Source organism: Nannobrachium achirus (genome assembly GCF_963921795.1).
Source record: "Nannobrachium achirus genome assembly, chromosome: 11".
Lineage (NCBI taxonomy): Eukaryota > Metazoa > Chordata > Actinopteri > Myctophiformes > Myctophidae > Nannobrachium > Nannobrachium achirus.
This window is the reverse complement of record NC_137820.1, coordinates 7,810,858-7,935,468: the sequence shown is the minus strand read 5'-3', so window position 1 is coordinate 7,935,468 and position 124,611 is coordinate 7,810,858. Positions and strand designations below refer to the sequence as shown.

The window sequence follows — 124,611 nt, the reverse complement described above, 5'->3', positions numbered from 1 at the left end:
ATGTGATGTTTGTGAGAGATCATGTGTGATCTTGAGGTCTTGGGTCCAACAAAGCAACTGGCTTCATGCCGCAAAAGGTGTTTACTTCAGTTATTTTCCAAGTTATCCGGATTTTATTTCCAAAAACCTTTATTGTGTATATATTTATGTTTATTTGCTACGGCAAACCTGTTAATATGGCATTTTAAAAGTTAATAAAAAACGTTGCTTTTTTACTTGTCCTTCTTAATTGAAAAGTCTGTCATTGTTGGGAAGTTATGCTGTGATGTTCCTGGAAAACTCAGCCATAAGTTTCACAATTTCTGAAATGTTTATTTAATTTTTTCACTCCCACATGAGTTTCATGACTAATGGAATAACAAAGCTGAGCTGAAACAGCAGATATACAAGCTCACAGCGTGGCACTGTGCTGCACTGCGATCTTGTACATCTTCTGTTTTTGAATGTATTATAAAATCTAGTAAGTATTACAAACACCTTCTCTTTTGGTTTTGGGGTCCCTGGCACAAAAATGGGTTTAGCTTTGCTAAGTGCTTTGAAGGCTCAGTGCCAAGGATGCGTAACGAGGTCCACTCTCGGGTTACGTTGGGCGTTTGTGGTCAACGTTTACATCGGGGAATAAATGCTGTTTGAAAAGCTCTTAACTGTGGCTCTGACTAGCTGCTGCTGATGATGATGGCGTGTTAACCTTAGCTATCTACAAACTCACAGCACGGTACTGAGTGCTGCGCTGCGAGCTTGTAGATCTGCTATTCTTCAAAAAATGTGTACATTTGTTCAAGTCTTGATTGAATATTTTGACCTGATACTATAAGTCTTCTAAATCAGTGGTTCTCAAACTTTTTCATGTCAAGGACCCCCAAAAATACATGTATTTGGCCATGGACCCCCATTAACGCTCCTGCTTGCTCATTCCATGGTGTCACACCAAAGCATCAAAAGTAGCAGATCAATAATAGTAAGGGGAACATAAGAAAATCTGCGAAGTAAATCGTTACCAAGAAATGTCTTCACCAATGTGTTTCTAAAGGTGTGTAATAATATGTACTAAAAGGTTGAAATTCAACTCCCGGGGGAAACCTCATAAAAAAAAAACTGATTTGTGTTTGTGTCCCATTAATTTACTATACAGGAATAAAATACAAAAAATAAATATGCTTTAAGTAGCATGTGAGGGGTCAAACTAGGGGTTTTTCATGATGCTGAATCCATTGCAAGCATTTGTTTTGCACGAAAAACATTCTGTGGCCTACAAATGGCCCCTACAAAACGGTGAAAAGTGATGATTCGTCACTAAACCATCGTTTTGTGGGTCCATTTTTAGCCCAAGGAATGTTTTTCATGCAAAACAAATGCTTGCAATGGATTCAGCATCATGAAAAAACCCTAGTTTGACCCCTCACATGCAACTTAAAGCAGATTTTTATTTTGTGTTTTTTTCCTGTATAGTAAATGAATGGGACACAAACACAAATCAGTTATTTTTATGAGGTTTCCCCCGGGAGTTGAATTTCAACCTTTTAGTACATATTATTACACACCTTTAGAAACACATTGGTGAAGAAATTTCTTGGTAACGATTTACTTCGCAGATTGGTCAAATATCTTATAAAATCCCCTTACTATAAGCTCAAGACCCGACGAGAGGAGAGCGTTTTACTTTGAACTTGTAGAGCTGCTCATTTTGCAAGTGTTAAAAAGAAAACCGTTTTGGACACATGAGGTTTCCACCCTACTGAGATGAAATGCTAAAACACTGGATGGCATTTATTTTGGTTCCAAACCTGTCTGTGGAAAAACGGATCGACAGGCTCACAATGCATCGATTCGTGACACATCAACTTGTATATTATGTTATCTTTGCCTAATATTTGGTGTAGATGGAGAAATAGGAGAGGGCCTTGTATAGACACCCCCATGGGGCTGGGGGACTCCGATCAACAAAGTATTCAAGTGCTTAATGAATCTAAAGTATGTGTTTATATTGCACTTGCCTCTTCCTTCCATAATGTATTGTCAGAGCCAATTACTAGAAACAATTTCTGAGCTTTCCACTCATAAACATACAGAAATATCAAATGTTTTGCCTTTTTTAAACATTGAAAGCTGGCTATCTATGCAATGTTTGTAGATAGACTAGATTTTTTTTTTAACTTATTCTAGTCTTGCTAATTTTGGACGCGGGGATAATCGTCAAAACCTCAAACATTCGAGCTGAGGCTAAAGTTGGGAAAGTTTGGCATTCTTTGTGGCTTGAGGTCATGCTTCTAACACAGTGCCGTGGTGGCATTACAACAAACCTCTGACACAACACGGCCAGTGATATGTACAGGCCAGTACATGCACTCACTGTATGCCATGGGTCTTCAACAGGGGCTCCGGGAGCTGTATTGAGGGTTTAAAAGTCTGAAATTACACATCCAACATGTTAACAGAGCAGACAAGTCAATAGACCAAAGAAAGGTGTTATTTTACACTACACTGATGACAGTGCTGTCTAACAAGTCTATAAAGCTATCTATGCAATAGAGGCTCCTCCTCACCCACATTTTGAGAACCACTAAACAGTGTATTGCTATTCCTTATATTGTGTTCCACTCTAGCCTGTATTATATGCTGTATCTTGAATTCCACACTAGGTAAGTGAGAACAGGTCTAGACAGTGCAATTCTATGTTTAGGTTGTGATCCAGTCTAGACAGTGCATTTCTATTTCTAATAACACTAGAATGTAGGCCTATTTTATTTGTAGTTGAAAACAATCACAAAAAGGTTAAATAGGATTAAGAAAGTGTTGAGCAACACACTTATATTGCTGACAGTAGCGAACACAAGATTAGTGTCTAGATATATTCCAGTCTTACTTTTACAGTCAGTTTATCTTTTTTTTTTTCATTGTTTATTTTCAGGTTGGGATCCATTCTACACGGTGTATCTCTATACAGTAGCATGTGATCCACTCCAGTCAGTGTATTTCTATGGCCAGAGCAGAGCCGACGTAGCCCAGCGTTGCCATGTCTGTTGATTATAAGCAACTTTGGGCTTATTTTTCAGCAAAGTTGCTTGTAAAGTTTGTAAAGTGTAGTTGCTTATTTGGACTCGTTCCCAAATATTGTTTAAACCAGTAGTTCAGCAACGACCCCCAAATGATTTGTCCTCGTACCCCCATCTGAATCAGGGACACCCATACTACAAGATTTGTGTATTTAAAATGTTTCGTAAACATTACACATTTAACTTTTTTTTCCAGATTTTCAAGTCAATGTATATCCTCTATTAAACTTGCCTAGAGGGTGGGCTGGGCAGGAGCATGGGTGAGTCACAAACTTAACATGCAGAGTGGCGCGGCAGTTGCGGCCACACCTTCGCTCAGATCCACCCTGAACTTGGCACAAACACTATTCAGGGGTGGGGTCTGCCATCAGATCAGAATAGCCACACCAGGGGCCCCATGGGGTCTAGTAGTTTTAAATCTAGTAGGTTTAAAGTGCTAATTTAGCCTATAGTGACTAGGCCTAGTCACTTTGGGCGTGTTACTTAACCCATTTAGGCCTAGGATTATTGACTGCTTTAACTATTGAAAAATAGCAGATATACAAGCTCACAGCGCGGCACCGAGTGCCGCGTTGCGAGCTTGTAGATCTGCTATTTTTGAAAAGAGTCGTGAAAATGTGTGCAAATCTTTGAATATATGTATTTTCAAAGCGAACGTTTGTAACTAAAATTTTGCTTCTGGGTGGTCCCTGGAACTAAATATTTTGAGATGGGGGTCCGTGACCAAATAAATATCAGTTTGGGGGTCCTTCACATGAAAAGGTTTGAGCACCACTGACATAGTAGTCTCTCAAGAACAGACTAACTGAGCTCCAGTTAAGTGAAAAGGACCTTTTCTTTGACGATGGCTGGCCAGATTGCTGACATAGAAACATAGGTTTTAAAAAAAAACCTTAGAAGGATTCAAAATACACTTATAGAATCGGGTCAAAATTCTAATTTTCACGATTTTTCAAAAATAGCAGATCTACAAGCTCGCAGCGCGGCACTTGGTGCCGCGCTGTGAGCTTGTATATCTGCTGTTTTTTTATATTTAAAGCATAAAATATTGCGTCATAATGTGTTCAGGGCGCAACTTAAGTACTGCATTCTGTGTTTCTGTCACGTATCCGTCTGTGTTTACGCAGTATACTTGCGCCAGCAGAGTACACAAGTAGGCCTACTGCATTCTGTGTTTCTGTCACGTATCCGTCTGTGTTTACGCAGTATACTTGCGCCAGCAGAGTACACAAGTAGGCCTACTGCATTCTGTGTTTCTGTCACGTATCTGTCTGTGTTTACGCAGTATACTTGCGCCAGCAGAGTACACAAGTAGGCCTACTGCATTCTGTGTTTCTGTCGCATATCTGCCTGTGTTTTAGCCTGCAGCCAATGAGGGACCAGCATTCTTGGTGACGTCACCAGTTTTGCTTTGCTGATTCAGTGTTTGGGGGTAGGCCTGCGTGATTTTCATGACATCACACGCACGTCGCTTAATACCTACTATACAGGTCTATTGATATGCCGGCTCGTTTCTTTGTTAAAACACCCTGTTGTGACATTTAAGTGTTGTCGACGTGTGAACTTGGGAGTTGTTGTGTAGTATCAATGTATGTCCATGTGTGTGAGCCGTGAGAGGCGTGACCATGCACTACCCGCTTGACCAGAGCAATACAACACTGGACGTCACTGTTGTGGAAATTGAACATTTCCTCGTGAGAGAATGAAGAGTTAGACACAGATATGTCTATAACAGATTTATTCAATATACAACAGATGACAATAATAATAATATGACAATAATTCCTATGTAATGCAAAAATGAGAAGAGTAGAGGATAGAAAGAAGAGAGGAGAAAGGAAAAAGAGATGAAAGAAGGAAAGGTGGACAGGGTTCAGTTGTCTCGAAAGGCAATGGGAGTCTGACACCGATCTGGATGTTGAGGCAGCTTAAATACAGAATCCGCAAGGATACATACACATCTATACTATAAGTTTGCGAATGTCTGAGTGAGTGAGTGTCTGTCTGTCTGTCTGTCTCAGCGTTTCTCCTCGGTGGCTGGAGCAATTGATCTGAAATCGCATCACCATCAGCATATGAACACACCTGACATAACTGTGAAGCCCGTTTGTCACTTTCACAAATCGTATGCTGTATAATAGCATTTTTATGGTGTATCTATATCTATTTAGCCTACAGTACCTTTTGTGACCACACATGTTAAGGGAGGGGCGCTGTTGTTCAGGCCATGCACAATCACACACAAACCCCCACACACACACACACACACACACACACACACACACACACACAGGCGGGCGGGCGGGCGGGCGGGCGGGCGGGCGGGCGGGGGGGGGGGGGGGGGGGGGGGGATCTGGCCCTGTTACAGATGTTGCCCAAAATCATGCAGATCGGTACACAGTATCTCTGTAGCCGTTAAATGGAACGGGTATTTATTACATTGATGCTCCTACATATTAGCATGCAAGCACCAGTTAAAGTTACTTTCCATCCCTCATATACTGTGTGCACAGTGCACATCCCATAATCCACACACTGCACATCATTTCGAGCTCATATCTTTGAACGGGTAAGGGCTAGTTGTTAAGATAATTCTGAGGACTGACATTCCTTCTGTCTGACCAAAAGATGTGTTCTCTCAACACTTGAGTATGGAAGGTCACTTCTGCCTATGAAATGTGCTGCTCAACGCTCAGCGACTGAGAGCGGCGACACTACCCTGACCAACCACTGTATGAACATGTGTTTCATTCTTATCGACTGAGAATGGAAGGCCCTCTGCTCTATGCAGAGGCCGTAGTGTGTAGTCACTACCCTAGCCAGAATACTGACTCCTGATACAAGAAACATTCTCCTTGCGTTCATAACACCTTAACTTGTCGTCTTGCTGTCTGGGTCTGCCGCTTGCCTACACTCCCTACAGGGAAATAGTTAGTGAACTTGACCTTACTTATGAGCCTGCTGCTGCATAACTACGTGTACACAGTACACTGAGGCCTAAACTCATAAGACATATTATCATACTCATTTACTTCCCTTGCTTACATATTACACTCATAACATCAGCCTACAGTCATATATTAATATAACCGAAGTAAGATGAATATTACATATAACCTATATCAATAATCGATAACTCAATAATCGATAGATCATATAGCCTGAAAGGGAATATAAATTGCATTTCCATTACAGTCACCAACCACAAGTGCGACCTAATAACAAGGCGAGCTCTGCTGGCGCGCAAGTAGTCCATAATACATGGCCACAAGTGCAGTGTCGCAAGTTGGCACCTCGACAGAGTGCAGTCTAGTTCTAGCCTGATTTCAGACTCCACTCAGAGAGTGGGCGGGTCTATTGGCTGGAGCCAGGCAAGTCTAGTTCGGCTTGTTTCTCTCGCAAAAAATGGCAACAGCTGCCTGCCTGTGCTGCTGTTACCGCCTCCTGAAGTGAGCCGACAGACCGACAGACAGACCGACAGACGGCACGGCAGGGCAGCAGAAACACAGGATATCCTAGACTAGAGGAAGATGGCGGCCTGTTGTATACGTGTTCCCCTTCTCCTGCTGCTGTCCGCCGCGTACATCATCCTATTGTACGTGCCTGCTCTCCGCGCCGCCGGGGACCACGGCAACGACAACAATATTAACAACAGCCCGGCGAACCAGAACTCCAACAACAACAACAACAACAACAACGGCCAAGCAGCCAACAAGCCCGAGAGCTCTCCGAACCACCAGGCCGGGGCTGCTGGGGCTCCGGCTCCGGGCGGCGGAGGAGGAGGAGGACCGGCCAACCCGGCTCTCCTTCTGGGGGGTCCTCCTCCTCCTCCTGGGGCGGCTCTGGGACTAGTGGCGGCGGACCGGAGCCCGGTGCTGGCCGGCGGAGGTGGTGGTGGTGGTGGAGGAGGTGGAGGTGGAGGGGCCTCGCCGGCGCGGCGGCGCTCCTCCAGCGGCTGGAAGCTGGCCGAGGAGCCGGCGTGCCGGGACGACCTGGCCCGCCTCTGTCCCAAACACTCCTGGTCCAACAACCTGGCCGTGCTGGAGTGTCTGCAGGACAGGAAGGAGGTGAGCAAAGCTGTGGAAATAAGCTTAGCCTTTTTCTAGGATCTCCTTTTAGTAGACCTTGTACCAGTGAACTGTACCGTCATGAAACTGTACCTTTTCCTATGCAAACTTCAATCGAAGTCTTCAATCAATCAATCAATCAATCAATCAATCAATCAAAGCAGCACTGACTGGGACTGGAGAGGCTGGAGCAGTGTTTTTTAGAATGATTGTAGTGGAGGAAAAGTAGCCTACAAAGGCTACAATATTTGCCAGGAAAGTACAGAAATGTTAAAATACTCAAGGAAAGTACACTACTTGAGTAAATGTACTTAGTTACTTTATACCACTGGAGGTGAGGGAGGACGGACTGATTGACTGGAGGCTGGAGCTTTGGTGGAATAAGATTTCAAATTATTGTAGTGGAGGAGTGGTAAAAGTAGCCGACAATATTTTTGCCTCTGACTGAGATCTGTAGGTGGAGAGTAGAAGTAAACGTACTGACAATTGGAAATGCTCAAGTAAAGTACACTACTTGAGTAAATGCACTTAGTTACTTTCCTCCACTGGAGGTGAGGACTGGAGGTGGCTGTGTTGGATCTTCTCCTGGGGAGGAGAAGCAACACAGCTCGGGGCTGTCTGTGCAGCCTGTACCTCCTCAAAGTGCCGAACCTCCCCGAAATGCAGCCCGAAATTCGGCTGCAAACAGGAGTTCTCTGCCCGCTGAGCCCGGAGGAGCCCGAGCTGAGTTAGCAGCGGAGCTAAGTTAGCTAGTCTGCTATAGTATGGAGAGAGATTTGTCTCAATATGTTGTTTGTGTATCCAATATAATAAAGCACAAATATTCCACGATTTACAAAATTAATGTGTTTCCATGATTTACAAATGTATTTTGCAAACCACAAATGATGTATTTGTGACTTACGTTGAGACAAATCTCTCCCCATACCATAGCTAGTGGGGATGAAGGAAGGCAGCTTAATTTTAAAACCTAAGCTAATCCTGCTAACATTTTGAGTGTTTATCACTTAATTAAGCTTATACTGTAGTCAGCCGTACGTGGGTGTCGTTTGTCTAAAAAGCTACATACAAGCTAGTATCAACTGCGATATGATGATGATAATGATGATGATGTGCGTGAGCTTGTAGATCTTTTTTGGGAGGGCAGGCGACTTGCCTTTAAATGAGCCATAATGTTTGTTTTGTGTTCAAGCTGCTTGGAATCTTCATCATCAACAGATGAGCAAACGGTTTTATGTGTGTGTTTGATATCATCTCTTGCAAAGCAGTTCTTTTTGGCGTGTTGTTGCTGTGTCTTCTGGGACTTATATTGGCCATGGCTTCTCGTTTTTGATTGATTGCAAATCTGATTGCTTGCTGATTGCCAATGAATAATAAGAGGATTTGTGAAAAGAGCACCAGAATGAAACATGATGCAGTTTGGTTTTGTACTTCCTCTCTCGGTGCTAGTATGTTTAAAAAAAAAAAAAGTAGTATGGCTCTCAAATCACCAACTTGCTGGTTAGTTGTTATTACTAGTCTACTAATGCAGTTTGAATATGGGGACCCCCCATCAGATTTCTTTTTGTGCCAGGGACCCTGCAGAAAAGATTTGGGTTAAAAAAGGGGAAAAACAGTCTTGCCAAATGCCAAGGACACTTTGACACTAACTCTGGGGTAGCCCAGGATTGAACTGGGAACCATGCGGTTCCCATCTGGCCGTTCTACCGGCCACTCTACCCCTGAGCCACTGCTGCTGCCCACCCCACCAATCGGGACCAAATGGACCCCTACATACGTATCTATGCATACACTCTCAGAGTTCAAAAAACACACAAGGGATGAGATTCGTATTCTTTTTAGCAATGCAACTGCATTGCTAAGTGTCTAGGTCACCATCAGTAGCCATCTGGGAGAAGTGATATGAGTAAAAGCCACAAAACACACCAATATTTTCACAGACCACTGGCCCCCCAAGTCGTTCTTGTATTTGTTTTACTGAGGTTAAGGTTAGGAATAAGTTTAGGCTTAGACAGTTCTACTGCGGTTACGTTTAGGAATAAGGTTAGGTTTTGGCATAGTTTTACTGAGGCCCCTTACAGGTCTGTAACTCTGAGAGTGTACAAATGGACCTTACAGGTCTGTAACTCTGAGAGTGTACACATGGAACCAAAATGACCCTTACAGGTCTGTAACTCTGAGAGTGTACAGATGGAATCAAATGGACCCTTACTGGTCTGTAACTCAGTACAAATCAAATGGACTCGTACAGTAGAGTCTATTTGGTTCCATTTGTACACTCGGGTGGTCAGTTTGTACACTCTGGTGGCCCTTCAAACAAAACAGTTAGAGAACCACTGCTATTGTAATTGTCAATCAGACGTGAAGTCCACATTACCAGTTCTTACAGTGAGGAGGAAAACGGTTGTTCCAAATGTGATGGAACCGATTCCTGGCTCCTCAGTGTTGGAGGGGCCCTGATGCCAACCCTAGTCTCTATTTGTACCCATTTGAACACAGGGTTCCTCCCCCCTCCCTGCCTGGGGCTGCCAGGGCCGGACAGGCCAGGGGTGTAACTAGTGATTAGTCACCTCTCTGCTTGGAGTGTGTTAAGCCGACATCATAGTCGCCTGGGCGGTGGAAGGCTTTACACCGCGGTGTAGTCTTTTCGAGTCTTTTTGAGTCATGAAACTACAACGTTACGTCATTCCTCGCGGTGGAGAGCTTTACTTTTGATTGGTCGACCTGAACGGAGTTTGCGTCTGAACCAGAGGGAGGCGGGGGAGGACTTCACCGTGGGCCCCGTGACTATGATGTCCTGCACTTATTTTCTGACTTGCGGTGGAAAGCTCTCCACCGGTGGATAGCTCTCCACCGTACACTCTGATACGGCCTTTACAGAATGAGGAGCAATCTCTGAATGCTATATAGAGTCTGGAACTACACCCCCCCCGAAATCCGAGTTACGGAAGTTGGCATTTCCGTTCACGAAAATATATATAATTTCTGATAAGCAGCAATATATATGCTTAGATGATTTTTATTTATATCAGGATTAATGTTCACGACTGTAAAAATGAAACGGAAGTGGGGAGGAGGATTCACATACGCTTTATCGCTTCTCATGCCGGATACTCATGGTGAGAGCTTCAGTCTCACAGACTGTATGACGGGAGCGTTTGCAAATTATGGGAGTCAATAGTTTGGCCATGCGAGACTACAGTATGAGTGATGCACTGATTGAGCATTAAATCAATGGAGTCGATGTAACAGATGCTCCCCCCTGGGTTCACTTATAGTGACGCGTTTATGATTCACAGGAGTGACTATCTCGCTCAGTGTGTAGAGTGGTCAGTGGATTGTGCAGTCAGTGGCTATACAGCATATTGAATGTATTGAATACTTTATTAGTCAGAAATGTAAACGACACGTGGGTCGTGGTACAGTCAGACATCAATTCTGAACAGGTGCAGAGGACTAGTTTAGTTTCCATTGTGGTCCTATGTGTTAAATTCATCAACATAGCATAAAAGATGAACAAAATAAAACACATAAAACTCCTTTCTACTCAAAATAAAACATAAACACGTAAGACACCCTAAGGCCGAGAAGCGACTGTCACATCGCGCTGAAAAGCAGCTGACTGAGCAGCGTTCGAAAGCCTGTGAAAGGCACAGCCAGTCAGCGACGCGCAACATATCTCCTACAGTATGTGAGTGTTACACCAAATGTGTTACTTACTTACTACTTACTTTTTGTGACCTGCCTTTGTGGATGGAATGGGAGGGTGGAACTGAAGTCGATAGGTAACGGAATGTTGTGGATTCGCGTGACTCACTCACTGATGGACCGACATGAGCTGGGCTTTTTCATCCACGCCACCCGTGAATTATGTTGTTACTTACCTTACAGTACCTTAACATTTGTGTCAAATACTGTATGTAAATATTTCCCCCTAAGATACAGTTTGTGTCACAAGGAATATCTGAGAATATCTGTGTCCAGATCAAAAATAACTTATACTTGACGTTTAGCCACTTAAACCCCAGCATCCCTATTCTGGGTGGAACGTTCACCACAAATAGCAGATCTACAAGCTCACAACAACGCATCACGTTGTAGATCTGCTATTTGGGTTGAAGATACTTGGTGTACTGTAGTAGACTGAAAAAGATGGAAAGTACAGTTTAACTCAGGTGAGGTGATGTTGATACTTTTCCAATATTATCAGAGTATTCTGCTGCATCCCTGGACTGCCGTCACGTCACCCACTTTGAGGAACCCTGCACTAGGCCATCGTCAGATTCGGCACTCTGTATCCAGACGATTTCGACAATTTTGGGTGCTGCTGTGGTAACAATGTAACTAAGGACATATACTGTAGGCCTCTGAAAATGCTTAATGTCTACGGCAGAACTGTCACTTGCGGAAAACTATCCGATATGTACAAGCTTGACGAAAAAGTTATTTAGAGGGGTGCCCCCTGAACCAAAGATGTTTTAGACAGATGTTAGGTTTGATGTTTACCTGGCATCTTAGTTTCCTTGAGGCACTACGATACATTGTTCTCTGAACTTTTAGTTACAACATGCGACTATTCAACTTGTTGGTTATTGAATTTGGGGCTTCATGCTTTCTCTGCTAACTCCAATCCCGCATTTCTAAGTCGCTCTGGATTTAGCAGTGCTTTTCAAACCTTTTCATATCAAGGTCCATTATGTATTCGCCATTTGAGCCACGGACCACGTCTAGTGTCTGCTAAATGTCTAAATTGGAAACGATTCAAGTCTGACCCCCAAATATCACTGTCCATGTATCACTGTCCATCTTTTGGTTGTTGAATGGTTTCTTTGTTTGTTCTGTACATTTTTGTTAAGTTCATGCAATAACAGCAATCTGATTCCAATCTGGGATGGGATGGGATTTGGGCTGCCAATAATCCTAACATAGCCAAGGAGGAATGATAATTGGAGACACTCCTTAACAGCTGTGGTTTCCCCACGTGTGTGATGAGTATTTGCAGTCCTTTTGTACTTTTATTTCCTTATTCTGCTATAATTTACAGTCAAAATGAATAGCCTGGACAGATCGATTGTGAAAGTAATAGAGATGTTACCGATCAATCGGCAATGGATCGGATCGGGCCGATCAAAGCGTGATCGGCGATAATCGGTGGTTTAGATCAAAAGGTAAATTCACCGATCCGATCGGATCGGTGCATCCGATCAACCAGCCGTTCAGTATGCCCACTTGAGGCCATTTTGGGGTATTGATTTCCACAGTGCTGAAGGAATAATTAGTTACTGCTATGATAATAAATACATAGTAATGCTGGTAAATAACTATAAGGCAAATATATAAATGAATTCATGAGTGAATTAATTAATTAAAGTTAAAACATTAACATTTAGAAAATATAAATAACATATAAATAATAACTTGATCGGATCGGTGATTGATCGGTATCGGGTGATCAAACTTTTGTGATCGGTGCTCGGTGATCGGTTCCAAAAAACCTGATCGGACCATCCCTAGAAAGTAATTGTTAGCTGCAGCAGCGGCCCTACAACGTGGCCTGTGTCGGGAGGAGTGCCATGTGTTTAAACTGTCAGTTACTTCTTCTAAATGAGACCCTTACAGGTCTGTAACTCTTCCCCAGAGTAATGGGGGTGACAAGGGGTCCCCCTTGAAATGATTTAACTGTGAGTTTGTCATTTCACGAGAGGCAGTGCCTAAAAGAGATGGTCTTTTTTAAAGTGCATTATTGATAGTGAAATTACACAAAGGGAGAGAGCAGTTCTCACTGTAGCTCGTTCTTCAGCAGTGTTGATTTTGGTGGCAAATGTTGTCATAGTCCATTAAATTACATTTTATTTAGTTTTAGCCATATTTTAGTCATCTGAAAGGTACAAGTCTAGTTTTATTTGACTAAATAATGGATTTTATTTGACTAAATCTTCAGTTGATTTTGTTGATAAAAATGCATTTTGCCGGGCCTTGATGGTGCTGCATGCCGAAAATAGCCAATCTACAAGCTAACAACGCGTCGCAGCATGACACTTTGTGAGCTTTTAGATCTACTGTTTTCAGAGTGCAACATCCGAGCGCAACCAAACTTCGTTTGGATCTCTTCTCCGCTTTTCCCTCCCTTAACATTTTAGTCTAGTTTTTATTTGACAGAATTGTCAATATATAGCTTGGTTTTAGTCATCACTCCTCATAGCTAGGCTTGTCACATGCATAATCGTCTAATCACGATTATGTGAGATAATTGCAATTATTTCGACGCATTGTAAGCTTGTAGATCAGCTATTTCTGCTATTTTCAAAAATAAATGTAAAGTATAATATTTATGTAATAGGTCAGTAATCTGCCCTGTGCAGTATATGCTTATGAAGCCTAAATGGCAAAAATAAATTATGTATTCATATGTTCCAGTCAATGCCAAAACACACAATTAAATCGTTAATCACAATTATTATTTATAACTTAAATTTGTAATCGTGATAGCTCTAATCATAGCTTGGTTTTTATTTCGCCAGTGGATAAAAGGTAAGACGGTGAACATTGTTCGTCATAGTTTTAGTCTATGAAGTTAACACTGGTCTTCATTTGGCTTGGCTGGGCTGGCCGGCTGCTGGTGCTGCTAGTGGTGTGTGTGGGTTAAGTTTAGGCCTGGTTTTTAGTCACATAGTATTTTTCTGTGTCTCCTAGCCTGCCCACACTGACTGTCAGTCTCCTTGGTAGCTGTGGTTTTGTTTACGTGGTACACATCCAGAGAGTTCTGCTAGGGAGGAGGCTTTTTGGGAGCTTTTCTTTCTTTCTTTCTCTCTCTCCTCCTCCTTCTGAAGTGTGTCGAAATGATTTCATGCTGTAAGTGTGTCTGTTGTTGAGTTCACTCTGCCAAGTTCACCTTACGTTGCCCTGCCTTTTTTAAATACCCACGTTCCTCTCTCTCTCTCTCTCTCTCTCTCTCTCTCTCTCTCTCTCTCCCTCTCTCTCTCTCTCTCTCTCTCTCTCTCTCTCTCTCTCTCTCTCTCTCTCTCTCTCTCTCTCTCTCTCTCTCTCTCTTCAAAGAAAGACATCAAATTATTTCCGAAACCTTTTCAAATGTAGAAAGAAATAGCATAGCATATGGTCGATGTCGGGCAGAAACCATTTATCCCCATGTGTTTTTTTTCCTCCCTTTACTCTTTTCCGTAAATTAATTCCCTACTTGATGACACTAGACTACAGTGTCATACAAAAGCATTGTGCAGAGTTTTGAGCTTGTAGATCTGCTACTTTAGCAATTGTTTAACAGCGTTGTTACTTGTTACTCTTGTCAGGTTTCCCCATGCCAATTTGCCGAAGAGGTTCTGTCTGTAAAGAGTTCATCTCATGAACTGCTGTACCGATCAGAGCCAAATTCACATATTATTCATGTTTGATATTTTTCTCTCTTATAATATTACTAGAATATTGCCCGCCGAAGGCGGGCGAATCCTAGAGTTTGCACGCTTCGCGTGCTCACATGCACACACGCACAACTGCTCCAAGCCATGTTGCCCACAAAAAGCACTGTTTCTTCATGTATTTTGAGTGTGTGTGTGTGTGTGTGTGTGTGTGTGTGCCCCCTGTGCAGCTGACCCCTCTCTCTCTCTCTCTCTCCCCCTGTGCAGCTGACCCCCCCCCCCCTTCCCTCTTGTAACCTGAGACTCTCTCTCTCTCTCTCTCTCTCTCTCTCTCTCTCTCTCTCTCTCTTGCTCTCTAGCGAATGAGCGGACGGCATAGGGTTGTGGGCGGTATTCCTTACGTCCTGATGACTACCTATGCGACTACCTATGAGTTGAAGTCGATGTAAAGGGGGCGTGAATGGGCTTGGAAGTGGGATGCGGCAATAGGAGGAATGTAATATTAGATAATAATGGAAGTCAATGGGCCTCCCTGAAACTTGAGCAAATGTTGAGCACGTCTGACTCCCCAGCTAAATGAGCTGGTACCATAGAGTTATATATAATCTGTAGGAAGGACAGCCCCGCTCCCAGCTATTCATTTCAACGCAAGTTGTTCAGTGGTGTTTTGAAGCACCCGGAAGAAGCTAAATCCAGGTGCATTGTGGGGGAATTGGATCGTCTGAATGATCCAATTTTTCTTTGTCGACGAACGTCTTACGTCACGACCGTCGGGAACGTCGCTCTACATCCAAAACATCCGAAACCTATGGCATGCTCTACATCAGGGTTCCCCAATTCGTTTTCCCCAAGGGCCAAATTATGTCTAGGGTACCAAGCCGAGGGCCACGACATTGCAGGGGGCGACGGTGGCGTTACCGCTACTCCAGTGACAGTTCAGCTATCGTCGTCGTCGGGTGAAAATCTTGTATGTCCAAAACCGTTCGTTTTTCATTTATCATTTTAAAAATGATTTAAGCTAGTGAAAACAGCCGATCTACAAGCACACAACGCCTCGCACTTGTAGATCGGCTGTGCTCGTAGATCGGCTGTTTTTACAAGCTCACAGCGCGTTGCGTCATGTGTGCCACGCTGCGTTTGGGGATCAATTTGGGGGTTTGAGAACCACTGTCATAGAGGACTGATATCACAGATTTACATTAATGTTATTTAATTATTTTAAACAAGTGAAAGACACTTTCTGAACTGTCCACAGCCCCCCTGTGAGACACAGACTGAGTAGGGGGAACACATTTGACCTTTTTTTATCATGAGCATTAGTGAGGACCAATTATATTGAAGATAGGCTAAACATGGGTGAAGTTGTCCTTTTAAGTATTTTATTTATTATTCCCTCTTAAATTTGTATTCCATGATTTTTGTAACTATTTTTTTTTTCACCTGGTGTCCATAATCCTGGGCGCTACACTCCCTCTGCCAACCTGGGGAGAGCAACGGACTGACCTCATGCTTCCTTCTATGCATGAGGAGGCCAAGCCGCCTCTTTTCACCTGACCAGGGGGAGGGGGATTTGGTGTGCAAGGCTGTGCGGAATCGGCGCTGCGGATCCAAAAGGGAGTCATAAAAGGAGTGATGAGTTTTTTACCGCATGCGACAAACACGCACTAATCGAACTGGGTTCGATCGAGAAAAAAAACGCACGGCGGCAGCCACTCGTCGCACGGCTAATTCGGAGCCGGTGTGCATGAGGTCATAGAGAATCATTGTTTTCTTTTCAAAAAATGATATTGTCCGTTTTATCCGTGCGGTTAAACGCGCCTGTGTGCAAAGGGCTTTACCCCGGTATAGAGACCCGGACAACTGCATGTTTTTTGTGAGGGTGAGGGACAATGGAAGAACGTGCAAACTCCATAGTCCACACAGAAGGCCCAATCGCCAACTCCACCCAGGGTGTGGGCACCGCGTGGGCACTGATGACGCTGAGGAGAGAACGCGCCCACAGTGTCCCCAGCGGGAATCGAACCCAGGGCCTTCTAGCTGTGAGGTGACAGCGCTACCGGCTGCGCCACCGTGCCCCCTCTTTTTAATTAAGCACTCCAGTGACTCCACTGCTCCAGTGTAAATTTGGACTGAGAAACTTCCATTTTGTAGTTGAATAATATTTGACCAGGAGTATCCACACTGTAACTCTGTTCGACTACTAGTTTGTCCCCAGCTCTCACTAACCTTACTGTAAGCAGAGTTTTTTTTCAACCTGCCCTGGAGCCATAATCTCACCATCAAAAGCTCTGTCCCTTTTAGCTGTGAGCGGGCCTTTGAGCCACTGGAAGCTCTTTTCAACAACCCCAACAATAGTTTTCTGTTTACTGCACAATGACCCCATGACTGTCTTAATGACTGACCGGGGGGGCAGAAAAAAAGGGCTGAATTAGCTGTGCTTTTCTCTGGCTGGAAAGCTGTGGCCTGTGGCTGTTTTTGAGGTCAAGAGCGAATACGGTTCAATTCTTGATTGTATTAAAACGTTGTCGTGTCGTTAGGGCTGTCACGATTATGACATTTTATATGACGATTAATTTTCACTCAAATAATTGCGATTAACGATTTAATTGTGTTTTTGTCGTTGACAATTACATTTCTGTTTGGCTTTTAGGCTTTGAAGTTACACATGGTAGATATGACACATAACCTAAAGTAAATATACAAAGAAATTACTGACATATTTGACAACTTCATACTTAAAAAAATAACATTGATAGTGGAAATAGCCGATCTACAAGCTCACATGCGACGCGCTGTGAGCTTGTAGATCTGCTATTTCCACTATATTTTACTTAAAAAAAATATATGAACATTTTTCAACATGGAAACGATTATGACGATTATGAAAAATAATCACGATTATGTCAAATAATTGCGATTAGACGATTACCTAATAATTGTGACAGCCCTACGTGTCGTGGCATTTCTTTGTGTGGGTTAATGCTCCTACAGTACTTGATCATACCACACTTAACTACAGTGTCAAACAAAAGCATTGAAGGTAGCAGATCTGCAAAGCTCAAAACACGGCGCCAAGCCGAGCCTGTAGATCTCATAGACGAAGGAATGGACAACGGCGATTAGTTTCTACAGACCGTGAATGAAGCCTATTTTAGAGCCATCTTTCTGTAAACCTGTCCAGAAATGCTATTGGAAATGAATCAAATGAATGCCATTCACTCAGTAGAACCAGTAGGAAGCCTAGAAACATAGCCCTACTTTATCATTCGTTTTAAAATGAATGGGAGCCTAATTTAGTAAACGCATGGTAAAAGACTTTAAACTAGCGATTGAAAACCTAGTGTTTATGAAAAGGTTTCACTCAGGAGCCCACAGGAGCGTGTGCGTTTAGCGACCAAGTGAGTGAATTGGTGGGTTGTGAACAAAGGCGTGACTTCAACGTTTTCACTGTTTTGCACCGTCAGCCACTGCCGTTCAACGGGGCACTTCACCCATTCTCAACTTTCATAATTGGTTCTCACTATTTAATTTTCATTATAGAGATGGGATCATTTCTAAAACTCTATATAATAGAGTGAGTAGCCAATTCTTTCTTACCCCCCTTTCTCCCCAATTTAGTTTTTATGCCAATTAATTCCTCCCCACACTGATGCTGTTGCATCATCTCACTGACTCACCTACCAGTGAGGAGCCCCCACCGGGAGGACATAGAGCCTTCGTCCTACTCCTCCTGCCCAACACTTCCCTGTGACAGCCCCGTAGGAGTGCATGCGATGACCAATATCACCCTCCCCGCCCCGGCTTACCTCCCACGAACGAACATGGGACAGTTGCAGTGATGTTACTAGGTTTTCAATGTAATGGGTCCCGGGACCCACAGGTGGTCATTCAAATGGGTCCCAGAAAAGTTTTATGAGTCCTCAATATAAAGTTTACACGCGCAAAATGGCGTCGGACGTCGGTGGAATCAAAACATTGACGTTTCTATCGCCTGTTTAAGACTTTCTACGTGGATTTTATTTGTGTTAACGTAGGTTAAAGTAGGATGCTTTCACCCATGAACAATGGTGGTGTCTGTGGAATTTATTTTTTTCTTCTTTTACCGCGACGCGGTAAATTATTTTAACATGGACTCCAATGGAGGCGCATCCCCGGGACCCCAGGACCATGACATGAATGAGTCCCTGGGTGACTTGAATGAGTTTTTGATGCGGGATGCGCACGTAATGACATCACTGCAGTTGTGTAGACGCCCGGCAAAGCAGGATGCGGTGGTGCTGGGCAGGGACTTTACTTTACCACTGCACCACCAGAGCATTTCTGTCTACTGACTGAGTCTCAGAGGTGGGCTGTGGACTGTTTAGATTTAGAAACCTTACACTGATGACATAATCTGTGATCAATATTGTTTATATATACTGGAGGTTAGCACTCACTCTGCCCGTTTTATTGTGACCGTAGGTCACAGTTTAGTATGTGAACGGTCACAGCTTGACTGTCTGTCTGTCATCACATGTGACATCACTGTGACATCACATGTGACATCAGGACTTCATATGGAGGAAGACAGCCCATATCTGTGTGGTTGGTTCAGACAGGGATCTCCATGTATGGGCATAAAAGAGATTGTATGTTGTGATGTCATGGGAACCACTCTAACAGAATCTCTTTTATGCCCATATATGGAGATCCCTGATGTCATCAATTTTAAGCCAACTTCTAACAGGACTTCATATGGGAATGCCCATATATGGAGGAAAACAGCCCATATCTGTGTGGCTGGTTCAGACAGGGATCTCACTGTATGGGCATAAAAGGGATTGTATGTATATGATGTCAGATGAGATAGACGTCATAGGATTTTCACATAACGAATAACTGAGTAAGCATGTTTGGGGTCTCACAGCATATCTCCATATATGGGTATGTGAAACTGATGTCACGTGAAACTTGACCAATCATGGAGATTAATTTGGCCCATTTATAATCAGGTTGGCTGAAATGTCATGTGAAGCTCACCAATCCACCAATCCTCAAGGTTTTCAGACATATGCCGGTTTATGCCCATCTGATTGGCCATGGGCATAGACAGCCACTCTCTTGATATTATGATGTCACCCTTTGCCCCTCTCTGATTGGCTATGGGCCCATTGCCAATCGGGCATAATACAGACAGACGGCTAATTTATAGATAGATAGATAGATAGATAGATAGTTTTGAATTTGAATCTTGAAAAGTAACAGTTTGCGATATTTTGTTCATGCAACGTGCAGCTTACAGAACATTCTTTTTTTCTTTTTTTGAGCGGTGGTCACACCGTCTCCTATACGTGGCTGTGGGTATCCGTCCGTGTCTGTCTGTCTGTATGTAGCCTGCAATACCTTTTCTGACCACACATGTTAAGGGAGGGACGCTGTTGTTCAGGGCCAGGCCAGTCCAGGCCAGGCACACTCACACACACACGCACGCATGCACACACGCACGCACGCACACACACGCACACACGCAGTCTCCACCGCTCAGTTCACACAAGTGTGATTTCTTTTTTACCTTTACCACGCAATAACACCATTGTATGATGAAGTAAAAGAAATGGAGCTTAAGTACTTAAAACCAAAGGCACTAATGAGTCTTTGCTAAGAAAGTAGGGAATGGTTTACACTTTAACACATCATTTTTTAAACCAGCATCAATGAGAGACACACATGGCCTTTGGAGAGCAGCAGGCCATGGCCTGACCTTGAATCCATGTCAGTGAGCTCTGCTGTCAAACTACTGGCACTTACATGAAATTACATGAGTGGAGAGTGACTCACTAAGGCTGGGAAATGGACGACTTTCTCTGCAATCTCTTTCTCTTTTCTCTCTCTAATTGGTCTCTCTCCATCTCCCTCTCTGTTGGCCTCTTTCTCTCTCAATCTTGTTCCCTTCCCCACTCGCCCCAGCTGTCTTGTCATTCCACCTCCCTGTGATAAAGAAGTCCTTAAGGCGCAGTTTACATCTGAGGTGACGAGCAGTTGTTTGAGAGAGATGGTAGATGAGGAGGTATTACAGAGCGAGAGCGCCACGACGTTGAAACACTCTAGTTTTTTTTTTGTCAATCAAGCTAGTATTTAAAAAGAGGGGAAAGCCGGCTGTTAGTAGTGTGGAGACAGATGGCCTTTCCGAGAGGCTTGCATGATTCTCTCAAAATGCAAAAGCAGCAATACAATAGCCAGCAGGATGGTTAACACAATGCGGTGAAGCCGAGGTGTTTAATGATCTACTTTATTGTCCGTGTCTGTGTAGACACTGGGGCATTCACGAATAGTGATTTTTAGTATTCGAATTATTCGACCTCAAAGTATTCGAATAGTCAAATATTCGCCATGATTGGCCAAACTGTCAAATATTAAGTACTGTCAAATATTAAGTAAGCAAGAGGCGAACATTGTGAAAATAGCCGATCTGTTGCGAGGCGTTGTGAGCATGTAGATCTGCTATTTTCACAATATTTATCTGCGGAACCGAGTTACATTAAAAGTAATACCTACAATTCCAAGTGCTTGTCAGGGTGGGGGTCCCAGGTTCAAATATGTTTATTTTGGGGGTCACGGCCTAAAAAGGTTTGAGAAGCCCTGGTATAGACCATTAACAAATTCATCCACCAGGGCATTGACAACTCATTCTTATGACTTCCTATCTAGCCAAGCTTTATAAACTACCGGTATATTTTTTTTAAAGGGAAAATAAAAAGAAGCGAATATTCGACTTTGGTGAACAACGTCGAATAGTGACTTTGATATTCGAATATTCGAATATTTGGTGAATGCCCTAATGGACACCATCGTGAAATATAAAGACAGGAAAAAAACATTTCTTCGGTTGTTGTAGCTTCACCTTCCACTAAACAGCGTGTGAATTTAAAGTTATACCATGTAACTTTTTTTATAAAACAAATCTTAAAATGGTCCTAACTGTTAAATCGCTAAAGTTTTAGAACCCCCACTCCGTTATTTTCAGCTTCAAAAGCCTTCTCTTTATATGTTTTCTATGAGCCTTGAGGGGGGGAGAATTTCGCGGCAAAATGACGTCATCATACTACCGGCCAATCACAGCGAGGGTTATACACTGCCGGCCAATCACAGCACATCTTGGAGTGGGGTCGCTAGGGTGGCCATATTTGTAGTCTCCCGTGTGTGAAGAACCTATCTTCTTCATATAACTGGTCCTCACTAATGTTCATGATAAAAAAGCAACAAAACGTCTGTCTCATAGGAGGGCTGTTGGCAGTTCAGAAACCCGCCTACTAGTGACATCATCGATGGGGAATCCCAGCTAATAGAAACTGCAGGCTTTCTATTCCTGAAAAGTTACAATGTTATAATGGAAGCCATTGTTCTTGCGATAATAAAATCTAAATATTTAAAAAGAAATCCTATTTTAAAAACAATCTTCCAAACGATGATGTCACTGGCAGTCTGGCAGACGGTTTTCTGAACTCCCCAGAGCCCTCCTATGAGACACAGACCGAGTAGATTATTATTTTTATTTTTTTTACATTTTATCGTGAACATTAGTGAGGACCAATTATATGAAGATAGGTTGAAAAGTGGTGAAGTTGTCCTTTAACCATGGGTGCTGTGTAAACCTAGATCCAGAGATAAACCCATTTCCCTGCAGAAGCAGAAGAAGAACCGGACGAAGAAGTGTTCTTCATTTATCTCTGCATGCATCTGTCTCCTAGCAACCGCGGATCGTTCTTACAGTGGCCAACGACATTATTAATACGCTCGCGTTAAAAAGATAGAAAGTAGGAGATCTGTTTTTTGGCACAAAACTGATAATTTCGTAAAGTCGGAGGTCTCCGTTTTTTGGCACGAAATGTGTTAATTGCAATCGAGGCAAAGGTTTGACATAATCGGGTTATTGATTCTGACGTCATTTCGCTCAGCCCTAACTTTACAGCAGCTCTGTGGTTTCCAAAGTTTTTCATGACAAGGACCACCAAATGTATATACATACGTATGTGGTCGCAGACTCTCATCTGAAAAGGTTTTCTGCCAGGGACCCCCAGAAGAGAATATTCATGTAAAAGAAAATCTATCAAAAATATTCATTTTTCAAATAGTTTCAAAAATACGTGTGTCACTTTGTGCCACGCTTGCAAGCTTGTACATCTGCTACTCTTGAATAGCCAACGTATGATGGCTATTGTACGATTGTGATGCTACAGTACGTTTACTCATTTCGCCTGGGGGCCCCCTGGAACCCCCCCCGGCCAGGGACCCCCCCTGGGGGTCCCCGGACCCCTCACTTTAGAGAACCACTGCCGTAGCCTCGTTGCTAGGCAGCAGAGTAGCGCAAGTGGGCCAACGACCAGGCCAGGCCGTGCCATGCCAAACCCAGGGGGACAAAAGAAAGGAAGTTTTTAGTTTCCTGCCCTTGGCTGCTGTACTTTGCAGTAGTTTATTATCCACGCAGGTTTCTTTTGCCTGCAGCGCGTGCACAGGCTCTGCACTACTAATTGACATCTTGCCCTGGGCTATTCCTTTCTTCTCAGTAGGGTTTCGGCTCTACAGCCCCGTACACACACACGTAGGGGTGTAACGATATAGTAACTGTATCGAAATATCGTTTTTAACTTAAAAAATCGAAGTAGATCGAAATGAAAACAGCTAAAATCGAATCGTATCGTTTTATTTTGTATCGTATCGAATCGGCAGTGCAAAGAATCGATTGTATCGATACTACCTACTTGTGCATTGTATTTAGCATTTTTAAGAAGAAAAAAATAAAAGGAGGGGTCTAATTACTTTTCCTTTCCATATAGCTACACTGGTCTATTGATAAATGTGTGTAATCTCTGGGTTCATGTCAAGGTGCAAGTTTGTCAACTTACAATAACCATGTATCTGGCAGATAATCACTGTTATCAGGTAATCACGTATTTATATCCATAATAATACATGTTTCCCTTAAAAACATGACTATCCACACCTTTCACACAGATTTAATTTCTTTGCTAAATAGTTACTATATCAATTTTAAATCATTGAATCGAATCGTATCGTATCGCCATGAATGAACCAATATCGTTCATGTATCGTATCGTCAACCATGTATCGTGATATGTATCGAATCGCTATTAAAATGTATCGTTACAACCCTCTGTTCGGTCCGTTCCCAGTGCTCCCCTGTTTGTTTGGTTTTCAGGGCGCAGAGCTCTTGTTTCCAGCAGCCTTAACCTGCTAGGAGGAAGAGAAGGAGTGTACATTAGGCAAACTGGAGTTGGACGCAGAGATTCTTTCAAATCCAAACGATTCGAATTCAGAAACGATTATTTTTCCGATTTAAAAACAATTCTCGTTTCAAAACGATTCTCTATTCAAAACGATTCTCTATTCAATTCATATATCAGGATCTACTCCAGTCTGCTGGCATGAAAGCAGAGTACATTATGTAGCTTTTATAATTGTAAAGGTTTTATCAACTAATGTAAACAAAGGTAAATCCAAGACAACATGTCTGATTTATTCATGCTTGCACACATTCTTTTAACTTGTACAAACACAACATCATATCTATAAATTATCGTAATGAAAAAATCTGAAATAAAAATCATAAAAATCATAATATCTAATAAATAATATCTAATTAAAAAAATCTATTTTTGGAAAGTGAGAATCGATTCTGAATCTTACCTTGTTAGAAACACGATTTGAATTCAAAACGATTTTTTTCCTGCACCCCTAGAGATCATGTGTGATTAGTGAAGAGGAGGGGTACAGCCAGGCAGACTGGAGTTGGACACAGCGATCATGTGTGATTAGTGCTGTCTGCTCTTCCACCGTGGTGTGATTATTATTAGCGACCTTAAAGGGCCTACACCATGCTTTTAAAACTATATTTTTTGTATAAATATATGCTCAAAATTGAGTCTTAGACAGGTTTTAACCCTCAACAAACACTCTGACCATTCCTTTTGTTTGTTCTAGCTCTACTATAATGAGGCTCTCCAGCTGCAATACCAAAACGGCCTCTGTTTGCTTAGGGGCGCATCTAGTGGGGTTTTTCCACCCCTCCCCCCTCCCCTCCTCTTCACTCCCCACGTTGACAACAAATAATGTTAATATTGGGCCAATACAAAAATAGGATAATGTTGCAGCTCTGATTATAGCCTACTGTAGGCCTATGTTGTATGTTATAGGCCTACTGTCAAATGACACAGGGCGACCGTTGCTAGACCAGACATTACAGAAAGTTAATCTACATTAGACAATCAACCCCACCTGCATTGTATTTATGTATAATGTATAAAAACTAGAAGTTTGCCGCAAAAGTCTAGAGTAAAAAAAAAAAAAGTAAAACAAAAAGTTTTTGAAAAAAAAAGGTTTTTGAAAAAAAGTTTTTGAAAAAATTTTTTTTTTCATCTCTGTCTTCCCAAAACCAGAGAAAGACACAATGGTCAGAAATAGGACTTTGTGAGGATAGAAGGTGCCAGTGGGACCCCAAAAAAAGGTTTTAAAATAGAAAAAGTGAAAATTCATGGTGTAGGTCCTTTAAGTAACGATACGGCAACGGCAGATGACAACGGTAAACAGAAATGATCCGCACTCGATAGATAAACCTGCCGTCGCCCCCAGCCGTCTCTACTACGGCAGACGGTCCCTTCCCACGTAGCGCCTACTCCGTCTGCTGCGTGTACGCGTCGCCATGGGAACCAAAGCGTTCAGTGAAAGGGGTAGGAACCCGTCGCCGCCGAGGCTTTGCTTAACCATTACTTTTGATCGCTACGGCGATTACGTCATAGCAGCCATAGTCCGCCTGGCGTTGCCGTCCTGAAAATCGTCGAGCTTAAAGTCGCTATTCTTTAAGACGGCTGCTGAGATGCAACAGTGCAATCTTCAGGAAACACGTTAGGAAGGACCCACGATATGTTATCCTCTTTACACCTGATTGTATTAAACCCATTCAGGCCTAGACTTATTGACTGCTTTAACCAGTGAAAAATAGCAGATATACAAGCTCACAGCGCGGCACCGAGTGCCGCGCTGCGAGCTTGTAGATCTGCTATTTTTGAAAAAGTCGTGAAAATGTGTGCAAATCTTTGAATATATGTATTTTCAAAGCGAACGTCTGTAACTCAAATGTTGCTTCTGGGTGGTCCCTGGAACTATATATTTTGAAATGGGGGTCCGTGGCCAAATAAATATCATTTTGGGGGTCCTTCACATGAAAAGGTTTGAGCACCACTGACATAGTAGTCTCTCAAGAACAGACTAACTGAGCTCCATTTAAGTGAAAAGGACCTTTTCTTTGACTATGGCTGGCCAGATTGCTGACATAGAAACATAGGTTTTTTTCCAAAAAAGACACTTATAGAATCGGGTCAAAATTCTAATTTTCACGATTTTTCAAAAATGGCAGATCTAAAAGCTCGCAGCGCGGCACTCGGTGCCGCGCTGTGAGCTTGTATATCTGCTATTTTTCAATAGTTAAAGCATAAAATAATGAAACACAAAATGTGTACCCGTTCTGAATGGGTTAAACACATACCTATGTAGACACACACCTATTGTACATCTATTTGGGGTGGGATCGTTAAATCAAATCATCGGATGTACAGAAATACATTCTTTAGTACTCAAAAAAATGTGTTGATAATGACTCTTGTAAACAAAAACATTACTAGACCAAAACATTTTAATGGTGGTTGTGCCATACTTTAAAAAAAAGAAGAAGAAAAAAAGAAAAAGAGAAGTTGTGGTTTTTACGTTAGCTGCTGGGTAAACATGATTAACGTATCATGATTAAGCAAATTGCAAAAGCAAACTGTCAAACTGTTTCTGAATTCAAATTCAAAATCTGCGAAAGTAGTAGAATGTACAAGCTCAAAACACATCGCTTCAATTAGGGCAGGGGTCTTCAACAGGGAGTCCGGGACCCATAGGGGGTCCCCTGAGTTACTACAAGGGGTCCTCCAAATCCTTGAGAGATATAACCTTTTTTTTCTCCTCTTTTATATTAACCACTTGAACCCTACACTAGCGTCCATATTCTGAGAACTTTAACCAAAAATAGCAGATCTACAAGCTCACAACGCCTCGCGCTGCAGACTAAGTACAGAGTGAAAGGTCAAGTTTATTAATCATTGACAGTTCAAGTGGTTAAATATCGGAAAACACAAATTGACATGAATCCAAATACACTGATGATTGTGCTGTCAAACAATGAAACTATACGGAATCTATGAAAAGGTTGTGGGGGTCCCTGCTTCATCTCTCTCTCAACTAAGGGGTCCTTTGGCATGAAAACGTTGAAGACTCCTGAATTAGGCCATTCATTTACAAAAAAGAAAGTGCTGGGTTTACCTGTTTCTGCTATAATGTTATATTCGAATTTAATAGCAGAGAGACTGATAAAAAGTGTGAAAGTAATTGCTAGCAGCATCATCAGGCTTACAACGTGGCCGGTGCTGGAGAACCATGTGTTTAACTGTCAGTTACTCTCAGGACATCTGACTGGAACACTGTTATTTTACTGTCCAACACATTGAAACATCAGCTGGACTGCATTAAGCACGCGCACGCACGCACGCACGCACGCACGCACGCACGCACGCACGCACACACACACACACACACACACACACACACACACACACACACACACACACACACACACACACACACACACACACACACACACAAATCATAGGCTTGAGGTAGGGAGGGACCAGCTGAGATGCAGACGTGAAGTTCTTTGCTACACAAGATACAAGGTTGATTTTTGTTCCCTTCTGAAATTCATATTGTACAGAGTTCACCTTCATTTTCTGCCACTATGGCTAGGGATGGGACCATATTACAAAAACGTCTTCACGTCACGATTATTGCGACCTAAGAAATGGCGATTTAAGATATTATCGGGATCACAGTGCGTCGTGAGCTTGTAAATCGGTGTAATTCAACGCTGTTGGGTCCGGGTCGCCTGATGACGTAAAGTTTATGTGTTACATTTATATTTACATTTATATAGTGTTTTCGTTTATATACAACTGTCATACATACAAGCACAAATGAATAGAGACTTTTGCAAATGGTAGAATTTCTTTTTAGAAAGTTATTTTTACGAAAAACACGTACCGAAACCGTGATCCCAAATCAGAGGTAGAAACTGAACCGTTGCACCCCTACCAGCTACCGGCGGTGGTGGAGCGGTGCTACGTATTTAATATGTGTGTTTTTTTTACCCATTAAGACCTGAGGCTGATTCTACAAATGCCTTCTAAATCATTAGTTATCCTGGGTTCCCACGGTCATGAAATTCCTGGAAATATTTTGAAATTAGAAAAAATATTTTTCCAGTACTGGAAAAGTTTTGGAATTCATCAAGGGTCCTGGAAGGTCCTGGAAAAAATATCTATGCATTGTCTTTAGTTATTGATTTTGTTAACTCATTGAGTGCCTATCCCGAACTAGTTCGGGATTATTATCGCATCCCAGAGTGCCTATCCCGAACTAGTTCGGGATATAAAAAAAAAAAAAAAAATTTGAAAATCTTTTTTTGGAAATTTTTTTTTTGGACCCCATCAAATCTAGTGAACATGATTTCAATCGCGATTTTGCATGTTCCACCCCCATACAACCTCATCTAACATACAGGGCAGCCATTTTTGTTTACATAACATGTAAAACATAATGGCTATAATCTCAAGAATGCCTGAACGGATTTCCAATCGGATTTTTTTTGTTTGAAAGCTGTGAACAAACTGCACAAATCCACTCCAATGCAATCCAGGATTGCATTCGATTTTTTAGAGCTCATTCTTCTCTGTTTTTTTCCCATGCATGAGGTGTGCAAGGTTTAATCGTGGCTAAATTGCCGAAAATAGATCTTCTAAAATGCTTGGTAGCCAATAGCTAACTTCAAGCTAACTTCATTCTCTTCCTGTACATGCACAAAGGAAAGTGGTCTGGCAAGTCATGGCTCCAGGGCTTGGGCATGCATTACCAGCATATCTCTATTATTCTATGGCCACTGGGCGCCCTCTAGTGGTGATAGGGTGGCACTAAATGAGTTAATACCTCTGAAATGACAAATTAAACATGGGCCAAATTGTCAAAAATTAGAGGCAGAAATTGTGAAAATAGCCGATCTACATGCTCTCAACGCGAGGCGAGCATGTAGATCTGCTATTTTCACAATAGAACCGTGTTATACAAAATTCCTCAACTCTTAGTGCTCGTCAGGGTGCTGGGGTCCCCAGTTAAAACATGATTATTTCGGGGGTCACAGCCTGAAAAGGTTGAGAACCACTGGCATACACTACCTGTCGTTGGGCATTGCGCATAGGAGTAAGCGACCTGTTATTGAGCTGAATTATTGTTATATAGTCCTGGAAATTGGGTTAAATATTCTGGAAAAATTTGGGGAAAGTTTGGGAAATTAATTGGTAAAAATGTGTGGGAACCCTGGTTGTCAAACGTTCTCAAATATATTGTGAGCTTGTACATCTGCTATTTTTGAATATCCAATGTTGAAATCTAAAATGACATGGATGCTTTCTCTGTGAGATTTGACTACAGTCAAAAAATCAAACCTGGTTCGAAGTGGAGCGGTGAATTTAAGCAGTTCCAGGTCTATGTTTTAGATTCAATCAATCCACTTGTGTTTCACGTAACTGTGACTGCTCCTCCACTCCACTTCTGCTGCGGTGAACAGTAGTCTATGTTAGAGATGGGACGTTCGCGAACGAATTGAGTCCTTTGAGCGGCTCTTTGAAATGAACGATGGGATCCGGTTCGCACTATAGGGAGCCGTTCCGAACGGCTCTTTGAAAGGAACGGATCCCAGAGAACCGGCTCACTTCAAAGAGACATAAATCCCATCAGCCTCCATGCATCCGGGCGGAGGGGAACTCAATTCGATAGGTACCGAAATGTTGTGTAACTGCTGTGCGCACGTGTGTGTGGTAAAATCGCGCATGCGCAGATCCTCTTCAAACTTGACTGGACAGACTTGTACTAGTGAGGACAGACTAGTGAGGACAGACACACATTACTGCCTATAGCGGAGCTGCTGTGTTTCACACACCGCTCCAAAAAGAAAATACCCTCCACCATATTCATTTAGGCTATCAGTTCCTATAATAGTCTGAAACTTAAAAAAAAACTTGACTGGACAGACTTGTACTAGTGAGGACAGACACACATTACTGCCTATAGCGGAGCTTTGTACTAGTGAGGACAGACACACATTACTGCCTATAGCGGAGCTTTGTACTAGTGAGGACAGACACACATTACTGCCTATAGCGGAGCTTTGTACTAGTGAGGACAGACACACATTACTGCCTATTGCGGAGCTGCTGTGTTTCACACACCGCTCCAAAAATACACGTACATTTATCAGACTGTTAAACTGGATGTCGCTCTCTGTTGTATTCTATGCTTTTAGAATAGAGAATAGATCGTCAGGTCAGTTTATATTCTATGCTTTTAGAATAGAGAATAGATTGTCGGGTCAGTTTATATTCTATAGTTTTAGAATAGAATAGATTAGTCAGGTCAGTTTATAGGAATGAGCAGTCATTATCATCTCCACTTGGGAGCTTTAGTTAAGTATTGTTCTCTTCAAAAGAAACCTGATTAAAAGAAAATGACCTACTTGTTACTAATTGGAAAATGGTGCTCTGTACGTTCACACTTGTGCATGTGTGTGTGTGTGTGTGTGTGTGTGTGTGTGCGTGTGTCGATTAGTTCAGTGGTGTAAAGTAACTAAGTACATTTACTCAAGTACTGTACTTAAAGGAGTAGTTCGCCCCAAAATGACTTTTTTTCCCTATTGATTACTCACAGGAAATTTATCGCCATTGATTCCGGATGGGGACCCAAATGCATTTGGGTCCCCATCCAGAATCTATGGGGGTAAATTTACTATAATACTTTTTTTTTGTCTTAGGAATGCGACAAATACAAAAACAATATTATTGAACTCAAGTCTCCATGGTGTGAGTTATCAATAGAAAATAAGTCATTTTGGGGTTGTACAATTATGAGGTACTTTTTACTTCTACTCCACTACATCTCAGATGTTGCGATGCAACGCGTGTAGATCTGCTATTTTCAAAAGCTTTAACACATTTTAGACAGAATACTCTGCATAGCTACTACTTTTACTTTTGGTACTTTTTGATTTTGATGCCAATACTTTTGTACTTTTACTCAAGTAAATTATGGTTACCAGACAGTATTGATACTTTTTGATTACCAATGAGGACCTAAATGCATTTGGGTCTCCATTCAGAATCAATGGGGGTAAATTTACTATGATCCATTTTTTTGTCTTGAAGGAATGCGACAAATACAAAAAAATAAGTCTCCATGATGTCAGTAATCAATAGAAAAAAAGGCATTTTTGGGGGGTGAACTACTCCTTTAAGTAAACAATTTGAGTGCTTTTTCCACCGCAGAATGTGTTAATTCTTCAACTGCCTCCCAGTTGGGAGCTGTGTGTGTGTGTGTGTGTGTGTGTGGGTGTGTGTGTGGATTAAAGCCTAACCTCTCTCTCTCTCCTTTCATCCTCCTCCAGGAATCTGAGATCGCTGCCGACTGCAACCACGTAAGTGTTTGTGAAGCTTCTTCTCCCCCTCCCTCGCATCCTTCTAAACTCCTCCTGTCACTTCCACTTCTCTTATCTCCATATTTAATTCTTTTGTGTTTTTTGTGTAAATTAAAGGAGTAGTTCACCCCCAAAATGACTTTTTTTCTATTGATTAGTCACGCCATGGAGAGTAGAGTTCAATAATATTTTTTGGTTTTTGTGACATTCCTAAGACAAAAATTTGATTCGAGTAAATTTACCCCCCATTGATTCCGGATGGTGACCCGTTTTGAAACGGGTCACCATCCAGAATGAATGGGGGTAAATTTATGGTTATCACAATTTTTGTCTTAGGAATGTCACAAAAACCAAAAAAATATTATTGAACTCTACTCTCCATGGCGTGACTAATCAATAGAAAAAAAGTCATTTTGGGGGTGAACTACTCCTTTAAGGCCATACTTGATCATGCTACAGCGTCGCGTAAAAGCACCGAAAGTAGCAGAATCAGCAAGCTCGAAACGCGACGCGAAAGCGACTCGTTTTGAACCCGTAGATCTGCTACTTTTTTTTTGCAATTTTGGAATTTGAACGTGGACAATATGAGGTTGCCACACACGACAGAGATGATCTGCAGCCTGACACTTTAACCCATTCAGAACGGGTACACATTATTGTGTATCATTATTTTATGCTTTAACTATTGAAAAATAGCAGATATACAAGCTCACAGCGCGGCACCGAGTGCCGCGCTGCGAGCTTGTAGATCTGCTATTTTTTGAAAAATCCTGAACATTAGAATTTTGACCCGATTCTATAAGTGTCTTTTGAATCCTTCTAAGATTTTTTTGAACAACCTATGTTTCTATGTCAGCAATCTGGCTAGCCATCGTCAACGAAAAGGTCCTTTTCACTTAACTGGAGCTCAGTTAGTCTGTTCTTGAGAGACTACTATGTGTCAGTGGTTCTCAAACCTTTTCATGTGAAGGACCCCCAAAAGGATATTTATTTGGCCACGGACCCCCATCTCAAAATATTTAGTTCCAGGGACCCCCCAGAAGCAAAATTTGAGTTACAAACGTTCGCTTTGAAAATACATATATTCAAAGATTTGCAGACATTTTCACGACTTTTTCAAAAATAGCAGATATACAAGCTTGCAGCGCGCGCTGCGAGCATTATCTGCTATTTTTCACTGGTTAAAGCATTCAATAATTCTAGGCCTAAATGGATTAAAGTTTAAACTCTTCCTGTAAATGCAGGAAGACAGACAGACAGACGACAGCTTGACTCCACTTTGCACTGTATTTACTTGAGTTTTATTTGCTGTCCTTAATCAACACTGTGCTGTTAACAGACAGGCAACAACTTTGGTTTGTTTGCCTAACCTCTTCAACCCTATATAAATGCACTTAGTGAAGCACCTTCAAGTATTGGATAAAGTGCCACGGACCACCATTCAATGAGATTTAGCCTCTCAGACCCAAAACGAATGTTTTGTTAAAACACGAAAACGAAATAAAAACGAATTAAACACTAAGCTGTGATGACTAAAACTATTGACAATTTCGTCAACAAAATAAAAAGTAGACTAAAATGTTAGGGAGGGACTAGTGGAGAAGAGAGTCATTTTATGTTTGGTTGCTCTCAGGTTTTGCTTGCTGAAAATAGCAGATCTACAAGCTCACAACACGTCGCGCTGCGACGCGTTGTGAGCTTGTATTTTAACCTTCTCAGAAACTAAACTCGATGACTCATTCTCAGATGCTAGAATTGAAATAGCCAATTACACTGTCATTAGGAATGATAGGAACAGGAAAGGAGGTGGTGTTTGCATGTATATTCACAATGATTTAAATTTTATCATTCGCCCAGACCTACACCACAGCTCTCTTGAAACTGTATGGGTCGAGATAATTTTTGAACATGCTAAAAATATACTAATATGTGCTGTCTATAGACCCCCTGACCAGAATGATTTCTTTGAGCTGTTTGATGAGAGCTTAGCTAAGGTGGACGGTATTGAGTACTACGCTCTGGGCGACTTTAATTGTGATGCTTTACGTAAAGAAGCACCCCTGTTCAAGTCCTTTAATGGGTTATGTGATCAATATGGCCTCACTCAGCTTGTTACTGTGCCCACTAGGGTGACGGAGCACTCCCAAACCCTCATAGATCTCATCGTAACCACAGACAAATCAAAAGTCACCGCTAGCGGGGCTATTGTATGCGGTCTTAGTGATCATTACATGATCTACTGTACGCGTAAAATACACAAACCCAAGGCTAGTGGCCACAAAACAGTTGTAGCTAGAAGCCTCAAAAACTACTCCAGTGAGGCTTTAAATAACACTCTAGCGAATACAGACTTTTCCTCTGAACTGCAGTGTACAAATGTCGAAGGAGCATGGTGTGGTTTTAAAACCAAATTGACCGATGCTCTAGACATCGTGGCCCCCTTGAATACCACCAGGGTTAAAGCCCGCCAAGAGCCATGGTATAACTCAGATATTGCTGAATCAGCTAAACTCAGAGACAAAAAGTACGATGAAAAACGTAAGTGCTGCAAAAAACTTAGAAAAAAATTCAACCCTGACCTCAATATCCAAATCAAGCATCTTACTGCTCAGTGCAAGAAGCTTAGAAACCAGACAACTGCCTATATTAGAGCCGCCCAAAAAAACTACATTGATGAAAAAATCGACGAATTCAAAAACAAACCACGAGACCTATGGAAGTTGCTTAACAACACATTAGGCTTAAAACCTAAAACCATAGGCCACAGCATAAACATCAAAACGGACACCGCTCTCATTTCTGACAAATGTGAAGTGGCTACCCATCTTAACGAAACCTTTACCACCGTGGCCCGTTCACTGGTTGAAAAACTGGTCGCCCCATCTGGGCGGTATGGTGTAAAATTTGTTAAGAAATTCTACAATAAACTGGGCGTCAGAAAAGACAGTTTTAAACTTGCCACAGTGACAACTGATGAAGTGTTTAAAAAACTGAGTGCCCTACCTCAACACAAGGCCACTGGCCTTGATAAAATTCCAGCTAGATTTCTCAGAGATTCAGCCGCCACCATTGCTCCAATAATTACCCACATAATTAACCTTTCCATCGAACAGGGTCATGTCCCACAGGACTTCAAACTAGCAAAAGTAACCCCCCTGCATAAAAAAGGTAGCAAACTAGACCCTGGAAACTACCGTCCCGTTTCCATTCTTAGCTCCATATCCAAAGTCATGGAGAAAATAGTCTACGAACAGATAGCAAGATATCTCGATGAGAATAATCTGATTTACGAGTTCCAATCTGGATTCAGAAAATCTCATTCCACTGACACATGCCTTCTCTATTTGACTGACCAAATCAAACGCGAAGCGGATGACGGCAAATATAGCGGCATGGTCATGATGGACCTCCAGAAGGCATTTGACACCGTAAATCATTCTATTCTGATTGAGAAACTAAAAGCCATCGGTCTTGACAGCGCAGCAGTGAGGTGGATGCAGTCTTACCTGGTGGGGAGGGAACAGGTGGTGGAGATTAACGGTACCCTGTCCCCCCCCCTCCCGGTAAACTGTGGTGTTCCTCAAGGTAGCATACTGGGACCTCTGTTGTTCCTAATATACGTGAACGACATGGCATCTGCTTGTGACTGCAACCTGTTCCTGTTCGCGGATGACTCGGCTCTCCTAGTCTCGGGCAAGGACCACTTGCAGGTTGAGAAGACACTTAACTCTGAACTAAGTAAGATCTGCACATGGCTTAACGACAACAAATTATCAATTCACCTGGGTAAAACAGAGTCCATCCTCTTTGGATCAAATCATAACCTCAAAAAAGTTGATAACTTCACAATCAAAGTGGGTGACAAGGTCATAACACGAAAAAACGAAATCTCTTACTTAGGATGTATCCTTGAAGCTAATCTTTCCAGTGAAAAGATGACTTCTAAAGTAATAAATAAAATCAACCAACGAACTCGTTTCCTACAGAGGATCGCCCCGATGGTCAATTCCAACACACTGAAGACCATAGCTGGTGCAATAATCCAGCCCCTCTTTGACTACGGAGTCCACGTATGGTATTGTGACGCCCCACAAGCCCTGAAAACTAAACTACAAACAGCCCAAAATAAACTAATTAGGGTCCTGCTTAGACTTCCCTATCAGACTCACCTCACCGCTACTCACCAGTTAAGAGTGGGGTGGCTCAGAGTAGTTGACAGAGTACAGCAACTTGCAATGGGCCTGGTGTACAAGATACACTACACCACTATGATACCCAAGTACCTGTCAAAATACTTTATAAACATTAAGGATGTCCATAATTACAACACCAGAGGCAGCGCCACAGATCACTTTCAACCCAGAGTCAAAACCAACAAAGGGTCAAACTCTTTTTTCTGCTATACCACCAAAATGTGGAAAGCCTTACCGAAGGCCACAAAGGAGTGTGGATCACTAGCATCCTTTAAAATTGCCCTGAAAAACCACTTACAGGCAGCAGCCGTTCGCAACTGGTAAAAAAGAATCTAGCCCAACCCTACCCTCCCCTGCCCCTTCTTTGTATATACTGTTTGTTTTTGACTTACTGTCTTCTATTTTGTTTTTCTTTACATATCTACTGCATAGTACTGTGTTCTATTTGTCTGTCATTCAATGTTATATGAGATACTTCAATGGTTTCCAGTGGAAATAAGCTTAGTCTTTTCATGGATCTCCTTTTAGTAGACCTTGTACCAGTGAACTGTACCGTCATGAAACTGTACCTTTTCCTATGCAAACTTCTAATAAAGTCTTCAATCAATCAATCAATGTAGATCGGCTATTTTCAGCACACAACCAAGTGTAAAATCAGTCATTACGATGCCATCAAGGCCTGCCAAAATACATTTGAGTTGACTAAATCAACTGTAGATTTAGTCGACTAAAATCTTATGATATTTAGTCGACTAAAATTAGACTAAAACTAAAACTGTTCAGTTGACTAAATTATGACTAAAACTAAATTACATTCTATTCAACAGACTATGACTAAAACTAAATCAAAATTTGCTGTCAAAGACAACACTGATAGAAAAGATAACAGGCAAACAAACTTTGACCAAAATAACAGTTCTTCTACCTTCTCTAATTGTGTAGAGTAGACTTCTTGTAAATGAACCAATGCAGATGTTTAACAGTAATTTAACTATTTGCGAGTGTAAAATGCGATCCTATTGGTTTCATTGTACACTCTCAAGAGTCTATATTTAAGGAGTAGTTCACCCCCAAAATGACTTTTTTTCTATTGATTACTCACGCCATGGAGACTTGAGTTCAATAATATATATATTTTTTTGTATTTGTCGCGTTCCTAAGACAAAACATTTATTTGACTACATTTGCCTCCATTGATTCCGGAAGGGGACCCAAATGCATTTGGGTCTCCATCCGGAATCAGTGGGGGTGAATTCATTATAATCAAATTATTGTCTTAGGAATGCGACACAAAACTAAATATATTATTGAACTCAAGTCTCCATGGCGTGAGTAATCAGTAGAAAGAAAAGTCGTTTTGGGGGTGAACTACTCCTTTTAAAGTGATCCCTGAATAGTAGGCCATGTAGGCCTTAATATGTTATAATAAGCCTATTTAACCTAAATATACATTTTAATACACTCTGAATGTCTTCCTTTGAGAGAAATAAGTCCTATGTTCAACCCCTGGGGGGAGCCATTGCACTGTCTGTCGCTGAGTAATGACGTATGCAAATGCATTTTGGGTGGACGGGCCCATTTAAAATGGCGGTGTAAACACTTTTAGATGTTGAATTAAGCACTTTACAAGCACGTCAAAACACCCTACTTGATATGAACAGAACAGAAAAGCACCAAACTACTAACTACAGTTAATCTGAGCTTCAAGACAATGTTTTAAATATTGTAAAGAGAACGTTGTTTTGACGTTCCATATTAACCCTATGGGCCGTCCACCCAAAATGCATTTGCATACGTCATTACTCAGCGACAGACAGTGCAATGGCTCCCCCCAGGGGTTGAACATAGGACTTATTTCTCTCAAAGGAAGACATTCTGAGTGTATTAAAAGGTATATTTTGGTTAAAGAGGGTTATTATAACATATTAAGGCCTACATGGCCTACTATTCAGGGATCACTTTAAGGGTCCATTTGATTACCAACTCTGTCATTTAGCCGGGGGGACCACCTGGAACCTCCTCAAGGACCACTGGTGGTCGCCAAACCACTGTAGTAGTGCATTAATTTACGAATACCACGCTAAGTTTGGGTCTCTGCCTGACGACAATGATCGTTTGCCTGACGAGCGTATCTAACTTAGAATCATAGTGCAATGATAGAAGTGTTATTTCTCTAAACTAGGTCACGTTATCTCTCATAACGCATGCCTATCTCTCTCTGTGAGATTTCCCTTGTGGTTTTTAAGACTTGGCTCTGCTAAACATGCACACACACGCAGGTGACATTTAACAGGAAAGCCGTGTCACATGGGTTTCAGCGCATTCGTACCCCCCCCGCAAATAATATAGTTTACATACACACACATAATGCAGTGTGTACAGTCGCAGTGCCTGGTATGTCCCATTAAATACCTAAAACATTGGTTTTCCGAAAAACCTATGTTTCTATATCAGTGGTGCTCAAACCTTTTAATGTCAAGGACCCCCTAGAATTATGTGTATTTGACCACGGACCCCCATCTCAAAATATTTCAAATTTCAAAAAGATATATTCAAAGTTTTCAGTTTTTCAAAACATTGCAGATCTACGAGCTCGCAGCGCAGCACTCGGTGCTGTGCTGTGAGCTTGTATATCAGCTATGTTTTAATAGTTAAAGCATAAAATAATGTTTAAAGTAATAATGCGTTCCATACTCCCTCCCAGGGAGTACAACAACCGCTATTGTTTTTGATTGCTATTAATTAATGACAAATTCATCCGATATTTCCCTCAGTCATTTAGGAGAATTCTTTACAGTTTTATAGTTTGAGAACCACTGATTCAGAAGAAGGTTTTAGAAGACATTTATAGAATGTTGGAGCACCCTCCTGTGTATTTTCTAAACAAACCTTTTATCTCATCCTTTCTCTGCAGCTCCTGTGGAACTACAAGTTGAATCTGACAACTGACCCCAAGTTTGAGTCTGTGGCTGTGGAGGTGTGCAAGACCACCATCACTGAGGTGAGATGCTTGTTCATTATAAGACCACCATCACTGAGGTGAGATGCTTGTCCATTATAAGACCACCATCACTGAGGTGAGATGCTTGTTCATTATAAAGTGCACTTTTAACCAAAACGATTCGGCCACGAATCGGCGGTGGAAAGCGTCTGTTGCCGACAGGGAGCTCATCGGCAGGTTTTCGGCAGCGGGTCGGGAACGTTATCGACCAGTATCGATGGAAAACTGGAAGACTGGACTGGCCGTCGGTAGGATTGAGGGAGTTGTAGAATGGACCATTAGTTTGCTACTGCTGCAAAACCAAGCCAAAATAAGCCAGAGACATTTTCCCGTCGCACATTTTTACTAAATAGCATATTCACAATCTCAACAATTTCCTTTACTAATCAACTCCAAAGCAACGCTAGTAATAGTGATGTGTGTTGTATTTGTAAGAGCAGATAAAAACAAATCTCCGCTTCCCCCGTCCAGTTGCCAGATTCTGTGAGTGAAACAAGTGACCAGGTCTATGAAAACAAGCCCAAAAGGAAGCGACCAGTTTCACCTATTGAGCTCTATTAAATTAGGTATTTTCTAAAAGAATGTTGAAAGCAAGGCCAAATAAGCAACTACACTTCAGAAACAAGCCCAAACAAAAGTAACCCACAACTAGCAACATTATAAGAAAACAGGATCAAAGTAACATATAACGAGCAGACCTGGCAACACAGTGCGCATGCGCACAACTGCATACAGTAACTCTAACCCTAACCCTAACCCCAACTCTAACCCTAACCTTAACCCTAACTCTAACCCTAACCCTTAACCTCAGTAAAACTAACCTGCCGACGCTGGAGAAAACGAGCGCTCCTTGCCTTAGCTCTCCTAGAATTTAGAAACTTGCATAAAGTAACTGCAGTGGCTGGAAAAAAATGTGCTTAGTTTTTTTCAGTTTTTTGCTGTTCTTTGCAGTCTGTGAAGTGTGAACAGTTAAGGGCTCTCCATACTTCGACCGAAACCGCCGTTTTCGGTCAAAAGGTCCTTTTCTACCATAAAATTAAATCCCTCAGGACTTCTGAAAAGCACTGGACCGAACGAGAGTTCGGAAATTTGCACGTCGGAAAACACAACTCCCCGAACATTTCGGTCGAAGTATGGAGAGGCCTTTAGAAAGAGTCTCCTGTAGTATTTTGGGTGTGGAGGCACCTTTAGACCACCGTCACTGGGGTGAGATGCTTGTTCATTACTACAGTGGTTCTCAACCTTTTCAGGCCGCGACCCCCCAAATAATCATATTTTAACTGGGGACCCCCCCCCCCCCCCCACCCTGACGAGCACTAAGATTTGTGGCATTACATTTTGTATTATAACATGGTTCTATTGTGAAAATAGCTGATCTACATGCTCACAACGCCTTAAGGTATTTAAAAGTCCTTAAATTTCACTTCAGAAATTAAAACTTTGTGTTGGTTTGTTTACTGTTGAGAGAGAAAACAATGTTGCACATTAAGTTAATCATCTGGGGACTCCCCCAAAATAATTTGGGGACCCCCTTGGGGGTCCAGACCCACAGGTTGAGAACCACTGCATTATTAGACCACCATCACTGAGGTGAGCTCATTACACCTGACAGGCTTCCAGAGGTCTACACCAGGGTTTCCCAAACTGGGTGCTTGTGATGCCAGTCCAGGTTGTGCCTCAGAATAATTTGAATAATATTTGGAATTCATCAATATCACTACATCAATATAGTTTCACTGTTACTTAGTAAAAGAGACCCGATTTGCACTCTTGTCTAACCTTCGGCTATATTGCCTAACCTCCCCCCAGAATAGGGATGCTGGTTAGGTGGGGAGGGGGTTCCCATATGACAGAAACAGGGACGTGCTGGCCGATCCAGGCCGGCCATTAGGAAAAAAAATAAAAATAAAATGTCGGCCTTCGTTCCATTTTGGGGGCTGGGCGGCCAACAAAGTAAATCGTCACTGTAGGGCAGAAACCTCGCATCTCCAAGTTTCAAATTTGTAAATTTTTTCGCAAAGCAAAGCCCTGCTTCATCATACAAGGCTGTCGCACAAAAGTAGTGAAAATAGTGCTTGTAGATTGGCTGTTTTCACTAGTTTAAATCATTTTTAAATGATTTTGGACATACAAGGTTTCCACCCGACAATGACCAAATATAACTCATGTAATTGGCCCACTGGCTTGTCACTTGTCATGATCTGAAATGGCAAATCTTTGAGTAGCAGCAGCAGCAGCGCAATGAGGGCCTCTCCAACTCTTTTGCCCGGGCTGAATCAGGGGCCCAGCATGTCCCTGGACAGAAAAGTGACAATGTAAGGATGTTTAAGACTATTATAAAAGAAAAAGAAAAAGAACATTAAGCATTGAAAGTAATCAACAAACTGTACTATAAAAACTGGTCAAATGTTGTCTGGTCAAATTGTCAAATAATATAAGGAGGAGGCAACATTGTTTGAAAATGTCCGATCTCCAAGCTTGAGTTTGTAGATCTGCTATTGTCTCAATGCTGTCTGTCAAACCGAGTCAAACTAAACGTAATGCCTCACCTCCTACAAGCGCTTGTCAGGGTGAGGGGGTCCCCAGTTCATATATGGTTACTTTAGGGGGTCGTGGCCTGAAAAGGTTGAGAACCACTGGTCTATACCTGTATACCAGGGTTCCCCAATAGGCGGCCCGCGGGCCATTTGCGGCCCGCGGGGGGCTGCTGTCTGGCCCCCACCAACCCCAGTAATAATGGTGGTATAAGAGCAGCAACAACACTAGTGTATTGTCGTTGTCGGGTGGAAATCTTGAATCTCCAAATTTGTACGTTCTTTCGCAAATCATACAAGGCCGTCGCACAAAAGTAGTGAAAACAGCAGATCTACAAGCACACAACGCCTCGCACCGCGGCTGTTTTCACTAGTTTAAATCATTTTTTTTAAATGATAAATTCAAAACGAACGATTTTGGACATACAAGATTTTCACCCGACAACAACGAAAACTGTCGCTGGAGTAGCGGGAACGCCACCGTCGCCCCCTGCAATGTTGTGGCCCTCGGCTTGGTACCCTAGAAATAATTCGGCCCTTGGGGAAAACTAATTGGGGAACCCTGCTGTATACCATCGGTTATCAAACGTTTTTCACGTCAAGGACCCCCACATTGACACCTATTAGCCTGCGGAATTCCATTTGAAAAGGACCAAGGACCCCCCCCCCCCCCCCCCCAAAAAAAAAAAAAGAAAAAAAAAAAAGAAGAAGATTGTTTTCTACACTGCACTTGTTCCACTCCCCTGTTCCCCCTCTACTCCAAAAATAGCAGTGGCAGATCAGTGCTTATCAACCAGTGTGCTGTGACTTCCCCATAACAAACAGCAAACCTTGTTTCAAGTGTAAACATAGCATTTAGGGAATGGGTTTAATCTGGCCATGGCAGCTTCAAGGTTACTTTATTGTGTATCTCCCTTGGGAGAAATCTGTCTCGGAGACGGCCGCATAGATACACCATACAATACAATACCCCCAGCTGAAACAACAGACTGACACAGTATGTCCATATATGGGCATTCCCAGAGTCTTAGTCTTAAATAGCACAGTGTGGCACAAATCTCATGCATAATAGCATGACCAACTTTGGGGTCCTGACCCTCTGTTTGAGTAACTAGTTGTTTAGAGTAGTAGAGAGGTTGGTTAATCAGGGTTAACCAGGCTTTGCCGGCGTTTATGTGGTTAACACACGCACGCACGCACGCACGCACGCACGCTTTGCCGGCGTTTATGTGGTTAACGCGCGCACGCACGCACGCACGCACGCACGCACGCACGCTTTGCCGGCGTTTATGTGGTTAACGCACGCGCGCGCGCACGCACGCACGCACGCGCACACGCATGCACACGCACACGCGCCCTGGAAAGGAGGTCTTAAGCCTGCTTGTAAAAGAGGACAGACAGGAGGGTCACGAGGCCGTCTGTTACAAAGAATAGAAACTGGTTCACATCCCTCTGAGTCCAGGTACAGTTAGGAGACCATCACTACTGCATCAAGAGGAACTATTGTATACAGGGTTCAACTTCCCACGGTCATGACATTCCTGGAACATGATTATTTCGGGGTTCACGGCCTGAACAAGTTGAGAAGCACACTACCTGTCTTTGGGCATTGCGCATAGGAGTAAGCAACCTGTTATTGAGCTGAATTATTGTTATATAGTCCTGGACATTGGGTTAAATATTCTGGAAAAGTTTTGGAAATGAATTGGTAAAAATGTCTGGGAACCCTGTATGTAAAAAAATGGTTAATCTAAGAAATAATAAGGCAATAACTGTGAATATAGCAGATCTACAAGTTCACAACACCCCATAGTGTTTGGCGTTTTGTGAGCTTGTAGATTTGATCCGAGTCAAACTAAATATAATGCCTCAACTCCTGAAATTCCAAGTGCTTGTCAGGGTGGGGTCCCCAGTTCAAATATGATTATGTTCAAATATGATTATTGTCAGGGTGGGGTCCCCAGTTCAAATATGATTATGTTCAAGTATGATTATTATCGGGGGTCCTCAGTTCAAATATGATATTTTTTGGGGTCACAGCCTGAAAAGGTTGAGAACCTCTGAGTTCGGAGAGCCAGCGTCTGCTTATCTGATATGTCTGATAATTGCGACCGTCAGGTTGCAAGTTACTATGAAAAGCTCCACCGCCTGTCTGTCCGGCTGTCTGTCCGTCACGTCACACTTTTGCCCTACTCATATCTCCGGCGCTGTTGCTCCTATCCATGCCAAATGTTGCACACACACACACCTTGGATGGAAATTCACAACCTCATTTCTCACATGGCCCTCTTGTAGCACCACCATCAGGCCGATTTTTGCTAAACACATTTTTGGTGTCCCTCCTGATTGGCTACAATTGCCTTCTAAAGTTTGTGTACATGCGACCTGACGGTTGCTTATCTCCCGATTAGGGAGTCTTACTGTTTATAATTAAATCGTTAATTAATGTGTTGTACATTTGAGTTATTTGTTTTATCTGCCCTGTGCAATGTTTGTTTACAAACTAAATGGCAAACATGTATCTATATTAATTCTTTATCCATGTTCATTGCCAAAAACACAATTAAATCATTAATTGCAATTTATTTGAATGACAATGAATCAAGGTTATTATAGTAAACGAAAACTAACAAAACACGAAAACTAGAATGGAAAAACATTTTAGTTAACTGAAATAAAAATAAAAAATAAACTTTTTAAAAAAACGAAAACTAACTGAAACGGTATTGTGTGTTTACAAAACTAACAAAAATAAACTAAAATTATAGAGAAAATCTCCTTAGTTTTCGTCTTTTGTCTTTCGTGGAAATAAAAAATAAAAATCACACCCGTGTGAAGTGGAGCTGTGTGTGTGTGTGTGTGTGTGTGTGTGTGTGTGTGTGTGTGTGTGTGTGTGTGTGTGTGTGTGTGTGTGTGTGTGTGCAAAAAGTGTGTTTTGGAGAAAATTCAAGATGGCGGAAAATCTATCATGGCGCAAATGGGCGTGGCCTATATGGGGAGATGCGTCATGACCCAAGGAATCCAGGGAAAAAATATTTTTAATTTTCCGACCTACGGTTCAAGAGTTACAGGCCAAAACGTAAAGTGGGGTGTTATGGCGCCACCATGCGGCCAAATGACACAATTATTTTTTATTTAATCCTTGAAATCATTATGAACCTCCTCTCCAAGTCTTGAAACTCTAGCCCCTATGGTTTGCGAGAGACAAATAATTGAATGTGAGTTTTTGCGATTCCCATTATAAGTCAATGGGGAAAATTAATTCACTAATAAATTAATATCAATTAAACTATAGAACCTTTCTCTTAGAAAAGTAATAGCCCACGATTCCCGAGTAAGCCGGTCGATTTGACATATGGCGCGAGTGTGTGGTGGCAAAACTGTGGGACTAGTGGCGTGCCGAAGTTTAGGAAGTTCAGGCTACATACACACAGACACACACACAGACACACACACACACACACACACACACACACACACAGACCCACACAGCCACGTATAGGGAGCCTGTGTTTCACACAGCTCCAAAAACACCAGTTGGTGAGGTCAAAGAGAGAAGTTGTATGTCTCAACATTCCTGCCACTCTCAACAATATGATGTTTTGTTGACTTTCTTTATTAGACAATACTTTTTCCGGAGCTTTTTTAATCTCACTCCTGACAAATACCCCGTATTACGTAAAAGACTAAAACTGACACTAAAACTAATAAAAACTCAACTAAAACTAAGCATTTTTAAAAAATAAAAACGAATTAAAACTAAACTGTAATTGAAAACAAAACCTCAAAACTAATAAAAACTAGAAAAGAAAATTTCTAAGAAATTTTAAGTGTGCCTGCAGCTCGCTAAGTCTGTGCAACCTTGTGTAGCGGTTGGTGTTAGCATTAGCGTTATTAACATTAGCATTTTTTTGCATAAACGTTAACATTATTGTTCTTCATATGACACCACCCACATGTCTGTACGACAAACGGTTCACGAGAAAACGGGTCACTTCCTGTTTGGTGAGGGGCACTTCCTGTTTGGCGAAATAGGCCCCAATTAAGTTTAAGGACTCTTAATCTTGTCAGGAAGTCAGCCATTTCGACTAATTAGTGGCGTTTTGGCGCATTTTTGGCCGTTATCACGGGTCGCACTTTAACGACAGTTTTGTGAGAAAAAAAGTTTTTTGAGGAAAAAAAAAATTTGAGAAAAAAAAAATTGAGAAAAAAAAAATTTGAGAAAAAAAAAATTTAGAAAAAATTTTTTTTGAGAAAAAAAAATTGAGAAAAAAAAAAATTGAGAAAAAAAAATTTGAGAAAAAAAAAATTGAGAAAAAAAAATGTTTGAGAAAAAAAATGTTGAGGAAAAAAATTTGAGAAGAAAAAAAAATTGAGAAAAAAAAATTTTTGAGAAAAAAAATTTTTTGAGAAAAAAAAATTTTGAGAAAAAAAAAATTTTGAGAAAAAAAAATTTTTGATAAAAAAAAAATTTTGATAAAAAAAAAATTTTGAGAAAAAAAATTTGAGAAAAAAAAAATTTGAGAAAAAAAAAATTTGAGAAAAAAAAAAATTGAGAAAAAAAAAATTTTGAGAAAAAAAAATTTTGAGAAAAAAAAATGTTGAGAAAAAAAAAATTTTGAGAAAATTATGACACCAGCCGCGAGTCTGTACGACAAACGGTTCATGAGTTATAGAGGCACTTCCTGTTACAGAGGGGGCGGGGCTTAATCAATTACAGCTCATCCCTATTGGCCGGAAAAAGACCAAAGTTGTGTGTGCATTTTAAAGTTTAAATCACGTTGCTAGGCAAAAGTATGGCAGAGTTATGTGGCGCCAAAGTTTCGTTTTTTTTCGGAGTCCCCCATTCTAAGTCAATGGGGTTTTTTGGCGTCGTTTTTTGTGAATTACATCGCAATCGTATCGCGGATCGGAAAGAAAAGTAATAGCACACCATTCCCGGCCGAGCCGCACGTTTTGATGTGTATATTGCGGGGGTGGCGTAAATCGTGCGGCAGTTATTACGTGCCGAAATTTCCCCCATTCTAAGTCAATGGGGTTTTTTGGCGTCGTTTTTTGCGAATTACGTCGCAATGGTAACGCGGATCGGAAAGAAAAGTAATAGCACACCATTCCCGGCCGAGCCGCACGTTTTGATGTATATATTGCGGCGGTGGCGTAAATTGTGCGGCAGTTATTACGAGCAGAAATTTGCAAGAACATTACTTACTTACTTACTGACTGACTGACTGACTTAAGTATGGCGGATTACAATAAGTGTTCTGCTATTGCATAGCAGGCACACTTAATAAAAACTAATGGAAAAATCCAAAACTATTATAACCCTGCAATGAATCATCAATTAAAATGTCATGATAGTGACATCGTTGCTGCCGGGGCAAAACTGTTACTTTTCAGGAAATGGAAGAAAGAAAGACAAAACAATGATCTAATTTATTTATTATTTAGTCACAAGCTCTCGTTCAATACTTTTCATCTGTTAAATATTTAGTTTTGGTCGCTTCATGTGACACCATGGCGTGGAGGCAAGTATTTTTTCACGCACAGGTACGAAGCTTAACTCTTTGGCTAGAACGTTTCCACCTACCTCTATCCATGAGCCACAGCCAGTGTTGTGTTTGACAGCACATTTTGATTTAGTTTTAGTCATAGTCTTTTGAATAAAATGTAATGTAGTTTTAGTCATAATTTAGTCACCTGAAAAGTTTTAGTCTTAGTCTAATTTTAGTTGATTAAATATCATAAGGTTTTAGGCGACTAAATCTACAGTTGATTTAGTCAATACATTTTTTTGCAGGCCTTGATGGCATTGTAATGACTGATTTTACACTTGGTTGCGTGCTGAAAATAGCCGATCTACAAGCTCACAACATGTCGCAGCGCGACACGTTGTGAGCTTGTAGATCTGCTATTTTCAGCACGCAACACCTGAGAGCAACCAAAAATAAAATTACTCTACCTCACTAGTCCCTCCCTAACATTTTAGTCTAGTTTTTATTTTGTTGACGAAATTGACAATATTTAGTCTTAGTTTTAGTCATCACAGCTTAGTTTTTATTTCGTTTTTATTACGTTTTCGTCTGTGAAAAAAAACCCAGGCGACGAAATGTTTTTGTTATAGTTTTAGTTGACGAAATCAACACTGGCCACAGCCAAGCACCCAAAGGGCTACTTTACGTAGCGGTTTCACAAGTGAGTGTTCAAAATGCATCCTCACCCCTCGCATGCACAGTAAGCAACACAGCCGCTGCTGCCAGCAGGCTTCCTACAGTATCTGCACACAAAAACAACACCTTTTGAAGAAGAGACAGATAGCCTACTCGTTCAAAACTTTTAGTTTCAGCTCCTATAATTCAATTCTTGAATTATTACTAGCTAAAAACTAGTAATTTCCTATACAAACATGTTTCCTACTTTAAGGTTTCCTACTTTAAGGTAGGTATGTTGGGTCAGGTAGGGTTGGGTCGGTCAGGTTCGGGCAGAATTTGACAACTCTAGCCTAGAACCCTTTTTTTAGAAGAACCACGTTTAAATTTAGAACGGGTACACATTATTGTGTATCATTATTTTATGCTTTAACTATTGAAAAATAGCAGATATACAAGCTCACAGCGTGGCACAGAGTGCTGCGCTGTGAGCTTGTAGATCTGCTATTTTAGAAAAATCGTGAAAATTAGAATTTTGACCCGATTCTATAAGTGTCTTTTGAATCCTTCTAAGATTTTTTGAAAAACCTGTGTTTCTATGCCAACAATCTGGCCAGCCATTGTCAAAGAAAAGGTCCTTTTCACTTAAATGGACTACTATGTCAGTGGTTCTCAAACCTTTTCATGTGAAGGACCCCCAAAATGATATTTATTTGGCCATGGACCCCCCATCTCAAAATATTTAGTTCCAGGGACCCCCCAGAAGCAAATATTTGAGTTACAAACGTTGGCTTTGAAAATACATATATCTTCAAAGATTTGCACACATTTTCACAACTTTTTCCAAAAAATAGCAGATCTACAAGCTCGCAGTGAGCTTGTATATCTGCTATTTTTCACTGGTTAAAGCATTCAATAATTCTAGGCCTAAAGCCCTTTGCACACAGGCGCGTTTATCCGCACGGATAAAACGGACAATTTCATTTTTTTAAAAGAAAACAATGATTCTCTACGACCTCATGCACACCGGAACCGAATTAGCCGTAAGACGAGTGGCTGCGGCTATGCGTTTTCTTCTCGATCGAACCCAGTTCGATTTGTGCGTCTTCGTGCGTCTAAAAAAAAACTCATCACTCCTTTTATGACTACTTTTGGGATCCGCAGCGCCGTTTCCGCACAGCATTGCACACCAAATCCAATGCGTTTTATCCATGCAGCAAAAAAAAAAAAAAAACGCAACTGTCCTGTGTGCAAAGGGCTTAAGTCTGTTCTTGAGAGACTACTATGTCAGTGGTTCTCAAACCTTTTCATGTGAAGGACCCCCAAAATTATATTTATTTGGCCATGGACCCCCCCATCTCAAAATATTTAGGTCCAGGGACCACCCAGAAGCAAATATTTGAGTTACAAACGTTTGCTTTGAAAATACATATCTTCAAAGATTTGCACACGACTTTTTCAAAAATAGCAGATCTACAAGCTCGCAGCTGTGAGCTTGTATATCTGCTATTTTTCACTGGTTAAAGCGTTCAATAATTCTAGGCCTTAAATGGGTTTTAAAGAACTGTTGTGTTCCTCCTGCAGATCAAGGAGTGTGCGGCGGAGGAGCGGGGGAAGGGCTACCTGGTCTCCTGCCTGGTGGAGCACCGGGGGAACATCAGTGAGTACCAGTGCAACCAGTACATCACCAAGATGACCAGCATCGTGTTCAGCGACTACCGCCTCATCTGTGGCTTCATGGACAAGTGTCGTGACGACATCAACGCGCTGCACTGCGGCAGCATCACCACCGGAGAGAAGGTATGGACCTCTTTTTAAACCTCGTTCAGACCTGGAACGCAATTCTGTCACGGTTAGATTTTATCCACTTTTAACCATTATTATATGATTTAACTATTGAGAAATAGCAGTTATACAAGCTCACAGAGTACAGAGGCACAGAGTAGATCTGCTATTTTTGAAAAATCGTGAAAATCTGTGCAAGTCTTTGAATATTTTTGAGCCGATTCTATGAATGTCTTCTAAATCCTTCTTCTAAATCAGTGGTTCTGAAGTTTTATCATGTATTTTATATATATTTGGCCGCGGACCCACAACACGATGGTTTAGTGATGAGTCATCATTTTTCACAGTTTTTTGGGTGTTTTTGGGAGCCATTTCTAGCCCAAGGAAAGATTTTTGTGCAAAACAAATGCTTTCAATGGATTCAGAATCATGACAATCCCCTAGTTAGACCCCTCACATCCTACTTAAAGCAGATTTTTTTCTGGGTATTTTCCTCCTGTATAGAAAGTCGATGGGAGCCCAACTTGATATGGATATTATATGGGTAAACATCAAAATAAAGTTTGGTACCCAAGGCTAAAATCCATCGTTAGGTCCTAAAGAAGCCTCAAAAAACGTTCTGCGCTTTTATCCGCTTCGTTTCGGTAATGTCAAAAACCAGCGTTAAGCAACTGAGCTTTACAGAGGAGAAGCTGGATAAAGAAACTCTGGTTGCAAAATCTAACTTCTAGCAACATGTTTTAACTTTCGGATTTCGATGGCGGGTGGAGACACGGGGTGTGGGGGTGTTGGTCGCAAAAAAACAAAACTTAATAATATGATGTTGTGATAAGGGCTTATCAGAAAAGGACACAGACTGGTCCCATCTCATGACAGCTATAGCGTACAGTAAGTACGTCCTTTAGAAAGACACTGAATCCATGTCTACTCTCAGCCATGCCAATACTCACTGCAAAGTCCTTCTGGACACACTCCAGCTCAGTGTACTAATTGGCCATTAACAAATTGGCACCAGTTGTCTCTATGGAGAATGGAAAAAATAAAATAAAAAAAGAATCCCATTTTAATACAACGTTTCACATGACTAAAAGCATAGTCCAAAAAAAACAAAACAGAAATGTCGCTGATGAAAGAAAATGTCATCTTTATCAGGGGTACATTCTCCCACTGCTACTGCGGCTGTGCCAGAGCTAAAATCACATAAGCCTGTTGGCCATGGCCTAATTGTGGGATATGGGGTCGTGATAAGAACACATCGCAATTAAGACTCTCCGCGAATTATTTATTCCTCAGCTGGATCCAATCCTCCGTTTTCATTATCAGGAATTTGCCACGCTGGCTTATTTGAATTTATATGAGCTTCCCCGCGCCTGATTGTCTGTGAATTGACGACGTCTGTTAGCCACTTATTAGCCTGGGGTCCCTATTTTACAGTAGGTATGTCATTAGGTGAACATAAATAAATAATTAAAGATTTCAGTTTATTTTGATAACTAAAGGCAGTGGCTCAGGGGTAGAGTGGCCCGGATGGGAACCGTGAGCTTCCCAGTTCGATCCCGGGCTCTCCCTGAGTTTGTGTCGAAGTGTCTTTGAGCAAGACTCTGAACCCCTAGTTCAGGGTTCCCCAATTAGTTTTCCCCAAGGGCCGAATCATGTCTAGGGTACCAAGTCGAGGGCCACAGCATTGCAGGGGACGACGGTGGCGTTCCTGCTACTCCAGCGACAGTTCAGATATTGTCGTTGTCGGGTGAAAATCTTCTATGTCCAAAACTGTTCGTTTTGCATTTATCACTTTAAAAATGATTTAATCTAGTGAAAACAGCAGATCTACAAGCACACAACGCCTCGCGGTGCGATGCGTTGTGTGCTTGTAGATCTGCTGTTTTCTAGGGGTGTGCGATATTATCGATATGGCAATACATCGCGATCATGTATTTGGCGATACTGTATCGATCATTCAGGCCGCCCTATCGCGATACTTTTGGAGGAAAAAAAAAGAACATAACATGCGGTAATCAATGGGCTCTAATCCTCGCTCTGTGTGTGTGTGTGTGAGAGAGAGAGAGAGACAGAGAGAGAGAGAGAGAGTGGAATCAGTGGAGGGAGGAGCGTGTGTGTGTGTGTGCGTGTGCGTGCATGCGTGCGTGACTCACGTTGAACAAGAACAACAAACGATAATTCCAAATAAAGTCCATGGCCATGGGAGTAGTAGATATGGACAGCACTTGTTGAACCTGGCACTTGTTGTCCAGGATAGCATTTTTAGTTCCCTTAAAACGACAAGTTCTACCGGAGCTAGCTTACACGCTTAGCATTAGCCTGACTGACTTCTTCTTCTTTCGAGTTTATTGGCGGTTGGCAACCCTTTGAGGGTGCATTACCGCCACCAACTGGACTGTATAGTGTGGAACTAGAGCTTGTACAGCAAACCAATAAACAAAAAGGAAAAAACAGATATATAAAACATCTTTGGCAGGCACTAACACATTTCTTGACTCTCTTTTCTCCTCCAAATAAATTTGCCTAAATTAAATAGGCCTATTATTGATTCTGCTTTTAAAGAAATATGCTATTAACCAAGTAAGCAGAAATGTTATTGAATATAATTGAAAGAGAGTGACATGGTGTGTTTTTTGCCTTGAAAATAATCAATGGCAATATTGCCTGTCTGAATGGGAAACTTTTTTTTCATTAGGAGGAATTTCCAATGTTCAGTTAATTCAATGTATGTATTTTAAGCTCGACAATTTTTTTTTAATTCTTTTGAATTTTGCAATATATCGCAATAGTATCGCAATAGTATCGTATCGCAATAGTATCGCAATGTATCGTGATGTATTGTATCGTGAACCAAGTATCGTGATGAGTATCGCATCGCGAGATTCTTGCCAATATCCACCCCTACTGTTTTCACTACTATTGTGAGATGGCCTTGAATGATAAAGCAGGGCTTTACTTTGCGAAAGAACGTGCACATTTTATACGAGGTTTCCACCCGGCAACGACGATATATACTAGTGTTGTTGCTGCTCTTATACCACCATTATTACTGGGGTTGTAGCGGGCCGCCTATTGGGGAACCCTGCCCTAGTTGCTCCCGGTGAGCAGGTTGGTGCTAAAAAAATGACGATAAGATTGCGTCCAGCTGTGCATAATTGTGAATCATGGAGCAGAGTAGGAAGACGAGGACGAGAATTATAATGCATCTCTGAAAACACAATTGCGTGTCGTTTATTATTTCCACGGGTTGTATTTTCTCAGAGCACAGCTCTGCTGTATCAAAAGAGCTATGTTGTCAGCTGCACTGACGCTCTGACAGACCCGTCGCTAAATGACTAGACCGGGATTTCTCAGCCCCTACGAGCGCTCAACTTGAGTCAAAATAAACTAAACTACTTCACTGCTCACCAAAGCAAATGTAGTTTTGCGTTGTTGAAAGTCTATTTTCTGCGGTGGGAAACCTCTCAGCACCCCACCCACTCTGTATAATACATTATTTTTGTCATAAAATAAAACGCACCCACCTCGAGACACTCAGCGGCCACCGCAGACACAACGGTTCACAACCCGGAAATAAGCGGCGTTCGAGTTGGATGCGTTTTATTTCATGACAATCAAGGCAACATTCAAGTCACGTTAACTGGTTTTATTTTGAAGTCTACTTACAAGTCGTAGGAAGTAAGATGGACTCAATTGGTCAATGTTTTTCTTTACAGCCAATTTGGCATTGGTAACTACAAGCTCGCGTTGTGAACTTATTAAATCAGCCATATCGAGAGAGAGAGAGAGAGAGAGAGAGATCATAATGAATATTGTATTCTATTTGTATGTTCAATATTGTTTTGTTAGAATTATTTTCTTTTTTTCACTGCACTTGATGCTTTGGCAATATTGTAATTGTTACATTCATGCCAATAAAGCTATTTGAATTGAAATTGAGAGAGAGAGAGAGAGAATTCAATCTCAAATGTTACTCATGGTAACATTTGAGGAAATATAAATTAGACATTCAAGGTTTCCACCCGACAGCAAGAATATATGCTTTTGCAATGCTTCAGTGTAAATAATGGGCCAACTGGATGACAAGTGTGCATGTTGGTGTTGGTTTGTAAAGCTGTCAGCCTGGTTTGCAGTTGACTGGACTGGCCTGGCTCCCCCGTGTTCACAGACATGGACACAGTTCCACATGATGTTTGTGCTGTCCGGTGGAAACCTTGTATGTACATAAATAAAATAAAATTACTTTTAAGGACAAGGAGGGGGAAAAAAGAACTTGTGTCCCAAATCTCCCAAATCTCCCAATGTATCCAATGTAGTTATTATGACTTTGTCACCAGCTCTTGTTAATACTTTTAAGATTTATTTTTGTGCGTTTGTTCCTTTATTGATAGGACAGTAGACTGACTGAATGTGGAGAGAGATGGGGAGTGACACGCATTGGTTCAATATTTATAAAAAAGGACAAACACTTAAAGGGGAAGAACTTTTTTTTGGAAAATGATGATGTCACAAGACGATGGATTCTGAACTTCCCACAGCTCTCCTAGGAGACTTAGACTGAGTAGAAAAAAATTGTGATATTTTATCATGAATATTAGTGATGACCTATTATATGAAGACAGGTTGAAAAGTGGTGAACTACTCCTTTAACCATCTTCACTTTCACTTTGGAACCCATGCTGCTGAATCTGCCACCGGGAAACATAGAACGAAGACAAATGAAAATGGCCTGTTAAAGGCTAATGGAAGACAAGGTATTATTCACTAGATATAGTTAATAGTGACCTATGGATCATGTCAGTCTCAATCTGAACCCCCTGTGTTTGACCAGTCGATCTGAACTCACACACACGACATTAACCGTTGGAATATGAAGAGAGAGGGATGGAGCCAGTTTTTCCTCACTTTTCCCAAATTTAAGTTGTTTATATTTGCGTTTTTTTTTTTAACTCATCATTACTGTAAAGCGGTGGAGTTTCGGAGTTAATGCTCGTGCGTGGACCTAACAAGTGTGCATATAGTTTGGGTGCGCACATCCCTGGGTATTTTTAACCCATTTAGGCCTACACTTAAGCTTGTAGATCTGCTATTTTTGAAAAATCGTGAAAATGTGTGCACATTTTTGGAGCTGTGTGAAACACAGGCTCCCTATACGTAGCTTTGTGGGTCTGTCTGTCTGTGTGTCTGTGTGTGTGTCTGTATGTAGCCTGACTTCGGCACGCTACTAGTCCCACAGTTTTGCCACCACACACTCGCGCCATATGTCAAATCGACCGGCTTACTCGGGAATAGTGGGCTAGTAACTTGCTAAGAGAAAGGTTCAATAGTTTAATTGATATTAATTTATTAGTGAATTAATTTTCCCCATTGACTTATAATGGCAATCGCAAAAACTCACATTCAATTATTTGTCTCTCGCAAACCATAGGGGCTAGAGTTTCAAGACTTGGAGAGGAGGTTCATAATGGTTTCAAGGATTAAATAAAAAATAATTGTGTCATTTGGCCGCATGGTGGCGCCATAACACCCCACTTTACGTTTTGGCCTGTAACTCTTGAACCGTAGGTCGGAAAATTAAAAATATTTTTTCCCTGGATTCCTTGGGTCATGACGCATCTCCCCATATAGGCCACGCCCATTTGCGCCATGATAGATTTTCCGCCATCTTGAATTTTCTCCAAAACACACTTTTTGCTCCTTTTCCTACATATTTTCTTCAAATGTCACACAAATCGGTACACACACACACACACACACACACACACACACACACACACACACACACACACACACACACACACACACACAGCTCCACTTCACACGGGTGTGATTTTTTAATATATATTTTTCAAAGCAGACTTTTGTAACTCAAATCTCTGCTTCTGGGGGGTCCCTGGAACAACATATTTTGAGATGGGGGTCTGCGGCCGAATAAATGTAATTTTGGGGGTCCTTGACAAGACATTAACAAGTTTGAGAACAGCTGATTTAGAGGAAGGATTTATAAGTTTGGTCAAAGATCGGGACAAAGATATTCAAAGACTTGCACACATTTTCACGATTTTCCAAAAATAGCAGATCTACCAGCTCGCAGGACGGCACTCGGTGCCGCGCTGTGAGCTTGTATATCTGCTATTTTTCAATAGTTAAAGCATAAAATAATGGTTAAAGTGGTTCAAATCTAATGCGACGCGGCGCGTTCCAGGTATTTGAGAGTTAAGCGACGATAGCTGATTTACAAGCTCTCAATGCGTCCCGCCGCAGCGCATTGTGAGAGACATGTCTGGCTGCAGACCACAGATTAGGGGGGCGGATTGTGTGAGGGATGCTATTGGATAGTATGAGAATGACTCAATCCGCCCCCTGGAATCTCAATCCACCCCCTATGACGTTGCACGGACGGGGCGGAAGTCTGGTGAGGGAAATGTTTCAGAGTCCTGCTGGACTTAGAAGAAAAACTGATAAGCCGTTTTTCTTCTGAGTCCTGCTGGACTTAGAAGAAAAACGGCTTGTGAGGGAAATGTTTCAGAGTCCTGCTGGACTTAGAAGAAAAACGGCTGGTGGGCCCGGGGGGTCCCTGGAGGGGGTCCCCGGGCGGCGGTGCTCGGAGGCCCGCCAGGGACCACCGGGGACCGCCGCTGGTGGTCCCCGGTGGTCCCTGGAGGTCGCCAGGCCCGGTTTTCGGGGCCTGGCGCCGGCCCTGGGGGTCCGCGGGGGTCCGCGATGGCACCATCGTGTGCGGGGCGGCGAGCCGGTTCCGACGGTACCAGGCTCGAGCGCGAGGCCCAAAGGGCGGTTGAATAGGAGCCTAAAGCGTTTGGCGAGCTTGGGTATCTGCTATAGATGCGAGATTTTTTCTAAGTCCAGAATATCCACAGGTCCCCATGGAGCTTGCTGGTATAGAGGCCGGCGCTGGGTGGAGTGTGGCCGAGGAGGGAGCCCCTAGTCGGCCTAGAGGGTGTGGAGGGTCGGCCCTGGTGCTCTGGAGCTCCGAGCTCCAGGCTCCCTGGCTCAGTGCCCACTTTAAGCACTGACTAACACTAAAAGGCAGGGGCAGGGGAGACAAGCTCAGGGGGTCCCCGGGACCTCCAGAGAACCAGGGACCACCTTTTGCATCCCAAACCCGAGTAGAGACACCCATCTGGGCCACTTTCCGCCCAGCACCAGCATACTCGACCACCTCCGGAGCTCCAGGGCCGGGGGGGCAGCGCCGTCGCCGGCCTGCCCCACCGAGAGTGCCCCCCAGGTCGGCCTCGAGCGGCGAGGGGCCGGCCCCTGGGCCCTGGAGCTCCGAGCTCCAGGCTCCCTGGCTCTCTCCCACCCTCCCTCCTTTGAAAAACTCTCCAGAGCAAAGTGGGACCTTCCTCCATCAGAGTTCCAGGGGGCGGATTGAGTCATTCTCATACTATCCAATAGCATCCCTCACACAATCCGCCCCCTAACATACTATCCAATAGCATCCCTCACACAATCCGCCCCCTAATCTGCTGTGGTCTGCAGCCAAACCCACTTGCATTGTGAGCTTATCGGCTATTGTCGCTATACTTCTGTGTGACAGTCTTTTACAAGGATTTGTTCATGAAACATCTACCAATTCTTAGTGTGGAGATAGGAGGTTTATGTGCTTGTGTGCAGACGGCATGAGGACGTTTGCCTGGCTGTGGCTGGTCTCTCCACTAGAGATGGGTTTCTGTGAGGTTTGCCTGGTTATGGCTGGTCTCTCCACTAGAGATAGGTTTCTGTGAGGTTTGCCTGGCTGTGGCTGGTCTCTCCACTAGAGATAGGTTTCTGTGAGGTTTGCCTGACTGTGGCTGGTCTCTCCACTAGAGATAGGTTTCTGTGAGGTTTGCCTGACTGTGGCTGGTCTCTCCACTAGAGATAGGTTTCTGTGAGGTTTGCCTGGCCGCTCTCCAGTGTCTATTTACTCTCTCTACATGATGGCTCTCAGCCACATAGCAGCAACAACAACAACAACAACATTCTGCTTTTGCCTCTCGGATATTTTTAATCTCTTGGTCTTCTTCACTTTTCCCTATATATATATTGGGACTTTTCTTAATGTGATTAATCACATCACAATCATTTTTACTTTATGGGGCTGTGCGATCAAACAAATCATATTACCTATCTATAAATATGATTATGTGTTAATATTTAATATTTTTAAGTGTAGCAACAGTGAAAACGGCACATTAAAAGATAAAGGGTAAACTGTGCTCTTATTGTACATTCCACAGACCAGAAGAGAGAGGCCACGTTGGGGTGTTTAGACAGATATCTTGTGTTGTGTTTTTAGGCGGTTGTTGTGTTCCCACTCAAACGAGCACTTGCCCCAGTCGGGCAACCTGAAAGTAAACTCAACCAAAGTTTTATTTACCTGCCAGGGGCAGGTGGGCAACCCTTCGTGTCAATGCCTGCTAAATGTCCTGTTCTTTTTAAGATACAGGATTAATGAATAATGCTGCTCCAAAATGATGCTGCCGGTCTTATTTGCAGGGAATACCATCTAAATGTTAAATGGTACATTTATATATAGCACCTTTATCCAAGGCGCTTTACAATGATTGCATTACACACACACACACACACACACACACACACACACACACACACACACACACACACACACACACACACACACACACACACACACACACACACACACACGTACACACACACACACACACATTCATACACCGATGGCAGAGGAAACCATGCAAGGCACCAACCTGCTCACCAGGAGCAACTAGGGGTTCAGAGTCTTGCTCAAGGACACTACGACATTAACCTTGTCTCTGTCTGTTTGTCTGTGTCTCTCTCTATATATCTCCCCCTCTCTATCTCTTTCTTAATGGTACTGTAATTGGTGCATTTGTATAGCGCCTTCATCCAAGGCGCTTTACAGAGATTGTGCACATTCATACACCGATGGCAGAGGAAACCATTTAACCCATTCAGAACGGGTACACTATATCGTGTATCATTATTTTATGCTTTAACTGTTGTAAAATAGCAGATATACAAGCTCGCAGCGCGGCACCGAGTGCCGCGCTGCGAGCTTGTAGATCTGCTATTTTTGAAAAATCGTGAACATTAGAATTTTGACACGATTCTATAAGTGTCTTTTGAATCCTTCTAAGATCTTTTGAAAAACCTATGTTTCTATGTCAGCAAATCTGGCTAGCCATCGTCAAAGAAAAGGTCCTTTTCACTTAAATGGAGCTCAGTTAAGTCTGTTCTTGAGAGACTACTGTGTCAGTGGTTCTCAAACCTTTTTCATGTGAAGGACCCCCAAAATGATATGTATTTGGCCACGGACCCCCATCTCAAAATATCTAGTTCCAGGGACCACCCCCAGAAGCAAAATATGAGTTACAAACGTTCGCTTTGAAAATACACATATTCAAAGATTTGCACATATTTTCACGACTTTTTCAAAAATAGCAGATCTACAAGCTCGCAGCGCGGCACGACTTTTTCAAAAATAGCAGATATACAAGCTCGCAGCGCGGCACTCGGTGCCGCGCTGCGAGCTTGTATATCTGCTATTTTTCAATAGTTAAAGCATAAAATAATAATACTCAATAATGTGTACCCGTTCTGAATAGGTTATTAAATGGTTTCCTCTGCCATCGGTGTGTGAGCTTGTATATCTGCTATTTTTCACTGGTTAAAGCATTCAATAATTCTAGGCCCTAAATGGGTTAAAGCACCTCATCATCGGGAGCAATTAGGGAGGGGTTCAGCTTCTTCTTGCTCAAGGACACTTCGACGTTAACCCTGTCCCTCTGTCTCTCTCTCCAGGACATCCACTCCCAGGGCGGGGTGATAGCGTGTCTAGAGAAGGGTCTGGTGCGGGAGGCGGAGGAGCAGACCGGAGTTCTGTCCATCAAGGAGGAGTGTAAGAAGAGCATCATGCGCGTGGCCGAGCTCTCCTCCGACGACTTCCATCTGGACCGATACCTCTACTTCTCCTGCAGGGACGACCGCGAGAGGTTCTGCGAAAACGTGAGGCTTAACTTATTCTATTCTACTAGCCCTTCTTACCCGTTCAAGGATATGAGCTCTGAAATGATGTGCAGTGTGTGGGTTATGGGATGTGCACTGTGCACAAAGTATATGTGAGGGATGGAAAGTAACTTTAACTGGTGCTTGCATGATAACATGTAGGAGCATCAATGTAAGAAATACCCGTTTCGTTTAATGCCCCCCCCCCCCCCCCCCCCCCCCCCACAGGAGAAACGCTGTGATAGACAGACACTCAGACAGACAGACAGACAGACAGACAGACATTTGGAAAATTATATGTTTGATAACCAGTGGTTCTCAACCTTTAGTCCTATTTGAACTAGGGGTGGGTGATATGGAAAAAATACAATATCACAATATTTTCCCAAGCTGTATCACGATACATGATTTTATCATGATTCTTTTTCAAGTTGGTTTTTATGGTTATTTTTCAAGTTACTTGACAAAAAATAGACTCTCTGGGTTCCTTTTGGGAGGTCTAAATTGAAGTTTACAAGTATGTAACTCTGACAGTATACAAATGAAACCAAATGGACCCTTACGGGTCCATTTGGTTTCATTTGTATACTGTCAGAGTTAAGTGGAGACCTTGACATTTTAAAGTTTGAGAACTACTGATTTAGACCAAAATGCAGGTTTAAATTGAATTCTGCAATGAATCTCTGTATTAAACGATCCAAGGCTCCCTCAGTTGTATCACGATATATGTACGATACCTCTGAAAAGGCATATCTTGGAGACATTGTATCGTCTCATCGATAATTATCACCATAATGCCCACCCCTAATTTGAACTGGATTGTAGGAGTTGAGGAATTCAATATTGTTTCGACACGGTTCCACAGATAAATATATTGAAAATGGCCGATCTACAGGCTCACAACGCCTCACACAGTACTAACCAAGAGGGCGATAGCAAGAGGGTGCAAAAGACCCGTACTTCCCGTTTCTGCATGACGTAGGGGGGACACCTTTTTAGGAGGCGGAAGCAGGTTGGAGTCTATTCATTTACAATGAGAGAGCTAACGTGAACACAGATCAAAATAATAGTTCGGAAGCTATGCTCACTGAACTAAATATTGGACCCGATCATCACAAGCCACATAATATTAACAAAATTGTCATACTAAAGTGGCTTTTTTCATCGACACAACAAAGGAGAAAATCAACTTTATTATTGCTCTTTAGCTGTCCCAGCAACACACTCTTGCGGGATCTATAGCACCAGTAAACAGGACGTGCGCGAGATTTGCAGTCAGAGCCGGCGCCCACTTAGGAGTCAATTTGTAGGATTTGTGTACCATGTCGCACTCTAGTGGATCCAATGAGGATGAGCTATCTTCATTATTAAATATCTTTGGTACTAATCACAGTACATTTCCTGGTTTTCACAAATGAGCGCAGCTGCGCGACAGCGCCTTCCTCTGACTCATTGGGGCTTGTTTGGGAAAAACAGGAAATGCACTGAGATTCCGAGACTTTTATTGGAAAAAATCTGGACTTGCACATTCCGGAGATCTTCCTGATGGATAGAGAACACTTTGGAGCAAGAAGGGAAGAACCTTAATAAGGGGTTGACACTAAGGTCTCAGAGGCACTTGCCCATCGGGCAAGTACTAAGTCATGTTCTACTTGCCCGAAGGTAATGCCCACTTGCCCGAAAAGTAAATCGTCCATTATAAAATGATAGGTACGATTTTAATTACCGCTCAATTTAACACTTATTTCTTTACTTTCTGGGGCTGTGCGATAAAATGTCATACCTCAATACCTCCAAATCCGAATACCAAATACTTTAGCTATGATTGAATATGTCTATGGTTTCACACTTGTTATTTTTAAATGTAGCAACAGTAAAAACAGCACATTATAGGTAAATAGAGCTCTTATTTATTTTCCACAGACCAGAAGACACAGCACACTGGCCACGTTCAGGTGTTTAGACAGATAGCTTGTGTTGTGTTTATAGACATTAAGTGTCCCCTCTCATTGATTGATTGATTGATTGATTGATTGATTGATTGAAGAATTTATTAGAAGTTTGCAATAGAAAAAAAGTACAGTTTCATGACAGTACAAATCACTGGTACAAGGTCAACTAAAAGGAGATCCTAGAAAGCCGAGGCTTATTTCCACAGGAACCACACTTTAAGTATCTCATATAAGTGCTCAAATGAGCACTTGCCCGGTCGGGCAACCTGAAAGCCAACTTCACCTGCCCTGACGTTTTATTTACCTGCCGGGGGCAGGTGGGCAAGCCTTAGTGTCAATGCCTGAGACTTATATTTTTCATATGTGCATGTTTGGAGCAGTAAGGGGATCAAGCGGGTTCACCGACAGTCCATGGGCTATGTCCTTTATAAAAGTCCTGTTACGTGCCTTAGGCCTGTGACGATTCATTTTTTCCCGATTCGATTTCGATTCATAGGGTGACGATTCGGTTATATCACGATTATTGCGTTTTCCTGCGATATGCGATTCGAATCACGATTATTGCGATTTTTCCCCAAAAATTACATATTTTCTATATTGAAACATTTTAAAACAATTCTAAACAATATAAAACATTAAAAGTTGAATCATATACTTCAAATCAATGCAGCCAAATAAAGTCAGTCAATCTTTCTGACATTTATTTCAGCCAAAGTGCCAGTGGTACAACATTACAACAACATGTTCCTGGTCAAGATGCCAGAAAACACAGAACACAACAGTCATAAAAACATTAAAAAAGATCGCTGTGCTGCAGGCCTACAGCACTGTGCTAGCTTTAGCCATAACATGACATCCTCATGACCTAAAACTGTTCCTTTAGGACCTGTACTTACTCTGACTGAAAGTGGTTATTTCACCAAATTCACCTTCAGGTGAATTTCACCTGAAAAAAAAAAAAAAAGTTTTTTTTTTTTTTTTTTTTTTTTTATAAATAAATAAAATCTGGAAAATCGATTCTGAACTTTGAAAATCGATTAATTGAATCGCCAGCATTAACATCACGATAATATAGTGAATCGATTTTTTTGCACAGGCCTAACGTGCCTTATTATTTATGGCTAGGTCTCCACCCACAGTTTGGTAACCACCGAACAGCCTTCCTGAGACCAAACAGTTGAGGGCTTGACAGTGACAGGGATTCACTCTACACACACACACACACACACACACACACACACACACACACACGCACACACACGCGCACACACACACACACACACACACACACACACACACACACACACACACACACGCACACGCACATGCACACGCCCACAACTGGATGACTAAACTGGATATAAATTGGAAAAAAAAGAATGAGAAATGTTAATCAGAAAGGAACACAAAACAAACAAAACAAGTGTTTATCTGTGATTTCCAGACCCCAGCCGGAGAGGGACGCGTCTACAAGTGTCTTTTCAACCACAAATTTGAAGAGGCCATGTCTGAGAGGGTAAGGGAGCAATCATCTGCAAAATGACTTTCCTCCAAACACAGCAGTTCCATCATGTGAGCACAGGGACAATGCTGCTGCTATTGTTGTTGTTGTTGTAACCCATTTAGAACAGGTACACATTATTGTGTATCATTATTTTATGCTTAAACTATTGAAAAATAGCAGATATACAAGCTCACAGCGCGGCACCGAGTGCCGCGCTGCGAGCTTGTAGATCTGCTATTTTTGAGAAATCGTGAAAATTAGAATTTTGACCCCGATTCTATAAGTGTCTTTTGAATCCTTCTAAGATTTTTTTTGAAAAACCTATGTTTCTATGTCAGCAATCTGGCTTAGCCATCGTCAAAGAAAAGGTCCTTTTCACTTAACTGGAGCTCAGTTAGTTCTTGAGAGACTACTATGTCAGTGGTGCTCAAACCTTTTCATGTGAAGGACTCCCAAAATGATATTTATTTGGCCAGGGACCACCATCTCCAAATATTTAGTTCCAGGGACCACCCAGAAGCAAAATTTGAGTTACAAACGTTCGCTTTGAAAATACATATATTCAAAGATGTGCACACATTTTCACGACTTTTTCAAAAATAGCAGATCTACAAGCTGGCAGCGCGGCATCTCACATGGTGAGATATACAAGCTCACCATGTGAGCTTGTATATCTGCTATTTTTACTGGTTAAAGCATTCAATAATTCTAGGACTAAATGGGTTAATGGAAACACCATTCATTCTCCCATGTTATTTCTTTTCTCTTTTCGTTCCCCGCCCCCAAGCATGTGTCGTCTTCCTCCAATTGTGGAAAAAGTTAAAGCAGCAAAGCCATAACGTAGAAACACCCCGTCACGAGTAAATGCATCAAAATATCATTGCTGTCGGGTATAGACCAGAATAGACCTTCCAGAAAAATGCAGACTAAAATCCTTGATTATGTGGACTAAACACATTCATTATGCAGGCAAAAATCCTTGATTTGATATGGTGAAATTGCAGAACGTTGCGAAATATGGAAAAGTTTTGAAATATGTGACATGCAAAATATGCGGGGGTTTATGTGACATGACATTTTCATATTGTCCCATCCCTAATTCAAACCCACAACCTCTGTGATGGTGGGCATGGAGCGGCTGATTATTAATATTTTTTCATCTTGCTACAACGTCACACAAACGTATATTATATACAAGGTTGTTTGTGCGTCTGCAACTTTTGCTGAATCTGAACGTATCCCTCCAAGGGATGGGATGATAAGCGATATTATCGTTTATCGCGATAAAAAACACTCGCGATAATCATATCGTGGAGATTTAATATATATCGTGATATCGTCCTCCGTCATGCACTGGGATCAATTCACCTTTTATTTGCTGAGCTGCATATCCGGTACCATTTAAACCCTCTATAACTGGTAGAAGGTACTTATAATATACGTACTTGATGCAGTCTTTTTTTCACTCTCTATTAAATGTCTTTGCCAAAAAATAGCCGATCTACAAACTACAAGCTTGTAGATCTGCTATTTTTTGGCAAATGTTCCCGCTCCAGGATAATGGATTTTGATTATTAGCCCTATTCACGGCCCGCCCACTCAGCAAATTTCTCAGCAACTTCCTGGTGCTGACATCAGTTTAGAAGGGGAAACTATAACAGCAATAGCTGGACTTAAAGCCAACAAATCATTATTTTGAACGGTAAAGTAAATTATAATGCTTTCTGCCTTTTACTATGTTGTGTTCTTGATCATGCTAGCCTTATTTTATACTTTACTATTCGGAAATTGCATTAAATTTGCGATTTCTGTGTTAACTCTATGGGCTTTTAGCAGGGGTTTCCCCTTCAAAACGTGACTTCAGCAGCAGGGGGATGCTGAGTGGGCGGGCCGTGAATAGGGCTAATTGCGATAATATCGTAAATCGCGATTTCTTTTTGTCACAATAATCGTGATATGACACTTTCACATCGTAACATCCCTAATCCCTCCTCCTCCCTCCCACCAGTGTCGAGAGGCGCTGACCACCAGACAGAAGCTGATCGCTCAGGACTACAAGGTCAGCTACTCGCTGGCCAAGGCCTGCAAGTCTGACCTGAGGAAGTACCGCTGCAGTGTGGACACCAACATGCCCCGGGCCCGCGAGGCGCGCCTATCCTACCTGCTGCTGTGTCTGGAGTCCGCCGTGCACAGAGGTACGTGGGCCTGTCACAATTATTACACCAGTAAGACTCCCTAATCGGGAGATAAGCGACTGTCAGGTGGCAGCGTGATTTTAGGCCAAAATCTGTAGGAGCAGTGTCCAAAAATCGGCCTGATGGTGGCGCTATATGGGACAGATCCATGTTGATGAGATGAGTGTAGATACTGTGTACCGATTTGCGTGATTTTAGGGCAAAATCTGTAGGAGCCGTGTCCAAAAATGTGTTTGAAAAAATCAGGCTGATGGTGGCGCTATAAGGGACAGATCCTTGTTGATGACATGAGTGTAGACATACTGTGTAACGATTTGCGTGATTTTAGGGCAAAATCTGTAGGAGCAGTATCCAAAAATGTGTTTTAAAAAATCGGCCTGAAGGTGGCGCTAAATGGGACAGATCCATGTTGATGACATGAGTGTAGAGCAAGTGTAGAGCAAGTGTGTAGCGATTTGCGTGATTTTAGGGATTTGTGACAGACTGACAGACAGACAGCTGGTCGAGGTTTTGATAGTAACTGCGACCTGACGGTCGCAATAATCTTCTAATCACGATTAATTGACGGGCGGCAGTGGCTCAGGGGTAGAGAAACCGTCGTTAGAAGACGGAGGGTTCCCGAAGGGTTCCCAGTTCGAATCCGGGTTCCCCCAGAGTTGGTGTCGAAGAGTCCTTGAGCAAGACCTTGCATGGTTTCCTCCGCCATCGGTGTATGAATGTGTGTGTGTGAATGTAATGCATAGTCTCTGTAAAGCGCCTTGGATAAAGATGCTATACAAATGCATTTACCATTTTGACATCGCAACGATTCTGGCAAAATCGTCATAATCGTTTCCATTTTGAAAAATGTTCATATAGTTTTCAACATTTTCAAAAATTGGGGAAATAGCAGATCTACAAGCTCACAACGCGTCGCATCGTGATCTGCTATTTCCACTCAATCAATGTAATTTTTTTAAGTATAAAGTTGTCAAATATGTCAGTCAATCACTTTGTATATTTAGGTTATGTGTCATATGCCGTGTGCAACTTCAAAGCATATAAGGCAAACAGAAATGTAATTGTCAACAAAAACACAGTTAAATCATTACTCGCAATTATTTGAGTGACAATTAGTCATGTAAAATATCATAATCGTGACAGCCCCTATGGCATGCAAACGTGGATGCAAAGTACCCAACCAACCAACTTGGGGTTAAATGTATTGATCAATGGTTGTCAATGGATGTCAAGGACCCCTGTGTGTGTGTGTGTGTGTGTGTGTGTGTGTGTGTGTGTGTGTGTGTGTGTGTGTGTGTGTGTGTGTGTGTGTGTGTGTGTGTGTGTGTGTGTGTGTGTGTGTGTGTGTGTGTGTGTGTGTGTGTGTGTGTGTGTGTGTGTGTGTGTGTGTGTGTGTGTGTGTGTGTGTGTGTGCGTGTGTGTTAGCTGGGGAACCCACTCAAGCACCCTTGGGGTCCCCGGACCCACTTTTAAAACCCCTGCATTAGACCACAGACCACTGTAGCTCTTGAGAGAGTCATGGGGTCCATTTGGTTCCATTAGTACACTCTCTGAGTTACAGGTCCATTTGGTTCAGTTTGGTTCCTATCTATCAAATAATTAAGCTGTCAAGTCATGGACCCCTGGGGGTCCCCGGACCCAACTTTGAGAACCACCGCTATATATATATACTCCTGGAAAAACATTACTCGACTACCCAGCAGTGATTTCGTCGACTAAAACTATGACGAAAAATGTTTGTCGACTGTGTTTTTTTTCACTGACGAAAACTAAATAAAAATGAAATAAAAATTAAGCTATGATGACTAAAACTAAGACTAAATATATTGACAATTTCGTTAACAAAATAAAAAAAAAATAGACTAAAACGTTAGGGAGGGACTAGTGGAGAAGAGAGTCATTTTATGTTTGGTTGCTCTCAGGTGTTGCGTGCTGAAAATAGACGATCTACAAGCTCACAACGCGTCGCGCTGTGACGCGTTGTGAGCTTGTAGATCTGCTATTTTCAGCACACAACCAAGGGTAAAATCGGTCATTACGATGCCATCAAGGCCTGCCAAAATACATTTCAGTCGACTAAATCAACTGTAGATTTAGTTGCCTAAAATCTTATGATATTTAGTCGACTAAAATCAGACTAAAACTAATACTTTTCAAGTGACTAAATTATGACTAAAACTAAATTACATTTTATTCAAAAAGACTGGCTAAAACTAAATCAAAATTTGCTGTCAAAAAACACCCAGTGAAAGATGCTTTGTTAGTTGAGTACCAAGCAACTTGGTATTGTTTGTCAGACATTGAACTCGGTGACACCGGTGTCCACCCCCACTCCAGCCCGCTCCGCTCCGCCCTACCTACCACCCCACCCTCTCCACCCTACCTACCACCCCACCCTCTCCACCCTACCTACCACCCCACCCTCTCCACCCCACCACTTCCCACCCACATAATTACATGTGGAGCTGGAGCGAGTTTGACCTTAAACATTCAGTCTGTTAACTCACCGATGGATGTGCTGCTGCTGCTGCTGCTGCTGCGCTTGTTCTCATTTCTTACTTATTGGGTTTATTTATTCCACATTAAGTTTTCTTTTTTTCCCCCTCGTTGTCCACTACTTTCTGTTGTCCTCAATAGGGCATTAGTCGACTTTATTGTTTGATGACGTCATCACATCACACACGACCCCCCAATTATTTTGGGGGGTCCCCAGGTGAACAGTAAACAAACCAACATAAGGTTTAAGTGTATAGAGGGTATCTGCACATTTCTAAAGTGACAATTTAAGGACTTTTTTAATACCTCTAAAATGACAAATTAAACATTGGCCAAATGGTCAAATATATAGAGGCAGAAATTGTAAAAATAGCCGAGCTACAAATGTGAGCATGTAGATCTGCTATTTTCACAATAGAACTTCGACTTTCTCTGGTGGGAGTCGACTTGTGTAATGAAGTCGACTTGTCGACTTTTTTGTTAATGCCCTAGTCCTCAATCAATATAATTGACAGTTTAGGGGGCCTTTATCTCCAGATCGACTTTAACGAGAGTGAGATTCAACAACATAGTCGTGGCAACGCTACAGGGTTATCTGACAAAGGTGTCCGGACAGAAAGGTTCACTGATTTACCATTTAAAAAGAATGTATTTGCATTTGATATTAGAAGAAAAAAAAAGCGACACATAACATGGTCAAAGACCAAAAACAGTGCAAAGACTACTGAGAAAGACCTGGGATGACGGGGCTTTCTCAGTTACCGCCCCCTCCCTTTGGAACTCACTCCCATCTCACATCAAAGCTGACCGCACCCTCGCCACGTTTAAAACCACACTCAAAACCCACCTTTTCTGACTTGCATTCCCCACCTAATTCCATTCGCCCCCTTTGCCTTTTAATTTTAATGTTTTCTTTGCTTAGTTTTGAGCCTTTTCAGCTAGTCATTCTCTTCATAAAGTTTTTTTTGTTTGTTTGTTTGTTCTTGCAAAGCGACTAGAGGAGGGGTTCCCAAACTTTTTTGTCTCAGGGAGGGCACCCCATAAATATTGTTTTAATCCGAGGCACCCCTACATTTTAATTTTCAGTCCCAGCACCTTATATTTATAGCATATAGTCGTTGTCGGGTAGAAACCTTGTATGTCCAAAACCATTCGTTTTCTATTTATCTATAAAATGTACTAAACTAGTGAAAACAGCAGATCTACAAGCACACATTGCCTCGCGTTGTGTGCTTGTAGATCGGCTGTTTTCACTAGTTTTGTGCAACTTTCTTGTATGATGAAGCAGGGCTTTGCTTTACCAAAATACGTACACATTTGAAACTTGGAGATACGAGGTTTCTGCCCGACAGTGACGATATTTTAGTGATTATGTTGCGAGGAAAATGTTGAGATAATAGCCATTTTGGTTAGAACTGACTGAAAATAACATTGTATTTCAAGTTTTAAATGTTTTTTCAAGTGTCCAAATAAATTCCAAATATTATCAAATTATCTCGCGGCACCCCTGGACTGCAGTCGAGGCACCCCAGGGTGCCCCGTCACCCTAACCCTGGACTAGAGTACCAAGAGTGCCACAGTATATAAATTGTATGTATTAGGAGGAAAACTGTGTACTTTGTTAGCTTTGCCGAGCCATGAAGCCCAAAGGGCAGGAGCCTATCTCCTGATTATGCTGAGTGTCAGAGGCATTGGGCCCTATTTTTATATAGTTGGTGGTAAGACCCGGCCGGGGGAATCCAACCCCAACCTCTCAGTCCCAGGACGGACTCTCTTAACTCTCAAATACCTGGAACGCGCCCGAGTCGCGTTAGATTTTAAACACTTTAACCATTATTTTATGCTTTAACTTTAGAAAAATAGCAAATATACAAGCTCACAGCGCGGCACCGAGTGCCGCGCTGCGAGCTTGTAGATCTGCTATTTTTTGAAAAATCGTGAAAATGTGTGCAAATCTTTGAATATCTTTGAGCCGATCTTTGACCCGACTTCTAAATCCTTCCCCTAAATCATGTTGTTTTCAAACTTTTTCATGTCAAGGACCCTCAGAATTACAGGTATTTGGCCACGGACCCCCATCTCAAAATATGTTGTTCCAGGGACCCCCCCAGAAGCGAATATTTGAGTTACAAATGTTCGCTTTTAAATAGATATATTCAAACTTGCAAAGAAAAATCATGATTTTTCAATAGTTAAAGCAGTCAATAATCCTAGGCCTAAATGGGTTAACACAGTGATTCACAAGCTTCTTAGCTCAAGATCCAAAAGAGAAATTAGACATTTGCCCAAACAAGTGAAAATAGCAGATCTACAAGCTCACAATGCGGGTGCTTTCCCGTCTGGAAGCCTGGAGGAGAGGGGCAGTGATTTGACCAATCACTGCTGACCCTCCAACTGGAGAGGGTTGTGATTAATGATCGAAACACTTCAAGAAGGTCGGGGACCACCCTAGTACTTAATCTGTCAATGAAAAGGTGGGGGATCCTGGGTTTCACGTGCACGCGTGTGCACACGCGCATGCACGCACACATGCACAGTGCACACACGCACGTGCGCACGCACACCCTATACACATTTTCTAAACACACAAAGTATAACATTACTAGCACTAGCTAGTAACTAGAATGAGCAATCTGAATAACTGGCATATTAATATATATATATATATATATATATATATATATATATATATATATATATATATATATATATATATATATATATATTGTTAAGAACATTCTATGACACCATGCATGTGTCTATATAGCATGTCTTTGTGTCATTGTCAACAATAAAGCACCACAGCACAATCACAAGAAATTGAACAAAAACATGAAACTATACAGAGAAATGCTACAGCCAAAAAGGTCTCTATTTGCAAGGATGAAAACATAGATAACCATATATAAACAGCACTACTGCACGGTGCAATAGAATAATTATCTTATCCGTTTCGACATCAGAGGTGGTGTATCAAAATAGTAAAGTGAAAATGTATTTGTAAGAACACTGCACACACAGCCACACTCACTGTTGCTAACCCAAAATATCAGTGTACAACAGTAATATCACTAATATGTCCAGTCCAACCAAAGCAGCTTCAGATTCAGTCTGATTAATTGTCCTGTTTAAGGATTTATTTCCTTTTCATGTGTGTTTTGTACACTAACTGAATCCTCTTCATATGCTTGCCAATTCAGACACATGACATCTTTTTCCAGAGATGCTGCAGTCAGTTCCTCTCATGTATTGTAATAAAGTCACCACAAAGGTCTCCACTACTGTCTCACAATCTCTCTCACAGTCTCTCACTGGCTCTCCTGTCCTCCAGTCCTCATTCAACGTAGTTTCCCTTCAATGGAGGGGAAACAAACTTTTTAGCTCGAGACCGGTACCCAAACTAGTGAAAACAGCAGATCTACAAGCCCACACCGGCCATTTTCACTACTTCTTAAAAATGTGTGTTCTATTTTTTTTTTCTTTGATTCCTTCATGAAATTACTGAAAAATCATTGCATTTAGTTTTTAATTCATGAATTAAAAAAAGCTTTTTTTGGAATGTCTATTGAAAATATTTTGAATAACAATAAAAAGAATGTAGATAAAAAAAAAAACGGACCCAAAAAGGGACCCATAAAAATCTGTCTTGCGACCCACTGTTTGGGAAACAATGACCTCTGTTCCAGACCAAGGCTTTATGCATTAAGATTATAATGTATTTAGGGCTGTCACGATTATGACATTTTACATGACGATTAATTGTCACTCAAATAATTGCGATTAACGATTTAATTGTGTTTTTGTCGTTGACAATTACATTTCTGTTTGGCTTTTAGGCTTTGAAGTTGCACATGGCAGATATGACACATAACCTAAATATACAAAGAAAGGAAAGATATATTTGACAACTTTATACTTTAAATAGAACATTGATAGTGGAAATAGCCGATCAACAAGCTCACAACGTGTCGCAATGCGACGCGTTGTGAGCTTGTAGATCTGCTATTTCCACTATTTTTTACTTTCTTTTTAAATATATGAACATTTTTCAACATGGAAACGATTATGACAATTATGAAAAATAATCGCGATTATGTCAAATAATCGCGATTATGTCAAATAATTGCGATTAGACGATTATGTAATAATTGTGACAGCCCTACATGTATTTACAAACTGTTGCATGCCTCATTCCTCCAGGTCGTACGGTGAGTGGTGAGTGCCAGGGGGAGATGCTGGACTACCGGAGGATGCTGATGGAGGACTTCTCCCTGAGTCCGGAGATCGTGCTGCACTGCCGCGGCGAGATCGAGGCGCACTGCTCCGGCCTGCACCGCAAGGGACGCACGCTGCACTGCTTGATGAGGGTGGGCCGCGGGGACATGGGCGCCATCGACAACCTCTGTCAGAAAGCTGTGAGTTTGACTGCGTGTTTTTTTTTTTTTTTTCGTTTTTTTTTAGAGGGAGGGAGAATTTGTTGGTTCCTGTATTTTTTGAAACTTTCATATCTTCGTTGTCGGGTGGAAACCTTGTATGTCCAAGACTGTTAGTTTTGTATTTATCATTTTAAAAATGAACTAAACTAGTGAAAACAGCCGATCTACAAGCACACAACGCCTCGTTGTGCTTGTAGATCTGCTGTTTTCACTACTTTTGTGCGACAGCCTTGTATGATGAAGCAGGGCTTTACTTGGTGAAAAAAACATACAAACTTGACACTTGGAGATACGAGGTGTCTGCCCGACGGTGACGATATATTCTAGTTACATTGCACACATTCAGTGAATTATTCCAAATGTTATGGCATACAGCTCATGAATATCAAAAGTCCATGTGTCAAAATATTACAATATTACACGAGACCACTCAAAACAAGGATTTTATATTGGGGAAATGTCAACCTTCTGAAGGCAGAGTTGGTTGAAGTCCAATGGAAAGTTTCTGAAGTCAGTTATGATTTGGGGTGCAATGGCACCTGCAATGTTTTTTTTTTTTACAAAAATATTCTAATTTTCTGAGATTGATCTGTACAGCTCAGTAGATGTCACCGATGAACAGCAAGCTTAGAAGCTGTTAAAGACGTCATGAAATGGCTTTATTGCTCAGATAGGGCTGTCACGATTCTGACATTTTACATGACGATTATTTGTCACTCAAATAATTGCGATTAACGATTTAATTGTGTTTTTGTCGTTGACAATTACATTTCTGTTTGGCTTTTAGGCTTTGAATATGCACATGGTAGATATGACACATAATCTAAATATACAAAGACATTACTGACATATTTGACAACGTTATACTTAAAAAAGAACATTGATAATGGAAATAGCAGATCTACAAGCTCACATCGTGTCGCATCGCGACGCGTTGTGAGCTTGTAGATCGTCTATTTCCACTATTTTTGATTTTTTTTAAATATATTAACATTTTTCAACATGGAAACGATTATGATGATTATGAAAAATAATCACGATTATATAAAAGAAAATCACGATTAGACGATTATGTAATAATTGTGACAGCCCTATGCTCAGAAGCAAGTTGTTTTCTTTTTTACCAATCGCACTCACAGTGTCATCCGATGGTCCCATTCCCTCTGCGCTATGGGATCCCTGAACACTACACACTGCACTCATCAGAGACTCATGTGCAGTGTTGTTTTTTACATCAAATTTTGATTTAGTTTTAGTCATAGTCTTTTGAATAAAATGTCATTTAGTTTTAGTCGTAATTTAGTCACCTGAAAAGTTTTAGTTTTAGTCTAATTTTAGTCGACTAAATATCATAAGATTTTAGGCCACTATATAGTCAACTGAAATGTATTTTTGGGAGGCCTTGGTGGCATCGTAATGACTGATTTTACACCTGATTGCTTGCTGAAAATAGCCCGTTGTGAGCTTGTAGATCTGCTATTTTAACACCTGAGAGCAACCAAACATAAAATGACTCTTTTCCACTAGTCCCTCCCTAACGTCTAGTTTTTATTTAGTTGACGAAATCATAAATATATTTAGTCTTAGTTTTAGTCATCATTTCGTCATTTTAGTCATTTATTTCGTTTTTATTTCGTTTTCGTCAGTGAAAGAAATGCAGTCGACAAACATTTTTCGCCATAGTTTTAGTCGACGAAATCAACACTGCTCATGTGCTTATGGATGCCACAGCTTTTCGAGGGAGACCCGCTGTGATTTACCTAACCCTAACTAAACCTTAACTCTAACCCCAACCTCAGTAAAACTTAGCTCTGGTCCATCGCGTCTCCTCCCGGAGACGCTCTGACAGACCCGTCGGGAAATGGCTAGACTCGAGATTGTCGGCCCCTCCGAGCACTCAACATGAGTCAAAATAAACTAAACTACTTCACTACTCACCAAACCAAAGGTAGTTTTGCGTTGTTGAAAGTCTATTCTCCGCGGTGGTAAACCTCTCAGCACCCCACCTACTCTGTAAAATACATTATTTTTGTCATGAAATAAAACGCACACACCTCAGGCCACCTAGCGGCCACCGCAGATACAATGGTTCACAACCCGGAAATAAGCGGCGGTCGAGTTGGATGCACTTTATTTTATGCCAAAAATAATGTATTTTACAGAGTAGGTGGGGTGCTGAGGGGTTCACCACCGCAGAGAATAGACTTTCAACAACGCAAAACTACCTTTGGTTTGGTGAGTAGTGAAACAGTTTTGTTTATTTTGACTGATGTTGATCGCTCGGAGGGGCCGACAATCTCGAGTCTAGCCATTTCCCGACGGGTCTGTCAGAGCGTCTCCGGGAGGAGACGCGATGGACCAGAGCCAAGTAAAACTATGCCTAAACCTTAACCCCAACCCTAAACAGTATAACAATGCCTGCCAGGGAGCCAATCAGAAGTGGGTAAGGCGAGTCTATCCATGATCCAGTGTAATCCATAATAACACATCAGAGACTGAGGCAGGCAGAGAGCAGAGCAAATTATTTTCTCAAACAAGTGTATGCATTGCGTTGCTTGTTTCTCACCTCCAGTGTTTTCAGATATTTTAAAGGAATATTCCACTTTCAACAGGGAGCAGTGGAAGGGCCTCTCTCTCCATACACACCCATTGTAACTTCAAACTTCATTTTAACCATGATAGATTCATTAAAAACACCCATTGTTTTTTCTGGTGACTCATACTACCCTCCTAATACGTGAGCAGGCCGTGTTTTTCCAATAACTTTTTTCATTTATTTGTAATAATTATTTGGGAAAATGGAAAAAATGAAATACAAAAAAAATATTATTAAAAATAAATGAAAAACGTTATCGAAAAAACACGGCCTGCTCACATATTAGGAGGGTAATATGAGTCACCAGAAAAAAATAATGGGTGATTTTAATGAATCTATCTTGGTTAAAATGAAGTTTGAAGTTACCATGGGTGTGTGTGGGGAGAGGCCCTGGGCCTGGAGGTCCTGGTAACATTTACATCAAATATCTAAATATTCATTAGGGTGTTAATAAAAGCCTGATTACCTGTAGATGATAAAATTACCAAAAGTTTTTTTGAAAGTGAAATATCCCTTTAAGGCCTTGTTGCTCCTCTAGGGCGCATAGGCCGTTGACAAATGTTCTCCATTTCACTCGGTTTTTGGCGGTTCTTTCGAGATTCCTCCAGTCGAGCCCACTCTCTGCCATTTATGCCTCGACACTTCTTCTCCACCTGGGGAGGCCTCGTTGTGGGGTTTTGTTGCTGTTGGTAGTCATAGCTGCCAGTTCCCACGTGATGTCATGTGGGAGTCCAGACTGCTCCAGACCATGCTGAGTGACTGCTAGCTTGCATAACATCTTCAGGCTGGGATTTAAGTCTAGGATGTACAGGTCAGGCTTAGCAGAAGTGCAGCAGTTGTATCCTTTGTATCCTCCAATTCCTCCATGGATGATAATACAATCTCCCACCATGCAACAGCTCATCCCATTCATCCTACATGGTTCTTTCCCCTTGGGCTCAACCTGTTTCCAGGAAAAGCTCTCCGGACTGAATTTCCACAGATCATTCAAGTACTGGTTCCTGTACTGGTTCCTTTTGCAGCCACCAAATACGTACAGCTCTCCACCGTAGGCAAATGCTGAATGACATAAACGACTTTTTGGGAGAAGGTGTCCAGAAGGCATACTCAGCCAGCACTTTGTCTCTGTGTCAAACACTGTGACCTGGTTGTATACGTATCCCTGGCCCGCCCAGCCCCCAAATACAAACATCTTTGTCCCGATGATGGTTGCAGAGTGACCTGATGAAGGAGGTGGTGGAGTGTCTCTGGTGTTAATTAAAGCCCAGGCCATTATGCTGGTGTCCAACTTGTAGATGTCATTAGAATATACAGTCAGGTTCTCTCCTCCATACACGTACATGGCCTTCTCCAGGACACAGGCCGAGTGGTAGCTCCTTGCTCCTGGAATAGTCCCAGAAACATTAGGTTTGAACCAGCTGTGAGTGTCGACAGCAAAGGCATAAAGCACATTGCAGTAAGGATGGCATCCTCCCCAGATGTAGACAATCTCTTCTACCACCACGGCTGTGTGGCCACATCGCCCGAAGGGAACTTCAATGGGAAGTCGTCCTCTTCCATTCGTCACTGGGGGCAACGTCCTCCAACGCAAAGACACCGTGTTGAAGATGTGGACTTCAATCTGATCCCTGTAGTTCAGGTTGTATCCTCCAAATGAGTACAGCTTGTGTCCGACTAGCACAGCAGCATGGTAGTACTCTTTAGGTCCTTTCAGATGTATCGTCCAGTGAAACATTTCACACTGCAGCACGACAGTGAATCAGTGCTACAAAAAAAGGTTTTAAAAAATAGTTTAACCAGTTGGAATAGTTGAATGACATTTGGTCTATTGGACGTTTACTTTTAAAGACGGGTACTTTGGTTGTGATGACAATGTTGTGATGTCATTGCGTTATGATAGTATTTAGATCCATCCAGAATAGTAAGTACATAGTTTAAGTGGCTACTGTAGACTGTTATGACTACACCCGCACCAGTGTTGATTTCGTTGACTAAAACTGACGAAAAGTGTTTGTTGACTGCATTTTTTCAATGACGAAAAACTAAGCTGTGATGACTAAAACTAAGACTAAATATTGACGATTTCATCAACAAAATTAAAACTAGACAAAAACGTTAGGGAGGGACTAGTGGAGAAGAGAGTCATTTTATGTTTGGTTGCTCTCAGGTGTTGCGTGCTGAAAATAGCCGATCTACAAGCTCACAATGCGTCGCGCTGCAATGTGTTGTGAGCTTGTAGATCTGCTATTTTCAGCACGCAACCAAGTGTAAAATCAGTCATTACGATGCCATCAAGGCCTGCCAAAATACATTTTAGTTGACTAAATCAACTGTAGATGTAGTCGCCTAAAAACGCATGATATTTAGTCGACAAAAATTAGACTAAAACTAATACTTTTCAGGTGACTAAATTATGACCAAAACGAAATGACATTTTATTCAAAAGACTATGACTAAAACAAAAGAAACTAAAAATTATAGACCAAGGTTATTCTCCTCAAAAAAATTACCGACAGTACAAAGGCAGGGCCCTTAGCCAATGAGGTAGTAGATCTTTGTGCCCATACGTGGTGTTATATGCGAGCCCACGCTGTTTCGTAGGAAGAATATTTCTAGTTACATCATGAACTTTTATTACATGAGCGGCCAGCTACGTGTGGTTCCTGTAACACATTATTATTACATTATAGAAAAATCCTGTATTACCTTAGTTTTTATTACATTTAAATTATTACATTATGAGCTGTTTTTTCACGTTATGACCCATTATTACATTATCAGTTGCTACAAGGGTTAAGTTAAGTGGGGGACCCTTCACCTCGCAGATGAGTGAGTGGAGTGTTGTATGAATGGTCCACCTTCCAGATGAGTGAGTGGAGTGTTGTATGAATGGTCGACCTTCCAGATGAGTGAGTGGAGTGTTGTATGAACGGTCCACCTTCCAGATGAGTGAGTGGAGTGTTGTATGAATGGTCCACCTTCCAGATGAGTGAGTGGAGTGTTGTATGAATGGTCCACCTTCCAGATGAGTGAGTGGAGTGTTGTATGAATGGTCCACCTTCCAGATGAGTGAGTGGAGTGTTGTATGAATGGTCCACCTTCCAGATGAGTGAGTGGAGTGTTGTATGAATGGTCCACCTTCCAGATGAGTGAGTGGAGTGTTGTATGAATGGTCCACCTTCCAGATGAGTGAGTGGAGTGTTGTATGAATGGTCCACCTTCCAGATGAGTGAGTGGAGTGTTGTATGAATGGTCCACCTTCCAGATGAGTGAGTGGAGTGTTGTATGAATGGTCCACCTTCCAGATGAGTGAGTGGAGTGTTGTATGAATGGTCCACCTTCCAGATGAGTGAGTGGAGTGTTGTATGAATGGTCCACCTTCCAGATGAGTGAGTGGAGTGTTGTATGAATGGTCCACCTTCCAGATGAGTGAGTGGAGTGTTGTATGAATGGTCCACCTTCCAGATGAGTGAGTGGAGTGTTGTATGAATGGTCCACCTTCCAGATGAGTGAGTGGAGTGTCGTATGAATGGTCCACCTTCCAGTAGGGCATTAACGACTTGTGATTTTTGCAAGTCGTCTCGACTCAGTAAAAAGTTGAGTTGAAGTCGACTTTATCGTTTGATGACATCATCACAATACACACAACCCCCCAATTATTTTGGGGGGTCCCCAGATGAATAACTTAATGTGAAACATTGTTTTCTCACTCAACTGTAAACAAACCAACATAAAGTGTAAGTGTATAGAGGGTATCTTCACATTTCTAAAGTGACAATTTAAGGACTTTTTAATACCTCTAAAATGACAAATTAAACATTGTCCAAATTGTCAAATATATAGAGGCAGAAATTGTGAAAATAGCCCATCTACATGCCCACCACTTCTCGCATCGCGAGGCTTTGTGAGCATGTGGATCTGCTATTTTCACAATAGAACCATGTTATACCAAATGTAATGTAGCACTGTAATATTGGATCATTCCGCCCTTGACAATAAGCAATCCTACTGTTTGAATGCTGTACAGACGCACGCGTGGAGACAAAAATAATGATATATAAAATAAAAATATAAAGGATATTTTTTTTCAACTTCGACTTTGGACTTTCTCTGGTGGGAGACTCAGTCGACTTGTCGACTTTTTCGTTAATGCCCTACCTTCCAGTTCCCAGAACGGCTTCTCTTCCCACTCGCCTGCAGTTTATTTGAATATGATATTAATGTCAGTATGTGGTGATATTAAATTTGGCCGAACTGTGTACCATAACACCTGGAAAAAAAGCCATCCTTGCCCTTCAGTAGACTTCACATCCCGACCTGCACACTGCATACAGTACCAACCTACACACAGTAATCTAGAGCTCCTCTCTGATAAGAATTCTGAGAGATCATATTTAATAATATCTGCTCCCAGCTTTCGAGCAGAAACCTCTTATCTACACATTTTAACTGTGTGGTGGTGATGATGGTGGTGTTTTTTTGGGGGGGAGGGGAAATTAACGCCCAACTTGATCACACTACGTCGTCGCACAAAAGCCCCAAAAGTAGCAGATCTACAAGTTACGTTTCGAGCTCCTAGATCTGCTACTTGCCGTCTTTGAAATTGAATCTTGAAAAGTAACAGTTTTGGACAGTGGTGCTTTGGGATCTATTTTTCCGGGCGGACGGTCATTTATTGACGTTGCGTGCACGCGCCTCTAGAGGCTATTTAGAAAGGATGTCAGCAGATCTAATGGTGGGAAAACAATAGTTTTCTAGTCTTAATTACATTTGCATTGTTACTTAAGATTTTATGTTCTACTTTCTTTTAATTCATTTAGAAAATACAGTGCTGCAGTAGGATAGAGAAACATTAACAAAGTTTGCCTTGAACGAATCTCAAACACTAAATACCACAGTAATGGAGCCATGTATGAGGACACACACACATCGACACATGCACAGTCACAGCTGGAAACCTAGGTGTTAAAGTAGGCTATATATCCATATGAATAGAGGGGGCTTGAGGACGCTCACACATTCACCACTAGAAACCTGTTATGCATAGTAGTAGCCACTGATTAAAGTATTGCTTGTAGTTATCGCGGATTCGCGGGGTGGGGGGTTGTCGCGCGGGGGGGTATGCACGCGTTTACACGCTCGTGCACCGTTCGGTGCCGTCCGTGCGCGTGCATGTGGGGAAATATTTCCGGCCACACGGCGTCCGGTCGCGTCCGGCCCCCAAAGCGCTACTGGTTTTGGACGTATGAGGTTAACACCTGACAGAGACTTTCATAAGCCACCCTGAATAACAAACGCACGTCTAATCAACATCACAAAGGAGCATTCTAAGTATAAACTAGAACTGCACTCTGTCGAGGTGCCAACTTGTGCTTTGTGCACAAGCAGGCCATCCATGGCTTACTTGTGCGCCAGCAGAGCGTGCCATGAGGTGCGCTCACCACTGGCGATGCCACTGACATCACCACTGGCATCACCAGGAATGCTGGTCCCACATTGGCTGTTAATGATGATGTTGCCAGAAATGCTGGTCCCTGATTTGGCTACGGACTTAAACACACAGACAGCTACCTACCTACTTACCTACCTACATATCAACCTACCTACCTATTAATACCTACCTACCTACATATCAACCTACCTACCTATTTAATACCTACCTACCTACAGCAATTGCGCGTTTTGCTGGCGCAAGTAAATGGGGCTAAGAATAAAGGGAGCCTACATCAGGCTGTTCATCGCTCAAGCGATTGGAGCCGTTTTATTTAATAGAACAGGATGCCAGGCAAAATGGCGATGTTTCCATGTCTATTACATCTTCGCCTGGTCATCCTAAAATACATTTAAAGCCCTATAAAATGGTAACCTGACTTTCGCCAGATGGTGGCAGCAGTGCTTATGCCTGCACAACGCTCATGTCTATTACATCTTCGCCTGGTCATCCTAAAATAAATGTAAAGCCCTATAAAATGGTAACCTGACTTTCGCCAGATGGTGGCAGCAGTGCTTATGCCTGCACAACGCTCTGCTTTTACCATCTGGGCTCACTCCGGCAGACTCGATGTAAGGGGCGGGCCATTTTTTAAATTTATTTAGCAGGTGATTGGATGGGGCCGTCTGTCTATCACAGTCTGGGAGTGCCAACTCCAACCACTCATATTGGCTTGTCTGCGTGACGTTACACCCAAACTCCGCCTCCTGTGTTTCCACGTGGTCTGCAATCAGACTATTGGCTCAGAGCCGCTCAGAGCCCGCCCGTAGCTGCTGCTGATTGTTCCGGCCCGGGGCTTTACGAGCGTTATCAACTCCCCCCGAGAGAACTCAGATGGTAAAGTAGTAGCCTACGCACTACTGCCACCATCTGACGAAAGTCAGGTTAATAAAATGGGGCTTAAGCCGCTTGAACACAGAGAGAGAACACCTCTGTTTACTGCAGACAGTGTGCAGGTCCTGTGTTTAGTTCACAGCAGGGGCGTCAGTCAGCTGCCATACACTGGGTCCAGGGGGGAAAATAAAAGTTACTTTTAAATATAAATCCACAAATGTCTCTTTGTCTATCTGTGCTGGTTATTATGTTGTTAAATTACAGTAAAATAACTAAAAATGCAAAATTTAACAAAATGGTCACTTTACCAAGGTATTGTAAAATGGTATATTCCCAGGTACCGCAGCTGTCAGCTGCATTTCATTATTCTTAATTGTGGCACGTTTACTAACATTCCAAGTTTAGCTGCACTTGAACAACCATTCCAGGCTGCCATATCCAGCCCAAGAATCCGTAGAAACGGGCGGAAAAATAGAATTTACCTCTTAAAATAAATGTATCATGCCTGTTGCTAAGGTATGGCAACATGACTGGTGTCTTGCACGCGCGCCTTCCACCAGTCATGTGTGTGGTCAGAAGTCAGAACAGGGTTCCCACGGTCATGAAATTCATGGAAATATTTTGAAATTAGAAAAAATATTTTTTTCCAGTACTGGAAAAGTTTTGGAATTTATCAAGGGTCCTGGAAGGTCCTGGAAAAAATAGCTATGCATTGTCTTTGCTTATTGATTTTGTTAATACCTCTAAAATGACAAATTAAACATGGGCCAAGTTGTCAAATATTAGAGGCAGAAATTGTGAAAATAGCTGATCTACATGAACCATTTTATACAAAATTCCTCAACTCTTAGTGCTCGTCAGGGTGCCGGGTCCCCAGTTAAAATATGATTATTTCGGGGGTCATGGCCTGAAAGGGTTGAGTCTTTGTTGGGCATTGCGCATAGGAGTAAGCGACCTGTTATTGAGCTGAATTATTGTTATATAGTCCTGTAAATTGGGTTAAATATTCTGGAAAAGTTTTGGAAATTAATTTCTTCAAAATGTGTGGGAACCCTGTCAGTATTATGTGAAGATGACTGTGGTGTTGTCTCCGTGCATCCATCAGCTCCAGACTCTGATCCAGGAAGCGGACCCCGGTGCAGACTACCGCATCGACCGCGCCCTCAACGAGGCCTGCGAGTCCGTCATCCAGACGGCCTGCAAACACATCCGTAACGGAGACCCCATGTGAGTCACCGCCTCTTCCCCACACAGTCGAGGACTACTAACACTAGGAATGCATTATTACTTTAACCATTGCTTTATGCTTTAAACCCATTCAGAACGGGTACACATTATTGTGTATTATTATTTCATGCTTTAACTATTGAAAAAATTGCAGATCTACAAGCTCCCAGCACGGCACCGAGTGCCGCGCTGCGAGCTTGTAGATCTCCTATTTTTTGAAAAATAGTGAAAATTTGAATTTTGACCCAATTCTATCTTTTTATTCCTTCTAATTCTATAAGTGTCTTTTGATTCATTCTAATGGTCCTTTTCACTTAACTGGAGCTCAGTTAGTCTGTTCTTGAGAGACTACTATGTACAGTGGTTCTCATACTTTTTCATGTGAAGGACCCCCAAAACTATGGCCACGGTCCCCCATCTCAAAATATTTAGTTCCCCCCTCCCCCAGAAGCAAGAATTGAGTTACAAATGTTCGCTTAAAAAATACATATATTCAAAGATTTGCACAGTTTTCACGACTTTTCAAAAATAGCAGATCTACAAGCTCGCGGCACTCACGCTGTGAGCTTGTATATCTGCTATTTTTCAATAGTTAAAGCAGTCAATAAGTCTTGGCCTAAATGGGTTAACTATTAAAAAAAATAGCAAATATACAAGCTCACAGTAGCTCTGGTCCAAAGCTCTGACAGGCGACTACAAGCCTAGACCAGGATTGCTCTACCCCTACGAGGGTTCAACTTCAGTCAAAATAAACAAAACTACTTCGCTACTCACCTAAACAAAGGTAGTTTCGCGTTGTTATCGCGGAGGCAACAGTCTGGCATCGCGAGACTAAGGTTTTTATGACATACCGGTATGTCATAGAAGGCTGTATTGTATTCTTGAAACTTAGATGTATCTCTTTACCGTCATTCCTGTGTTTCAAAGCCGAGCTCTTGTTCCCCCTGTGAGATCAATATAAAGGTTGTTATCTCTCTATATCTATATCCTTCCAGGATCCTGTCGTGCCTGATGGAACACCTGTACACAGACAAGATGGTGGAGGACTGTGAGCACAGACTGCTGGAGCTGCAGTACTTCATCGCTAGAGACTGGAAGTGAGTCACAACACCACATAATGGGGCATTCACCAAATATTTGAATATCAAAGTCACTATTCGAAGTTGTTCACTGAAGTCGAATATTCGCTTTTTTTTTTTCTTTTTTTTTTTTCTCTTTAAATAAACATATAGTTTATAAAGCTTGGCTAGTTAAGAAGTCATACAAATGAGTTGTCAATACCCCTGGTGGATGAATTTGTTAATGCTCTATACCAGGGGTACCAGTAATCCTGGTCTCAATAATGCCTCCCCCTGGCCAGCCGGGGCGCTTGATGAAGGGGAAAGGAACTGGTTGGAATAACGTGTTCCTTCCACGCGCTATGTCCATCCCGGGGAAATCCCCCCTGTCAGGTGAAAAGAAACAACTTGGACTACTCATGCATTGAAGGAAGCATGAGATCAGTCCGTTGTCTCCCCAGGCGCGGCAGAGGGAGAGCAGAGCCCAGGATTACATAGGCAATTGGCACTGGGTGAAAAATGGGTTGCAAAATCGTGGGATAAAAAATATTTAAAAAAAAAGAAAAAAATTATTGCAAATCTTTGAATATATGTATTTTCAAAGCGAATGTTTGTAACTCAAATTTTGCTTCTGGGTGGTCCCTGGAACTAAATATTTTTAGATGGGGGTCCGTGGCCAAATACATTTTGGGGGTCCTTCACATGAAAAGTATGAGAACCACTGACATAGTAGTCTCTCAAGAACAGACTAACTGAGCTCCAGTTAAGTGAAAAGGACCCTTTCTTTGACGATGGCTAGCCAGATTGCTGATGTAGAAACATAGGTTTTTTCAAAAAAAATCTTAGAAGGATTCAAAAGACACTTATAGAATCGGGTCAACATTCTAATTTTCACGATTTTTCAAAAATAGCAGATCTACAAGCTTGCAGCGCGGCACTCGGTGCCGCGCTTTGAGCTTGTATATCTGCTATTTTTCAATAGTTAAAGCATAAAATAATGATACACAATAATGTGTACCCGTTCTGAATGGGTTAAACTAGCCTAGAGGCACTGTTGCTCCGATCCACACCAAACTAGGCACAAACACTGGGTGCCACAGGCGCACCGGTTCTAGCCTCACAAGCCATTCCGAGTTACGTCATCACCAATGTGCTTCCTTTCTCGGTCTGGTACTCCTCCCATCGAGTCTCTTTATGAGAAATAGGTTCTCAATTTCCAATCAAAAGGCTGCATTTCGAGCGAACCCGCCTCACACCGCTCCTGATTGGTCGAGCGGCTGCTACAGCTCTCGCATTTTGACAACAAACATGGCGGACCCCATGTCCGACGCGAGTTCACAAATCGCAAATAAAAGCTGCATTAAGCGAAGTTTTATCTGAAATCTACGGCATCTCATAACTTAAAAACGAACAACAGTTTGCACCTTTGGAATTTCTGTCTGGAAAAGACGTATTTGATGTTCTCCCGACGATGTTTTGATGCGCTGATGACTCCTGACTAGACCTGTCAGTCAAAGTATAGTAACTACGTCATTGCGTAATGCATTGTCTACGGAGGACTCCCAGACTCTCCCCTGGGAGAGTCTGGCTGTTGCGAGGCTACACCGGTTCCTCATTTGCACAACTTAGTGCTAGGTCTTGAAGGCCTTCAGAAAGTCTAGTAAAACAAAAGTCAACAACACGAAGACGTGACATGATGTGTCACTGCTCTTGTCTTCATGTTTGTCTTTTTTTTTTTTTTTCATATATTAGTTATTTTTTCTCATGCCAACTGTATTATGTGTTGCATATTGTATTATTATTATTATTATATATATTTTTTTCATAAAGTACTGTAACGCTCTACTTCGTCATACTACAATGTCACACAAAAGTAGCAAAAAATAGCCGATCTACTTATGGGCTATCTTTTCATTTAAAATTATTTTTGAAAGTAAACGGTTACAGTTTTGGACATAATAAAAGCATCATACACACACACAGACACGACAGAGATCATTTTGTCCCCTCGCGGTCCCATTGACGTTATGGACTGTGTTTCAGGGGCGTCAATTGGGTATGGCAGGGGTATGCAGCTGCCATACCCTGGGTCCAGGGGGGAAGATAAAAGTTAGTTCTAAATATGAATCCATGAATGTCTCTTTGTCTATCTGTACGGGTTATTATGTTGGTAGATGACTACAAATGCAAGATTTTACAAAATGGTCACTTTAACAAGGTATTATAATTATATTATAGGTATATATAGTTATATATTATACAGATCCTTCTTGAAAAATTTGAATGTTGTGTAAAAGTACATTTTCTTGAAACTGTCATATATTTCTGGAAACTTTCATATATTCTAGATACATTGGACATTCAGTAAATTATTCCAACCCTTTTTTTTTGTTAAAATTTTGAAGTTTTATGGAATACATCTCATGAATTTCAAAAGTCCACATTTCAAAATATTACACTATTACACGAAACCACTCAAAACAAGGATTTATAATAGCGAAATGTCAACCTTCTGAAGTCAGAGTTGTTTGAAAACAGTGGGAAGTTTCCGAAGTCAGTTATGATTTGGGGTGCTATGGCATCTGCAATGCTTTTTCACACAATATTCTAATTTTTCGAGAAGGATCTGTATGTACTTCTTCTTAAAATAAATGTATCATGCCTGTTGCTAAGGTATGGCAACATGACTGGTGTCTTGCACGCGCTTGCAAGACACCAGTCATGTTGCCATACCTTAGCTTTTTTCTGAACTGACGCCACTGTGCTGTGTCTCCACCCCCTCCTCCTGGTTGCAGACTGGACCCCATCCTGTACAGGGTTAGGGTTAGTGTGTGTAATAACTAATAACTAATAACTTTGTGCTGTGTCTCCACCCCCTCCTCCTGGTTGCAGACTGGACCCCATCCTGTACAGGGTTAGGGTTAGTGTGTCTAATAACTAATAACTTTGTGCTGTGTCTCCACCCCCCCCTCCTGGTTGCAGACTGGACCCCATCCTGTACAGGGTTAGGGTTAGTGTGTGTAATAACTAATAACTAATAACTTTGTGCTGTGTCTCCACCCCCTCCTCCTGGTTGGTCTCCACCCCCTCCTCCTGGTTGCAGACTGGACCCCATCCTGTACAGGGTTAGGGTTAGTGTGTGTAATAACTAATAACTAATAACTTTGTGCTGTGTCTCCACCTCCTCCTGGTTGCAGACTGGACCCCATCCTGTACAGGAAGTGCCAGGGCGACGCCTCCCGCCTGTGCCACACCCACGGCTGGAACGAGACCAGCGAGATGATGCCGCCGGGCGCCATCTTCTCCTGCCTGTACCGCCACGCCTACCGCTCTGTGGAGCAGGGGAGACGGGTAAGACCCCCTGTACCGCCACGCCTACCGCTCTGTGGAGCAGGGGAGACGGGTAAGACCCCCTGTACCGCCACGCCTACCACTCTGTGGAGCAGGGGAGACGGGTAAGACCACGCCTACCGCTCTGTGGAGCAGGGGAGACGGGTAAGACCCATGATACCTACCGCTCTGTGGAGCAGGGGAGACGGGTAAGACCATGATACCTACCGCTCTGTGGAGCAGGGGAGACGGGTAAGACCCATGATGCCTACCACTCTGTGGAGCAGGGGAGACGGGTAAGACCCATGATACCTACCGCTCTGTGGAGCAGGGGAGACGGGTAAGACCACGCCTACCGCTCTGTGGAGCAGGGGAGACGGGTAAGACCCCCTGTACCGCCACGCCTACCACTCTGTGGAGCAGGGGAGACGGGTAAGACCATGATACCTACCGCTCTGTGGAGCAGGGGAGACGGGTAAGACCATGATACCTACCGCTCTGTGGAGCAGGGGAGACGGGTAAGACCCCCTGTACCGCCACGCCTACCGCTCTGTGGAGCAGGGGAGACGGGTAAGACCCCCTGTACCGCCACGCCTACCGCTCTGTGGAGCAGGGGAGACGGGTAAGACCCATGATGCCTACCACTCTGTGGAGCAGGGGAGACGGGTAAGACCCATGATACCTACCGCTCTGTGGAGCAGGGGAGACGGGTAAGACCCATGATACCTACCGCTCTGTGGAGCAGGGGAGACGGGTAAGACCCATGATGCCTACCACTCTGTGGAGCAGGGGAGACGGGTAAGACCCATGATACCTACCGCTCTGTGGAGCAGGGGAGACGGGTAAGACCACGCCTACCGCTCTGTGGAGCAGGGGAGACGGGTAAGACCCCCTGTACCGCCACGCCTACCACTCTGTGGAGCAGGGGAGACGGGTAAGACCCCCTGTACCTACCACTCTGTGGAGCAGGGGAGACGGGTAAGACCCCCTGTACCTACCACTCTGTGGAGCAGGGGAGACGGGTAAGACCCCCTGTACCGCCACGCCTACCGCTCTGTGGAGCAGGGGAGACGGGTAAGACCCCCTGTACCGCCACGCCTACCACTCTGTGGAGCAGGGGAGACGGGTAAGACCCATGATACCAGTAGGGATGGAACCATATGAACATTTCATATCACCATTATTGTGAGAAAAAAGTCAAAATCAAAATCCATTATCCTGGGGCGGAACATTTGATAAAAAATAGCGGATCTACAAGCTCACAACGCGTCGCAAATACATTTGATAGAGAGTGAAAAAAAAGACCTTTGATAGAGAGTGAAAAAAGACTATTAATTAAGTATGTAATAAATTAAATCTCCACGATATGATTATTGTGAGTGTTTTTTATCATGATAAACGATAATATCGCTTATCGTCCCATCACTAGTTACCATGTAACACAACGCATCGTGATGCAGCGCATTGTGAGCTTATAGACCAGCTATTCTTTGAACTAATAGTTGTTAGATGAGATGTTTGGAAGTCTGAATTATAAGACTAATTAATAGTCAGGGACCCACCCCTACAGGATGTGAGATGACCTGTGATTTTCTGCCGTACTTTTTATTTCAGTTTTATCTATTAGATTGGTCATTAACACTTCGCCAGCCGAAATAGAATGGTTGTTTGTAGATTAGCCGTGAAATTTCTATTATTATATTATGATCTGAACCGCATTCATTTTACCAGACATCCAGCGCTATATCACGTGGTCTTCATCCCCCATTACCATACCGCGATCCCCCGTTGTATACTCACCACAGTTCCCAATGGAATTCTCAATCTGCATTGGCTTAGAGTGGGGGATTCGGCCGACGCGTCATGTCCCCGTGCGTTTCGTGAGCGCGATCCGTTCACGTAAATGTCGCCTCAAATAATCCACGTGTGACTCAAGAGTAGAAATGCACAGTTTCGCTCGCATAGCCCGCAGCACTGCTGCTGTAGGAGCACTCGTGTATAAACAGTAAATGGATGGCTGCCAAGGAGCCTCTGAGAAGGAGTGGACCTGACGTCACTTCTGCTTCATGTCAGACCAGCCATGCGCTATCGATGCACGAGTGGTGACTAGGGAAGGTTAGACGATCGCCGATTTTCGGATAAAAATCATTTATTTCGGTTTTAATGACCCAGTACGGTAAAAGACGGCGCGGCTGAGACTCCTTGCTCAGATGTCCGGTATAAAACGGTTTTAATATTAAGAGGCTCCATGTGGCTTGGAAAGGTCCACAGAATGAGAAGCCTGCTCTGCCAGAAACATCGCGAAAAAAAGTTATGGCCATTTGTATATTCACTGTCCCAATAACTCCACTACACTGTGACTACACAGGAAAATAAAAATATTAAAAAAATAAATAAATCTGTGAGGGGTCAAACTAGGGGTTGTTCATGATTCTGAATCCATTGCAAGCATTTATTTTGCATGAAAAACATTCCTTGGGCAAAAATTCAGACCCAGAAAACGGTGAAAAGTGATGAATCATCACCTTTTATAACTTTTTTTTGATGACTCATCACTTTTCGCCATTTTCTGGGCCTGAATTTTTGCCCAAGGAATGTTTTTCATGCAAAATAAATGCTTGCAATGGATTCAAAATCATGAAGAACCCCTAGTTTGACCCCTCACATGCAGATTTATTTCTTTTTTAAATATTTTTCTTTAACTGTGTAGTCACAGTGTAGTGGAGTCAATGGGACAGTGAATATACAAATGGCCATAACTTTTTTTCGTTGTGTTTTCCGGCAGAGCAGGCTTCTCATTCTGTGGACCTTAATGACCAATCTAATAGATAAAACTGAAATAAAAAGTACGGCAGAAAATCCCAGGTCCTACCCTATTCTTTGAGCTTTTGTGCTTGTGGGTCCCCAGCTACCGGTAAGTCACTTTAAAAGGCTTCACTGACACCGTGCATTCTTATAGCTCCCACAAGGGGTGTCGACTGAAGCTAACGGAGATTACAGCGATGTGAGTACGCTACGCTCCATGCCGGAACTGTGGGATGACTTTTTAATTCACCGTTTTTAATAATGACCATCACGCGCAGCTGGAAAAACATTATCCTTTGTCCTGACAAATGGTGACAAATAGGTGGCGGGTAAAATGATTTCACGGTTCATTATCAAGGGTATCATGCATGCATAACTACTTAATTGTTCTCTTGTTGAAATTCATGATTTGCAAATGTGGGATTCCATAATGATCTCTGTGGTGCAAGTTTTATGAAGGGCGGTGTTATTATTGTGATTTCATGCTGAACGTTTCAATTGTACAACATAAGGAGATACAGTGGTATTACCAACCAACTAATTATGTGGAAGGACTTTTAGATCGTCAGCAAAAATGCTCTTTTCTTCGTTAAAGGCTCTCTATTGAATCATGAAGCCATTTTCAGTTGGAGCAATGAATCTAGCAATGATCTTCTGCCTGTCATAGTGGTAATTTCACTTAACTCATTGAGTGCCAATCCCGAACTAGTTCGGCTTTATTAGCGTATCGTAGAGTGCCGATCCCGAACAAGTTCGGCTTTTAAAAAAAAAAAAAAAAAAAAAAAAAATTTTGAAAAAAATGTTTTTGAATTTTTTTTTTTTTTTTTTGGACCCCATCAAATCTGGTGAACATGATTTCAATCGCGATTTTGCATGTTCCACCCCCATACAACCCCATCTAACATACAGGGCAGCCATTTTTGTTTACATTACATGTAAAACATAATGGCGATTATCTCAAGAATGCCTGAACGGATTTCCAATCGGATTTTTTTGTTTGAAAGCTGTGAACAAACTGCACAAATCCACTCCAATGCAATCCAGGATTGCATTGGATTTTTTAGAGCTCATTCTTCTCTGTTTTTTCCCATGCATGAGGTGTGCAAGGTTTAATCATGGCTAAGTTGACGAAAATAAGGCTTCTAAAATGCTTGGTAGCCAATAGCTAACTTCAAGCTAACTTCATCCTCTTCCTGTACATGCACAAAGGAAAGTGTTCAGGCAAGTAGGGCTTGGGCTTGGGCTCCAGGGCTTGGGCATGCATTACCAGCATATCTCTATTATTCTCTGGTCACTGGGCGCCCTCTAGTGGTGATAGGCTGGCACTCAATGAGTTAATGACTTGAACCATAGCATTCCTATTCTGGTGGGCTAACATACAGTGAACATAGCCAATCTACAAGCTCACTCTAAGCTCACTTCAACGTTTTCAGGCCAAGGACCCCTTAGTTGAGAGAGAGATGAAGCAGGGACCCACACAACCTTCTCATAGATTCCATATGTTTCATCGTCTGACAGCACAATCATCAGTGTATTTTGGATTCATGTCAATTTGTGTTTTCAGATATTTAACCGCTTGAACCGTCAATACTTAATAAACTTGACCTTTCACTCTGTACTTAGTCTGCTCTTGTTCCCCTCTACATCAAACCTCTGCCAAAAATAGCCGATCTACAAGCGCTGCGAGGCGTTGTGAGCTTGTAGATCTGCTATTTTTGGCTAGAGTTCTCAGAATATGGACGCTAGGGTTCAAGTGGTTAATAAAACAAAAAATAGAAAAAAAAGTTTCTATCACTCAATGATTTGGAGGACCCCCTGTTGTAACTCTGGGGACCCCCTAGGGGTCTCGGACCCCCTGTTGAAGACCCCTGCTCTAAGCCATGACTAGTGTTGATTTTGAAAATTATAATAATAATTGAAATCTTTGAAAAAGTTGATGTCACTGGTAGGTGAGTGTCTATAGCAGGTGTCGGCAACCTTTTTTTGACATGCAGTGTCATGTTTTCATTTTCTTGATGTTACCGTATATTGCGAACTGATTTTGATTGTTTATAGGCTATACAGAACCATTTTGTTTCCTTCTCTATTTTCTTTCAAATGGAGGATGTAAAGTGCAATAACCCACCTATCTCCCAGACTCCCTCCTCAGTCAGAGTGGGAATGAATACAGAATGATGTGCAGCATGTACAGATTAGGGCATTAACGACTTGTGATTTTTGCAAGTCGACTTGAGTCGACTTTATCGTTTGATGACGTCATCACATCACACAACCCCCCCCCCCAATTATTTTGGGGGGACCCCAGATGATTAACTTAATGTGAAACGTTGTTTTCTCACTCAACTGTAAACAAACCAACATAACGTTTAAGTGTATAGAGGGTATCTGCACATTTCTAAAGTGCCAATTTAAGGACTTTTTAATACCTCTGAAATGGCAAATTAAACATTGTCCATATTATATAAAATATATAGAGGCAGAAATTGTGAAAATAGCCGATCTACATGCTCACAACGCCTCGCATCGCGAGCATGTAGATCGGCTATTTTCACAATAGAACTTTTTTTTTTTTTTTTTTTCAACTTCAACTTTCTCTGGTGGGAGTCGACTTGTGTAATGAAGTCGACTTGAGTCGACTTGTCGACTTTTTCGTTAATGCCCTTGTACAGATCAATCTAAAAATATATATATATGTATATATTGTGTAAAAGTACATGTTCTCGAAACTTTACTATATTTCTTGAAACTTTCATATATTATAGATACATACATAGATACCAATTCAGTGAATTATTCCAAAACTTTTTTGTTAAAATTTTAAATTGCTATGGCATACAGCTTATGAATATCAAAAGTTCATATTTCAAAGTATTACAATATTACACGCAGGGCTCCAGACTAACTTTTTCACAGGTAGCACTGGTGCCACCTACGTTTTAATTAAGTAGCACAATCAGAAATTAGGTAGCACCAAATTTTTCTTTGTATAGCGTATTAGCGTGGTATTAATACATAGCCTTATTATACTGATGACAGTTGTGTTCATTTCCATACCATAAGCCATTTCAATTTGCCTTGATGTAAAGATTGACAATGACCCTAACTTGATATTTGCTAAATATTTTAATCTGAACTTTAGGTTTCTCTGCATGAGCAGCAGTAAAAATAGGTCAGCACTAAGGCTGTGTGATATTAGGAAAGCCTTTGATATTCATGTTGTTGAATACCCCGATAACAATATGTCTCATGATAAGTAAAAAAAAAAAGCTGTACCCTAGTTTTTATGGATTTTTGCTTCAAGTTAATATTTGCAAACTAAAGACATTAATTCAAGAAAGATTTACGAATATCTCGGCTAACAAACGCAATATAGAACTATGACTTTAAACTTGCACAACGTAGACTAAATGCAATAGGCCTGCTTTCATGCAGGATGGAAAAATAAAATTGTCCTTATGGTTTTAGAGTGAGATACTGGGAAGTAAGCTGCTTGATATCAACAGAAAACGTTCACTTGGACACACACACACACACACACACACGCGCGCACACACACACACACACACACACACACACACACACACACACACACACACACACACACACACACACACACACACACACGCTACACACGCTACACCAAAGACACACACACACACACACACACACACACACACACACACACACACACACACACACACGAGACACCAAAGGCAGAAAAGTTTACAGCTGCCGTTCATTTGAGCTAATTGGCTATGAAGTGAGAAGCGCATTTTGGGCACTGAGGAACTTAACGAGTCACACAGCTGTTTTAACGTAACAGTAGGTTAATGTAACCAACGGTGGAAACATCCACGAGCGATTGCTAATCAATAGCTAATCTAATAGCAAACAAACAACCTGTGGATTATAGATTATCCAGTTCGAGATGACAACAGAAAAAAAGCACGGTTATACAAAGAAAGGTTAGTATATATGTGATATCTATCCAATGTGAGCGAGAGAGAGAGAGAGAGAGAGTCTGTCTGTCTGTCTGTCTGTCTGTCTGTCTGTCTGTCTGCGTGTGTGACCCACCAGCCACCACCACCGGACCAACGATAAAGTGTGTGTGTACTGTATGTGAGTGAAAGAGAAAGAGAAGGGGAGGGGCCGAGCATAGCCTCTGCAGGCAGGCAGCCAGGGACTAGGGAGAGAGAGAGACGGAGCGAGAGAGAGAGAGAGAGAGAGGCGTCAGGCGATCTTCGATTGAGGATTTTCTTTTTGTCCCCTCTTTTTTTCCAACTCGCACCAGCGCGACCTGGTTACATTTTAACTCGCACTTTATGAAATTAAGTCGCATATGCGAGTTAATAGGTCGCACCCTGGAGCCCTGATTACACGAGACCACTCAAAACAAGGATTCATAATAGAGAAATGTCAACCTTCTGAAGTCAGAGTTGCCTGAAGTCCAGTAGGATGTTTCTGCAGTCAGTTATGATTTGGGGTGCTAGGGCATCTGCAATGCTTTTTGACACAATATTCCAATATTCCTATTTTTTTTTTCTTTTTTTTTTTTTCAAGATCTGTAATTTGTATAGATGTGAGGGGGCTTCATTTAACTGGTGTTAATGTTGGCACCCACGGGTGCCAACATTAACACCCGTGCCTAAGGTTGCCTACCCCTGTTCTATAGTGTCACCACAGCCCTCCTCTGAGACATACAAGTTTTATCATGAGCATTAGTGAGGACCAATTCTATGAAGATACATTGAAAATGGGTGAAGTTGTCCTTTAAAGGCAACTCCAAAATGGTAAAAAAAAGTAATTGAATGTAATTGAAAATAGTATTAAAGAATATCTAAACTGAATCAAGCAACTTGAAAACTGTTAGGTGTGCTCACAAAGGTAGTAGACAAGTAGACAAACAGAGTAGACAAACATCATAACGTGTCAGTGAACGTTTGAATCTCCTCTCCTCTCTCTCCAGCTCTCCCGGGACTGTAAGGTGGAAGTTCAGAGGATCCTCCACCAGAGGGCGCTGGACGTGAAGCTGGACCCGGAGCTGCAGAGACGCTGCATGACGGACCTGGGCAAGTGGTGCAGCGAGAAGACAGAGGCTGGCCAGGTGGGGGCGCCAGAGCCACACGCATGTCTGCAAACTCAGACCCCACAGGCTGAGTTCAGTCATTAGGGTTGATTGATTGATTGGTTGAAGACTATATTAGTCTGCATAGTTTGCATAGGAAAAGGTACAGTTTCATGACAGTACTGTTCACTGGTACAAGGTCAACTAAAAGGATAAACACCTCAGAAAAACTTTTGGGCTTGTTTAAGTCAGGGTCCTTTTTTAACTCGTATAACATTGATTGACAGATAGATAGAACACAGTACTATCTGCAGATAGTAAAGCCCTTTGCACACAGACGCGTTTTTTTCGCAGGAAAAAAACGGACGATTTAATTTTTTTTTAAAGAAAACAATGATTCTCTACGACCTCATGCACACCGGCTCCGAATTTGCCATGCGGCAGGTGGCTGCGGCTGTGCGTTTTTTCCCCGATCGATTCGTGCATGCGGTGAAAACTCATCCACTCCTTTTCTGACTCCTTTTCGGATCCGCTGTGTGGGCACAGCATTGCACACCAGATCCAATGCGTTTTAATCAAGCAGCAAACGGAAAGAAACGCAACGGTCCTGTGTGCAAAGCCCGTTAAACACAATGCAAAATGAATGGTATTTAAAATAGAAAGGACAGGGGGAGTTAAGGATAGGCTTTGTTTTCTTTTACTAGTTTCGAGTAGCAGCCGCCTGTAAGCGGCTTTTCAGAGCTGTTTTAAAGGTTTTAAATTCCATAGAAGTCAGCAGCATGTCTGCCTTGGAAGCATGCTGCGCAGCGAGAATAGCTGATCTAGGCTATTTTTGGTTATTATTATTTTTTTTTAAGATTAGGGCATTTAACCCATTAATACTTCTAAATTAGTAGTTTTCACACTTCAGAATTTACGGAAATATCAGATATACAAGCTCACTGTGCGGCACGAAGTGGAGTACTAATGTACCGGTAGTAAAACATCATCATTTTACATATTGTGTTCAGGAAACCGCGCTAGATTCACAAATTACACATAAGGACTTAAAGGTTGTATGTAGTTGTAATCCATGTCTGCTGGCTTCTCTCTCACTTTTGATGTGTGTGATCACTGCCTAACTTGATGCGTTGATAACATCATGATGCAATATTATGCAACCTAACAGTGTCGGGTGGGGGTATTGAGATTTCTATTACAGGTACTTAAAGCAGTGATTCTAAAACTTAGACATTTGAAGGTCTCCCCTTAACTTTCACAATGTAGAAATAAAAACAAATTTGGCTCCACATACTGTCAAATTCAGTGACTTGTAAGGATCAATTTAGACCCCCATAAAAGAACCTAGAGAGTCCCTGAAATGCACCTTGAGAACCACTGACTTAAAGCACTATGTAAAATGTCCTATTCTACCCTGGATTTGAACCCCAGTCCTGCTATTTTGGAAATGTTTCGAAGGTGAAAAGTATTATTATTTTAATTCCCTGAAAAGTAACACCTTTGAACATACACTAACTCGACAGCCACAACTATAATATTAGAACATTTGCAACTTGCTACAACTATGAACTTTTAAGACGGAGCAGACTAATAATTGCGACCGAAGGTCGCATTTACCCTGAAAAACCTTGTCGCTTGAGTGACCTTTTTCTGTACAGGAAGTGATGTCAGTGTGATGTCAGTGAGTCGTGACATCACTTCCTGTACGGGGCGGCTACATAAGACTAAGAAAGACAAAAAAAAGAGAAGGATACTCAAGACTAAGAAAGACAAAAAAAGAGAAGAATAAAAAAGAAAAAAAGGAGGAGGAGGATAAAGATACCAAAAGGAGAGAGAAGAAAGGGTGGATGAGGTACAATGTGCGGTATCCTCCTCCGATCTGATACGGGGCGGCTGGACTTAGATCACCTATGAAAGGATGTCCATGAAAGAATGTCCATCCACCTGGAGAAAAGAAAATGTAACAAGGAGGTGGCAACGGGGCGGCCAGATAAAGTTATTAGGCCTGGATCCGACTTTAAGTCGACGCACAGGATTTCAGAAGTGTAGCGCTTATTCGCTCTTGTATCAAACCGGTACTCGAAACGTTCTTAGAATTTAACATATTTTCTAAAGTAAATATGGGGGCGGCTGTGTTAAGAACGTTTCGTTGTCAAGATCAACGTTGGGCATTTGGACCTATACATGGAGAAATGGAGAAAACCTGTTTGGCCTAAACATGGAGATGTGGAGAACACTATATATGGAGATAGTCCAGTCCATGTCATATGGGACTACCGTCATAGACAGTAGCCATTGTTAGGCCGGAGTCAATGGCTGTCTGTCTGACTGTCTGTACAGGAAGTGATGTCACATGACATACTTTTTACAGTTTACAGTTTAGGCATTTAGCAGACGCTTTTAATCCAAAGCGACTTACAATAAGCAGATAATACAACAAGATAACATGTCAGAACATCAACAACAATATAACAAATGCATATGAATTCCAATCTAAAAACAAAAAATCAGTAAAGAAAAAGAAAAAAAAAATGTTGACTAGCTTCATGTATGGTCATTGAGTGTTTCAGTAGTGCTATGGGTCAAGGTGGAGTCTGAAAAGGTGAGTCTTCAGTCCACGGCGAAGCTTTATGCCCATATATGAGTCATTCTGTATACCACATCTCCATGTTTAGGCAAACTCCACACAGAAAGGCCCTATCGCCAACCCCACCTAGGTTGTGGGCGATAGGGCCTCGACAGCCACAACTATAATATTAGAAAATGTGCAACTTGCTACAACTATGAACTTTTAAGACGGAGCAGACTAATAATTGTTATGTATACTGTACATTTTAATGTAGCAGATGCATTCTTTCTACAGGAGTACAGTGAGTTGGTTTGGTTTGCAGAGTCTCTGTAATGAGCTGCTATTATTTTAAATAATGTCCGCAGTTGTTTTATGCTTTTAATGTTGTCAAATAGGCTGCAGTTCCTTGCTATTGTAATATAGTAGTGTTGGTTGCTTCAAACACCAAAATACTCTTTGATGTTTTCAAAAACTGCCAGAAATGGCTGATCTACAAGCACACAACATCGTTGCCATGCAAAGCGTTGAGAGCTTGCAGCCTGCTTGCTTACGGGAGATATTGAATTTATACCTTCAGGGTTTGTTTACTGGTGTTGTTGGGTCTGGGTTAGTTGACAGTTGTGTTGGGTGTGGGTTTCTTGCAGTGTTGATTTCGTCGACTAAAACTATGACGAAAAAAATTAAAACTAAGCTGTGAAAACTAAGTCTAAATATATTGACAATTTTGTCAACAAAATAAAAACTAGACTAAAACGTTAGGGAGGGACTAGTGGAGAAGAGAGTCATTTTATGTTTGGTTGCTCTCAGGTGTTGCGTGCTGAAAATAGCAGATCTACAAGCTCACAACGCGTCGCACTGCGACGCGTTGTAGATCGGCTATTTTCACCACGCAACCAAGTATAAAATCAGCCATTACAATGTCATCAGGGCCTGCCAAAATACATTTTTTAGTCGCCTAAAATCTTATGATATTTAAAATTAGACTTAACCTAACAATTCCCAGGTGACTAAATTGTGACTAAAACTAAATGACATTTTATTCAAAAGACTATGACTAAAACTAAATTAAAATTTGCTGTCAAAAACAACACTGGTTTCTTGACAGTTGTGTTGGGTTAGTTGTAGGGATGGTCCGATCAGGTTTTTTGGAACCGATCACCGAGCACCGATCACAAACGTTTGATCACCCGATACCGATCAAGTTATTATTTATATTTTCTAAATGTTAATGTTTTAACTTTAATTCATTCATTCACTCATGAATTCATTTATATATTTGCCTTATAGTTATTTACCAGCATTACTATGTATTTATTATCATAGCAGTAACTAATTATTCCTTCAGCACTGTGGAAATCAATACCCCAAAATCGCCTCAAGTGGGCATACTGAACTGCTGGTTGATTGGATGCACCGATCGGATCCGATCGGTGAATTTACCTTTTGATCTAAACCACAGATTATCGCCGATCACGCTTTGATCGGCCTGATCCGATCCATTGCCGATTGATCGGTAACATCTCTAGTTAGTTGACAGTTGTGTTTGGTTAGTTGACAGTTGTGTTGGGTCTGGGTGTTGTTGTGCAGGAGCTGGAGTGTCTCCAGGACCACCTGGAAGACCTGGTGTCGGACTGCAGGGACGTGGTGGGGAACCTGACGGAGCTGGAGTCTGAGGTAACGCTTCATTTTGTTACCTAGTTATTAGTAATATCACACCTTTTTCTATTCATTACAAGGGATGGGACGATACGCGATGTTATCGTTTATCACGATAAAAAAAACACTCACAATAATCGCATCGTGGAGATTTCAATTATCGTGATATCGTCCTCCGTCATGCACTGGGATCAACTCACCTTTTATTTGCAGAGCTGCATATCCAGTACCATTTAAACCCTCTATAATTAGTAAAAGGTACTTATAAATTATACGTACTTGATAGTCTTTTTTTTCCGCTCTATAACAAATCTCTAGGCAAAAAAAAAGCCGATCTACAAGCTCACAACGACGACGCGTTGTGAGCTTGTAGATCTTCTATTTTTGGGCAAATGTTCCGCCCCAGGATAATGGATTTTGATTATCGCGATGATAACGTAAATCGCGATTTCTTTTGGCACAATAATCGTGATATGACATTTTCATATCGTCCCATCCCTATTCATTTCTCACCCCATGGAGACATGAGGTCATGGATATTTTTTTCGTTTTTGTCGCATTCCTAATTGACAATAATTTGACGACCAACAGTGGTTCCCTATGGAGACACACAGAGTCTCCTCAAATGATTGGAATGCAACAAAGACTAAAACATATTTGTGAATTCAAGTCTCCATGAGGTGAGTAATCTATAGAAACAACGCCATTTTAGAAGTGAACTATCCCTTTCACACTATTGTTATACTCTGACCATTCAAAAACATCCTGTGAGGTTTGTGAGGCTACTGTAGGTTCATTGATTACCCAGCGTCCTTGTTTGTTTATTTATTTATTGTCTCCACCAGCCGAAGGCTTGGGGGAGAGTATGTTTTCCCCTTCGTCCGTGCGTCCGTCCGTCCGTCCGTGTGTCCGTCCGTGTGTCCTCACAGTTTGTGTGCAGCTAATCTCAGTCGCCGTTGGCCCAGTCGCTGCCAAAGTGAGCACACACATTCCCTGGATGCCAATCTAGAACCTCTGCCCTAAATTTTTCAAATGGGCCTTTTCTAGCGCCACCTAGTGGCCGATGTTCACAAAACACATTTCTGTGCACTACTCTTACAGATTTTGTCAAAAAATCCTACAAATCGGTAGGCAGCATCTCGACAGTCATGTGATCGACACAGATCTGTCCGATTTTGCATATTCCATCCGGATTGGCTAAGATTGGCTTCCAAAGTTTGTAGGATTGAGCCGTTTTGAACAAAATGCCTCAAATCCCAAACGCAAAGTGCAATTATCATGAAATCGCGCATACACGTTCCCACTAGGCCGAGGAAGAAAAGTCACTTAATTTTTTTTAAATCAGCCTCATGGTGGCGCTATAACAGGCCGATTTGTGGTTTTACCTATAACTCCACCGATTAGTTTCAAACTTTGTAAGCGCACTCCCTAGAGGCTAAGGATAAACCTTTGCCCTGCATTTTTCACACCAGCCTTTTATAGCGCCACCTTTGGACCGACTTATGTAAAACACATTTTTGGATATTACTCCTTGAGATTTTATCCAAAAATCACGCAAATCGGTACACAGTATCTCTATAGTCATGTGATCAAGTCCGATCCGTCTGATATTTCATATTCCATCCTGATTGGCTAATATTAGCTTCCAAAGTTTGCAGGATTGCTCCGTTTTTGAACAAAATGCTTCAAATCATCAACGCAGCTTGCGATTACCGTGAAATTTGCCACACATATTCCCACTAGGTCAAGGAACAAAAGCTACCTTTTTTCACATTGGCCTGTTATAGCGCCACCAGCAGGTAGCCTTTAGCAAAACAAATTTTTGGAACACAATGCTTCAAATCATGCATGCAGCGTCCGATTTCCATGAAAGATCTATGGTGAAGAACATATGCCACCCTTTTTACATTGGCCTATTATACAGTAGCACCACCAGTACGCACAGCCTGGTGGAGACCTGTGCTCGGAAGAGCACTGCTTCTAGTTTATTTATTTATTTATTTGTCAGGGACAAAGCACATTAATCAACATGTCAGTTTTCACATCAATGTAAATGAGCCAGATTTATCCATGAGCTAATTTTCATCTGTAGTCCCTGGGCAGGCTGTACAGAAGTGAAGGTATGGCTATCCATACAAAACATACAATACATACAGTACAGTACAGTACTAAACAGTACAATACAACATTAAGGGGACAACATCCTTATAGCAAGTTGAGTGACTCCAGTGAGAGATGGAGCAGATAGTTACCCATGAATGTAGGTTTGACTTGCTTTAAGCCACCTCTAACGGTTGAAGCCGATAATAGTAAAATAGTAGTAAATAGTAATAGTAAATAGTAAGTAAAATAGTAAATAGTTAATTGTAAAGGGGACTAATACTAGCCAATTACAGGTCCAGTGACTCATTGTTTCTTGAGGCACTAGTACACTGTTCTCTCAAAGAGCGTCTGTTACATAACCTAAGTGTAAAGCCCTTTGCACACAGGCGCGTTTAACCGCACGGATAAAACGGACAATATAATTTTTTGAAAAGAAAACAATGATTCTCTATGACCTCATGCACACCGGCTCCGAATTAGCCGTGCGACGAGTGGCTGCCGCCGTGCGTTTTTTTCTCGATCGAACCCAGTTCGATTCGTGCGTCTTGTCGCATGCGGTGAAAAACTCATCACTCCTTTTATGACTCCTTTTTGGATCCGCAGCGCCGATTCCGCACAGCCTTGCACACCAAATCCAATGCGTTTTATTCATGCTGCAAACGAAAAAAACGCAACTGTCCTGTGTGCAAAGGGCTTAACTTGTGGTTTGTTCTTCTCTGTGCTCTCAGGACATTCAGATTGAGACCCTGCTGATCCGTGCCTGTGAACCAGTCATCCAGACCCACTGTCATGTAAGTAACCAGTCATCCAGACCCACTGTCATGTAAGTAACCAGTCATCCAGACCCACTGTCATGTAAGTGGAACGCAATAACGGAACCATTTAAAGACCCAATGAAATTACTATTTTGGAGTTTCAGTTTGAAAAGGAAGCCTGTGTGTTTCTGAACCAATCCGAGGGGACCAGCCCTTAAGGCGATGGGATTTTAAATCTGAGTTATGGGAGTAATGGGAGCCAGCAATGGTAAAACAAACAGGTGAATGTAATCAAAGGTTCATTTATATGCAAGTGGACCTATCGATGTCATCACTTTTTGAATTTCTGTTCACAGGAAGTAATTAAGAATCGCCTTTTTAGGGACCTGGACCTTTGATATAAATACACACAAAAATGGTTTATTTTCAATTTCTTTGGCATCTAGTGTTAGGAATGCCCATATGATTACCACGGATAAGCTCTAAAAGTGTGAAAAACATATTTTTCATTTCACTGGGTCTTTAAATAAAGTCATCATGCTCGTTTTCCTTTCTTTTAAAAAAATGGAATGTCTTTCTCCCATGGTTCCAACACCAGGGATTTTGGTAAAAGTCAAAATGCTCCCGCCCACACACCCACCCCAGGCCTTGTTAATTTCCCACACCACTACACAGCATATTTCTGAACCATGTCATGTCTCTCTCTCTCTCTCTCTCTCTCTCTCTCTCTCTCTCTCACTCACGCGTACTTGCGTCTCCCCAGGAGGTAGCAGACAACCAGATCGACACGGGGGATCTGATGGAGTGCCTGGTGCAGAACAAACACCAGAAGGAGATGAACGACAAGTGTTCCGTGGGCGTCACGCACTTCCAACTGGTGAGCCAGCAGGGGGCAGCGATGCATGCAGGCCTTTCTATCCTGCCGTTAACTCAGCATAAACACTTAGGTTTTGGTTGTGTTGTTCTTTAATGGAGGTGCGTCTTGCCCCGGGGAAGGACCCAGCAGTGGTGTAAAGTAATTGAGTACATTTACTCATGTACTGTACTTAAAGTAAATAATACATTCCAGAAGCACATATTGTACTTTATACTCCACTACAATCAGCCTTGGAGTAATATGTCAGTCTCATTATTACGTGGCTAATTTAGGGTTAGGGTTAGAGATAGGGTTAGTAACAGAGGTGGAAAAAGTACTCACATTTTGTACTTAAGTAAAAGTATCAATACTGCACTGTAGATGTACTCCGTTACAAGTGAATGTTCGGAATTCAAAATGTATTTCAGTAAAAGTATGAAAGTATTGGCATCAAAATGTACTTAAAGTACCAAAAGTAAAAGTATTAAATGTTTGAAAATAGCAGATCTACAAGCTCACAACGCGTTGCATAGCGAAGCGTTGTGAGCTTGTAGATCGGCTATTTTCAGACAGCCTAGGTATGAAATGGGGCTAAAGTGGTTTATGTATGTTTTATAATATCATAATTTATGTCTGCAAAGTAACTAGTAACTAAAGTTTTCAAATAATTGTTGTGGAGTAAAAGTAAAATATTTGGATCCGAGATGTAGTAGAGTAGAAGTAAAAGTATTGGGAATTGGAAATACTCAAGTAAAGTACAAATACTTCAAAAGTGTACTTAAGTACAGTACTTAAAGGAGTAGTTCACCCCCAAAATGACTTTTTTTCTATTGATTACTCAGGCCATGGAGAGTAGAGTTCAATAATATTTTTTGCTTTTTGTCACATTCCTAAGACAAAAATGTGATAACAATACATTTACCCCCATTCATTCCGGATGGTGACCCGTTTCGAAACGGGTCACCATCCGGAATCAATGGGGGTAAATTTACTCGAATCAAATTTTTGTCTTAGGAATGTGACAAAAAACAAAAAAAATTATTGAACTCTAGTCTCCATGGCATGACTAATCAATAGAAAAAAAGTCATTTTGGGGGTGAACTACTCCTTTAAGTAAATGTACTTAGTGACTTTACACCACTGGTTAGTAATGGGGCGGGTCGGACGTGCGCAACGTCGGAGTAATAGTGAATTTAAGCAAGGACTGCTACGGCAGTCCACACCGGTAACCCGGAAATGGATCAGTGCTTGATAGATAAACCCGATTGCCATCACAGCCCATCCTACTACGTCAGAAACGACCTTTCCACTTAGTGTCTACAACGTCACGAACAGGCGCTGCATAGACGCGTCACCATGGGAACCAAAGAGTTCAGTAAAAGGGTTGGGAACGCGTCGCCGACAGCTGTTTGACGATTTTGACTGCTACAGTGATTGCGTCATAGCAGCTGTACTTCCGCCTAGTGGAGCCGTCCTGAAAACCGTCCTGGCTTAAATTCTCTAATGTGTGTTGTAACAGATTTAGTTACCAGATTTAGATTATTATTGCAAAACATACATTAACCACTGAAGTCCTATTATATACTGTTACACTCTTTTTTTGAGGGTTACTTTTACAAAAGCGTACACTCTTTTTTTTCTTTGGGGGCCAACAGCATTTCTGTAAAAACAAACAAAAAGTAAAATGTGTTTATTTTTTTGTGGCTATAGATCCAGATCAAAGACTTCCGCTTCTCCTACAAGTTCAAGATGGCCTGTAAAGAGGACGTACTCAAGCTGTGTCCCAGCATTAAGAAGAAGTAAGTCACTGTAAAAGCGTCAAAACAGCCACCCCCATTATTTTCAATGAACATACTCACACTGGCGGTGTCAGTGTGATTGGTCGAGATGCCGTTTCGGAAACTTCAGTGGCGTCAGTTCAGAAAAGGCTACGGTATGGCAACATGACACGAAGGCGCGAAGGCGAACGTACGTGCAAGACAACAGTCATGTTGCCATACTGTACCTTAGCAACAGGCATGATACATTTATTTTAAGAAGTACATTGTATTTTTTTTCCCCCGTTTCTACGGTTTCTTGGGCTGGATATGGCAGCCTGGAACGGTTGTTCAAGTGCAGCTAAACTTGGCATGTTAGTAAACGTGCCACAATTAACAATAATGAATTGCACCTGTGCAGCTGACCTGCGGAACCTGGGAATATACCATTTTGTCAAGATGGGGAGAATACAAGTGTGGAGAATAAATATAATACCTTTTTAAAGTGACCATTTTGTAAAATTTTGCACTTTATTTTATTGTAATTTAACAACATAATAACCAGCACAGATAGACAAAGAGACATTCATGGATTTATATTTAAAAGTAACTTTTATTCTCCCCCATGGACCCAGGGTATGGCAGCTGCATACCCCTGCCATACCCATTTGACGCCCCTGGGAAACTTCCAAATAAAATGGCCCCAATAAGCCTTTTCACCAGGTTAAGTGGTTTAACTGACTTGTCATTGTGTGTCCACCGCTCTTCCCTTGTTTGTTGTTGTTGTTGTTGTTGTCCCATGTGCTGCCCCCTGGTGTCAGGGTGGACGTGGTGATCTGCCTCTCCACCACGGTGAGGAACGACACACTGCAGGACGCCAAGGAGCAGCGCGTCTCCGTCAAGTGTCGCAAGCAGCTGAGAGTGGAGGAGCTGGAGATGGTGAGTGCCTTCACACGCTGTTCAGTTGACCACCACCGCTTTAACACAGGCATTTGATCCTATAGATCAGGGGTCTTCAACAAGGGGGTCCGGGACCCCTAGGGTGGTCCTCAGAGTTACTACAGGGGGTCCTCCAAATAGTTTTTTCTCCTTTTCTATATTAACCACTTGAACCCTAACGTCCATATTCTGAGACCTAGGCAAAAATAGCAGATCTACAAGCTCACAACGCCTCGCGCTGCGAGGCGTTGTGAGCTTGTAGATCGGCTATTTTCGGCAAAGAGGTTTGGTGTAGAGGGGAAAAAAGAGCACACTAAGTACAGAGTGAAAGGTCAAGTTTATTAAGTATTGACAGTTCAAGTGGTTACATATCTGATAACACAAATTGACATGAATCCAAAATACACTGATGATTGTGCTGTCAAACGATGAAACTATATGGAATCTGGGGGTCCCTGCTTCATCTCTCTCCCAGCAAAGGGGTCCTTGGCCAGAAAACGTTGAAGACCCCTGCTATAGATCAATGGTTTTCATGTCAAGGTCTGATTTATTCTGCATTTGAGCCACGGACCACCATTTGATGAGTTTTAGCCTCTCGGACCCAAATATTTTGTTGGACACGATTTCTTTCCATTTCCATACTATATTGATACCATAGGAGAGATAAGGGGCACACGTTGATCAAAATACCAATTCTTCTAGATTCTCTAATTGTGACTGTAGACTTCTGGTAAATTGAATAATGCATTGTTTAACAATAATTGTAGCGTAAAATGAAACCAAATTGACCAGTATTAAAGATCTATAAGGGTCCATTTGGTTGCCAACTCTCCATCATTTAGATGGGGACCACTTGGAACCCCCTCAGGGACCACTGGTTGAGAACCAATGCTATAACCTATGTCCAATACTGTCACTTCTCTGCAGTGAAACCGTTTGTCATTCAGTTGAATCAAACATAATATTAATAATATTTTAAGTTTATCGTCGTTGCCGGGTGGAAACCTCGTATCTCCCAAGTTTCAAATTTGCACGTTCTTTCGCAAAGTAAAGCCCTGCTTCATCATACAAGGTCGTCGCACAAAAGTAGTGAAAACAGCCGATCTACAAGCACACAACGCCTCGCGGTGCGAGGCGTTGTGTGCTTGTAGATCGGCTGTTTTCACTAGTTTAAATCATTTTTAAAATTACAAATGCAAAACGAACGGTTTTGGACATACAAGGTTTTCATCCGACATTATAGTCTCTTTTTTTCCTAGTTCTTTTCTTCACAATAATCCAATGACGTGTTCTTTCTATTGACATTAACTTGTGACTGTGTTTGTCTCGTCCAGTCGGAGGACATTCGTCTGGAGCCAGAGCTGTATGACTCATGCAAGCAGGACATCAACAGGCTGTGTCAGAACGTGGCCTTTGGGAACGCTCAGGTCAGCATGGCTTTGTTTTCTCTGAATCAGCGGTTCCCGAACTTTTAATTCCCAAGGAACTCTCTTCACCCATTTAGGCCGAGGATTATTGAATGCTTTAACTATTGAAAAATAGCAGATATACAAGCTCACAGCTACGAGCTCGTAGATCTGCTATTTTTGAAAAATCGTGGAAATTGTATCAAATATAGGTCTTTTTTTAAGTAAATATTTTGAGATTGGGTTCTGTGCCCAAATTCATATCATTTTGGGGGTCCTTCACATGAAAAGGTTTGAGAACCATTGACATAGAAACAAAAAACCTTAGAAGTATTCAAAAGACACGGGTCAAAATTGGGTAAAAATGCCAATGTTCACGATAAAATAAAATAAAAAAGCAGATCTACAAGCTCGCAGCGCGGCACTCGGTGCCCCCATAAAGGCCAGGGCGACCATGGAATCCACTTTGAGAACCTCTGTTCTAAATCACTGCTCTCACAGTGTCCCAAAAGAGAAATGTTTTGCACATCCACAGGGGGGCAGTCTTGTTATACATACCATAATGAATTGTTAAAAACATCATCACAAATGACCTGTCTTTTAGTTCTACTGGATCTCTTCTCTACAAGTCCCTCCCTAACATTTGAGTCTAGTTTTCATTTGATATCGTCATTATATTTAGTCTTAGTTTTAGTCACATCATAGCTTCGTTTTTATGTAGTCTTTGTGAGTGAAAAAAGGTAGTCAACATTTTTCTTTCTTTTTTTTGTAAAAACGTTAGTCTGTGAAATGAACACTGCTCCTAATGATAACCGATGGTTTGCATGTCTGCATTATTCTTTTTTAAACCCATTCAGAACGGGTACACTATATTGTGTATCATTATTTTATGCTTTAACTATTGAAAAATAGCAGATATACAAGCTTGCAGCGCGGCACCGAGGCACCGAGTGCCGCGCTGCGAGCTTGTAGATCTGCTATTTTTGAAAAATCGTGAAAATTTAAATTTTGACCCGATTCTATAAGCGTCTTTTGAATCCTTCTAAGATTTTTTTAAAAAACCTACGTTTCTATGTCAGCAATCTGGCTCGCCATCGTCAAAGAAAAGGTCCTTTTCACTTAAATGGAGCTCAGTTAGTCTGTTCTTGAGAGACTACTATGTCAGTGGTTCTCAAACCTTTTAATGTGAAGGACCCCCAAAATGACATGTATTTGGCCACGGACCCCCATCTCAAAATATCTAGTTCCAGGGACCACCCAGAAGCAAAATTTGAGTTAAAAAACGTTCGCTTTGAAAATACATATATTCAAAGATTTGCACACATTTTCACGACTCTTTCAAAAATAGCAGATCTACAAGCTCGCAGCGCGGCACTCGGTGCCGCGCTGTGAGCTTGTATATCTGCTATTTTTCACTGGTTAAAGCATTCAATAATTCTAGGCCTAAAATGACTTTCTTGCGTGTGTGTGTGCATGCATGTGTGTGTGTGTGTGTGTGTGTCTGTGCACGTGCACGTGCACTGCAGGTGATCGAGTGTCTGAAGGAGAACAAGAGGCATCTCTCCCAGCGCTGTCACCACCGTGTCTTCAAGCTGCAGGAGGTGGAGATGATGGACCCAGAGCTGGACTACCAGCTCATGAGGGTCTGCAAGCAGATGATCAGGGTATGCAACCTTCTCAAAGCTCTTAAGCTATAGTGTTGCTTGCTGAAAATCATTTAAAACCTGCCCAAATTGACCCAAAAGAAATGACGGCTCCTCCAATTAGCGCAGGGGGTGGGGGTGGGTTTAACAAATAACCAATCCGTGCCGTCAAAGTCCCTCCCCTCAAGAAATCGCTCAAACAGGGCACAACGTCAGACTCAAGCTTCAGCCGAGTCTGAAATCAGGCTACCAAAAGATATTATAAAATCAATAAAATAGGTAGAACAGGTCAGCTACAGTATATCCATATCTGGAGTCAGCTCCATATAATTATGGACATGTCTTGGCCATATATGGAGCGTGACATGAGGCGTGACACACGGATGGACGGACAGACAGACAGACATGATCTGCAGGTTTTCATACTAAATGCGACCTACGGTTGCAACAAGCATCTGTTCCTTTTGAGTGAAGCCCACTAAACTAGCCTATGACTCAAAGGGATTTATCTCATTTCAGGATTTTAGTTTTCAGGACGGACAAATCCAGTTTAAATTTGACAGAAAATCAGCTTTCCCCTCCTGTTCTGGCTTTGCGCTGACTGAGCACATTTCCCTGCATGTTTGCACAAAGAAATGTTAAAGTATTTATTTTAAGACCAGAGAAAGACTTCCTGTAACACACAACAAGACACTAACAAAACATGTTGATTTTGGACTTGCACTTGCCTCATCACAATTACACTGTCTGCAGACTAAGTGGTCGAACCTCTCATTTAGTGGCCCTTTGTACTGTGTTGACCGGTGTCCCCCAGGGCTCCACACTAGGGCCTCCCCCATTTCTTCCCCTCTTATCTTTTCACCAAAAATAGCCGATCTGCAGGATCTTGTTGTGACACTGTGCAGTCATTGTCTGGGTTGATTTATACGTACACAATATTATTGTTTTGACTGCATTCCTGTAGCGTTAGATCCTTGTCACGAAGGAAACACAACAGTTTGCATTCTGTATATGGGGGATCTGTAAACACGAGTTGACCACAACCACAGACTGAGTTTAGATGTTAGCGATAACCTAATTGTTACATACCGTACATACAGATGTGCTGTTTCAAGTCTTCAGTATTTAACGCTCTTTTCCGGGAAATCTCCTGCAAATGTATTGTTTTCCCACAGGTTTCTTTCCCTGTTTTGAAATGGCATAGGGCCTATCCACCTGTTTTGAAATGGCATAGGGCCTATCCACCTGTTTTGAAATGGCATAGGGCCTATCCACCTGTAGTACCAGGATGCCACGTTCTTACATTTCTAGTGCACGGATCAATTTTTAGTGCACGGATCGTGCCATATATGCACCATATGTGTAGTACTTTTTAACAGCTTTCAAACAAAAAAATCCGCTTGGAAATCCGTTCAGGCATTCATGAGATAGAAGCCTTCAAAGTCAGACAAAACAAACACTGCCACCTTCCTAAATTTCTAGTGCACGGATCAATTTTTAGTGCACGGATCGTGCACGCCCATGCCTAGATCATGCACCATATGTGTAGTACTTTTTAACAGCTTTCAAACAAAAAAATCCGCTTGGAAATCCGTTCAGGCATTCATGAGATACAAGCCTTCAAAGTCAGACAAAGCAGCCATTTTTGACATTTTGAAAGATGTGTTTGTTATGGGGCTAAACATGCAATTTCGCAATTGCGATCATGCCTAATACATTTGAGGCATTTTTAGATTTTTTTTTATAAAAAAAGATTTTGAAAAAAAAAATGTTTTTTTTTTTTTTTTTTTTTTTTTTTTTTCAAAATGGCTTCCAACTCGGGAAACTCGGGCTATGGCAGCCTGGGACTACTGTAATAACTCGGGAAACTCGGGCCTTGGCAGTCAATGAGTTAAGGTTAACAGCAGACATACAAGCTCACGTCGCGTCGCAGATGCAACCGGTGTGAGCTTGTAGATCACTCTAGGCTGCGGCGCCGGAAGCTGCCTGCACATTCTGCGCAATGCACGATGGGATGTTGGAAAGTTGTGGATACTATCAGGACTTTTGGAGTGGAATGAATTACAAATCATGAAATGAATAACATACAAAAAAAGTAAACACATTAAAAGCGTAATTGACAAAACATGGCCCCCTCGCGTATTAGAAGGGCAATACCGGTCAGCAGAACCAAGGGCATGTGTTTTCAATGAATCTAACGTGGTTAAATGGAGTTTGAAGTTACAATGGGAGGGCAAGTGTCTAATATCAAGTATCTAAATAATACTGAAACGAGCAACTCAAAAACTGTCTGCTGTGTTCACAAAAAGCCTAAGTAGACGTTAGAATGACCCCAGACATGTTTGAAACCCAAATATCCCTTTAAACCTGATTTATGGCTTGTAGTACCAGGGTGTGACATGCCGAACATACATATCCAAACTTTTCAAGCTCAGATATTTTCGGCCGTATTGACACGGCCGTATGACGCAGGGGTGTGTGTATCCATGAAGGCTTGTGCATGTGTACACTATGTAACGTGTGTGTGTGCACGTGCGTGTGTGTTTTCCAGCGCTTCTGCACGGAGGCAGACAGTAAGAACGTGCTGCAGTGTCTCACTAGTGTGTGTGTGTGTGTGTGTGTGTGTGTGTGTGTGTGTGTGTGTGTGTGTGTGTGTGTGTGTGTGTGTGTGTGTGTGTGTGTGTGTGTGTGTGTGTGTGTGTGTGTGTGTGTGTGTGTGTGTGTGTGTGTGTGTGTGTGTGTGTGTGTGTGTGTGTGTGTGTAAACAGAGGTTCTGCACAGAGGCAGACAGTAAGAACGTACTGCAGTGTCTGAAGCAGAACAAGAACAGTGAGCTGATGGACCCCAAGTGTAAACAGATGATCACCAAGAGACAGATCACACAGAATACAGGTACACACACACACACACAAACCTGCCTGCTGTATTTGAACGACTACATCAAACACATATTATACAACCGGTAGTTCCGACGAAGCAATCCGATAACCATTTACCCATGGTGATATTGAGCATTATGGAATGGGTCTCATCAAACAAAGATTTTAGCTGTGCTGGTCGCAAAAAAAGCTGCCGGATTGCCATCATTGTTTCCGTAGGCGAGGCCTTAAATATCTTAATTACAATGAAGTTGATATGTTTTTTTAAGGGTAACTGTTGTGTACCTTTACTCACGATAACACACATCCTCTCTTGTAATATTGCTTTAGATTCTGGCAAATACTGCGGCATGGTCATGCTGGACCTCAAAAAAGGCTTTTGACACTCAATTCTACTGAATAAGCTGGAGGTCATCTCAATCTCTTCACTCCTCCTAACCTTGTACTGTATTTTGTGTGTGAATGTGTGCAGACTACAGGTTGAATCCAGTGCTCAGGAAGTCGTGTAAAGCAGACATCCCTAAGTTCTGCCAGAGCATCCTGAACAAGGCAGCAGGAGACAGTGAACTGGAGGGCCAGGTCATCTCCTGTCTGAAGCTCAAATACGCTGACCAGGTACACACACACACACACACACACACACACACACACACACACACACACACACACACACACACACAGGCCTGTCACAATTATTATATAATCGTCTAATCACAATTATTTGACATAATCGTAATTATTGTCATAATCATTGCTATGTCAAAAAAAATTCATATATTTTCAGCTTGTAGATCAGATACAGTATTTCCTGTATTTCCACTGCGCAACAGTGTGACACTCAGGCTCTGCTAATCAACCATGCCATCATGTCATAATACTAAATTAGCTTATTTTACTTGTTAAAAGCAACATTTTACCTGACAGTAATATGGGTGCAAAATGTAAATGTTTAATATATTAAGTTAATATCTCACTCATTAAAAATATATTTAATAGAATAACCAATTTTTATTTACGCAACGGGTAGTAGGTGTAGAACCATTTAGTTCAGGGGTCTTCAACGTTTTCAGGCCAGGGACCCCCCCTGGGGGTTGGGCTACAACATATATTGTATATTTATGTATAACATTTTAACCATATTATTGTGCATTCAATACTATGCTATTAAAACCAGTAAGACTCCCTAATCGGGAGATAAGCGACCGTCACTATTTTTGCGCCTGATTAGCCTTTGTTTGAATTGACACCGTCTCACACCTGGCGAGAAGTGTCACACTTTCTCTGTGTAAAGGTTTGGATCTCCCACTGATTCACCCATGATGAATTGCCAATGGCAGCAGACCCTCAAATGTCGCATCTGTATGTGTACTGACCTGCGTGTTGTTTTGTGTGTGTGTGTGTGTGTGTGTGTGTGTGTGTGGTCAGCGCCTGTCCCCAGACTGTGAGGACCAGATCAGGGTCATCCTACAGGAGTCTGCCCTGGACTACAGGCTGGACCCCCAGCTCCAGATCCACTGCACGGAGGAGGTGGGTCACACTGTTTGTTTTATGCCAGGGGTTTTCAGACGTTTTCATATAGACAACCCAAATGTATGTGAGGATTGTAATCTTTATATATAATATCGTTGATATTCAGACGTGACCATCTATTTGAAGCAAATTTCAATTGAAAGTTTCCCAATAAATTTCAGTTTCCGTTTGCTTTTCCTAACGTTGTTCTGTCGTGTGTGTGTGTGTGTGTGTGTGTGTGTGTGTGTGTGTGTGTGTGTGTGTGTGTGTGTGTGTGTGTGTGTGTGTGTGTGTGTGTGTGTGTGTGTGTGTGTGTGTGTGTGTGTGTGTGTGTGTGTGTGTGTGTGTGTGTGTGTGTGTGTGTGTGTGTGTGTGTGTGTGTGTGTGTGTGTGTGTGTGTGCACGCGTGCAGATCTCTCGTCTGTGTCCAGAGGAGGCAGCAGCCCAGGAGCAGACTGGTCAGGTGGAGGAGTGTCTGAAGGTCAACCTGCTGAAGATCAAACTGGAGGGCTGCAAGAAGGTACAAATCTTCGGTTTCGTCGGGGATCGTGGCAAATGAGTTAAAAGCTAAAGAATAAAAGTGTGTTTTAACCCATTTAGGCCTAGAATTATTGAATGCTTTAACCAGTGAAAAATAGCAGATATACAAGCTCACAGCGCGGCACCGAGTGCCGCGCTGCGAGCTTGTAGATCTGCTATTTTTGAATTAGTCATGAAAATGTGTGCAAATCTTTGAATATTATGTATTTTCAAAGCGAACGTTTGTAACTCAAATTTTGCTTCTGGGTGGTCCCTGGAACTAAATATTTTGAGATGCGGGTCCGTGGCCAAATAAATATCAGTTTGGGGGTCCTTCACATGAAAAGGTTTGTGAACCACTGACATAGTAGACTCTCAAGAACAGACTAACTGAGCTCCAGTTAAGTGAAAAGGACCTTTTCTTTGACGATGGCTGGCCAGATTGCTGACATAGAAACATAGGTTTTTCCAAAAATCTTAGAAGGATTCAAAAGACACTTATAGAATCGGGTCAAAATTCTAATTTTCACGATTTTTCAAAAAAATAGCAGATCTACAAGCTCGCAGCGCGGCACTCGGTGCCGCGCTGTGAGCTTGTAGATCTGCTATTTTTTTATATTTAACCTGCTGAAGATCAAACTGGAGGGCTGCAAGAAGGTACACCACACCTGCTCTTCTTATCTTCTCCTGCCGACAAACACAAAGAAACACAAAATAAAAGCCTCCAAGCCTGTGCTGTGACGTGTGATTCAAAATAACGGCGCAGTTCGGCCAGTGGAGACGCCCCTATACTCTATAGTATAGAGCTTAACAACACACGCGCATATAACTAAAGCCTGCACTTGACACTTTTGTGCTGTGCTCAAAATAAACTTGACACTTGTACTTTGAAAGGCCTCTCATTTTATTTATCTTCTGTGCTGGGTGTTTTTTAATGGGTTGGCATGGTACAAAAGAGAAATTAGAATTAGTGAAAACGGCTCACAACACACTTTGAAAAGATAAAAATATACTGTCTTGTTTTGTTCACCACTAGAAAATGCAGACATAACTTAGAAGATATAACTGTTTATTTACAACAGCCAAAAATGTAATACAGTTGTAAAACATGGGCTGTAGGAAACAATTAAGGAAACCATAAAATGTGAATTAACGTTCATACTCAGCATTTCCTTAAAGCTTATTCGAATTCGCCTTTACTTTAACATTAAAACCCGAACTACTGTCATACTCAAGATAACTTATAACGTGTCGGGTTAATAAAGTAACGCGCTACGTGCCTGACATGACAGCGTCCCAGAGCGTCCCCACCCGGGTGCCGCCACGGGCCAATCAGAGGCAAGCGGAACGAGAGGGGCGTCTCCACTGGCCGAACTGCGCCGTTATTTTGAATCACGCTGCTGTGACGTAGAGTTCTCGACACTACCCCACCCAACCCCACGTTTTTCAGGCCGGGCCGAGCCTCGTGTTTTGTTAAAAAATAAAATGTTGCCCCCTCAAGAAACGTACATAATTGAACATAGACATAGAAAACAAACATGAACATAAAAACATAATAACGCCTCCTTGGACAAAAAAAAAAGTCCTGGCAGAATTCAGAAGCACAGAAACTGAAATTTTGGTAGGCCAATCAGAGGCAGGTGTGGGCGCGTCTTTTTGAACGTAGCTCTCAAGATGATCAGGGACGCTTGCTCTGGCAATGTAAACATTCCAATAAAGCTCCTTTGAATTGAATGGATAAGTCCCGGAAAAGACACACTGTGATTGGCCAGTAGTCACTTTGAGTGGTAGCGTGTCGTCTACACTTCCACACTTCCGCCTGGACCTTTTTCGCAGGTCGCTCCAGTGAACAGCAGCGGCCAATGAGGTGTCTACTAGCTTTCTATATTTTGGTGTTGAACGTGTTGTTTGTTCTTGTTGATTCCTTTGCAGGAGGTGTTGAACATGCTGAAGGAGAGTAAAGCAGACATCTTCGTGGACCCCGTCCTGCACACGGCCTGTGCCCTGGACATCAAACACCACTGTGCAGCCATCCCGCCGGGACGAGGCCGACGTACGTACACATGCACACACTTCAGATTTTAGGGTTTTCCTGCCCCTTTCATAAAAACCTTAACAATAAAGTAATATACGTACTAGTATGAGAAGGTGACTTACTGGAGTGTGATTAACTAATTTGCTGCAATTTTAAACATAGCTGAACTGCATCGCGCACGATCTGTGCATGTATCTTGTAGGTGGCGTGTACAGTCTGTACACCCGACCACAGCTTTATCTTGTAGGTGGCGTGTACAGTCTGTACACCCGACCACACGACCTGTGCATGTATCCTGTAGGTGGCGTGTACAGTCTGTACACCCGACCACAGCTTGTAGGTGGCGTGTACAGTCTGTACACCCGACCACAGCTTGTAGGTGGCGTGTACAGTCTGTACACCCGACCACAGCTTGTAGGTGGCGTGTACAGTCTGTACACCCGACCACAGCTTGTAGGTGGCGTGTACAGTCTGTACACCCGACCACAGCTTGTAGGTGGCGTGTACAGTCTGTACACCCGACCACACGATCTGTGCATGTATCCTGTAGGTGGCGTGTACAGTCTGTACACCCGACCACAGCTTGTAGGTGGCGTGTACAGTCTGTACACCCGACCACAGCTTGTAGGTGGCGTGTACAGTCTGTACACCCGACCACACGATCTGTGCATGTATCCTGTAGGTGGCGTGTACAGTCTGTACACCCGACCACAGCTTGTAGGTGGCGTGTACAGTCTGTACACCCGACCACAGCTTGTAGGTGGCGTGTACAGTCTGTACACCCGACCACACGATCTGTGCATGTATCCTGTAGGTGGCGTGTACAGTCTGTACACCCGACCACAGCTTTCGAATAAAACAATCCCATTGGAAAATGGTATCTGCCACTGTTTACAGAAAAACGAATGTAAAAGGCCGAGCTGTGCGCTATGGTCCTGCGTGGGCACGTTTGCGCACATAGCAGACGATCTGTGCGCAGATCATATGCCAGGCGGGTAAAAGACTCATAACAGTTTCCAAATAAAAAAAGAATCGCGTGAAAAAAAGACCATTCTATGGCCGTGCAGCTCCTTCCTTTGTTTACAGGCAAACCTATGGAAGCGGAGCTATGACGCGGCCTCAGAGCGGATACGGAAACCTAGATCCGGTCAAAACAGGAAATGCGGCCGCATACAGTTAGGAGGCGGGCCTAAAGAGTCTGAATCGGCGATAAACAGCGATCATACTTTTAATTGTTTTATAATGATTAAAGCTAATTAAATCTTCTGGTTGTTTCGGTCATGGCAGGGCGGTACAGCGGGAAATCTTCGGTTTCGTCGGGGATCGTGGCAAATGAGTTAAAAGCTAAAGAATAAAAGTGTGTTTTAAGAAGGGATTTAAAAGTCTCAATGGAGTTTGCACTTCTAATATAGAGGGGCGGGCTGTTCCAAAGGCTGCTGCAGAGGCGCCCCTACTCCTCAGCGACTCAGTCACCCTTTGTTAGCCTCCTGGTTGGTCCCTGACTGACCAAACAGCAGGCTCTATCTGCCTTGTCCCGCCCTGGTTCCGCCTTTTTTATGTTGAATTAGCTAAAACATAATTTTTGGAGAAATAAAAACATTTAAAAACATGCTGATTCACTATGCTGCCACTGAGCAGCTCCAATTGACTGAAACAAAGTTTGAAATTAGAATTGAGCACACAGAATAACAATTTGAAGCAACTGAATTAACATGGCAGTGGATGGAATGTCCCACTGAATGTCCCACCAAGACACAGCAACCAATGGGTGTGGAGAGGGGCAGGACAATGGGCGGGACTTGACAAAGGGTGAATTTAGAAGCATAGAAAGGTTTGTATCAAGATGTGAATCTAGGGAAGTTCTGAGTGACGCCACAGCAGCATGTAATGGATCTAAGAGATGGAGGAATATTATTCCAATCAAATGGAGCTTTGTAGCAGAATTGTCCTACGTCCAACCTTAAAGGACAACTCCGCCCTAAATCACTTCTAGGCTCATTTTCTCATTGATCCAAAATTACTGTCCATGGGGTCTATTAGGCAGAAACGCCCCTGTTGTCCAGTTTCCCCAGCAGAACCCAGCAGCTCTCATAGCATAGAGTGGAGCCTATAAGCCTATCGCTTTTACACTATTTTTTGCAGTCAAAAGTGATTGCTTTTTTCATGAATGTGTTACTATTTGTCAATACAAACACATCCATGCCTAGGTTGTCCCACACAAGCCACCACAATCTCATAAATCGTGTTTTGGGGTGAGCATTCGGCACAACTGCCAATCAAAGTGACTGTACTGGCCTATCACAGGGCATCTTTTCCGGGACTCTGTAAAACACATAAAAGCATAACATCTGTTTAGCAGAGTGTGGTGGCTTTTGTGGGACAACGATGGCATGGATGGGTTTGTAATGACAACTAGTAACACATTCATGAAAAATAAAATAACATTTGACCACAACAAATAGTGTAAAAGCAATAGGCTTATAGGCTCCACTCTATGCTATGAGAGCTGCTGGGTTTTGCTGGGGAAACTGGACAACAGGGGCATTTCTGCCTAATAGAAGCAATTTGTTTACCATCTTGCTTAACTCATTTACCCCCATTTTAAGACCCCTTCTGAGGGTCCACACCGCCAGGATTTTGCCTACCTTTAACGTGGGCGCGCGCGCGAATCCATTGCGCGATGGTTCACCGATTCCATTCACAATACGATCCAGTCAGTGTAAGCTACAAAACCCAACAGCCTGCCATTTCCCAAAGCGAAACCGATTGAGCCCAGCGTGGCCGTTGCATAACATTAAACAGGATGGGATTTCGGCAGACAGGATACAGGCGTCGTTGTCCCGCCCCCCCATTTCCGTTTTGGAAGATTTGGATCCGGTTTTTGTGAATAGGGCCCTTCCATAGAGCGCTATGGACGGCGAATCGGCGATCATACTTTTTTGTTTTATAGTTATTAAAGCTAATTGATAACTCGTCATACTCGTCATAAGCAGAGTGGACCCATAAATATAGCTCGTCAAACTCGTCCTATGCAGTGGGTGAGTTAAATGCAATTTTTTCTCCTCAGAGATGTCGTGTCTGATGGAGGCCTTGCAGGACAAGAGAGTCCGTCTGCAGCCAGAATGTAAGAAGAGACTGCAGGACCGCATCGATATGTGGAGCTACGCTGCCAAGGTAAAAAAAAAAAAAACACAAATTTGCAGATCTACAAGCTTGCAGCGTGGCACTCGGTGCCGTGCTGTCAGCTTGTACATCTGTTATGTTTTAACCCATTCAGAGCGGGTACACAGTATTGTATATCATTATTTTATGCTTTAACTATTGAAAAATAGCAGATATACAGGCTCACAGCGCGGCACCGAGTGCCGCGCTGCGAGCTTGTAGATCTGCTATTTTTGAAAAATCGTGAAAATTAGAATTTTGACCCGATTCTACAAGTGTCTTTTGAATCCTTCTAAGATTTTTTGAAAAACCTATGTTTCTATGTCAGCAATCTGGCCAGCCATCGTCAAAGGAAAGGTCCTTTTCACTTCAACTGGAGCTCAGTTAGTCTGTTCTTGAGAGACTACTATGTCAGTGGTTCTCAAACCTTTACATGTGAAGGACCGCCAAACTGATATTTATTTGGCCACGGACCCCCATCTCAAAATATCTAGTTCCAGGGACCACCCAGAAGCAAAATTTGAGTTACAGACGTTCGCTTTGAAAATACATATATTCAAAGATTTGCACACATTTTCACGACTTTTCCAAAAATAGCAGATCTACAAGCTTGCAGCGCGGCACTCGGTGCCGCGCTGTGAGCTTGTATATCTGCTATTTTTCACTGGTTAAAGCATTCAATAAGTTTAGGCCTAAATGGGTTAATAGTTAAAGCAATAAATAATTCTAGGCCTAAATGGGTTCATGATCTTCCCCCCTCCACCACCAGGTGGCGCCGGCGGACGGCTTCTCGGACCTGGCCATGCAGGTGATGACGTCGCCGTCCAAGAACTACATCCTGGCCATGTCGGGCCTGGGCGTTGCGCTGCTCTTCCTCATGGGGGCGCTGTGCGGACGTATCACCAAGCGCGTCACGCAGGAGCTCAAGGACAGGTAGAGACCACCATGCCACCACCACCACCACCACAAGACCAAGAGACCAGAGAGAAGAGAGAGAACCCAGGAACCAAATAACTTAAAAACACACAAAAAGAGAGAACAAAAAGCTTCCCGGAGAAAGAGAGACCCTGAGGCCTCGTTCTCACAGTAGAAGCACCTGCCCTGTCCTTGTCCTTGGGGTATGAGGTGGTGGAGGGCGTCGTCCAATTCATTCCCCTTGGAAGTCACATGGTTTCATGCCTCTGGCAAGCCTCTTGGCTTAAAGCAGGCCTGCTTGAAGCCAAGAGGCTTGCCAGAGGCATGAAACCATGAAGCTTCCATAGGGAATGAATTGGACGACACCTTCCCCCCCCTCATCCCCCAAGGAGAGTGACAGGGCATACGACTTTACTGTGTGTAGGAAGCCTGAGGCTGAATTCACACATTTAAGGCACACGCCTTGTGCTTTACCTAGGGGGAGGCGGGGGGGGGTAAAGCACCGTCCAATTCATTCCCTATGGAAGTCACGTCTGGATGAGGAAAGCTTGCTTCATGGCTTAAGGACAGCCTCAAGGAAAGCTTAGAGCAAGCTTTCCTTGTCAAAACATGCGACTTCCATAGCGAAATGAATTGGACGGTGCTTTACCCCCCCGCCTCCGCCTAGGTAAAGCGCAAGGCGTGTGCCTTAACTGTGTGAACGCGGCCTGACAATGACGTTAATCTGCGGAAGACGACGAAGAAGGAAAGAACGGCTGTGTTGCTGCCGTGCCGCCGCCCCCTCCGCCAGCGAAAGACCACACCTCCCAACCTCTAAACTCCTCCCCTTCCTGTGTACAAAGCCCCGCCCTTCGGGCCCTCCTTCCTTCCCCCTTTCTCCTCTTTAGCTTTTTAGTTTTGATTTAATTTCCCAACTTTGTTGTCGTGCTCCTAAACCCAGGAGGCAGGGACGGGGCGGGCCGCTGGGGAGTGATTGCTCCTCCCTCCCTGTCAGTCTGTTGTGTTATGGTTGGTTGGGAGGGACTATACCTCTCATCCCAGAAACCAACCCGCCTTTCCCTGAAACAGTGGTTCTCAAAGTAGATTTCAGGGACTCCCTAGGTTCCTTTATGGTGGTCTAAATCAGTGGTTCTCAACCTGTCCCCAGATGATTAACTTAATGTGCAACATTGTTTTCTCTCTCTACAGTAAACAAACCAACATAACGTTTAAGTATAGAGGGTATCTGCACATTTCTAAAGTGACAATTTAAGACGTTTTAATAACTCTAAAATGACAAATTAAATGTTGGTCAAATTGTCAAATTATAAAGGCAGAAATTGTGAAAATAGCTGATCTACATGCTCACAACGCCTCGCAACGTGAGGCGTTGTGAGCATGTAGATCTGCTATTTTCACAATAGAACCGTGTTATACAGAATGTAATGCCGCAACTCTTAGTGCTCGTAGGGTGGGGGGTCCCCAGTTAAAATGTGATTCTTTTGGGGGTCGAGGCCTGAAAAGGTTGAGAACCACTGGTCCAAATTGACTCTGTAACTTTGACAGTGTACAAATGGAACCAAATGGACCCATTTTGTACACTTTCAAAGTTAACGGGGAAACCTTAAGATTTCAGAAGTTTGAGAACCACTACCCTAAAACATCCAGATCCACTGTCGGGGTCCGACGGTTTTGGTTGGTTGGGAGGTCCGTGGTGGGAGGGACTATACACCTCTTATCCCAGAAACCAACCATACCCCCTCCTTTCCCCCAAAAAACATCCACCTCGCCACCCAAACCCTGCCCCCACCCCCAGGCCTCGGCTCTCCCAGCTTACTGGTTGGATGGTGTGCGAGTGGACACGCCCCTGTCATGACTGTGCTGACTCCACCCCCTCCAGAACCTCCCCTCCTCCTCCTCCAATCCATGACGGCCGTTTCCTCCCAGGAGGTCACGTGACTCCATCCAGGAGGTCACATGACGAGTCCGTCCTCGCCTCCCATTGGTCAGGAAGGCGGTGTGAAGGTCGCTGCTGCTGCTGCTTTTCTGCTGGCGTCACCGTTGGCTTCTCTGTGCTTTTTATCAACCCCCGAACGGGAAGAGAGGAAAAATAAAACTATGAAACACACAAGCATTATAGAGCTGGCAGTACACACGCGCACACACGTAAAGCATTATTTATTGGTTTGGATTAGCGCTTTGGTTTCTGTTGTAAGGTTTCCCTTCTTCCACACGCTACCACTTTGTTTAGGTTTTTTACATTTTTTTTTAGTTTTGATAATGAGTGGGGGTGAGGTTTCATATTTATGAAAGATCAAGTGTTGCGCTCAACCTGTTGAGTTCAGTGGCTTAAGCACTGCAGAGTGTGTGTGCGCGTTTACTATTCTATGAGAACAGAAAACTGTTATGTGTGTTTATTAGGGCATTCACGAATAGTATTTGAATTATTCGACCTCAAAGTATTCGAATAGTCGACGGCCAAACTGTGAAATATTTAGAAAGTAAGAGGCGAACATTATGAAAATAGCCGATCTACATGCTCACAACGCCTCGCGCTGCGAGGCGTTGTGAGCATGTAGATCTGCTATTTTCACAATATTTATCTGTGGCACCGAGTCACATTAAATGTAATAGCTACAATTCCAAGTGCTTGTCAGGGTTCTTATGACTTCCTATCTAGCCAAGCTTTATAATAAACCATGAAGAAATATATATATACAGTATTTTTAAAGACAAAACAATAAAAAATAAGCAAATATTCGACTTCGGTGAACGACGTCGAATAGTGACTTTGATATTCGAATATTCTAATATTTGGTGAATGCCCTAGTGTGTATATATATATAATACATATATACATACACAGTACATATACATAGTTTTGATGTCGGGCAGAAACCTTTAACATTTTTGCGTTTCTTCTTAAACGAACGTCCGACTTGATCACACTAGAGCGTCGCACAAAGGCATCAAAAGTAGCCTGAAACGCGAGTGAGCGGATCTGCTCACTTTTGAATTTGAATCCTGCCAAAGTAGCAGTTTCTGAACATGTGTGGTTTCCACGGTCCCGACAGAGACTATATGAGAAGGAAAACTAAACCTAAAGCGATATCGACGGGGTTTTGGGTTGCGTTGTTTTTTTTTGCTTTGTTACAGTTGCCGACATGTATTACTTTTTTTTTTGTTTTTTGTTTTTTAAATAGTGGAATTTAGTTTTCTTCTTCATGCCATGGGACTGCCAGACCGGCTGTTTAATTGAATCTCTCCTCCGCTGAGCCTCATAAAGTGCCATACGGTGATGTCTGGGCAAAATGGTTGAAAGAACAAACACTCAGGCCTGTCAGAGGAACGCATAAACCACACGAGTAGGGATGGGATGATAATCGTTATTATCGTTGAAAACACAATAATTGTATCCTCCCTCACAGGGGCGTCACACCAAATTCTGGGTACAAGGATTCACTGCGGGCCCCCCATGAATGTTAACTATTGAAAAATAGCAGATATACAAGCTCACAGCGCGGCACCGAGTGCCGCGCTGCGAGCTTGTAGATCTGCTATTTTTTGAAAAATCGTGAAAATGTGTGCCAAGAAACCTATGTTTTCATGTCAGTGATGCTCAAACTTTTTCATGTGAAGGACCCCCCCCCCCCATCTCAAAATATTTAGTTCCAGGGACCCCCCAGAAGCAAAATTTGAGTTACTAGGGCCCCTCCACCTTTGGGCCCCGGTACCTCAGTCCCACTTTCCTACCCCTTGTGACGCCCCTGCTCCCTCATGCACTGTGATCAGTTCAGCTTCTTTTTTTTCACATTAATTGTGACATGAAATGTTCATATCGTGCCATCCCTACACACAAGCAACCATAATCCCAGCCCCATTCTTTTCTTCTATGTGGTGCAAAAGCTGCATCTACGAGCTCAATAAAGCGCTGCAAGCAGCAGACCTAAGTCTGTGTGCTAACATGTTGTAGCTACCGTTATGTTTGTATACAAATTGTAATGGCGAGTTTGGCGGGGCATCAGCAACGCTCGTTTAGGGGAAGACGTGATTCTTCCCGTTCTGGTGACGTTCTGTTCTTTTGTCTAGTGCAGGGGTCTTCAAAAGGGGGTCCGGGACCCCTAGGTGGGTCCTCAAGTTTTTAGTTTTTTTTTGCAATAATAACAATGAACCCTAGCATCCCTGTTCTTAGGAGAACTTTTTCCAAAAATGGCCGATCCACAAGTTCACAGCGCATTGCGCTGCGAGGCGCTGTGAGCTTGTCGATCGGCTATTTTTTCATGTAGTTTCATGTAGAGGGGGGAGATAAAGGGCAGACCAGGTACAGAGTGAAAGGTCAAATTTACTACGTATTGACGTTTAAGTGGTTCGATGTCTGAAAATACATGTCAACGTGAATCCAACCATGATGGTGCTGTCAAACTGGTCTATGAATCTATGAAACCTATGAAATTGTTTGATCTGCAACCCGATTCTATACAAAATATATACTGGGGGGTCCCTGCTGTGGGGGTCCCTGCTTCATCTCTCTCTCAGCTAAAAGGTCCTTGGCTGGAAATATCTTGAAGACCCTTGGTATAGTGGGAGCCATTCTTCATGCTCTGTTCTTCTCTCAAAGATGGTTTCCACATATGATGATGTATAGCGTGAATCAAAACAGCATCCCGGTTTCGACAGTGGAACAAGGGGGGAGCGCTTGTTTTCGGTGAAGATGACGGAGGCACGCCGGCGTTATATTATAAACACAATCTGATCTAGTAATCATGACATGGGTATTTATTATAATCACTAATCCACTATGAAGTGTCTTTAATTATAATTAAAGTAAAAATAGTCAAATAACAAACAAGGACAAAATTGTTCTGACCAGAACCTTATCAAACCAAAATGCCTAAACTACTGTAAATGTAGGCCTATTATAACTATGATAATGGTTCTTAATTAGTCCCAATTATTAAGTATAATACTTGACCTTATAAATATAGAATGTTTATGATTATATATGTTATGAAACATTGCATAGTCGAGCGTTGCGACGGTCGCATGAGCCGACTCAGCGTCGTTACCGACTTATGTGCCGTTATGGACAGAATAGTAAATCTTCAGCCCCCCGAATTTCGTCACCTCCGCGCGGTCCAGGGGAACACAACGGAGCGCTCCCTACCTCCGGTTCAGCCAATCACAAGCTTCCACTGCCGATACCGGGATGCTGTTTTGATACACACTGATGTATATGGTCCTGGGGGGAACTGTATGGTCCTGGGGGGAACTGTATGGTCCTGGGGGGAACTGTATGCCAAAAATATGGTGAAGAGGTTTGGTGAATCTGGCAGAAAAAAGCCACCCAGAGTCAACTCAAGAGTTTGGTTTTACGGAGACTTTGAGGATTTTAAGAGCTTAATCGTGTTTGCTAGCTTTGTGTTCTGTTCACCTTCGCCCTGTCTGGGTGCATTGATAGCACGCTGGTTTAAGAGCCTCACTATTAAACCATATCGTCGTTGTCGGGTGAAAACCTTGTATGTCCAAAACCGTTCGTTTTGCATTTATCAAACTAGTGAAAACAGCCGATCTACAAGCACGCTTGTAGATCTGTTTTCACTACTTTTGTGCGACGGCCTTGTACGATGAAGCAGGGCTTTCCTTTCGAAAGTACGGACACATATTAAACTTGGAGATACAAGGTTTCCACCCGACAACGACGATATGTTTGCTAATGTTATAGGCCTGGAATTGGGGTGAAGTACTTATAGGGAAAAGTACCAAGCCGCCTGTCTACACCGCATTACGGTTACAATGCCATGTCGCTCCAAGAGCAGTTCCTGTTCGGCGAGCGATGCCAATCGTGTGACAAAGTAAAACAAGAAATAAACTAGGCTTTGGCGGTCTAGAGCTTAGAATCATCTTCATCCTCTGTTCAGTGGACCACTGACTCTTTAACGGTCCACTCCCGTTAAATAGTCCCACTAAACTGCTCCGTCCGGGAACAACGGAAACCTCGGAGCGCTGGCAACCATATCTGTTTTTGTTGTTTTTTTTTTACACACTGGCTTCCTTTTTAACATTTCCAAAAAGCCCCCCCCCCCCCCCCACCCCCCACCCCACTTCTAGTTTCCATCGGGTCGTTGTCGGGCAGAAACCTTGCATCTCCATATTTAAATAAATGTCGTTTTTTTT

At 42.3% G+C, this 124,611-nt stretch overlaps 1 protein-coding gene across 1 annotated transcript; it reads left to right on the top strand.

Moving 5' to 3' along the window:
• Positions 1-6,583: 6,583 nt before the first annotated feature.
• On the top strand, positions 6,584-118,691 carry LOC308293692 (Golgi apparatus protein 1-like; the record flags this gene model as incomplete). The annotated part of the gene is made up of 26 exons (XM_080736287.1): positions 6,584-7,120; positions 31,070-31,099; positions 38,207-38,293; positions 48,558-48,773; positions 58,563-58,766; positions 62,163-62,234; positions 64,231-64,417; positions 71,114-71,328; positions 81,376-81,497; positions 82,493-82,594; positions 85,753-85,906; positions 93,657-93,794; positions 97,912-97,998; positions 100,812-100,874; positions 101,602-101,715; positions 103,405-103,493; positions 104,273-104,390; positions 105,725-105,817; positions 107,323-107,460; positions 110,208-110,331; positions 110,791-110,933; positions 111,744-111,845; positions 112,240-112,347; positions 114,279-114,399; positions 117,449-117,555; positions 118,313-118,691. 26 exons carry the CDS (start codon positions 6,584-6,586, stop codon positions 118,478-118,480), a joined length of 3,639 nt encoding a protein of 1,212 aa, XP_080592413.1. The 3' UTR covers positions 118,481-118,691.
• Positions 118,692-124,611: the final 5,920 nt, after the last annotated feature.